This window comes from Periophthalmus magnuspinnatus, chromosome 10, assembly GCF_009829125.3.
Source record: "Periophthalmus magnuspinnatus isolate fPerMag1 chromosome 10, fPerMag1.2.pri, whole genome shotgun sequence".
NCBI classification, from domain to species: Eukaryota; Metazoa; Chordata; class Actinopteri; order Gobiiformes; family Gobiidae; genus Periophthalmus; species Periophthalmus magnuspinnatus.
Window position 1 is genome coordinate 17328966 of NC_047135.1, and position 144179 is coordinate 17473144.

Genomic DNA, 144179 nt, shown 5'->3' on the forward strand with positions numbered 1-144179 from the left:
AAGCCCAAACGTGCTGTGGACCTCTGCTCGATGCCCAGATGTGCATTGATGGAGGCATAACGAGCTGTGCCGGTCAGATTCTTGTCTTCTCTGTATGGGATGTGCTGCCGCGTCCGGTTATCTCTGTACTTCTTTGCCAAGCCAAAGTCGATAAGGAATAACTGAGGAAACAGAGAGGAGGTTGGAGTTTGAGTGTGTGCCTGTGGACATCTGCCTGTTACCATTTGTTAAATTGAATCATTACTTTCATGTTCATGTTAGGATTTACACTACTCTAACACTTTTCTGACACTGGGTTAGCATGGCATATAATTAGGAGGTTGTTGTGGGTTGAAATACCTTACAGTGCATGTCACTGATGTAAAGTGAGCCCTGAGGCCTAACCTGGCACATGGCTCAGCGCTGACCCTACAAAACGAACATTAACAGCTTCATACACAAGCTCCAAATGGCCGAACACACAAGCTGGGCTATGGACTGACGCGGTGCGTGGCTTTATTTACATCCATCAGGTGACATCATTAAAGATGGGGCCCATCAGTAGACTCCAGCTTTAACAACCAAATGTGACCATACCAGCACTGAGTGGACAGACGGGTCAGAGTCGTTATGCACCACAAAGTCAAAGGCACAGCTCAGTTAGTATGCTACAAATTAAGCTGCAAATTAAAGTTGATGACTGAGAGCACAAGCACAGAAAGCAGCAGCCATTTCTTGAAAGCATGTGATTGTGGAGACATTTGGCTGAGAACAGTCTCTTAACATTCAATTTCACCTTATTATGCATTAGATGACATTTATGCAAGAAGTGATTTGGAGCGTGTGTCCCAAGTACAGTTGTGTGTGAACCCATACAACTTCTTGCTACTTTAGTCCCTGCCATAAGCCCTAATGTAGTTTAATCACAATAACCATATACGGACATTTGTGGGGGACTATGGCTATGCAAAGCATACATGCTCAGTATATTGTACAATAGTTTATAAGAATGCTAGAAGTGGACTCATCTCAGGCCAAACATCACATGGGTGACAGGGGCTGTCCTGTATAAGCGTAGTGTTTTCAGAGCAGAATGGTCACAGGGCCAGTGTGTTAGGTATGATTGCAAAGCGACAGCTGCAAAGAGGCAGCTGGTGTGGTGGTAAAGGTCACACCTGGTTTAATCCTGAGAAAGATGGCTCCTGAGAAGAGCTAACAGCCACGCTTCTTTTCCTCTTCCCCACTGACGAGTCTAAACACTAGACAGACAGTAGAGGGGCAGGGGTCAAACAGCAGCCTCAGCTCACACCCAATCACTGAGTCCAGCTGTACCTGTACACGTACGTACAAGTGTGCACGTACCCGTGTGCGTGTGCACGTGTACATGCACACGAACACGTACAAGGACCCAGGCTGTCTACCCACACTCTGCACCACTAAAGCAACTGTTTGCAGCATCACTGTGATTTGAGTCAGCGAGAGAATCTACAGAGGGTGTGGATAGATGATGCAGTTAAGTGCACGGAAGGTAGCTGGACTTCTCAGGTTCCATCTGTCCCTTTAAGCTACCAAACACTAGTTTGTGTCCCTAAAAGATAAGGCACAGGCTATCCTCTGCATGGGATGTGGATATCACCTACAAATCAAAGAAAGATTAAGTAATGTGACCTGCCTTCAAGATACATGTGTACATGAGTGGACAGGGGTTCATGTAGCTAGCATGCGTGTCCTACTATGTCAATATAGTTTCAAAATTACAGATTTCAGCTGGGGCACAGTTTTTCACTTTCGCAAAGATTAAGTATCAGAAAACTTTGAAATACCCACCTTTCCACTGTCATTTTAATTACAGAATTAACAAATTGTAAAGACAACTGTAAAATTGTAAAGACGACTGTAAAGATGTAAAGACATTTTCTTACAGTTATCTGTAATCACTTTTACACCTTACACATGTTTGAGTATTTAATAGTTAAACAGATTTCAAGTGCAAACATAGCCAACACATCAGCATTGGGCGATACGATTATACGGATTATATGGTATGTAGTGTCACCTTTAATATTGTCAGTTTAAGGAATGTAGAATTTCCAAAGTTGCAACTAATTATTTAGTCCATTAAATGTATAGTCTTAGCCATTTGACAGATTTTTGTTGTTTAAAAAAAAAAAAAATCATACTTTCAATTTGAATAAATAATAACTACTCCAGAAAAGCTGAAGACCTATAAGCGGTGCTACACTTTAAAAGGTTCTGCAATGCACCTGAACTCATCACATTGGTAATGCGTAGCTCTTTGTGCGTGTTAAAACAGTTGCGGCTCAAACAGAGCTATCTAAAAGAAAGAGGGACATTTTAACGTGTGGACTTGGAGCACTGTGCAAGATATGGGGAGTGATGTGGACCATGTGCAGCTGGACTCAGGATGTGGACAGATTCTGACTATCAGCTTGTGCATCATGGTGCATAGGGTACCATGTACACTTTGGATGCAATACTTTTCATTTGTGCGAAGGACAAAAGAGGAGTCGTTTGGACAGAACTGACAGGTGAGAACCAAGTTCATAAACTGTGCAAATACACAGTAAACTAATGTTTGCCTTTGCTCAAGCACATGTACAGGGTTTCCATAAAATCTCTTTATAATTTAAAAAATGTATTTTTTTTATAAAGGCACTTGATATCTTAAATCAGACTTGTTCTACTGTACTCAGTGGTTTTCAAAGTCTCTGACCTCTTTTTTTGCCTTTATATGGGCACCATTAGTCGTATGAAGCACATCAAGACGACTTGATTTTTTGCCATTTTCGCTGTATCAATGGTTGCCATCACATCTTTTGCTTTAGTTCAGTAATGATCCATATCTTTGTTTGATACACAATATCTTTAAGACAGCTTTATAGAAAGTTATGTGATATCTGGTGAATGTGGAGGTCACGGAATCTGTGCAACCCTTTCAATCCAATGGTCTGGAAATGTCTGAGGAACTCAGGAACATGCAGACCCTAATGTGGTGGGACACTATCTTGCTGGAAAATGATGGTTGAAGGTCCTGCTATTGACAGGCAAAAAGTCAAGGTAGACGTGCAGTAATTGATCTCTTGTGGAAAAAAAAGTGACCAATAATCTGTTAAAAGTTGATGGTTATAAAATTACAATAGAACAAATCTAATATGTTATCATTTGCCTTTGTAATTACATTTTAAAATTGTAAAGATACTTTATGGACACCTTACAAATCCATGTGGGCAAGTCTCTGATAGAACCTGGCCTTCATTTCTCTGTTATAATGCAATCATACAGTCAGGAGAGTGCAGCCAAAGACCCACTCTGTATTTGGATTAATGAAGATAAGTATTTGCAGTCATTGGGGCTTGATAGTTGAAAATGCAATTCTCAAATAAAAGGGAAGTTCAATTTCAGGTTGTAATTAAATCTGTGTGCAGTTCACCCTTTGGTTTAGACTTTAAATGTATGACTCTACATAAAGGCAGGCCTATATTACTTGCAGATATGAAAATCATTCAAATTGTTACAGTACAGTGACCACGACAGCTACATCGTGGTTCACCTTTTGTGGCCTTCCTGTTTCAGATTTTTTTTTTTGTGCAATTTTGCATGCTTTTTTTTTTTTTTTTTTTAACAGTGCATGAAAGCGCATTGTGTTCTGGATCCTGATTGGCTAAGGGACTGTACACCGCTGTCAATCAACTTCCTCTGTGCCGTGTCTCCTGAGCAGTACAGAATGTGTTCAGCCAAATTATGTAACCTTTGATTTATTTGATGTATATTATTTTATGTAATAACATTTATTTGGGTCATTGGTATTTTGTTTACTAGTTTGTACTTATTTTACTAACAATGAATATTATGTATTGTATTATGTTTGATACATTATTTACTTCCTTCATAATATTGGTCCCTACTTATTGTTGTGGTACAGCGCATTTGAGGAGCGCACGATAAAAATGTAACAAGAGTGAACATGCTCAGGGTGTGCACAAGATGATTTTAGTTAAGTTGTTGAATAAAGACGAGTTGTACTGCCATGTTGGTCTATTTAAGCAAGGAAGACAGCAAGAAAATGCATCATTAATTCTAACTGTAACCCACCCTACCCACAGCCTCAAGAGACTGGTGAAAATATATTAGGGTTACATTTACATAAATGTTCGATTGCTAGCAGTGTGACTCTGAAGTGGTTTATGTTTGTGGGTTTTGTCGGGGAGAAAACTTGCAATGTTGACGAAACATTCTGCACCGACAAATTTCAGAAACGCTTTGGACTTAAGTGTTTCTCTGCACGGAGAGGCCGCCTCTGGATACTGCAGCACATTTAAAGTGACCACCGAGGAAGAGGGATGTAATATACGAAAGTTTGAACTTTTAGAGTGTTTCAACAAGAGAGAAATGTGAGAAAATGTTAATGCTTGTGTGAGAAAAATGTATAGCAAGTGTGTGGTGAGGCGTTTTACAGCCTTAAAACATATAATTGTAAAAAATAAAGCTGACTACATTGCAGATTTCGCCTATTGCGGGCTATTTTTGGAACATAACCCCCTCAATAAATGAGGGACCACTGTAGATGCATGATTTCTTGGGCTTCTGACTGTCATGATTTTGATGACTTAAATACAAAGTCAAGCATTGAAGAGCTCCATTAATATCTTTGAGTCGGGTTACTTATTTATAATCAAGTCAAATTTTAAAACTTGACTACAGTGCTTTCTTGGCTGTTAGTGTGGATACTTTTGTGCGTTTTGAGGCTGAGCTGCTGAGCTTCTCATAAGAGGAAAGAAATGGTTGCTTCTGTGATTCATACTTGTGATGGTAAAGAGGTTTTATTGTGAAACATAAAGCACAATTTCACACATTGCCCTGTGGTTTAAAAAGACAATTATGAAATTTTAAAGCAGATTTGCCTTTATTTAAATTGAAAGGTAAATGTAATATGTCTATTACAATATATTTAGGGGACATCTAGTCAATATATATAAAGAAAAAAGACAAAGATGGACATAGCACAGTAATGAAATGCTGTTCTTTGGTACTGACCAAATAGATCCGGTAGGTATCGGTAATGGAAAAAAAACATATATATTTTTTTATTTTGGCTTTAATATCTGCGTCAATGAGAGAAAAAAAACTCCAACACATAGCACAGACCTAACAGCAGCGCAGACGCTCAGTACTGTACCTGAGCAAGCAGCACTCACGTTTTAACATAGACCCAAATGTGCTCAAACAAAGCAAAGTGCAGATCTCACTAGAATATACAAGCACTAAAGAAGCATGGTCCAGTGGAGTTGCAACTTACACTAATGCTCAAAGGTTTGTACAGACTTTTTCTTTTAATGCCTTTTCTTTATTTCCATAACTATTTACATTGTAGATTCTCAGTGAAGGCATCAAAACTATCAATGACACATGAAATGTAGAAAACTTTCATTCTTCAAAATATCCTCATATCAAAATATCTTAACACCCTTTAAGGCAACTTCATTATGAAGACTGAGGTCGTTTTCACACATTTTAGTGTGCTCTGTGGACCAACCCCAGTGTGCACTAGCTTCAGTTCTGTTTCCTTTAGTTTTGGGTCAGTTGGGCACCATAAGCCACATGAGAGGCCATCAGCTGATCACCAAACTTATCTCCATGGCATGCTTCAGCTTCAAGCAGACAGAGCCCTGTGAATACGCACGCACATGCTCTATTCCCGCTGCTATACATAGCGGTCTTCTTTCACCTGTAGCCAAATATACAGTGATAACTATGCACGCTGGCGACAACAGAAAAAAAACCACACACAGACCCTAGCTCACCTTCACAGACAGGCAGGAGGAGACGTGCTGTTGATATTAAGTTGATCCAAACTGGCTTGTTGAACATGTCAAACAGCAGTGCTTTTTACCCAATTTCAAAAACGTACTGGTTCGGACCCATAGTCTATGCTCGTACCACGGACTATATACATCAGCCCAGGCTTCGACCACATTCCGAGGAGGTTCTGAGACCTCCTGTTTCAAGCGCTCTCAGACAGGCTGTTTACTGTGGTCCAGAAGGCGACTGTCACATTCACACCGGCCCAAGCGCATCACTCCCGGAACGAATGCTCTTTTACGTCAACCTAACTAGTAGCAATGTGAAAATGACCTGAGAGAAGGCCAAATGTATGTCAACATAGGAAAGGGAGCCATTTAAAATAGTTTTCTATGCTACATAATTCCATACATCTTGTGTCATATTTGAATGTCAAATGTAGTAAAAATGAAAAAAAAAACAACAAACAAAAAAAAAAGGAACAAACTTGACTGGTACTGCATATCCACTTGAAAACATAACAGGGCCGGTGTGGGGGCCTTAAATTACAGTGTCTCAAAGTCTGCATGTTGTACTTTAGAAAATCCACATCCCATCACAGTCTGTAGTGTGGGTGTAAAGTTGAAGCCAAACAGATAATATAATCAGATCTTTACCAGAATCATCCTCCTGCCTGGTCCAGGTAAATACGTAATCCTAAAGTACATTTAGAGTGATTAATTGTATCCAGCGTGCAGCTCATGTTAAGTTGCAGCCAAATGGAAAATCTGAACAAACCTTAGCAAAAATCAATCTCCTCCGCCCAGGTAAACGTGTAGTAAAAGCAGAAATGTCAGCACTGCACAGCACATGCTTTTGCTTGTGTAGTGTCATATATGGGGGAAGAGTGAAGCTAAGTGCGCGTTAGTCCACATGAAAATTAGCTGCGTACATTTCAGTTGTAACTGGACAGACAAAATTTAAAATATTTTTTAAAATATAACTTAACATTATAACAATTTCATTTAATATATATTAAAAGTTACTGATATTAAAAAAAAAAAACGTGCCCAGTGTAGGTTTCAAAGATGCGAGTCGGCCTGACTGTGCATTTTCATTACATGTTATTGTACTGTCTAGCTATTCCATTCCAACTACATCCATGCAGAACACAGGATATTTGTTCAGAATGAATTTGCCCTTTGTTCATGCTTTGTTATGGCTATGGTTATTTTTTTCCTATACATTTAGCAGACGTTTGAAATGCTCTAGAGCAGTAATTACTCAAAAACAGGACAAAGTTAATAGTGATGGGAAATCATAACAGCTTTTACAAGTGGATTTTACATGACATGTAATTTCAGTAAAGACTGCAGTCTTCCTCTGGCCCCAGAGACTTGGCAGTGTGGTACTGATATTTACTTCAGTAAAGTAATAGATCCGCTCAATTATTTTCGAGGCCCAATTCATGTCATATTGCTGTGATTAAACTTAAATATGTATACAAGTTAGAAAAAAATTCAAATGAATTTAATAGCCAATTTATAATAAATGTGGCTCTGGCCCTTTCACACTTACAAGCTGTGGCTGATGTTGGCGCATTAGCTTTAGCTAACGACAAAATGGCAAACAAACCACAGAGCAAAGATGATTAAAAGTAGGGCTAATATACCATTCATCTCTCCTCTTTTTTTCCCCCAAGAGTTTTGCTCTTACAGTCAGGAGATAAAATTTATATATATATATATATATATATATATATATATATATATATATATATATATATATATATATATATATCTCAAATTAGAGATTTGGCCTGTAACATATAGCAAAGCATGAATTTGCAATGCTCATTGTACAAATTATTTTCCAAATGCATTAATTTAATTAATAATTAGTTTATTAAATTTCAGTTAAGTAAACACAGCAGGAGAACTTTGAACAAGGTTTACCCTTACCTATTTTAATATAATTTGAATATAATGTGGTCACCTTCGGCGAGCTGGATTAATAAGACCAAAGGGTCTTGGTTATGTTTTTGGCAATTTGATAAGCGCCATAGAGGGTCAAATAAATAACTATGAATCATTACAGATGCAAAGTACTAAAGTGCTTAATTCAGCTATTTATTTATTGCAGCTTGTGTTTTTTAACAATATTGTAGATTTAGAATAGTATATAATATATCACACTTCAAAATTTAGTGTAGTGACAGGCTTATACAGGCTTCTCACATTAGGTCTAACAAGTCATCTAAAGGTTTTCACCATGACCATGAGTGAAAACAGGAGGCAGCCAAGACTGACTGTATCTGTGCATTACCGCTGTTGCTTGACATAGCTGCCATCAGGATGATGGTCTTGGACTATGTGAGGATCTAGTTGTATTTTTTGTTTTCAATCAAACGAGATGATGCAGCAAGGGGAGTTTGCCTGTTAGAGCTGCTGCTGTGACCATGTGCTCTGTGTAAAGACGAGAAAACACGTGGGTCACGCAGACATGTTTCGCTAAAGTTTCCAAAGCAGACGGACTGTACAGGACTGTGTCTGCCTGCCTCCGCTAACTTTTCATTCACTGTCTATGTCCACAATACACAGTAGCTTCTTTGAGATTGTGTCACTCACAATCCATCTCGTATTCAAAGAGGAGCCACAGTACTGCGGGCCTGCTCCTTTCCCCGTGTTGCACATAGCATGAAACCCAAAGACAGAATATGGCTTATTTGTTAATAAATTAACAAAAATAAAACAGCATTGACAATGTGGCAAGAACAATATGGGCCTTTATGGCACATTACCAGGACATAGGATGTCTATAACTCATTTATATAGAGCATATGAGCAAGCTACAACCCCATGCTGTTACTTCATATTAGTAAATGTCATATGTATTATATGGTCTGCTTTAGTTTTAGGCCTATGAACTAAAAACGAATTAATTTTTATTAATTTTTTTTTTTACAAGAATCAGGTTCATATAAAAAGTATCAGTTTTACTTTATCGACCATCCCTAAATTTGACCCATGTGAAACAAAGACAATGTGATAAGTTGAATATGGTATCTCCTTGGTTATGCTCTACTTCGCTTTGCATTTGTTCAAATCAGGGCAAGACAGGCAGCCTAAAGTGATATGGTATACATGTAACATGGTAGGTATATTTAGGATAAGGACGTAGATTGAGAAGAACCTTTGAGAAGGACCTTTCAGGTTATTTGCATTACTCGTGTGACGTTATAAATTATTTTTGGTCATATGTAGACCTATTAATGAAATCAACACTATGAGAAACCCTGCTTTAAAAAAAGACTGATATAAATTAACATTAGCATCAGAAAGCCATAATCTGGCATTTTCATACCACCGTATGAATTACTACAGATTATGGCCTCATCCCTAGCTAGGCGACTGACATACATGGCTTTATGGGTTGGTTGCATTTTTCCACATGCAGTGTGACACTCACCTTGTTACAGTGACGGCCGATGCCCATGAGAAAGTTGTCTGGTTTAATATCTCTGTGGATGAAGTTTTTTGTGTGCACATACTCGATTCTGCTGATCATCTGACAATAGAAAAACGTGGGATTACACTATTATTTCATAATATCTAGATCTATTGTTCCATCTTTTATTTCAAATGATCATTTTAGTCATCCCTGAGCTCTCAATAAATTACCTGGTCTGCCAGCATAAGAACTGTCTTCATGGTAAAGCGTCGAGAGCAAAAGTTGAATAGGTCCTCCAGACTGGGTCCCAGTAGGTCCATGACTAGAACATTGTAGTCCTTCTCCTGGCCATACCACCTGGACAGACATACATACGCATTTTGTCGCTTAATGGAAATAAATTCCAAGCTTGTGTTATGAAACATTCTGGATGTTACTCATTATCAAATGAGGAACTACCCTACTATGGATCACATGAAAAAACTTTCTCAAAGCCATTTTAAAGCCATCCATCCATTTTACCACAACACAGCATAATGACCATGCAACGCATCACTCTTCATTTTGGTAGATACAGATATGACAGACATGACTATTCTTTCCAGCTAACATGGTTAAAATATATAATAGCCTACTATGTAACATGATGAACATGAATTCTATCATAGAATATTGAACTAGCTTCAGAGTATTATGCACATGGTAGCAAGGCAATCATGCACCAGTACCACTACAAGTATTTACACAAGTATCTTACCAACAGTGAATGGATTGAATGACAAATGACAACATTCAATGGTGTTGAAGCTCAAAACACAAATATAAAGCATTTTTTATTATAAGGAATAATTGCTACAAATGAAAGGTTAGAATCAGCGACTGAAAACAATAGCTTTTCCCTTGAATCATTTTAGAGCATGCAGGTGTGGACTGGGGGAAAGCATCCTTCACACTTCCCCTGCTGTTGGCCAACAACGTGACTCTTGATAGAGTTGCAGCGATGACAGAAACTGAGCAAAACTGAGAAACACTGGGTGAGTGGATCATAGTTGTGTGTCCCTGAGTGGACCTAATGTATCTGTTCAGTTTTCACTTTATCTGTATTATATTGAAGACACGTTTAAGTGACTGACAACATAAAACAGTACAACTGCACACTTTTTTCATCTTCAACCTGTACCTACTACTAGAGTGCATACAATCATTTTTTTACTTCTAAGATGTCACTTCATTACTTAAAAGAACAATCATACAGTGATATCTATCATCACAATTATTCATTGTGAATTAACGCAGAACTACTAAGATTACCAGCTTTGCCTTCGACACATGAACCAACTACTGGACTGGACTCACAACACAGACGCACTGTACAGGAAGGGCCAGAGCAGGCTCTATCTCCTGAGGAGACTCAGGTCTTTTGGAGTGAGAGGGCCACTCCTCAAGACTTTCTATGACTCTGTGGTGGCATCAGCCATCCTGTACGGTGTGGTCTGCTGGAGCAGCAGCATCACAGAGAGGGAGAGGAAGAAGCTGGACAAGGTCATCAAGAAGTCCAGGTCCGTCCTGGGCTGTCCTCTGGACTCAGTGCAGGAGATGGGGGACAGGAGGGTCCTAGCTAAGGTCATTTCTATGCTGGGCCATGAGTCTCACCCCCTGCAGGACGCTCTGTCTGTCCTGGAGAGCAGCTTCAGTGACAGACTAATTCACCCTCGCTGTGTGAAGAAGAGGTTTCGCAGGTCTTTCCTTCCTGCTGCTGTCAGACTGTACAACGAACACTGTTAACACTGAACATGTGTCATTCAACTGTACCCATGTGCAATACTCAAGTCACTTTACGGAGATGTTATATTAGAGTCTATTTTTAGTTTATTTTTAAAATTATTTTAAGCTATTTATTTATTATCTTGTTTTATTGCATTTTCCTTCTGTTCTTTAACTGTGCAGTGCAATACTGGAATTTCCCCACTGTGGGACTAATAAAGGCATATCTTATCTTATTACTACTACAAGCTACTTTTTGACGCTCTACAGCTAAATTTCAACACACCATAAAATTCTCATCAAATAATATGATATATTCTGATCGTTGTTTTCAAAAGTATTGAAAATCAGATACTAATTGATACTAAAACTAGTATTGAAACTAGATACTCATTTGAGCAGGTATGGACACTAAAAAAAGTCTCATTCACAGAACAGAAATGAACCTTTCCTGAAAAGCTTTAGAATGATCTTGAGTTCCCTCCAACCGCTGACTGCACCTTGAAATTCTGTTCATAAAAACAATGAACAGAACCAGTGACAAAGGGCAGCCCTGGCGGAGTCCAACATGCACCGGGAACCGGTCTGACTTACTGCCGACATTGCGAATATAGCTCCTGCTTCGGTCATTCAGGGACCGGACAGCCCTTAGAAAAGAGCCCCGGACCCCATACTCTCGGAGCACCCCCGAAAAATTATCCCTAACTGATTGCTTAGAGTTCATCCAGTCACTTTCTTTAACTGAAACAATCTAAACCAATAATTCTGGTTGTGTTTGAACACAATGTGGGGTTGAGTCAGCAGGAGCAAGCCGGAATAATGCTTAAGGCATTGAAAAGGTGTGGCAACAGAAAGAGCAGGTCGGACAGGCTCAGACAAGAGGAGAGCGCAAATAGCCAGTATCACTGGCACTATGCAGCAAAGTCTCAGCAGGGAGCAAAAATTTCAATAGTGTTGGCTAGTGCTTGACATGTTTAGTCTCTTGTCCCTGCTCCAAGATGCAGCTGAGGTGGGAAAGCTTTTAAGTTCTAAACAACTCAAGTAGACATCATGGTTAAATGTCATTTTAGATCAACATGTAGCCAAATCATTTATCATTCCAACAAAGCACCAAGTCTACAGGTATTAAAATACACAAAGAGGTATTTATAATTCAGTATGTTAATGAGAATATTTATATATATATATGAACAAAATGGGAAAATAAAAAAGCAAAACTGACGATAAAGTCCTTAGTGGATGTTATGTCAGTCGGGTGAGCAGACTAACATATTTAGAGCACCTCATATAGCTTTGGTAAGTAATCATTGGGAAGGGGACATTTGTGGATGTTTCCATGACCCACATCTGCACAAACTGGGTCAAAAGTGGAACTGCACTGTAGCTCTTGCGTTACATGCATCCATTTGAATGATTCACTGCATTAAGCACTGGCCTGTGGCCCTCTGCTTCCAATACGTTTCAATAAAAACATTTATTCATGTTGTGTGTACTGAATTAAGGAACTACAGGTAGTATAATCTATGTTTATTAGCTTTGCACCAACAAAACAATGGATGTAAGTAAAGGTACGTGTAATTTTATATAATTGCAACAAACCATGATATTACTGAGAGACTTTTGACGATCACATTATTTTGGTTGTTGTAAAATCCCTACCACAAATCCATCCTGTATTTAGTTTGATCAAACGATGACATGTGTATTCATTAGTGGCTGAAAGTTTAAAGCACAAATTGTCTTTCTCAAAAAAATTGAAAGTCCAAGTTCTGTTTAAATCTATGCATGACTTGCCCTCAGTTGATTGCAAAAACACTCAGAATGAGTCTGGGGATTATTTATGAACAAACGCAGAACTCTGGATTACTACCATTGACGCCACAATCCTGGGAAAAGTGATTTCTCAAAGCCAACATCTGCAGGACAGTGAGACGTGATCTGTGTGTCTTATCTGTGGAGCAGAGCTGTGATATGGAGCAGACCATGGCTAATCTCAATGTCAGGGCTTGACACCAACAACTATTTTATTTGCAGCTTGCAAACACTGCATTTACAGTATGTAACCCACCTAACACAAAACAAGCACACTACAATATAATCCTTCATCATGGTAGTAATCCTGACAACGATCCTGATTGAGATCTGGACCCCTGCTCTGTATTCGCCCATTGCTCGTGACAGGTTGCTCTGAGAACGTGTTGATGGGTGGGCCAAATCCAGAGTGGAGGACAATTATATTCCAGCTAATGGGACATTTCAAATGCAAATTTCAATTAAACGGGGGATTTATTATCACTTTAAAAAGGTGTGTTTATCTTTTTTGCTTTATTGTAAAACACCACATAACCAGGCAAGACAATAAATTTGTAGCATAATCTGGCTGCGCTGTAGCCCAAAAAAAACAGATCCATCCTTCTAACACACGGCGGAAATGGAGAAAAACAACAGGCATCAAGCCCATTTTCGATACATAAATGCTCATATTTGAAAAACTCCCGCCTATCCAGTTCATCCACCTCAGATCAATCAGAAGCTGTCGTGGAAAGTTGCAGCACTGGCTCTGGGAGGTTGTTTTTACCACTCTGCCTCGCCGCCATTTTACAACACTAGAGGAGACATATTGGAGCTAATACAAACAAAAGACGAGCGGCCATTTCCAAGCCGCAGTCGCCTTTTCTTCACCACACCATCCTCACTAGTTCACACATTTGTATATATTGACGAATACGTCGAAGGCATTGTATGATCGTATGATTTCAGAATGTACACAAAAAGGACATTTGTGTGAGACATGACGGCGTCGTGCAAACCGGGGGATAGGGCCTGAGCAGGCCTTAGGCCACAGGCTGTAACCTGATGGGCTAGAACTATTAGCATGGATTTATTTGACAAGACCTCACTCAAACATATGCTTACACAACATTGCTGTTTCAGTTTACCTTATGTGTGGGATCCCAACACCTCCTTGTAAGATTTTGTACAGTTTGCTTTCATATAGCAACTGTGGATGCCTGGCTTTCTGTGATTCCAATTTTACTGCTACCTCCTGTGAAGGAAAATGATAAAGGCATGTCGGATTACATAAATGGCATCCTGATTTACACAGCAGTGAAGTACACATTATATTTTACCTCTCCATTTGTGATGTTGATGGCCAGATATATGTCACCGAAAGATCCCGATCCGATTTTTCTTACGAGCTTGTATTTACCACCGACGATGAACTCGGCTTTAGAACCACTGCTACTCGCCATACTGTTCCCTGATAATGTCAATCTCCACCGATTTCACGATACAAAATGTTTCTCAATCGATCCCAAGTGTCGGTCAAACATAGAACGTGTGGAACAAACTCCAAACCTGGTGACAGACGGACACTTAGGGCCAAGGCGAAGAACCCAGCCTGATCAACAACTGCTTATGTCGTGTCGTTACTTATTATTGTTGCTGTACATATTAACCAGTTACCTACGTTTTATAATAAATAAGCCAAGCCCCGGGTCGGCCCAAGCTGAGGCCCACAGAAACCACCCAAAAGCAGCTCGGCGCAGAGGCTAATCTGAGCAGTGCTAGCTGGTGTTAGCATTGAGCTAACGCTGTCGTCGATCGGCCAGAGTACAAAAATATACTCCTTCTCCTCGCCCCTTTACTTCCTCTCCGATGATGTATCCGGTTTTTATTATTTTGTCCTTCGATCGTACGCTGTGAAGTAAAGGGTCGCTGCAAAAAGTACGGCGCAGCCCATTCACTCCGCCATCTTGTCTTCTCTGCCCCTCTGTCCCTGGTTTCCGTGGGAGGAGATCACTGAGACACGTCACGGGGACCCGGGCGTCCAGAGCCCCGTCCACCGTCCAACCCATCAGGTGGACTCGACCCAGGCGTAGGCAGCCATGCATAAAAGATCAAAAATAAAGAAATACTGAATCACATATAGGAAAAAAGTCAACTACACTACTGGACTGCACCCCATAGACTATTTTTTGTTTGGTATGCTTCTAAGCCACATGTGTCAAACTCAAGGCCCGCGGTCCAAATGTAGCCCGCCACGTCATCTTATCTGGCCCGTGACAAGGTAAATTAAAATGTATGACCGTCTTAAAATGACAGTTTATTAGGAGACACAGTTACAGTAATGTTTTTACATCTATCCAAATTTGAGGGCAACCATTTTGTTGATGTGTCCCTCTGTGAAATTGAGTTTGACACCTCTGTTCTAAGCCATGTAGTCGTAAAACACACAATACAGAGATACTTGAGGAACTTTGAATAAATTGTACTTATCTGAGTACTTTTCCAGGAGCACAGCTACTTTTACTCCTACTTGAGTAATATTTGTATTCAAGTAACAGTAGCCTACTCTTACTTGAGTAAAAGTGTTAGTTACTTATCCCACTGTGAGAAAGTCTACAAGTGTAGTATGAATGCGGTTGTGGATGTGAGTGTTGTAGTGGTGGTTGGAATGGCAGATGGCACAGACTGGCAGCCTCACGTCTGTCAGTCTGTCCCAGGGAAGCTGTGGCAATAGTGGTATCTTACCATCATTAAGTGTGGAGAGAATGAATAATGCACTGGAAAGCGTCTTTGAGTGTCCAAAAAGCACTAATCCTATATAAATACGATGCAGTTACAAGTGACAAAAGCTGTATGTTGATAATAAAATGATTTGAACATTTGTGTTTTTTCCATTATTTCCTTAAGATATAATATAGGCCTGTATTTTTCATTTTTATGTGTATCATTTGAAAATACCAGATTTTCTGCATTATTTAATGTATTGTGCTTCCTTTAAATTTGTAATCACATCCCGACAGTTACTCTTTAAGTTAGCCTACTCTAATTTGAGTAGTATTTTCACCAAATACTTTTTCACTCTATGTAATTTTTTTTGTCTTGAATCAAGTCTAAAATCCTAAACTTAAGACAACTAATAAAAAAAAAAAAAATGAACAAACAAAAAAAATCTATAAAGTGCATATCAATTCCCACAAAAATTTGAATTTCAATTTTTTTTTTAATAGCCTATAGACTATGAGAAGTGACAGCATGAAGTAGCACTGAGAAGGTCAGAAGTTATAGAAAAAACACAGGCTATAGAACTATCAGGATATGACTACAGAGACGAAAATCATGTTACTGTACTTACATGAGCACGACGTTGAACCAGTGTGTGGGCTCAGCAGGAGCTACAAACAAGAAAACACAACTATCAGGGAAAAAACAAAACAAAACCAGAACTAAGTTGGTCAATGTTATGGTCAGATCAGAATAGCAGTTGTCTGTACGCTGTCATGATAAACACGATATCAGCGTTTATCTCAATGAATGACAGGTCAAACAATCATTTTGTGGGGGGTCAGTATTTATTGTGAGGACTTTTTCTTTGTACTACAGTAACTCTAGGACTCAATATAGGCACAAACAGTTGAAGGTTCATTCTGCTATTTATTTATTGCAGTTCATGTTTTTTTTCTTTGTGTGCATGTGTGCGTGTGCATGCATGCGCACATGTGGTAACAGCTTGAATAATAGTGCTCCTGCACCCATGTGACTACATTTTTTGTCATTAAATAAAATTGTAGACAATGAGTAAAACTCATCAGTTTAAACATGAATGACCCTTACTGTCAAGATCCCAGTCTGTCCTGGCTTTTGTTGTACTGTTTTCCCCCTCCCTTCTGTGTCAGAGCCTGGAGCTGGGCGGAGATTTGGGCTCCTCCCATGCACACCTGCATCTAATCATTAAGGGAAGGACGGCCTGGGGTACGAGGTATTTCAAGCACTTGAGCAATGATATGCTGGACGAGCTACTGTGCCTGATTAATACTATATGGGAGGTGGGGCAGCTGCCCAAAGACTGGAGGCATGCAGTCATTGTGCCTATTCTGAAACCTGGTAAAGACTCAGCGTGTCCTTTGTCTTATAGGCCAACAGCTCTGACAACTGTATTGTGTAAAATCATGGAGAGGATGGTAACAGATTGGTTGGTTTATAGATTGGAAAAAAAAGGGTATTTTACACCTGCCCAAAATGGTTTTAGAAAAGGCAGGGCCACAATGGACTCCGTGATAGTACTCGATGATGAAATAAAAAAAGCACTTATAAACCGTGAAGTTGTGATGACTGTTTTTCTGGATGTTGAAAAAGCCTATCATATGCTTTGGAAGGAAGGCTTGCTTATTAAACTGTATGACGCAGGAATTGGGGGCAGAATGTTTAACTGGATTAAGAGCTTCCTGAGTGGATGGAGTATACAGGTCCGAGTTGGGGGATGTTTTTCTGGAATATATAGTGTGGATAATGGGACCCCGCAGGGTAGTGTAATCAGTCCTATCTTATTTAATATAATGATTAATGACATGTTTAGTGCTTTGGGAGACGGGTTTGGGAGGTCCTTGTTTGCCGATGACGGTGCCCTTTGGAAGAGGGGAAGGAACACAAAGTTCATTTTTAGTCAGATGCAGTCAGCACTTGATAAAGTCCAGGGATGGGCAGATAGATGGGGGTTTAGACTGTTAGTCGCTAAGTCCAAATTTGTCATTTTTGGAAGGAAAAAGAATATTGGGTGTCATAATTTGAAATTGTATGGGGAATCTGTTGAGAGAGTGCGAGTGTTTAAATTCCTTGGTGTATGGATGGATGAAAAATTGACATATGGAGAACATGTTCAGAGAATGGTGGATAAATGCTGCAAGGTTATAAACATAATGAGGTGCCTTACTGGCTCAACCTGGGGTGCAGGAAGGGATGTGCTTTTAATGATCTATAAGGCAATGATTCAGTCTGTGTTTGATTATGGATTTGTAGTATATGGGTCTGCAGCCCAGTCGACATTGGCAAAGTTGGATGTAGTACAGGCAAGAGCACTTCGATTGTGCACCGGGGCCATGAGAACGACATCAATTTCTGCACTGTTGGTGGAGGCAGGTGAAATACCTTTGACTCTGCGACGTAAAAAATTGGCTTTCAATTATTTTGTGAAATTAAAAGGGGCTGAAAAATCACTGCTGTCCACTCGAGTGCTAGAAGAAAGCTGGGAGTTTAGTCAGAGTGCAAGCAGAATTAATAGATATTGCTTTTTACAACGTGTAGAGGGAGGTTTTAGGGAACTTGGAGTTGAAAGCAGTGAAATTGTGGCTCCGGTGCAGTGGCCTGTGATGCCATCGTGGCTGTGGCATGAGCCTATTATTGATCTGTCAATAAAGAAGCTAGCCAAAAGTGGTTGCAAGGGAAATCTGGTGCCCTATGTGAGAGATTATCTTGGGAACCAGTGGGAGGGGGTCACCCAAATATACACAGATGGGTCTAGAGACCCTGAACATACTAAAGTGGGGTTTGGCTTCTGGGTTCCCCAGTTCCGTATCCAACAAAGTCACCGGCTCCCAGATGATATTTCTATTTTCTCTGCTGAACTGATTGCAATTCTGTGGGCACTGTGGTGGCTGGAGGAAGTAGGAGTTAAGAGTTCAGTAATTTGCACTGATTCACTGTCAGCGTTGATGGCCTTGGAAGGGGGAGAAGGAAGTAAGGGACGTCCTGACATAGTGAATGAGACTCAATAGTGGTGTATAAACTTGAGTTAGCTGGTTTTAATGTGGGGTTTTTATGGGTCCCAGCTCATGCTGGTCTTGAGGGAAACAATGTTGCAGACAGTCTTGCTAAGGCTAGTCTAAAGAAGTCAGAAATACACCTCAGAATACCTCTTAGTAGGATGGAGTGTCGTTCTATTATACAGGCCAGTATTAAAAAGCAGTGGCAACAAAAGTGGGATGATGAAACAAAAGGGAGACAGATGCACAGCATAGTTTCAACAGTTAATGACCCTTCTAGGCCCGTTCTCTCACGCCAGGATGACACTAAACTGACACGCCTCCGATTAGGCCACTGTGGGTTGGCTAGTGGGCTATTCCTCATTGGGAAACATGATGATGGTTGTTGTGAGTGGTGTGGAGTCTCCGAGACTGTGGTGCATGTTATGCTGCACTGTCCAGTATATAGTGCTCAGAGAAGTGATATGTTCAGTGGGTTATCTAAGATAGGACTTAATAACTTTTCTTTGAGGACAAGATTAGGACATGGAGCTTACCCCAAGGAGAGGGCTCGGTTGGTGACTCGATTTCTAATACAAACTGGGGTTTATTACAGAATTTAGGGAAGAGCAGCTGTAACGTCCTTTTCCTTTAGGCGAGCATTCGCCACACAGTATAAATCTACATGAAATCTCCTGACCAGTGGAGGACAGCAATGCACTAACCGTGCCCATTCTGCCGGAAATAACCACAACAACAACAATCTAATCATTAATCAAGCTGCACCTGAGGACGACAAAGGGAGCCAGGACCTGACACTCAGCGCCAGATTGTCCACGTATCCACAGTGGTTAGTGATGGGCAGATGAAGCTTCATGAAGCACTGAAGCCTTTCATCCAATTGGTTCACTTCAGTGCAAAGCTTCTTGAAGTTTCATTTGCTCTGGTAGGACATCTACTGGATGCAAAAATATCATTTTGCATGAATTTGAAGTTTGTGGCATTTTGCAGAAAGTCTGAATAAAACTGTCAGCAAAATAAAGAAGTATGCAAAACATGTATACTGTAGTAATAGTATACTCTGTGTGTGTATGTATATATATGTTCTGTGTGTATATATATATATATACATACACACACACACACTGTGTATATGTGTATATGTGTGGAAAACAGACGCTCACAGGGCACAGATGAGGCAGGCGTACACAAGAATGCCACTGCTAACTTATATAAATACACACATATGCATGGGCTCTGGATACACATATTTCTGTCTCTCCCAGTATTGAAGGGTCCTCCAGCCTTGCCGTATTTGGCTTCATCATGTAGCGTTGGACCTCAATATTTGCGTCTGCTCTCACGTTTTGTGTTTGTGCCTGACACTGTCATCCAGGTGACACCACAGGTTGTTACCTGTGCTACAGGTGTTACTTGCGGCAAAATCCGAAACCATTTCCTGAAACAGACACATGGTACAGCCGGGCAGCGAGGCTTCAGATGTCATCATTTTGAGCTCCTCCCCTAAATGAAGCCTCAATACGAGCATCGCAGAAACGTCCCCTCCCCTACTCAGCACACGCTCCGAAACCTCGATACGGAACGTCACATCACTATCAGTGGTACAACTCTGCTTGGCTCAGTCTTATGTTTTTGCATTTTGTCACTTAATCTGAGTTGGATATTTTTCCTCCTCGTCAGATCCCGCTCCCTGGACCCGCTCAGCTCCTCTGTCTTCGGCCCAGCTCTCCACGACCGGTACGAACCTCACATCTTCAGACCCAGCTCACCTTGTCTCTAACCCCACTGCTCACACTCTACTCCTGGACCACAGCAAACAACCTGGCTCTCAACTCCCTGATCTATCTACCTTCATTTGCACTGTTGTGGAAAAATTACAGGTCTAGTTGAAAAGTAATGCATTTGCGAAGCTCGGTGAGTTTTGAAATACAGAAAAAAAGGTTTACTGTTTGTTACAGCAGATACAGACAGGACAGAGCCCAGGCCTGCTCTGGACACAGATTGGGAGCCTCCCGGCCTCTCCCCCAGTTCCCCTCACTCTTTGTCCAAATCTCAACAACCCTGAGCATCTGAGCTCTGACTATTTTATACCAGAATGACTACATACATTTCAAAGCAGAGTGACTTTTGTTTCACACCCATGAGATAATGAACTTAGACAGGTATTACAACAGAGAGTTTCCTGTGGTATGGAGACAGAGCTTCACACATGTTAATGTCTAGTCTGGGTCTGACAGACTGATGTGATCTCACTCATGTGATCAAATGCATTTAAAGACACAACATGAATATACTTACATTTCCATCACACTTTCTCCCTTTTGATTATTCATTAATCATACTTCATAAACAATCATCACAAACAGAACATGCACAGAAACATTCATTGTTGGAGATGAAGTCAGTTCCATTATTGTTGACTGAGATGGAGGGAAATTCAACAGTTCCTTGTTATGTTCAGTTCAGTCTGTCCTTATCCAATGTGATGTGTAGTCAGACAGTGAATGCTGTTTTAATATGATGGTGGTGGTGTTCAGTTAAATCTTTCCCATTGCCTGTCCTCTGTCCCTTTGTCCTCCCTCTGACGCTTGGCGTCTCTCTGGCCACAGCTCGTCTCTGGAGTTGTCCTTCAGCCCATGTGTTGATTTCAGGACTGTGGTTGGGGACACAGGGAACAGGTTGAATTCTTCTGAGTCACATGAAAAGAAGTGAATAGCTGAATTTTCCTCTGGTGACATTGAAACAGAAGAATGGTTTTAATGATGTAGGTCTGATTCAGTCCAGGAGAAGACCATGTGTCCTCCTGCTCAAGAGAAGACCATGTGTCCTCCTGCTCAAGAGAAGACATGTGTCCTCCTGCTCAAGAGAAGACCATGTGTCCTGCTCAAGAGAAGGCCATGTGTCCTCCTGCTCAGGAGAAGACCATGTGTCCTCCTGCTCAGGAAGTGTTTTTGGTTCAGGTCTAGATGGAAAGTTATCTCTGGCTTCAGATGTTGTCAGGTTACAGGTCTTGTAGTTAATGGAAAACAGTCTCTAAATGATAACACCTTTTTTCACACAATCTAGTTTTGAAAACTAAAATTAAATTTGTAATATCCCCCCTTTGACACATTTATATATTTGTATATATACATGTGTCAATTTTGGCTTAGTTGTCTTCTGCTGCAAGAGAACAGTTAAATTGCTGTTCTGAAAGAAACGTTTTGTGAAGCCCAAAACTGTTATTGGTTAGTGTTGTTAGTGTGTGATTATTTCATAGGAACATGTAAAGAAAAAAGAAGAGAAATTATGCAGCATCCACATCTCCTGTAAAAAAAAAATAAAATAAAATGAAAAAAAAAAATTAATGAAATCGCAGGCACTTAGTCGTCAAGGATGGTCAAGTCAGTCAAGTCAGTTTGGATTTGTGATCACTACTAGCTTTTATTAGGCCTTCATTTTGTTTTTAGGGAATTCGGTTTCTTCTTTCTAATTACAACTGAGGAGGGTTTTTTGGTATCAGCCGAACTTTTCTTAGGACATGTTTGTCATTAAACTCACTGCAGTAATGAGGCAAAAAACACAAAATAAATGCAATTTTTTTTTTCCAAAAGAAACAAAGAAATGTAGAAAATAAGTGGATCAGTTGAAACTGCATCCTGTCATTTTCTTATTGACACTGTTTACAGTGGTTTAGCTGTTACACACATATTTCCTGATGTTGCATAATTCACAAAACACAGTCTGTCTGAAGGACACACAAATGCACAGTTCACTTCTTGTGTCACGCTCTGGACTTAACCATTTTCTTTCTTTTCTTTTCTTTTTTTTCTGATTTTTTCAGTTTTTCTCTTTTTTTCTTTACTGTTTTTTTCTTTTTTTTTCTTCACACTTAACATTGTGAGTGAATTAGAGCAGACTGTTGACATTACGTAAATTTGCATTTGTCTACATTTTGCAATTACATATTATCTCCATTCTTAGACCTAGATGGACTGCTGAATTTACTCTCCCTCATGAAAAAAGTTGTCCTTTCGCTCGACTACACAGGGACTCTCACCCTTTTGCCTTTTACCAGCTAGTAACCCTAGATAGGAGTTTCACCTAGTGACTGTTCGCTAAATAGCAGGGACTTCCACCCGTTTGACTGTTTACTAGTAAGTTACAACTAGAGGGGAATTTCACCCATGACTGTTTGGTAGTTAACTGTAATGACCCTAAACCTCATTCTGGAGAATAAATTCAAGTATGTCCCAATACTAGATATTATACAAAGCAAAGTGCAGCAAAACATGTTCACCTTTACACAGTGTCTCACAGCTTAGTCATAGGTGGAGCTACAGTCATCACAGTCCCATGGACTAGACCTGGATCAGGGGCGGGGCTAGTGACGGGGCACAGTCAGCACAGCAGGGCTCCTCTGTTGGAATCCATTTCTGTCCAAATCCTCTTGAAGTTCCACATGTTTTGGCATTCGTAACTTCCAGTATCTTTCAGTGGCTTAAAAAGATGAGCGGTCTGTCAACTATCTCCCAAAAGTGAGGAAATCAGGAGTGGGGAGGGTCATTGTTGTTTAGATTGTATTAACAGCACGTTGTTAGGACAGCATGGTGGTACACACATGAGATTTTGGAGCCAAAAAGACTGAAAAGTTGTGAGATGAATCAAAAATGCTATAGGATCAGAACTATGGCCATTGTGTATGTTTAGTTAAGCATTTTGCATTTCCAAAATACATTCTCCTTTGATTTACCAGTCTTTGTAGATGAAGATTTCATTTTCAAATGGAAAGAAGTCTGTATTATAAAAGCTCACCTTGTTCGAATCCAGTGGTGGTGATCCAGGACAGAAACTAATGTCCATCCATGTTCTTCTTTGAAAGATCCATGCATCAGGACAGAAACCAAAAGGAAGACAAAATTCCATCTTCACTGTGTTCTGGACGACCACTCGTGGATCCCACTCTGAGCCCTAAATCTGCAATATCCAGACAGCTGGTTTAGTTTGTGAAAGTGTACTTTATTATAAAGACCTGTACCTATAGCATTTACTGATACTGATATTTTAAATGATGTGCTTGGGATAAAATTGAGAAAATGTGATGTGCTTTAACTTGCAGAAGTAAGGCCGATACACAATCTTGTGTTCATGACATCAATCATGTCATAAACACATGACTAGCATTGGTCTAGCATTTTTTCAAAAATAAACATTTCTAAGCCGTTTATTATGCAAATTCTTTGTGAAAAGCCCTTGCTAAAAGGCTTAGGCTTTTTGGATATATATGTATCTTGTTTTGTACGTGTAATTTGTTTTGTGCATGGATAAGTTTTATGTACACATAACTTGTTTTGTGTATACACAAAACCAGTTACGTGTTTTGTGTACACGTAACTGGTTTTGTGTATGTGTAACTGGTTTTGTGTATGTGTAACTGGATTTGTGTGCATTACCTGTTTTGTGCCTGTGTAACTAGTTTTATATTATTAGTAAAATATTACTCAAGTAGGAGTAAAAGTAACACAGTTGGTTTGAACTGGTAAGGTATTAGACAAAAATGTTACATCAAGAAGACTAGGTAGATCTGGAAACTTTTTAGAGTTTTTAACCATTATAGTTGTTTTTCCCTCACCATTTATTCACCCAGAGTTGTAGTTGGACTGATTTGCGCATGTTTGAGCAATCTTTAATCACTTATTTTCAAGACGCCATACTGCCAGTCTAATTCCCTCTTCACTGCCACTGGTACATGGCCACTACTCTGTACTTTGTTTTCTAATTTTATTTTCTTAATCGGTGATATGTGTAGAATTCAACAGTGTCACGTAGTAATTTTGGTACATATAAAGACTAAAAATTTGCTACTTGCTGGCAGCTATCCATCGGAGGTACTGATAACTTCATGGGCCTTGTGATGATGTTTACGGTGACATGAGCTCACTTTGAGCGCCGCAGTTTTCCAACACGTAAATCAGTGGACTTGTTTCTTTTATTTCAGATGAATATTGCGATTTAAAATGCGCAAATGATAATAATGATCCATGAGTGTCATAGATTATACAACCCCAATTCCAATGAAGTTGGGACACTGTATAAAATACAAAAAAAACAAAACAAAAAAAAACAGAATACGATGATTTACAAAACCTTTTCAATCTATATTGAACTGAATAAACTACAAAGACACAATATTTAATGTTCAAACTGATAAACTTTATTGTTTTTATGCAAATATTCACTTTTCAATTTGACACCTGCAACACATTCCAATAAAGCTGGGACAGAGGCAACAAAAGAATGGAAAAGTTGATAAATGCTTAAAATGCACCTGTTTGGAACATTCCACAGGTGAACAGGTTAATTGGAAACAGGTCAGTGTCATGATTGGGTATAAAAGGAGCATCCCCAAAGGGCTCAGTCATTCACAAACAAGGATGGGGTGAGGTTCACCACTTTGAACAACTGGGTGAGCAAATAGTCCAACAGTCTAAGAACGTTTCTCAGCGTACAATTGCAATGAATTTAGGGATTTAATCATCTAGGGTCTATAATCATCAAAAGATTCAGAGAATCTGGAGAAATCTCTTCATGTAAGCGGCAAGGCCGGAAACCAACATTGAATGCCTGTGACCTTCGACCCCTCAGGCGCTACTGTATTAAAAACAGACATGAATGTGTAAAGGATATTACCACATGGGCTCAGGAACACTTCAGAAAACCATTGTCACTTAACACAGTTCATTGCTACATCTCCAAGTGCAAGTTAAAACTGTACCATGCAAAGCGAAAGCCATATATCAACAACACCCAGAAACACCACCGGCTTTTCTGGGCCCGAGCTCATCTGAGATAGACAGACGCAAAGTGGAAAAAGTGTGCTGTGGTCTGACAAGTCCATGTTTCAAAACGTTTTTGTAAATCATGGACGTCGTGTCCTGGGGGCCAAAGAGGAAAAGGACCATCCGGATTGTTATCAGCGCAAAGTTCAAAAGTCAGCATCTGTGATGGTCTGGGGATGTGTTAGTGCCCATGGCATGTGTAACTTGCCCATCTGTGAAGGCTCCATTAATACTGAAAGGTACATACAGGTTATGGAGCAACATATGCTGCCATCCATGCAACGGCTTTTTCAGGGACGTCCCTACTTATTTCAGCAAGACAATGCCAAACCACATTCTGTATTTGTTAGAACAGCGTGGTTTTGTAGTAAAAAAGTACAGGTACTAGACTGGCCTGCCTACAGTCCACACCCGTCTCCTATTGAAAATGTGTGGCGCATTATGAAGTGCAAAATACAACAATGGAGACCCCAGACTGCTGAGCAACTGAAGTTGTACATTCAGCAAGAATGGTGAAAAAAAGGATTCCTCCCGCAAAGCTTCAACAATTAGTGTCCTAAGTTCCCAAACTCTTAATGATTGTTGTTAAAAGTAAAGGTGATGTAACACAGTGGTAAACATGACCCTATCCCAGCTTTATTGGAATGTGTTGCAGACATCAAATTGAAAATGAGTGAATATTTGCATAAAAACATTAAAGTTTATTACTTTGACCATTAAATATCATGTCTTTGCAGTTTATTCAGTTCAGTATAGGTTGAAAAGGATTTGCAAATCATTGTATTCTGTATTTTTTTTTAAAGTTTTACACAGCGTCCCAACTTTATTGGAATTGGGGTTGTAACTACAGAGCACACACAAGCACAAAAGGTCTTCTTTAAAGCTGAGGGGGCCTATTTCACATTTCCCAGACCTGGAACACTGTCCTGGAAAACTCTTAAAATTGCTCAAATACAGTGGCACCATTTTTAAAGTATATCTTCCAAATTATCTCATGGACCAGCTCCATGCCTCGTGTCTCCCTTCTGCACATGAGATTGTGCAATAAACACTATCATTTTTTTTTTTTTTAACTGCATGTTGAAGTGCCTGTATCAGGTTTTCAGGTTTTTCTTATTATTACGCCACTTAGTAGTTTCTGTGTTAAATACTGATCATAGTTTTACATCAGTTAAGTGACAGTGTGTGGAAAAAAGTTAAAAATATCTCTACCTAAGTCATCAACATGGAAGATTACATCCAAAATGCAGGGACAATTGTTTAAGCTTTCACAGTAGTCTAACCATAACTACTGTGCAATGGAGACAAGTTTAGGCTTTTGTTTACAGTAAGGTTCCTTGGTAACAGCTATAGAATTACCTCTACTTATGTCATATCTTCTTCTCTTGCCGAACCAGGAAGTCAGATTGTACACTTCAAAGGGAAGATTTTTAGATCTTAAATATAATGATGTTTTAGTGACTGAATTAATCTAAACTGTCACATGTACTAAAACTGTTGATGAGGAAAAAGTTGTATTTTATATAGCATCATTTGTCATTAGTTTGAACATATATAGAATATTTCTTCTGTATTGTGTTTTGTGTGCTGGCTGCAGGGCACAAGCTGTGTAAATCTGTCTAACCTTGAAATGAGTAAAGAGCCTGAGAAAGTTCCACCTGCTCAGACTCTGCAGACACATCCAGTCGTCATGATGAAGCTGACCGTGCTGCTGTGTGCTGCTCTGCTCCTCACTGGTATGTCCACTCATTTACACAAAAACTACACACTTAAACTGACAACAGTCCCAGTTTTGGGGTTGTTTCATTTTACCACTACCACTTTGCCATTAAATATCCAAAAGGTAAATGCAGAAATGTTGAACCTGATGATTTCAATTAGTGACTAGACCAGGGGTCTGCAACGACTCTATAAAGACTCTTTAAAGCCTCTAGTGTGGCTTTGATTGTGCACTTTGATTGAGAAAAATACATCTTATTTATACATTTGTAGTTGACATTGTTTGTAGCATAGAGTATTCTATTGAAATTATATTTATGTAGTATATTTATTTACTATTTGTCTGAGCAAATCCTCTGCATAAACTCAGAAAGAATAATAATTTTGTAGAGTAAATATTACGCATGTCAAAATGCAGGAAATTGCATTTAAATCCACAGACCCCCTAAAAACATTTCAAATATGTCCACAAAGCCCACATAAATACAAATTGTTTTATATACTTGTTGTGGGGGAGCATGGGTGACATAGGTTTGTGGGCAGAGCCTTGCACAGACTCTTACAGCTAACCTCAAACATGTTTCGAATCGGGCTTGGGAGAGAAAATTGCAAAATTACTGAAACATGCATGGATGACATCTATAATCTCTTCAGGAATGTTTTTGATAATGGAACATTATAACATGGTAAGTTTATATATATATATATATATATATATATATATATATATATATATATATATATATATATATATATATATATATATATATATATATATATATATATATATGTGTGTGTGTGTGTGTGTGTGTGTGTGTGTGTGTGGGGGGGGGGTGTACTTGTTTTTTGACACATATGGGGACATGCGCCTGTTTGCACACAGACATGTGGGGACCCAAAACCCTATGGGGACCTCAGTTGAGGTCCCCACAGGCACAATGCATTTAATAGGCTGGAAACAGCCTGAAGATGATCAGGAACTGTTTTTCTCAGAAGACCCCAGAGGGCCCAAAACCTGATTTAGTGTGAGTGCATGCGAAACTAGTGGACACACTCAGGTACTGCAGCCCCCATAAGGCACCCTGTTCTGGTTGTGTGTATCCCCAAGTCCCCACTCGGCAGCGACTCCTAAAGGATGCTGTTGGTACTACAGTTGCATTCTATTTATATTGTATTTATATTCTTTTTTTTCTTAGTTTTTCCAATAAATAGATTTATAAATGATAAACAATTCAAAACATTTAAAAATATATTTTTCATTTATTATTTATATTTATATATGATATTTTATTGTAAATGCAAATGCAAGAAAGTACTTTGCAACTTGAACACTTGTGTCACCACAAACATTAGACCTGCATCTACAAATTTAAACATTTTTCATTTAATTGACTTTAAACTTCGACATGAATATACTGAAGTAACTTTACCATTATTTATTCTGTTCATTTGCTGCACTGTTCATAACTTAGCCATATTATTATTGCGTACAATAAATATACGTAGGCCACTTTATTGTTATTTATTCTAACTATGTTGATTGTTGCACTGAATCCATCATAGTAACTTATTGTATATAAGAGGGTGGGGTATAATGAGCTCCATTCACTCAGAAGCTGAATGACACAAAATGATGCAGACTGTGCAGCTATTATAGAGACAGCAGGTTAAGACCTTTATGTGTGGTGTACACAAACATATGTGTAAAAGTAAGCACTGGTATTGCAGAGCTAGTACTAACCTAATCTAAAAGTCAAAATTAAATTAAATTAAGATAAGATATGCCTTTATTAGTCCCACAGTGGAGAAATTCCAAAAGGACATTATTATACTGTAGAACGTATGCGTCAAAAAAGACAACCAAGACAAACAGAAAATATGTAATTATTAAAACAGTAAGTTTTTGAGTTAGTGTTAATCTGCAAACATCACAAACTATGAAAGAACAGGTTTGTTTTAGTGACTTGTAATACGTGTGTTAGCAAAAAATGAACTTTGGGCTTAGAAGATCGGGTTCAGCTCAGAGGAAAAGGAGACAGTACTCAATGATGAGGAAAACTGCTGCAGGATGTGGTGCCAATATACCATATATTGTGACAAAAGTATGAAACCCCAATATTTACAATATTTACAAAGTGCACTGTTTAAGTTGACATTTTTGGCTTAAAAGAGTCCACAGTTCAACCATAGTCCGCTGTAAAAATCCATGTCACGCTACAGACTTGAAGGTATTTTTTGAAGCTAGTTGGTAACATTCCTCGACACGAGACCGCAGATCTTTGAGGTACTGGGTGTGTGTGGTTGAGGTCTTCTCCCGGACAGGCAGACCAAATGCCAGATCTACGGGTAGACGGGTTGATCTTCCGAAGAGAAGTTCATAGAGTGGGAATCCTGTGACCTCATTGCGTGTACAATTGTACGCATGTACAAGGCGTTTCACATATTCTCGCCATTTACTTTTCTGCTTGTGCTCAAGGGTGCCCAACATGTTTAACAAGGTCCGGTTAAATTGCTCCACTGGGTTACCTCGTGGATGATAAGCAGTAGTATGAGTTTATCTTCATCCCAGTCACCATGCAGAACTCTTTGATCAACTTGGACTTGAAGTTTGGTCCTTGATCTGTGTGTAGGCGCTCAGGGATACCGAAGTTGAAAATGAAATAATTCATCAAGGATGTGGCCACAGTCTTCGCCTTTTGGTTTGGAGTAAGGATAGCGAACGCAAACTTCGTAAAATGGTCTGTGAGTGCCAGAATGTCTTTTGTGTTGCTGCTGTCAGGTTCTAGCGAAAGGAAGTCCATGCACAGTAGCTCCAGGGGTCGAGATGTTTTGATGTTGACCAAAGGGGCAGCATGCTCTGGCATGGCCTTTCGCCTCACACACCGATCACAGGTGTGGATCTTCTTTTCCACGTCAGAGGACATCCTTGGCCAGAAGAACCGCTGGCGTACCAAGTCCAGAGTTCTCTCTATCCCCATATGGCCCATATCGTTGTGAAGACTAGTGAGTATCAAAGGCCACAACTCAGAAGGCAAGACGAGCTGAAAAGTGTGTCTGTCTTCTTGTCGTCTTCTGTAGAGGATTCCATCTCTTAACTCCAGTTTGTTCAGTTCTCTCAAGAGTAGACGGAGTTCTGGAAGCTCATGTCTGATGGCAGGGACCACTTTCTTGCCTATCACCAGCTGATGGACTACTTCACGGATAGCAGGGTCTGCAAATTGCTGCTCTCTCAGATCAAATAGAGAGAGTGCTGGAAGGACTGGGAGTCCATGCTTGTCTTCGGAGCAATAGCTTTCTGGAAGGCCATTGACATGGATGGAGAGAGATTCAGCAAGAGTGATGGAGACTGGGGCAGAACTTTTAGCCAGGGAGTTCTCACAGATGGCATTGACAATGTCGCCCGAGAGCTCCTCTGCATCATCCGCCACACGCTCTTTCAAGAACTGCTGGATGAGACCATGTTCTTTGGCAGAGAGCTCATCTTCTGGACGTGACAAATGTGGGCATCTGGTTAGGGCATCAGCGTCGTAGTTCTGTCGACCGGCACGATATTGGAGCTTAAAGGAGTAGGTTGAGAGAGTGGCTAGCCACCTCTGGCTAGTGGCATCTAACTTTGCCGAGGTGAGTATGTATGTCAGTGGGTTACTGTCAGTTACTACAGTAAAGTTGGCTCCATATAAGTAATCATGAAACTCGTCAGTCACACTTCACTTCAACGCCAAGAACTCTCGTTTATGGGCCGCATACCGTGACTCACTGGTGGACAATCCTCGGCTGGCATAGGCAATGACACGTAATCGTCCCTCCTGTTCTTCATACAAGGCTCCGTGACCCGTGGTGCTGGCATCAGTGTGCAGAATGTATGGCTGCTTGGGGTTGGCAAATCCAAGAAAAAGGGATGTTGTTAATTTGTCGATCAACTGTTCAAATGCCCTTTGACATTCTGGCGTCCATCTGTTGCCAAAAGACTGGTTAGTATCAAAGTATTGTACTTGCGTCTTCTTTACTTTGGCCGATTTGTGAGCTGGTGGGTACCCTCTAGTGAGATCGTTTAGTGGTTTGGTGAGAGACGAATAGTCTTTTATGAAGCGTCGATAGTAGCCAGAGAAACCTAGAAAAGATCTCAACTCCTTGAGATTTGTCGGAACTGGCCAGGATTTTAATGCCTCAATTTTCTCTTGGTCTGTCTCCACCCCGTGCTCTGACACCACATGGCCAAGATACTTCACTGATGTCTGGCAAAACTGACATTTCTTCGGCAAGAGTTTCAGTCCGTACTCCTTCAAGTGACCAAGAACATGCAGCAATCTCTTTTCATGCTCCTCCAATGTATCAGAGAAAATGATTATATCATCCAGAAAAACAAGTGCCTCCTTCAGGTGTACACCCTTGAATTCCCAAAACCCTAATGGGGTGACGGATGCAGTTTTTTCCTTGTCCTTTTCTCTCATGGCTATTTGATAATATCCGGATTTCAAGTCCAAAACAGTGAACCATTTAGAACCCATCAAGGCTGAGAAGGATTCTTCCAGATTAGGGAGAGCATAGGCGTCCTTCACTGTCTGCAGATTGAGCTTCCTGTAATCTACGCACAGACGGACATCTCCATTTTTCTTTCGAACAACAAGGATTGGAGAAGAGAAAGACTGAGATTCTCGGATCACACCAGTTCCAAGAAGGTCACGGAGGTGCTGGCGAACTGCTTCAATGTCCTGTGGGTGGATGGGTCGAGCTCGGTGTTTGAAGGGGGTTTCATCATGCAATTTGATGTGGTGCTAGACTTTGTCGGTGCAGCCAAACTCTAAATTGTGCTGTGAGAATACCTCAGGCATACAGTTCAGTTTGGATGTGATGCACTCTCTCCATTCTACTGGCAAGGGAGAATTTCCAAAGGTGAATTTGATGGAGGATTCTTTGGGGGCAGCAGAATGAGTGTCTACTTGCTGGGATAGAATGCTGGCAGGCTCCCCGATATGGCCAATCACTGTTTGAGGGAGAATCAGCATGTTTTGCTCAGACTCATTTTTAACTATAACTGGGACTTTGTAAGGAGCATGACTCATGAGATGAGATGAGACGGCTTTGAATGCATAACCCACCAGGTAAAGGTGGTGCTCAACAAGCACATACTGTGCAGCAGAGGGGGTCTTGAGATCAACAGACCAAACCACTGGAGTATATGTGAAAAACACCAGAGCCGAGCTAGAAAACATTACCATGTGTAGAAGTGTTTGGTGTAGATCATGGGTCTCTAACCTTTTGTCCTGGAGAGGTACTTTTGCAAAGTAAATGATAGTGAGCTTCTACTTTTAGTGACGAAAACTAATTAAGCCAGTGAAATTTACAGTAGCCTAAAGGTCGGAACACACGAGCGGATTTAAAAATTTTGTAATTGTAAAACATGTTAAAATATGGGCCATCCTAATTATATTTGTCTCAGTCACATGAAGGACAGAGACACCACACACTTGTGACTCGGGATAGAGTTAGACTTAGACAAACTTTATTGATCCAAAAGGGAAATGATTTGGATACAGTCGCTCACTCATCACAATATAATATAATAACAGAGAGTAACAAAAATAGATGGTGTAGCAAAAAGAGCAAGAGACAGGTGTCAAATGAGACATAATTATAAAAATAAATGTATATGTACAAGTCAAAATAAAATAGAAAAATAAGTAATAAACTATAAAATCACAGCTATAAACAAGAGACAAGAATGACAGTGCAAATACTATGCTGACTGACAGGGCAGGTTCCATTACTTAAGATTGAGTTGTTGTACAGTTGTAGGGAGTATTATCTGTTACATAAAGGTGAGCTGTTGTACAGTTGTAGGGAGTATTATAGTATGAATGTAGTCCTGTATCTCACTGTTTGAGCGGAGATTAGATTTCTAAAGTGTGTATATTCTCTTGTGTTTGTTTTCATTCTGACTCTTCATTTCACATGTGAAACTTGCTCCTCTGCTGGACAAATCTGAGACACAAATGTGTGGTGTCTCTGTCCTTCAAGACTAATAATCAGCACAAACTCTCCTTATGTCGGTAGCTGCACTGTTTTTTTTTTTTTTTTTTACATATTAAAAATCCCAGAAGATTTTAAATTCTCTGGTGTGTCTTAAGAACATTTTACATTTATTATTGCAAAAAAATTGACATTTAATGGTACAGTATATTTTCATTGGTATGGATAAATGTATGTTGGAACCTAATATTGGATTTCAGATTCTTTTGGGGAGCTACACTGAAGGTACTGGTAAGCTACAGGTTGAAGATCTCTGGTGTAGATTGTTAGCATTAGCCATTAGCATACATGTTATTACTCATCAAGATCAACCAATATACAACAATTTGTCTGCACTGTTAGCACACACACAAAACATTTTTTATTTGATGCTATAATCAAATTGATATTTCTTCCAATTCCCAGGCTATAGATGTTCTAAACGTACAACTCCTAGAAGGGTCTATGTTCTCCACAGTTTAGCTTCCTGCTTCTGAAGAGTGCAGACGCAAACCTTGCTTGCTCCTGCTGCTTCCTCCTTACTTTGCTTTTTTAATTATTTTACCTCTTCCAGTGCTGGAGATTTGTTTAGTTATGATTTTCTTTGAAGTAAATCAAGACTTTTAAACCATTTTTACATTTTTTATATATAATGTGGGGAAGCTGGCCCGAAGTGATCAAATAGGAGGCAAACTCAAAAGAAGTCCCGTTACACAAAATGTATTGTCAGCATAGTGGTCCCCCGTGAACACAAAAAATAATACATATTTACAAAAAATAATGGTGCTCAACGAAAACTAAGCAACAGAACTTAAAAAACTAAGGAAAAAGCCATGTGTGCCCTGGCTACACTGATGTCTCTCATCTGTCTAATTAGCCCTGCTCAAATACTCCCCTGCACCGGAAGCTCCTCCCCCGGTTTACTCCATCTTTTCTCCAGGTGCTGTGGGTGTAACATTTGCAGTTTCTTCAATATAAAACCATCTCTCAGGCCCAAGTCCCTTAACTAAAGTGTTTAACAAAAGAAACTATAAACACTTATATCATTGAACAAAAATACCTAAAACATTAACACAAAGAAATAAACAAACTTAAACCAGTTTTCCCCTCCACATGGTCCGCCCCACGACCACACCCATGTCTATAAAATGGCTGACATAGGCCACGCCCCCTCTTTGTTTGGACCATGTGGAGATGCAGGTAAGTGGCTTGCTGTATTGAACTGAACTGACACATTTAACTAAATAAAATGTTTAAACTCACTAGTGTGTGGTGATTTAACTGACTAAACAAAACAAACCCGGGATAGTTCTATTTAGTTTAGTATTGAAAAGTTATTGAAAATGAACAGACATGTGCACAAACCAAATGATAGTACTATTAAAAAGGGACAAAGGCCCACTTTGTCACATATAATAATAATAATAATTACCCAGAAGTAAACATGTAAATCAACACAAATATAATATTAAAAATCAGGTTTATTGTTTTAATTGATGGACTGTACACACAAACCTGAATATTTGTCCTCATAAAGTCTATCCTTACGACGTTCACCAACATTACAACATGGCCGTCCGAATCGTCATACACACAAACCTGAATATTTGTCCTCATAAAGTCCATCCTTACAACATTCATGACCCTACAACATGGCCGCCTGAGTCGTCATACACACAAACCTGAATATTTGTCCTCATAAAGTCTGAATATTTGTGTCCACTGGGGTCCACAGCACTTTGAGGGCCCATTGCGGGCTAGGATTGGCCCCCCTGCCCAGTACAGACTGGGTTATAATAGTGATTGTGTGTCCCTTTTCTGTTTTTGGGTCTTGGGCTGTAGAGGTAGACCCTGTAGGAAGTGGATATATGTTTGTCACACAGGGATGGGTCAAGATGGCGTGGGTTGGAGGGAGGGGCCCAATGCCAAACTTGCACCGGGGCCTTGTACAACTACGCTACACCACTGTCTCTAAACCTCTAAATGAACTAATGTCTAAGCAGAACAAACAATATGGCACCTGGTCTTATTCTGAAGCACAGTTTCTGACATTTTAGATCCTCACTATGATCAAGTCTAAATAAGTGATGACTAACACATCATATAATATATTTCAAATTTATGAATAGATCAATTTCATTATATATATATATATATATATATATATATATATATATATATATAAACATTAGATTTATTTTTGTTCTATTTTTCCTTCAAAGACAATGATGCATTTAATGCAGAAATGTGTGTCATGATATAAAATATAACCTATGATTTAAACATGAGCTATTTTCTAAAACCTAGAAATTTATCTATCAACATTAGCTATGTATTGCTATGTCATTTAATTACATCTTATTTTGTGTAATGTGTTCTGCTAGAGAGTTTATGCAGATTAAAAACAATATTTTTTGCAAATATGCATTCTCAGTTTTCCATAATTTTCTCACCATTGTTTCTAATGAGAGCAGGGCCAGCTCAACTTGCCTTAGTGCCACTTTTATAGATAATTTGTATTTTTATTATATTTTAAAATAAATTGTACTCAAACTGTTCATATATTTTTATAACTTGCAAAAGGCATGAAACAAATGTTTTGTTCCAAATATTAAGATTTTAAAAAAATATTATTTTTGCAATAGGACAAATTTTTTTCCCCCTAATGTTTTTATTTATGTATTTATTTATTTATTTATTCCAATTTGCATAAACTTTTTTGACATAGTTTAAAGATAAATTATTTTCCTTCTATAATCTCCCTCTTCAATAAATTGTTTTGCTAACCGGCTAACCGGCTAACAGGCTAACCCTGTAGCCTGCAGTGTGCGCGCGCAGGTTGCTCTCCAAGTTGACTTCGCACGTGGCAGACAGACAGCAGAGGAACAGTAAAACTGGACAAATGGGTAAGTGTTCAACATTTTATAACCTACAATTAGTAATTATGTGTCGTGTGTCAATGTTTTTGAGAGTTTAGCACGCATTTTTTTCAATAAATGTACTTTTTTTATTATATATCTTTTTTAACCATAGAATTTATTGGTAGGAGGGCAACTTTAAAAAGATTACAAGATAGACTGCTGAGGTCTTTACTGCTTTTACTACTGAGACTACTTTAATTAATGAATTTTCAGGTGAAAGTGAAAAGACTAAAAATGGGTAGCAGGTAGCGTTAGCTGAGCATGAACACGCACATGTGGCCTTCCTGAATTTTCTTGAAATAGCAAATAAATTACAATTATTGTTCTGCACAGTTTTATAAAAGTTATCTAGTGGCTCTGTTTTGTGCATATTACATTTGATAATGGTAGTGGTATTAATTTTTCCCCCAGTACATGGTGAAATGATCATTTAGTAATCCTTTAATGGTCACATGTTGGTAGAGTATTTAAATGAAGGGAGATGAGAAAAAAAGAGCTATTGTACAAGTTTATTTAATGCAAAGTAGTAATCATGTTTAGACACCACAGGTGTATAAACTGAAGCCATTATAGTTAATTTAATTTTATCGAGGCCTTGAGCAGCCTTAAGTTCATGTGCAGACACGTGAAACTTTTTTGAGTCCCATACATTTAGACATGTTTGAGCATCTGAAGTGGTGCCAGGAAGAGCTTTTGAGGCTTTGGGAATCGTTTTGATATACTTTTACAGTTAAGCATGATGCTTCATGAAGCATCATTTCTTACACATGAGTTCTTGTCAAACAAATATCTGCAGCATTTTAGGTATAGTGTATAACTTACAGCAAGCCATGTACCACAATAACATTAACTTTTCTTTCCAGTGATAATGTCTGAGCCAAAAGAACTGGAGCAGAAAGATGGGAAATCTGAGGTAAGATGTGTTAAGTCTTCAAAAACATTTAATCTTGTGGTAAAGCGGACTGTATTTTTGTTTATCGGAATAAATTGGTTAAATGTAAAGCTTTAATTTACTCATACTCATAAAACATTCAGCAGCAAACACGATGAAGACATATTTTTCTCTTTTTAGTCACAAATTAGATATTTGCAACGTCTCCACAAATTAAGACGGCATCATATAGAGTGTGAGAACCGGCACATGCATTGGCTCACCAAATCAGCACATGATGAGAAAGAGAGAACTTTGCACTTGCAGACTTGGCTCCAGACTGTGCCGGTTAGTCGTCAACCCTTTGTGTGGTACGAGTAATCTGACTAATCTGATCTGATAATCAGTTTTGTATCTGATAATCTGATTATCAGATACAAAACTGACTTTGCCAACTATACTTTTACTTTATGGGTAATTCAGGTGTTAAAATACTGTAATGTTTTAGTGTTTATAGTGATAGATTTGTCAATGGAGGTAATTTGGTGCCAATGAGGGTAGTAGTAGGTCTAGTAGGAGGAGGAGCAGTAGTAGTAAGAGGAGGAGGACATTTGGTGCCCAAGAGGGGAGTAGTAGTAGTACCCCAACCCTTTATGTGGTACGACTAAAGAAGTCATGCTCAACCTTGTAATTGCTTTTAGAGTTCAGCGGTGTTACTGTGATGTTTTTGTTGTTTACTCAACTTTAAATTAAATTTGTGTATTTGTTTGTGTTCTTAGAAAGAAAACCAAAGATTCTGTGAAGACAGTTCTGTGGGTGTCCCTGAGCTCACACGGACTGACAGTGTCCTAGTATGTATCCTAATCTGATTATCAGCAATCATTCTATCATTTAAAACTCTTTGACAAATCTTTCTGCCAAGTCAGTTTAAGTGTCTAAAGTCTGAAATGGGGTTACTCTCACTTTCATCTTTTCTAGACCAGGTTTAGGTTGTATTTAGTCCTATCTTAGGCCTGTATTAGTCCAGGCTTGGATCTACTTCTGTTTGTGAAAACATATTTCCACTTTTGGCTTTACCTCTTCTTTCAGCTTGACCAGCAAAAATGTGAAAATCTGACCAGCTCTGGAAGTGAGGACGAATATGTCCCTGACAAGAGAGACACAACAGACTCAGATAGTGAGCCACAACCAAAAACAACCAAAGAGAGAACACGGACTGGACCAAAAAGGAATAAGAAAAGGGTCATTAGAGCAAAAACCTCAACACACAAGACATTGGACACTTCTGAAGTAAGTGTTATAATATAAATATTGAGCTATAATTAGTCCTGGTTTAGGCCAAGATTAGTCCTGGTTTAGACCAGGTTTAGGTCGTATTTAGTCCTATCTTAGGCCTGTATTTGTCCTGCCTTAGATCTACTTCTGTTTGTGAAAACACATTTCCACTTTTGGCTTTACCTCTTCTTTCAGCTTGACCAGCAAAAATGTGAAAATCTGACCAGCTCTGGAAGTGAGGACGAATATGTCCCTGACAAGAGAGACGTCACAGACACAGATGGTGAGCCACAACCAAAGAGAACACTGACTGGACCAAAACGGAAGAAGGGAAAGGAATCAGACACACTTTTATTTCCAAACACATCTGAAGTTAGTGTAATGACATTGGAGAAAAAAAAGATGGTGGTAGAATATACAACAAGAAGTTCCATTGCTCCTATTGCTCAAAATCTGTCTTCAAAATGGCCCGTCATTTAAAGTCAGTGCATAAAGATGTACTCGAAGTACAAAAAGCCTACTCGAGTCCTAAAGGCTCCAAAGAACGAAAAATGCTGCTGTCTTTGCTTTTAAATAAAGGCAATAGGGCCCACAATAACATAGTAATAAAGGGTGGCAAAGGCACTGTCATACCATGAAGACAGCCCAGTCTTCCTGCTAAAGATTTTGTCCACTGTATCAATTGTGAGGGGTACTATAAAAGACAGACTTTATGGAGACACATGAAGAGATGCTACTTGAGCCAAAAAGTGCAAGGATTTAAAAAAGGAATGCGAGAGTTCAAGCTCTTTGTAAATATGCAGAGCCTATTCCGGATAGTGTCAGTCAGCCATTTTGGAATATGGTACAGGACATGCGTGATGATCCAATTACTAACATTGTCAAAAAAGAAAGAAATTGTGAAGTTTGGAGAGCATCTTTTTAATAAACATGGACATGACAAAACAAAGCATGAATACATTCGACAAAAGATGCGTGAGGCAGGAAGGTTAGTTCTTCAAGGCCAAAAAGAAGGCAACTTAAAGACCATGTCTGATTTTTTTGTTCCAGCAAATTTTAGAAATGTAATTAAAGTTGTTAAAAATATGGCAGGGATAAATGATGAAACAAGCACATTCAAGACACCATCATTGGCTGGTTATTGTTCTGGTCAGATGCTGGTGGACACTACCTTACATCTGCCTGAAGGGAGGAGCCAACTACAATGAAATTACTATGAACTATAAACAAATAGGTGTGGTAGTTTCATAGTATTTTCATTGTAGTTGGCTCCCCTTTCAGGCAGATATAAGGTAGTGTTCACCAGCATCTGACCAGAACTGAAGAAGCAGCTGGGATGAGCTGAGAAACATATTCGACTAAATAAACTTTTGTCCAGTTGACAAATTGAATTTCTCCTTTGCCATGGATTTTTGCCATTCTACCTGGACGACTGAGGGATTTTACATACATTTCTAAAAACTAATTAATGTTCCATTTGTTACCTGATAGAACATGTTCTTGTTTTTTGTTTTAAGAAAAAATAATTGAAGACAGTGATGCCACAGACAGTGAAAATGAGGACTGCCTCTCATGCCTCTTAAGATTCTGGGGTGTCGTCATCTAATTCTTCAGGCTGGTATAATCTGTCATTATTCCAATCCAATTAAGAAAAGTAGTCAACTGGACAGCTTCCTAAACAACTGACACATTTTGATTTTCAACAAAAATTACTCAAGATCGTTGTCGATGATTACCCTTGAAGCCTTTTGTATATAAAAATCTCCAGGTAGTTGAACCTGACAATGTGACAGGAAGTGGCAGTTCTTTGGTAATACTTATTATAATTATTAGTGTATTAAACTATACACAGATGTTAAAATGAAACAAATGTAGATCTATATCTTAAATTTTGTTCATTGTAAACCGCAGTATTGATGGAGAAGGGTTTCGTAATAGAAATTGGAAAAGTGAATTCCTATTCAAAACTGCAGAACTGATAAGCCCTTCAACATGCATCAACCCAAATCCAACTGAGTAAACTAATGATGAGCAAACACCGTTAGAACAAGGTTAAAAGCTCAGGAAAATGGATTTTGCAGAATAGGTCTCCTTTAAAGTCTTTGCATGTTTTTTCCTACTGCACAAATTATTTGTCTAATAACACCAGTCTCTGGGATAGTGATTTGGGTTTTTATCTAAATTGTGGGGAATCAATGAGTCTGTAGGAGACAAAGACTGAGAGTGTAGGGAGGTAGATGTGGGACAGAAGGAGAGAATGAATTTACAAAAAATATCTGGATTGATTTTGTGATTCTAAACCAAATTATTGTGCCCATAGAGAACACGCAAAAGAAGCCCAAAATTGTTTCAGAAAATGGCACAGACCAGTCGGGAGGAAGCATGGATCCTGAGGTGTCTTCTAAATCTCCAGGTATTTGTACAAAGGGGGAAGAAGGTGATTAGGGGTAGAATAGACAAAAAACAAAGAAAAATGATAAAATATTTGCTTTTTATTCCCATAGAATCATCCCAAATGATATCCACAGATGCATCACAAATTGAAAAAGGCCAAGGTGAGTGCTGATGTGTTGCATAGGTTTATAGGAACACGTAGTTTGAAGGGATCTTGGGTGAAATATGTTGTAGCTGCACTACTTTGAATCTGTTGTTCATGACAGAGGCTGATTCACTCATGTTAATGTTAGAAACACCTGAAACTAACTTCAGTTTGTGATTTCATTCTTTTTACCGTCAACTATGCACACTGTTTTTAGGAGCATTTATCTTATTTATCACTAGTCTCTCTTGCTTAAAAACATTAAATATTAGTTTTATTGTTTGTGCTGATGGGACAGACGAACGCTGTGGTGAGCCCGGTTAAAACTCAAATGAAGAGTCAGGAAGTGATGAGTTGGTTTAATGATGACAGAATCACTGAACAGTTTGCAGCCTCTAGACATTGATGGTAAGATGAATGTATTGCTGGTGTGTGGTTCTAAACAGCACAAAATAAAAATGCTTATTAATAACTATACAATAACATTATCTGTACACAAAAAAGGGGTAAATTACAACACACTAACTCATTACTCTACAGAATATAGAGAGCACAATGGTGCTAGCGCCTCATTAAAGAAAAGGACACGTGATAGATGCACCAATTAATGGATTAAACGGCTCAAATTTAACATTTACATGCATTGCAAACTCTACTACAGAGTGCAACTTGAGAGTGGGATGCTTTATAGATTTATTATCTGTTCTTGCATCTGCACCTCAGATTTTTGGTGATTGTACTTTTTTCCTGTAGGGAACATTTGAAGCTTTAATAAATTTAAATTAGCATAGGCTGTGTAAATGTCTTCAGTAAAACACTGGGCCACCAAATTTAAGTTTAAAAGTATTCTATCTTTTTGTCGTTCTGTTTGCAAAATGTATTAGCATTTTTTTATTTGTAAATTTATATTTATATATTGATAATTGTATCTTTTTTTTTTCTTTTTTTTTTAAGCCTCAAAAGGACAGAAGAGGAAATGGACAGCTGAAGAGGTGGAAGCTGTGGAAAAAACGCTTCTGAATTCAATCCTGACTGGTAGAGTACCTGGTAAAGCACTGTGCCTGGAATGCATCGAGGCCTCTCCAGAAGCCCTGTCAGGACGCTCTTGGAAAGGAATCAAATTCTATATAAAAAATCGTATAGATTCAGCCAAAAGAGAAAGCTTTAAAAGAAAGTAGTCAGCTTTGTAACTCATTTGTACGACAGAGTATAAGGGTCACTTAGGGTCACACTCAAAAAATAATGCGGGCGCTACGAGAATAAAAGTCGTAATATTACAAGAATAAAGTCATATTTTTATGAGAGTACAGTCTGCTGTGCGTGAATGAGTGACCAGTGCGTTATGGAGAATTTGGAGCATTTTGTTCAGATACTCAACTGGGGTTTATGCACGATGAAATACTGTGTCTTTTATCCCACCATCACCACAGTATCATCAGTATAAGTACTTTGAAGGGACACTGCAAGCATTTGAGTTTGTTTAGTCAGAGGAACTACACAGATTTGGAAGAAATTGCTATATCTGAACAAAATGCTCCTAATTCTTCATAACGCACTGATCACTCATTCACGCACAAAAACTCAAATGCTTGCAGTGTCCCTTCAAAGTACTTATACTGATGATAGTGTGGTGATGGTGGGCTAGACACAGTATTTCATCGTGCATAAACCCCAGTTGAAAGTTTATCTGAACAAAATGCTCCAAATTCTCCATAATGCACTGGTCACTCATTCATGCACAGCAGCCTGTTCTCTCATAAAAATACCACTTTTATTCTTGTAATATTACAACTTTTATTCTTGTAATATTACGACTTTTTTTCTCGTAGTGCCCACATATATATATTTTTTTTAAGTGACCCTTATACTCCGTCGTAAATTTTGACTTTAATATTGACAAAAACGTTCTGTCAAAATAAGTTTTGCTGACATTTGTTGTAATTGTTCACATTAAACCAGTTCTGTCATGTTCAGTCATTGTATTTTTTTAATGCAGATAATATCCTGTCTTAAAGAAAACCCACTAATGTGAAAAGTAGCCCACCCCATTCATTTACCCCAGTCTCCCCTAAATAATAAATGGGGTCACTTATGCACATTTGTGAATAAAGGTTTTGAATAGTTTTCAGATTTAAATAATTCCTGAAATGGAAACCCCAATTAATGCCAAAATACTTGTAGCTTAATTAATGTGCTTTTTGACTCACTTCAGTCATTAAGCTGCAGAAAGTCACTTCTCCAATCAACACTGAGCTTTTGTCAGTCCCGTAAAGTTCTGTCTTTGAACATGTGTAAATCCTGGTACAAAAATAATCCAGTCTCTGAAAGTCTGTAGCTGACGTCATTGGTTTAATTGAAAAATGATTGCCACATTGGATTTACATGCAGTTCTAAACTTCTAATGTGGCCAATATATGTATCATTTTCTATGTATTAGTCTTTCATCACTGAAGAGCATTTACATCTAATCTTTTATTAGGATATATTGTCCTAATTTGTCAGATTTCAACTTAAACTGTTGCAATTTTGAATGATGCAAATGTCATAAGTCAATATTCATGGTAAAATATAGCCAAAAAGGGGAAAAAATAAAAATAAATAATATTGCCATCTGGTGGTTGTACCCAGTACTACATAATTGGCGCGACCCCATAAGTCACCAAAAACCAGAAAAATCTCAAACAAGAAAACAATGGACATTTTGGTTCACTTTTTTTTCCTGGGCCAAGAAAAAATATTAAAAAATTTGAGTGTGGTTTTGGTGACTCCAAGTCCCTCAGAAAGGTAGGGTCCCCATATATCACAGTACTGCATGAGGTCCCCATATGTCATGAAAAACGTGTAGGGGTGTGTGTGTGTGGGGGTGTGGGGGGGGGTGTGTGTGTGTGTGTGTGTGGGTGTGTGTGGGGGGTGTGTATATATGTATATATATATATATATATATATATATATATATATATATATATATATAAAAAAAACAATACTCCCTCTTTAATTATAGAGATTTAAAAATGCCCTCAAAAAGTTACTCTAAATGGACTTTGAGTCCTTTGAACTCAAAATAACACCCCAAAGATCTAAAAACTACCTGTTTTTTGTTTTTTTTCATGTAGTTTTTGCAGCTGAAGAGGATGTCTACAGCAAAACTGGAGATGGAGTAATACTAGCTCAACCACGTGAGGTAAAGTTACACAAAGTCTGCTATGCCTATGATAACGTATGGGTTTTATTTTCAAGTCTGCAGCGCCCTCTACAGGTACAGTTTAGAAACTGGCAACCCAATGTAATGCACTCATTCAGCTTTCTGAGTGTTCTTTACAAAGTTTGATTTCTCTATTTACTATTGTGAACTTAAGGTGGGTAAGAGTAAAAGTAGCGTTACTTCAAAGTAATATTACTCAAGTAGAAATATAAACATAAATGTTCATTGAACATTTATGTTTATGTTGACAATGGCCAATGCCATGGTCAAAATAAAGCTTTTGTCACTTACTACATTCTAGACTTACTCATAATGGGAAAAGTAACCAAAACCTTTATTCAAGTAAGAGTACTGTTACTTCAGTAAAAATATTACTCAAGTAGGAGTAAAAGTATGCTGCAAAAAAAGTACTCTGAAAAGTACGATTTATTTAAGTAAATGTAACTGAGTAAATGTAGCTGAGTACTACTCTGCTTAAAACATAATATCTATAATACATTTTTCCAAATTGACTTTATACACACAAAATCTGTGATGCTCATATTTATTTTGTCTAAAAATACATGGCATTTTAAAGAGTGTTCCTTTATCAGAAATACATAAAAATACAAAATCTTTGAAAAATGTGACTCATTTTATAAGTTTACAAACCCTCAGAGTGTTTGCTCAGGCTTGGAGGGGCTCCAGACTAATCCTGCTGTGATCCAGGATGCTGGGGTAAAGACAGAAAGAGATAGTGGCAGAAGTAAAGGGCCCATATTACGCTATTTTATCCATGTCATAATGTTGTTTCTTCATCCAAAAACATACCTGAAATTGTGTTTCATTTCATTTTTAATTCACACATGTTGAATACACAAACCCTGCATATTTAGGCTGAGTTCTTCTCTTTGTTCACACTTTGTTCCATTTTGTGATATCATGTAGGACAGGGGTGTCAAACTCAATTTCACTGAGGGCCACATCAGCAAAATGGTTTGTCTCAAATTTGCAAAGATATAAAAAAATATGTCTGTGTAACTGCGTAACTCCTGATAAACTGACATTTTAAGACAGTCATACATTTAAAATCACCTTGTCGCGGGCAACATAAAATGACACGGTGGGCCGCATTTGGCCCCCAGGCCTTGAGTTTAACACATGTGATGTAGGACATGCTCCACTGTGTTTTTAAACTCCATACACCTTCACTAGAATCTTTTGGATGATTTCAGTCATGGAATTTCCAATCTCTCTACTGAGCTAAAGGCAAAAGGAGCTGTTAACTTGAAAACTACCACTATATGACATCACAAGGTGAAACAGCATTTTGAGCATTGGAAATATAGACAAACCAATAATAAAGGTTTACTCAGACGAATGAAACAAAACAAAACCCCAGGTGTTTTTTGAGCAATTAACAATCTAACATAGCTAAAAGTTCACATTAGTCAATTTTGCCTAATATAAGACCTTGGCCAAATGGTGCTCTCTTTTACAGACCATTCAGAAAAAGGCCAAAACTAACCCTCATATCTTTGTGTATTGTCGTGTGTAAGCCTGTCACAATAATAACTATATCCACTTATTGTTCAATACATGACAGATGGAACAATTCATATTTGGTCCATATTTACCGTGAGCACTTTTTATTTGTACTAGTGTGGAACCTTTTGTTATTTCTATGTGCTACAATACGGATTAAATAAATAAATTGTATGACTCGCGAGAGATGGGTCTTTCAGCTCCCAGAATCCGAATCTTTGAATCCGAAATGACCAAAGCTCAGATTTGTTTAAAATGGCTCAGACTGAGAGTGAGAGTGTGTTTACCCTTTGAAATGATGCATAACCTAAATAAAACGTTGCATTACAACAATAATAATTAAGAAAGTAATTGTTATTACAATGTCGCATATATTTTTTGTGCACAAAGCTCTAACTCATAGTGCCTGTGCTGCTTCTGCACTGATTCTTGTTTTGGTTCAGCTTTAATCAATATAACACGCGTAATAATTAAAAGATTTGTCTCTTTTTAAAAATGAGACCTGGTTCCAGCTGTTCATGTTAAGGAATGGCATGATCGGCACTATGACTTGCTATACATAAAAAAATCTACTAAAGTGTACATGTAATCTGCTTCAGGATTTCTGAATCAGTGGCACAAATTACTCAATACAAATTCTGATACCACAATTAAAAACATTGTATTTAGAATAGAATGTGATTCCATCCATCCATTTTCTTCCATTTATCCGGGGCCGGGTCACTGGGGCAGCAGTCTAAACAGGGACACCCAGACTTCCTTCACCCCAGACACGTCCTCTAGCTCCACCGGTGGGACCCCAAGGCTTTCCCAGGCGAGCCGAGAGACACAGTCCCTCCAGCGTGTGCTGGGTCTTCCCCAGGGCCACCTCCCGGTGGAACATGCCCGGAACACCTCCCTAGAGAGGCGTCCAGGAGGCATCCTGAGCAGATGCCCAAGCCACCTCAATTGGTTCCTCTCGACGTGTAGGAGCAGCAGCTCTACTCTGAGTTCCCCCCGTGTGACCGAGCTCCTCACTCTATCCCTAAGGGTGCGTCCGGCCACCCTACTGAGGAAGCCCATTTCGGCTGCTTGTATCTGTGATCTTGTCCTTTCGGTCATTACCCAGAGCTCATGACCATAGGTGAGGGTAGGAGCGTAGATTGACCGGTAAATCGGTCAATCGGTCCTTCCGGCTCAGCTCCTTCTTTACCACAACGGATCGATACAGCAACCGCATCACTGCGGACGCTGCACCGATCCGCCTGTCAATCTCACGCTCCTTCCTTCCCTCACTCGTGAACAAGACCCCGAGATACTTGAACTCCTTCACTTGAGGCAGAGACTCACCACCCACCCAGAGAGGTGGGTAGAATGTGATTTTCAGCATTAAATCGTAGGACTTTCTTTCATATTACCATGTAGCCTTATATATGTATATGTGTAATCTCTCAAAATTCCAGGTTGGTTCCATAGTGGTTCATGGGTGTATACTAGTCTATGTGTCTTATACTTGTTCTGATACAGCTCAAGATTATTCTAAAGCAGGAAAGGTTCATTTCTGTCCTGTCAATGTGACTTTTTAAAAATACTGATAATTGTTCAAAGGAGTATCTAGTTTTAGTATTGATTATTATCTGATTTTCAATACTTTTGTGTGTAGTGTTGTGTGTGTCAACCTCTCTCTTGTTGCAGCCCCAGTGCAGCAGGTTCGAGACAGGAAGTTGCACTAAAGAGTATGACCCAGTATGTGGCTCTGACGGGCACACATACAGCACCGAGTGTCTGCTGTGCCAGTACAACAGGTGGGTATCATTCTAACTATGACCACAAGAAGGAGCAGGAGTCTACAGCTACCATGAAAACGTACCTTTTCTTTAGTCTATCATTTTTTGATTTATTTAGTTTCCCCATAGGAACAATAACCTTAATGTTTCAGACAGTATAGGCAGAGATGGGTAGTTCTTAATTACATTTACTCAGTTACATTTACTTTTCAGAGTACTTTTCTAGCAGCAAACTTTTATTCTTACTTGAGTTTTTGTTTTGTTTTTTTCATTTAAGTAACAGTACTATTACTTGAATAAACGTGTTGGTTTCTCTTCAAACTATAAGCCAGTCTACAAGTGACAAAAGCTTTATGTTGACAGTCTGAAATGACCTGAACATTTGAGTTTCTTGCACTACACAATCAATTTACACTGCCTGGCCAAAAAAAAGTTGCCACCAAAAAAAGGCCACACACTCTAATATTTTGTTACACCGCCTTTAGCTTTAGCTTTGATTACAGCAAGCATTCGCCGTGGCATTGTTTTGATAAGCTTCTGCAGTGTCACAAGATTTATTTCCATCCAGCGTTGCATAAATTTTTCACCAAGATCTTGCATTGATGATGGTCGAGTCTGATGCTGCACAAAGCCTTCTCCAGCACATCCCAAAGATTCTCAATGGGGTTAAGGTCTGGACTCTGTGGTGGACAATCCATGTGTGAAAATGATGTCTCATGCTCCTGAACCACTCTGTCACAATTTGAGCCCGATGAATCCTGGCATTGTCACCTTGGAATATGCCCATGCCATCAGGGAAGAAAAAATCCATAAATGGAATAACCTGGTCATTCAGTATATTCGGGTGTCAGCTGACCTCATTCTTTGAGCACAGACTGATACTGAACCTAGACCTGACCAACTGCACCAACCCGTACCTATTTGCTTATTTAAATCCAGGTGGCAACTTTTTCTTTGGCCAGGCAGTGTAGTTTGTTTCATTTTTATCTATATCATTTGAGGATTTTGTGCATTATTTAATGTTTTGTCCTTCCAGTCACATTAAAATCAAATTAATAAATCACACGTTGAGATTTAGGTAGACTTTATTGATCCTGAAGGAAGTTCATGTTCCACTGCACTTCTCAGTCGCCTTTGTGCCTCAGTCAAAGGTCTAAGTGTGTCTTAACAAGAGAAATGAATAGAGAATAGCTGTTTGTGTGTTTGTGGCCAACATCCAGTAACCATCCAATCTGTGTGACCCCCAGGTCTATGCATACGTACGTGTGCCTGTTTAGGAGTGTGCGTTTATGACTGTGTAGTACCCATACCCATGTGTGTATGTCTGTTTGTCTTTTGTATATTTATGGAAAATTGCAGTGTAGGAGCATGGTTGACGTAGACTTGTAGGCTGAGCATTGAACAGAATCTTACAGCTAAGACGGTTCAAATAGGCCCGGGAGAAATCACAAGAATATTCAACCATGGATAACTAATAAAACCACTTCAGGCATTACAACATGGTTGAAAGCTATAAAAAGACAATCTTGCATAATACCCCCTCTTTAAGGTATATTTGAGCAATAACAATAATTAAATAATCAATAGCTATATAGATCAGTTTAATACTATACTGAGAAACATTCCAGCCAAAACAATAACATCTTTATGGAGACAAGCAAGCTGTTAAGGAAGCACACATTACTTTGGTAACATTCACCTGGTCTTCATTTACAATAGTATGTTTGTTTTCTTTCAGGAAAACCTTATCAGTGAGATGTATTTACATGTTCATGCTGTTAGCTGCAAGTCATCCTAAGAACTGTCATCGGTCTTGGTGATGTGCAGGTTGCTCAGAATGACCATGCCTCCTGTTGCCCAGTGATCCTTGTAGATAATCCTTGTAGAAAGGTGTCCCATGTGTGTGAAAGGTGGAGCACTTCTTGATCACAGATGATGATGTCTGTGCTGTTCATGATATGACTATTTCTCTACAGTGACCGCCCTCTCTGGTTCCAGAAGTAGATTTTGTATTTATTTTTCTCATAGAATTTTCAAAAAAATTTAAATATTAAGAGTTCAAACGCATTGTGGAGGCTAACCAGCTACGTGGTAACCAATATCCATAATGTGAGTCCAAAAAGCACATTTAAAACGAAAGATTCTGTGAAATGTTTTAATAAATTAGCAGTTTATGTAAGTTTCTGAAACAGATTTTGAATAAAATATCTCGAGTGAGTTACCACATAGCTGATTAGCTCTTAGCAAGTCTGCAAACTTTAAATATATATATTTTTGGGAAAATCTATGGGAAAAATGAATGAGAACTTTACTGTCAGAAGTGGGGGGTAGGTGGTCACTGTTGAGCTGCACACTTGATCAGATAATTGCAAAAGGAAGCTAGTGGAGCACAGACACCATCAGCCATGATGAGGGGAGCATTTCTCCTTTCACACACCTGAGACACCTTTCTCCAAGGACCACCTGGTGAAAAGAGGCATGGAAGTAACAATAGCTGATACGTGCTGTGACCACCAACACCAGTGACAGTTCTGGAGATGCCTCGCAGTTAGCAGCCCAAATATGTCAACAACAGAAATTCATCTCATTATTAAAGCTGTCTGCCTAAAAAACACTCCTAATGTTTTAAAATAGGAACTACTACAATCACAACTGATTCTGGGTTGCCAGTGCCTTAACCTGCAGATAGAGGACACATACAAGTTTTTCTTATTCTCAGTATATGAACATGCATCATGTGAAAGCTCAGAACCTCCGGAATTCATTGAGCTGCAGAAGCTACACTAGTGCTGAGTGACTGCAGGTGCTGAGGTTTAGGGAGTGAGTATTCAGATAAGAGGTTTAAACAGAGAAATGTGCCCGTAGTAGGCTATGCTGTTTATTTTTCATCTAAAGACATTTTTCTTCTTTCCAGAAAACATAAACAGCAGGTGAAGGTGGTGAGACATGGCCCGTGTGTGTGATAGGGCCCATGCTTGCGACAGGGACCATGCATCTGACAGGAGCCTCTCCCTCAGGACTGACAGAGATGTCAGTCTGAACTATTAAAACTCTGCATCCATATGTGCATTTGTGTATCATTATTACTTACTCTTCATAAACAAACAATAGGCCTAAGTCTGCAGAGGCAGCAGCCTGCAGGCTTGGGGCTTAAAATAAGCTCAGTTTAGGCCTACACCATATTATACATTCTCTTAGCAAATCATTTTTGAAGTGGTCGGTTTTGGTGATGGCTTATTGATGAATGAAAGAACATTAGGGGACTGTTTGGTTGGATGTTCACCGCGCGTCCAGTGGTCCTCTTGAGGTTAGACAGTGCCTGTGTATTTAGCCTACATCCTACAGAACACCCCCGTGTAAATGTGAATCTGTGGCAGCCTACAGAAGCTCAGTAGTAGTATCCAGCAGTCTGTAGCGTGCAGAGCAGTGTGATGGTGCTGCGTAACCTACGTCGAGAGGCGGTGAGGTGCTGATGCTCTGAGCCAGATGTGCCGCTGTCATCGCCGCACCTGGAGCACACACATCCAGATGCGCCCTGCCGATGTGCCGAGGAGCAAGGACCACACCGAGGACACACTCTGCCACAGACAGGTGCTGCGGTACCAGCCTATCACTGCGTACGCACGGGAATGACACCTCGGCGCGTCTCAATCGGATCGATTCATTTATGATGCTGTTAGCAGCTTAGCTAATCGAAGGTGCTTCGTCTAACAACGACCTTTATCCACCGTGCGTTTGTCAGCTTTCGTTTTGTCTGCCCCGAGCACGATACACACGCGGTGTAAATGCGTGAGTCGGTACCAGTCGTGTATCGTCCAAAGGAAGCACCGGAATCACAGGAGATGGGTTTGATGAAAAGAGGCTAACTGGAGCTAGCGGGCTGGAGCTAGCGGGCTGAAGCTAGCGGGCTAGCTTCACGTATCTCTGCACATCAGCGCTTAGAATTGGGGGCATTACTATGGAGCCTTTCCCGGTCTAACATATGTTTTTCTCATGAAGACAATGGAATCTGTGAGAAGCTAAGGTGGACAAGTATCGATGGAGTCGTTTTTACAAATAGCCCCGCACTCCCTGGCTATAGTATTGAGCAGAAACGGTTGTGAAGGGGGTGTGGGGACGAGCCGTGTGTCTGAGAGCGAGGAGCTGCCCAGACACCACACAGGATATGAGATCTTCGCTGATTTTAAAGCGGAGAACGCGCAACAGCGAGTGTGGAACCAGCGCATCACCGAGGCCGTCTCCGAGACATTCTTCCTGGGATGGATAGACGAGCATGTGCTTCTGATCCAGGGGAAGGAGGATCACCTGGAGGTCCTGAGAGAGGGCTGGATGCGGAGGTCCCTCAACCCCCCGCGGGGATTCACCATCAAATACCTGGGTAAGGCCTCTTCTTTCAGCCTCTTGTTTCAGCCTCTTGCGCACACATGTGGAGCAGGTGTAGCTGCAGTAACAACATTTGATTTGACCATGTCTAAATCGTATCTCCAGACACAGGTCATTTAAAATTTTAAATCAAAATCTCACTTAGCCTACTGTTCCTTTCAAATTTGTTGGCTAATGATATGAATTGAGATGAATGAGTAGAACGTCTTAATGATTTTGATCTATTAGTGGCATCCATATGTTAACCAGTGTTTTGTGGTCAGTTCTAACTATTCAAGGGCTCATCACCTGCTTGTTTTCAAGGAGTTGGTAGGGCTCCACATAGATTAAAATGTCCCAAGGTATTTTTTTTTTAATGATATGGTTATTTCTCTTAACACCTTCAAAAATATGCATTCTTGTGTGTGTGTGTGTGTGTGTGTGTGTTGGGTTACCTCTCCACAAATCAGACCTGTAATGTGACAAGGTGGCATCATTTGCTTGTCTCCACGGGATGGATATTTTTAATGCCAAACTGTGGAATATTCCTGGTAAAGCAATAACATTTCCATGGAGAAAAGCAGGTGGGGGACCCTCCACTAGCAAATTGCACCTGTAAATATCACATAATGGGCAGTTACAGATGGATAAGGGCATGCAGCAAGACCTTAACACCAGATAAAATGTCTGTGTTTAAAAGTAGGCATTTCTGTCTCTGCCTAAGCTAATGCTATGATAAATAAAATGTAATTATTCAACTTTTCATTAGTTGTATTTTTACAACTTTTAATGTTCCATTTGAATTAGATAAGGTTAGCACTAGCGTTGCCACACAAACGCCAACTTAAAAATGCACACTACCAGTCAAAAGTTTGAAATATTTACCAGCGCTGTAGTCCTAGTTCTGTCTGTTGTCTGTTGATGGTGTCTTAGTTAACCCAAATTTGTATTAGTTGACCAGTTATGCTATTTAGATCATAAGGATTGATATGGGGAAACAGCAAAAGGAGAAGTGAGTGAGTTAGCTGAAGATTTTTTTTGGTATTTAAATGTAAAAAGGCAGGGTAAATCAAGTTTAATCTGACTTTATATAAATACATTGTTTCCTAGTACTTTTTCTGCATACATAGTAGTTTTTGCACCAACTCCCTTGCAGGTATAGTCTTGTAACTGCGGTTTGGGTCAGATACATAGAGATCTGTAATAGTTTTGATCAATCTTGCCATGCCCGCAGGACATGTCTTTAGTCGACCAGGAATTTCTTTAGTCAACTACAGCCCTAGCATTTACACTGTTCGTGGAGTATTGTGAAAAGGGCCCATACTGTAGAGCATTCCAGGAAAAACAAAAACATCTCCAATGAAACTAGGAGGGGGTGGACCATTCACCAGTCAAGTTTGATAGTGCACCTTTAATTTACAAGTGAAAAAAAAAAAAAATCTGCTTTTGTATGTTAGGCAGTTTCTTTTGTCATCGTCTGTATCCCCAAACATCTGATTTAGTCCTGATTTTGTACTGAATATGGCTGTCAAAATTATAGAAAATCAGATACTAATCAATATTGAAACTAGTAGCAAAACTAGATACTCATTTGAGCAAGTATTGATACAAAAAAGTCACATTCACAGGACAGAAATGAACCTTTCTGGAATAGATTTAGAATGATCTTGAGCCTTATCAGACCACATAGACTAATATGTGCCCCTGGACCACTGAGGGATTACACAGATGTATGACCGCATGGCAATCTAAAAGAAAGTACTACCATTTAATGTTGAAAATCACATTCTATTGTCTAAAGAAAGATTTTTTTTAACATTGTGGTATCGGGGTTGGTATTGACCCTTGAGTATCAAATCTATTCCTTAGTATCGAAATCGAGTTTTAAATTTTAGTATTGTGAAAACACTAGTACTGGATGTTGAGTTGATTTTTTTCTAGCCCTGGTTTGGTCCTGATTTTGGTCCCAGTTGTGATGTGTTTTGTTTGCTTGTGTAAATTCAGACACTGCTGTAGTAGTTTATGCCTAGTAACATTTGATCTGATTGTGTAATCCTTAGTCATTGAGACGTGTTCTGTAGGCAAGAATTTGTTTTGAAGAATTATTGCTATTGCTTAGGACACGCTTCTTTTTGTCCAGTTGACAGATTCGAATTTTTCTTTTACTTTCTTATGATAAGAAAATAAATCATGTTCTACTGTTGCACATGTGTGTTGCACAGCATGTAAGTAAGTATGTATTTTAGCCATTTTTTTCATTTTGGTTTTGTTCAAAACAGTTGTACAAATGTATGTCCTTACTCTAAGTGGTAGAAATTGAATGATATGTTTTTTTCATGGTTGATACTGATTTTTTTTAGAATCCAGAGAAACCAATGACCGATAATTTTGGAGCAATATGTAGAGCAGATTTTGGTAATTTTCTTCAAATGATCTATTTTGAATTTAGTACTCGACTCATCCTTGTTTACTACACCTGTCTACTACTAAGTGTTCAAATAAAGCTTTATGCATATATTCTGTATGCATATTTAGGCAGCTGGTTGGGCCAAACAAAGTACATTGGTCTCTCTCAGAGTATGTTTAACTTTCTACTTCTAATGAAGTCATGCAGGTGCTGTGCCTCCTCCAGAAAGTTACATACTGTACATACTGTAAACAGCCACACAGCCAGGACACACAGCCTCACAACCACACAGCCACACAACCAGACAGACAAACAGCAACACACCCATACGGACACACAGCTGCACAACCACACAGACACACAGCTGCATAACCACACAGACAAACACACATAGCCAGGACACACATAGCCAGGACACACAGACACAGCCACACAGCCACACAGACTCACAGACTCACAGGCACACAGCCAGGCAGACACGCAGGCACACAACCACACAACCACAGAACCAGACAGATACTCAGCCACACAAACACACAGACAAACAGGCACATAGCCTGGCCACACAGACATACAACAACACAGACACACAGGCAGACACAGACACACACACACACACACAGGCAGGCCCTAGCCTTTAGGGCAGAGGTGTCAAAGTCATTTTCACCGAGGGCCACATCAGCAAAATGACCGCCATCGAGGGCCAGATGTAACTGTGCGACAGGATAAATGTCACCAAATGTAAACAAATGTCATGTAAAAATAAATGTAACTACTTTTAAACTTGTTAAATAACTGTTTCTGTATTTATTAATTATTCAAGTTGCAAATATTACGTGTCTGTGTAACTCTGTGTAACTGTATTTCCTGATAAAATGACATTTTTAAAAGCGTGTATCTGGTCAGCGCACACCTTCGGCACTGCTTCAAAAACAGCCTTTTAGTTATTGGACAATTTGTTGTTTTTCTTGAATGCTAACTTTTGCATTCTTAGCTCCGTGTTTGGTGTCAAAATGTCGACGTAGATTGTACCGACCTCGCCTCATTACACAAAAAACATACAGATTTTCTCCTTAAAGCACAAACTTGTATTCACCTTTAGCACCTTTCTTGAAACTGCCTTCCACGCTGACAATTTTCCTCTTCCTGAACAATTTGGGATGATTATTTGCAAATAATCTCATTAGTTTGTCAATGCACACATTAAAGCAGTATAGACTTATTTTAAAATGACAGTCAAGCCTTAATTTACCTTCTCGCGGGCCACAAAAAATGACATAACGGGCCGCATTTGGCCCCGGGCCTTGAGTTTGACACATGTGCTTTAGGGGGTTCTAAACTGAATGTGCCCTCAGGGGCCCTCGCCACTTCATCACAACCACTGATAAAAAGACTGCAAATTCTAGTGGCACACAACAGCAATAACCACAAGTATATCAGTATAAAAATATGTAAGGAAGGGGGGGTCTGCCATTTTTTCTTGGTTTCTGGGGCATTTTAATGTGTTCAAGTTGACTAAAGTGGGCTTATATTTATCAATTCTTTATGTCATAAAATGCAGAATTGGATAGAGTAGCCAAACGATGTACTTAAGCAAGGGCACACTTACTATCAAAATCATATCACTCAAGAAGTACAAAGTAGTGATCCAAGTAAAGAAAGAGTTGCATAAGTGAAACAGCCTGGGCATAACATCAGATTTTTAATCATCAGCTCATTTAGACAGACTGAACATTAAATAAAAGAGGATTTTAGGACCACATTATTTTTATGTTTATTGTGAGGCTTTGGATGCTGTGATTTCACGTAAATGTGCATATTAATGAGTAGGGATGCACAGATACCGATACCAGTATTGGGTGCCAGTACTCATACTCGACAATGGGCTGCCGATACCAAGAGCCAATACCACTGTAACTGTGCTGCCTCTTGTTTTTTGCTCTTTATGGCCATAAAGCTGCACATTAACTGTTCTTCGCATTAAGCGCAGCTGTAATCATATGTGACTGTCACATGAAGTATCCAAATATTTAGGACTTTAAAGGTTTTTATAGTTCACAGAGGATATCAGCACAGTGCTTGTTTTTACAGTAGTAGCATGCTAACATTGCGAAGTCGTGCTGGCGATTATTTGCTTGTGCTGCATTGTAACTTATTATAATTGGCAAACACATTTAGCAACTGAATAGAGTGGTTCAGAGCTTTTAAAAGAGGTATAGCATGTCCATATTGGTCAAAGTGTGGACGTGGTAAAAGTAAGACAATACTCAGTGTTATGCTAACAGTGGCTCGTTAGCAGTTAGCTTTGAATGCAGTCAGCAAAGAGGAAGTGGTAAATATTAAAGCCAGAAACTTATCTAATTAAATTACCACAAAAGGACAAGCCACAACCAAAAACAGCCAGTGTAATAAATAGACTTATCTGCTGTCCTCTGCCGCTCTGATGTATATCCTGTTTGCACAATTATACACGTCCAGCTTCACTGGTTTGTGTTTCCAATGGTGTAAAGTGGGACATATTTCGAGTCCTCTCTGAAAAGTCCTGTCCCCAAAACAATCTTCCTCTGGCCTCTTCACACCGGTGTAAACAGGTAGCTGTCCACACCACTGCCTGATTTAAAAAAAAATGTAGAAGAACATATCTAGTTACTAGAAGATGGATATGCAGACTAATATAAACACCGGAGTCTCATTTAGTTTTCAGAAAAAAAACCCTTTCCAATCATTATTTTCAATGTAAATGTATGGGCTCGTGGGGACCCTCTGGTGGCCTTGGGGCCTTAAGCCCAGCCCTGGACACAGCCAAGCAAGCACGTAGACATGGAGGCACAGGGGCACGCAAACACGCAGACACGCAGACACGCAGACACACAGAGCCATAGGCACACAGACAAACAGGCACACAAGCACACATAGACACACAGGCACCCAAACACGCAGACATGGAGACATGTAGACACATAGCCAGGCCCCACAATCACACAGGTACGCAGGCACATAGGCACGCAGACATGCAGACACACAAACACATTGACACATAGCCAGACACACACAGACACACACCCCGACACACACCCCGACACACCCCGACACACCCCGACACACCCCGACACACCCCGACACACCCCGACACACCCCGACACACACAGACACACACAGACACACACAGACACACACAGACACACACAGACACACACAGACACACACAGACACATACAGACACACACAGACACACATAGCCACGTAGGCACACACAGGCACGCAGACACATAGCCAGGCCCCACAGACACATAGCCACACAGGCACATGCAGACACGCAGACAGGCAGACACATAGCCAGGCCCCGCAGGCACGCAGGCACACAGGCATGCAGACACATAGACACATAGTCAGGCCCCACAGACACGCAGATACATAGACACACAGACACACAGACGCACAGACACACAGACACATAGCCAGGCCCCACATAGACGCATAGCCAGACCCCACATAGACACATAGCCAGACCCCGCAGACACACGGGACATATAGACTCACAGACTCACAGACTCACAGACTCACAGACTCACAGACTCACAGACTCTTAGACTCTTAGACTCTTAGACTCTTAGACTCTTAGACTCTTAGACTCTTAGACTCTTAGACTCTTAGACTCTTAGACTCTTAGACTCTTAGACTCTTAGACAGACAGACACACACAGACACACAGGACATATAGTCATATAAACACAGACTCACAGACTCACGGGACATATAGACATATAAACACACAGACACACAGACTCACACAGACTCACACAGACTCACACAGACTCACACAGACTCACACAGACTCACACAGACTCACACAGACTCACACAGACTCACACAGACTCACACAGACTCACACAGACTCACACAGACTCACACAGACTCACACAGACTCACACAGACTCACCCCGACACACCCCGACACACCCCGACACACACAGACTCACACAGACTCACACAGACACACACAGACACACACCCCCACACACAGACACACACACACAGACACACACAGACACATGGGACATACAGACGCACAGACGCACAGACTCAGACTCTTAGACACACAGACATACACACAGACTCACACACACAGACATACACACAGACACACAGACTCACAGACATATAAACTCACAGACTCACAGACATATAAACTCACAGACACACAGACACACAGACTCATGGGACATATAGACATATAAACACACAGACTCACAGACTCACAGACTCAGACTCACAGACACACAGACACACAGACACACAGACACACAGACACACAGACACACAGACACACAGACACACAGACACACAGACACACAGACTCACAGACTCCCGGGACATATAGACATATAAACACACAGACTCACACAGACTCACACAGACTCACACAGACTCACACAGACTCACACAGACTCACACAGACTCACACAGACTCACACAGACTCACACAGACTCACACAGACTCACACAGACTCACACAGACTCACACAGACTCACCCCGACACACACAGACTCACACAGACTCACACAGACTCACACAGACTCACACAGACTCACACAGACACACACAGACACACACAGACACACACAGACACACACAGACACACACAGACTCACACAGACTCACACAGACTCACACAGACTCACACAGACACACACACACAGACACACCCACACAGACACACACAGACACATGGGACATACAGACGCACAGACGCACAGACTCACAGACTCTTAGACACACAGACATACACACAGACTCACACACACAGACATACACACAGACACACAGACTCACAGACATATAAACTCACAGACTCACAGACATATAAACTCACAGACTCACAGACACACAGACTCATGGGACATATAGACATATAAACACACAGACTCACAGACTCACAGACTCACAGACTCACAGACACACAGACACACAGACACACAGACACACAGACACACAGACACACAGACACACAGACACACAGACACACAGACACACAGACACACAGACTCACAGACTCACAGACTCACAGACTCACGGGACATATAGACATATAAACACACAGACTCACAGACTCACGGGACATATAGACATATAAACACACAGACACACAGACACACAGACACACAGACACACAGACTCACGGGACATATAGACATATAAACACACAGACTCACAGACTCACAGACACACAGACACACAGACACACAGACACACAGACACACAGACACACAGACACACAGACACACAGACACACAGACTCACGGGACATATAGACATATAAACACACAGACACACAGACTCACGGGACATATAGACATAAACACACAGACACACAGACTCAGACTCACGGGACATATAGACATATAAACACACAGACACACAGACACACAGACACACAGACACACAGACACACAGACTCACAGACTCACAGACTCACAGACTCACAGACTCACAGACTCACAGACTCACAGACTCACAGACTCACAGACTCACAGACTCACAGACTCACAGACTCACAGCCACTTAGCCAGGCCACACAGCCACACAGCCACACAGACAATCAAACAGACACACAACCAGGATACACAGCCAGAATCAGACATGACTTCATACAAATGTGTACATGTACAGTCTATTAAAACTCTATTAAGTCTATTAAAAGCAATTACAAATTGGTTGTTGTCAGAATGAATGCAGGTTGTTGTGGAATCTCTCACATTTTAATCCAGAGCAATTTTAGAATTGTAAATAATCAGTTTGGGTCTTTTTTAATCAAAAGGTTCATATCCTGTCCTCTCAGTTAAAGCAAGTAGTTTAGAACAGAGTTCAGACTTTTTGTGTCAACCCTGCAATGATTTAAAGTCTGTATTGTTTATCTTCAGTGAACGAATATTGAAAGTTATTTTGAACTAGGATCAAAATTGAGATTTGTCAATGTCAGATTGTTTTTTTTGTCATATGGTCCAGTGCAGTTGTTCCGGTTGTCTTATAAGCAGAAGCATAGATCTTCAGGAAGTTACATTTGTGTAAGACATGCTGGATGGCCTCTTGTCCTCACTCCTGTCTATGAGAATAAGCCCCAGAAAGACCCAAAGGGCCTTTCAAATGCAGATGACCATGGCCTGTCTGCTGGCCATCAGATTGCACCATAGGGCACGGACCTCCACTTGAAATGCAGTATCCGTGAATGTCACTATAGACACTTATTCTACTTATTCTGCTTTTGCTAGTGTATTGGATTTGTATTGTACTTTTCAAGATACCAAGATGCCAATCTGTGCCATCGGGCTCTCCGACCATCACCAATCACTCACACACCACATAACACATAAGCAAAGTAAGTGGAGTGCTTTGCCCAAATAGACAGCAGCACTGATCCGAGTGGGTATCACTTCACTGATTTTAGGTGGGTGGAAGAGTAAACCAACCCTTGAGCCACTATGGCCCATACTGCACCTGGTATTCCTAAATGTCTGCAGTCCTACTACAAACAATGCCCAAGCCTGCTTGTTTAGCATTAGAAAACCCGGAGTTAACAGAGGAATCTCACAGACATGGAATATGCAAATTCTGCACTGGTCACCTGGGGGTCAAACCCAGGGCCTTCTTGCTGTGTGGTGAGAGTGCTAGCCTCATCACCTTTTAAAGAGGGGCTATTAATTGGTAATAATATATTTAGATCACTATGAAAGATTGCAAGATTAAGCAAACATGCATGGATAACACTCCAGGCATGTTTTTGGTGAGAGAATGTTATAACATGGTAAAAAGCTCCAAAAAGTCTATTTTGCGAAATGCCCCCTTTTCAAGGATTTGTCTGTTGTGATGTACAGATGGTTTTTTTTTTTATATTGTGTAATATTACTCCTTGTAATATACTTACATATACTTGACTGCCAAACCACACTTTGTGTTTTTTTCCACTTCCATAATGCTGTAGGACCTCAGTACTGTATTTGTACAGGTGTTTTAGTACCCATCCTGTAGGGCCTCAGTTTTGTAGTTTGTACAGGTGCTTAAGTACCCATGTTGCAGGACCTGTGTGCTGTAGTTTGTACAGCCTTTAGAGCCCATGCTGTAGGACCTAATTTCTGTAGTTTGTACAGGTGCTTTAGCACCCATGTTGTAGGACGTCAGTACTGTAGTTTGTACAGGTGCTTTAGCACCCATGTTGTAGGACGTCAGTACTGTAGTTTGTACAGGTGCTTTAGCACCCATGTTGTAGGACGTCAGTACTGTAGTTTGTACAGGTGTTTTAGTACCCATGTTGTAGGACGTCAGTGCTGAAGTTTGTACAGGTGCTTTAGTACTGATGTTGCAGGACCTGAGTTCTGTAGGTTGTACAGGTGCTTTAGTACCCATGCTGTAGGACCTGAGTGCTGTAGTTTGTACAGGTGTTTTAGTACCCATGTTGTAGGACGTCAGTGCTGAAGTTTGTACAGGTGCTTTACTACCCATGTTGTAGGACGTCAGTACTGTAGTTTGTACAGGTGCTTTACTACCCATGCTGTAGGACGTCAGTACTGTAGTTTGTACAGGTGCTTTAGTACCGATGTTGTAGGACCTGAGTTCTGTAGGTTGTACAGGTGCTTAAGTACCCATGTTGCAGGACCTGTGTGCTGTAGTTTGTACAGCCTTTAGAGCCCATGCTGTAGGACCTAATTTCTGTAGTTTGTACAGGTGCTTTAGCACCCATGTTGTAGGACGTCAGTACTGTAGTTTGTACAGGTGCTTTAGCACCCATGTTGTAGGACGTCAGTACTGTAGTTTGTACAGGTGCTTTAGCACCCATGTTGTAGGACGTCAGTACTGTAGTTTGTACAGGTGTTTTAGTACCCATGTTGTAGGACGTCAGTACTGTAGTTTGTACAGGTGTTTTAGTACCCATGTTGTAGGACGTCAGTGCTGAAGTTTGTACAGGTGCTTTAGTACTGATGTTGCAGGACCTGAGTTCTGTAGGTTGTACAGGTGCTTTAGTACCCATGCTGTAGGACCTGAGTGCTGTAGTTTGTACAGGTGTTTTAGTACCCATGTTGTAGGACGTCAGTGCTGAAGTTTGTACAGGTGCTTTACTACCCATGTTGTAGGACGTCAGTACTGTAGTTTGTACAGGTGCTTTACTACCCATGCTGTAGGACGTCAGTACTGTAGTTTGTACAGGTGCTTTAGTACCGATGTTGTAGGACCTGAGTTCTGTAGGTTGTACAGGTGCTTTAGTACCCATGCTGTAGGACCTGAGTGCTGTAGTTTGTACAGCCTTTAGAGACCATGCTGTTGGACCTCAGTTCTGTAGGTTGTACAGGTGCTTTAGTGCTCATGCTGTAAGACCTCAGTGCTGTAGTTTGTACAGGTGCTTTAGTATCCATGCCGTAGGACCTCAGTGCTGTAGTATGTACGGGTGCTTTAGTGCCAGGCTGTAAGACCTGAGTGCTGTAGTTTGTACAGATTTTACTACCCAGGCTGTAGGACCTAAACTACAGCACTGAGGTCCTATAGCATTGGTATTTAAGTCTGTATATACTTTAGTACCCATGCTGTAGGACCTGAGTGCTGTAGTTTATACAGACTTTAGTGCCCATGCTGTAGGACAGACATGGGCAAACTACGGCCCGGGGGCCACACACGGCCCTTAGGGCTTATTAATCCAGCCCGCCAGCGTGACCAAATTATATTAGTAAGTGTAAACCTTGTTCAAACTTTTTCTGCTGTGTTCATTTAACTGGAATTTAATAAATGAATTTAATTAATGCATTTGGAAAACAATTTGTACAATGAGTCTTGCATATTCATGCCTTGCTACAGGTTACAGGCCAAATCTCTAATGTAATATACACATATATATCCTGGCCCGGCCCCTCTGTCAAATTTTAGAACCCATTGTGGCCCGTGTCAAAAGTTTGCCAACCCCTGCTGTAGGACCTCAGTGCTGTGGTTTATACAGACTTTAACACCCATGCTGTACGACCTCAGTGCTGTAGTTATTACAGGTGCTTTAGTGCCTCAGTACTAAAAATGTTCTAGTACCTAGATGGCATAGTACTTGTGTATGTGAGCCCATGTACCAGCGTGTCCTACATTCTCTGTGCACTTTTAAGTGGGTCACAGCAGAACCAGCTGTAGTACTGCGGCGAGAGGGAGAGGGAGAGAGGGAAAGGGAGAGAGAGAGAAGGAGAGGGAGAGGGGGAGAGAGAGGGGGGAGAGAGACACACACAGACACACACAGACACAGACAGAAGGGCACAGAGAGAAACAGAAATATTGAGTGGCATAGAGGGATACATACAGGATCATACATGAGAACCACATCGTCATGGCAACCCCTTTGGCAGTTTGCCACAAGGAACTCTGGCCATTACTCCGGGAGGGAGGAGACACAGAAGAGACTGGAAGTCCAAAGCCTGTGATTGGTTACACCCCCTTGTCTTTGTGTGCTGCAAGGGATTGTGGGAAGGCCTTGGCTGGATCCTTATTTGTGTGTATGTGTGAGAACGGAGGAGGACGACGCCTGAGTGTGAGCGGGAGGAGGAGCGCTGAGGAGAGAAAGGACAGAGAGAGAGCTGCAAAAGAGAGAATCGGACCCAAACCAGAACCCAGCCGGATCACAACCGGACCCTATTTTTGTCTAGAAAAGAGGAAACTGTCCAATAAGGTACAGAGCATCGCTGTTCTTCTGCATCTCTGCTACTAAAGGGACCCTTAGCTTGTTAGCTGCTGCTAGTTAGCTGTAGCAGCACAACGTTTCACTATTAGTCACCACGAAAAACACAACGTATTGCCAAGTAGTGCAGTAGTAGAGTGGTAGTAGCAGATATTGAGCAGGCATGTGGTGAGGCAGTGGTTTAAAAATTAAAGAGCGCTTATTGAGCAGTGGCAGCAGACATGGGGGAACGGGGGGGATGGAGGGGATGACAAAAGGAGGGGGTGTGGTTTAACGTGTGGACAAAGGGGACTGGCTGATTGTTTACTACCACTGCAGTGTGAGAGCCACTACCATCCTCTGTTTTTGTGTGTGTGTGCATGCAGGTGCGCGTGCATGCTCGCATGACACTGGGCTAAAGAGACTCGAGTCTGTCAACTAGTCTATAATAGTAGTCTGCTAAAACTTGTCATTGTAGGCTAGTTGTAGTTTTTGCTGTACGATCCTTGTGTAAAATACTTTGAGCTAACCCCCTGAACCTGTGCACATGTGCCTTGTGTCTTGTGCATATTGCTGGTCTAAAGACTATTGTCTGGAAAGCAGCCTGTTGTTATTGTGCTTCATGGCTCAGAGAAGGCTCCTCTGGCCAGGGCTGGCTGACCTTAGGACCTGCTTTGAGCAGGTCCTAAGGTCTAAGGAGCTGGGTGCTCACACGAAGAGGTGGTGTCCTAGTTTACTACTGAGTTATTCGTATGGTAGAACAGTTTTTGGTCCTTACCAGATTCACTACAGGCCAGGCCCAAAACATTGTTGTGGTGGCTCCTTCAGTTGTGTAACATTGGTACATTGGGTTCAAGTTGTGAAAGAGTTCTTCTGTTTCTGGCCAGGCAAGTGCATTTAAATATCCTTGCCTTTTATCTTATTTTCCGAACATACAGATTTTTCTGAAAAGGTCAGTAACATGTAATGTTTAATATGGCCTATTTAGAGTATCAAAATCTGATGAATAAAGGTATTTTGTTCTCCTTTAAAATGTGAATTGTGTACTACAGTGGTTCCCAAAGTGGGGTCTGGGGCCCCCTGGGATGCATTGCAGGGGAGCCTCTATAGGTTGTCCACACAACAAGCAAGAAAGATAGATATTTGTTGATATTTCTTTATTATAAAAGCCATGGGAATATATTATTTTTATGTTTAAAGTATAAAGTTAAAGAGAAAGCATTACATGTTCTTTTACATGTAGTGTAAAATATTATTAGAGGGGCTCTGTGTGATGTTCACATAGGCACAACAGACTGCGGCTTCTATAGCCGTGCAGACTTTGAGGAATGGCTGATTTACTACATATGTTGCTGTAGTTTTGTATTTTTCATTTTTAATCTGTGCTGCATTGTCATTGGCCTGTGTCATTGTGCTTAATTTAATATGAATTTAAATTACAATGATTTAAGATGAATTAAATCTGAAATAATGATTAATATTATTCTAATGGATACTTGCTAATGGATACTTGCTAATATTTGAGTTGAAGGAACCACCACTTTTTATCCCTTTCATGTCTCTTCTTTCTTTAACAGGTGATGTGTCACCCATCAGTATGTCTCCCATCAGCCAATCACAGTTCATCCCTTTGGGAGAAGTACTGTTACTGGCCATCTCGGCTATGAACTCTGCCCATAAACCTGTGACTCAGGAAGCCCTGACTGAACACCTCCAGACATGCTTCCCAGGTAAGCTAACACTCCACGGGCCTTTCCCAAACGACTCCCTTCCCTGTGCCCTATTGTTCCCATCACATTGAGTGCCGTCCGAAAAGCTCAAGCACTAAGACAGAGGGGCTGATAAGCCTTGGTCATATTTAAAGCAAGACAAATACTTTTTTTTTCCTCACATGTAAAATAAGACTGATCTGGATACCACATTACACAAGATTTGATTGAAGAAAGCAAGTGATTAAATATAAACCATTTAGTATTGACAAAAGTTGTGAGCAGCGCTTCCAGTGTAAAGGCTCATTTTTCCTTCACTGGTGACTGTATGACAATATTGTGAATGACTTTTTTTGGAAATTTTGAAGGGATTTTTATGGACTCTTTTATTTTAACACAACTGAAATATATACACAGCAAATGACTAAAACAAGTTGTTTTAGTCATTTGCTGGTTTGGGAAAGGGCCCACCTTTATACAATAAAAAAGCTTTTGACAAACTTTTGTCCTGAATATGTGAGCAAATTGTAAACACATCTTTAGTTCTTTGCAGAGTTCTTTTCTATCAATATAAATAATGGCTAACTCAAATTGCGACATTGATTTGTGATATATTTTGCTGCCCTAGCTGAAATCATTATTATTTTATTATTATTATTATTTATTTATATTTTTTTTACATCACTTAATTGGAATTTTGTTATTGAAATAAACTGGACAAAATTTTACCACCTTCCTTAGATCAAATATGATCTTACTGTTAACTGGTGAGAAAATAGGACAGCACAATATAGGACATTATTATTAAGCCCGAGCCTGGGACAACATGGCAAAAAAAATGACAAAAATCAAGTAGTAAACGCACCCTGACATGCCAGTGACAGGTAACAAAAATTAGAACTCGACGAGCTCTAATTGTCACCAAAGACCTCGAGAAGAAATAACGAAAAACGACTCGGTAGCGCCCCTTCAAACTTTGATTTCCGTTAAAACGTAAAAACGTAAAAATCTGAAACTCACATAAAAAATATTGCCAGGACCTGAAAAATTATATTATGGCCCGCCCTAAAATGTACAGGAAGTCGGCCAAAATAGATTAGACCCAGGAATGACTAAAGCCTCGCATTTAGGACATCTCCTCACACGGCTTTCATCGTGAACACTTCAAATTTGGCCAAAACCCACTAAACTCATGTGTGATTAAAGATTATCAGTTACATTTTGATTATGACTTTGGATGTGATTATGGTGAATTTTCAACAAAATCGCAAATTTTGGAATATTTCCAAAAGATATTTCTCTTTCATGCATTTTTTTGTTTTTTTATTTGTAACCTGAATGCAATGATATGCAAATCCTGGTACTATTTCACAAAATGGCTCTCTAGCGCCCTCTTCAAATTTAATTTTCAAAAATTCATAGAAGACAATCTAGTTGTTGTGGACTTACGAAAAATTTCACAGGGGCCTTATTTGTGATGGGGCACAATGTGAGAAAGTCACATGACTGTAGCTGTTATGGTTTAGGATCAAAATAATGGGTGAAAAAAACATTTCCAGTATTAGGCCCGAGCCTGGGACAACGTCCCGGTGAGGGACTCATTAAAAACTGTGTCCGAAACCTGAAAATGGCAAAAATCAAGTAGTAAACACGCCCCAACATGCCAGTGAGTGGTGTCAAAAATTAGAACTTGACGAGCTCTAATTGTCACAAAAGACCCCGAGAAAAAATAACAAAAGACGACTCAGTATTTTGAATATGACTTTGGGTGTGGTCATGGTAAATTTTCAACAAAATCGCAATTTTTGGAATATTTCAATAAAATATTTCTCTTTCACACAATTTTAGTTGGAAAAACAGTAATACAGCGTTTATGCACATTTGTGAGCTGAATGCAATGATATGCAAATCCTGGTACTATTTCACAAAATGGCTCTCTAGCGCCCTCTTCAAATTTAATTTTCAAAAATTCATAGAAGACAATCTAGTTGTTGTGGACTTATGAAAAATTTCACAGGGGCCTTATTTGTGATGGGGCACAATGTGAGAAAGTCACATGACTGTAGCTGTTATGGTTTAGGAGAAAAATAATGGGTGGGAAAAAAAATTCCATTATTAGGCCCGAGCCTGGGACAACGTCCCGGCGAGGAACTCATTAAAACCGTGTCCGGAGCATGGAAAATGGCAAAAACCAAGTAGTAAACACGCCCCAACATGCCAGAGAGTGGTGTCAAAAATTAGAACTCAACGAGCTCTAATTGTCACAAAAGACCCAGAGAAAAAATAACGAAAGACGACTCAGTAGCGCCACCTCAAACTTTGATTTTCATGGGGCCAATGGGAGCCCGACTCGGAAAAAAGTCACTGTAAAAATCTGAAACTCACACAAAAAAACAGAACATGTCAGGACATGACAAAAATGATATTATGGCCCCGCCCTAAAATGTACAGGAAGTGTGCCATATTGGATCAAACCAGGGAATGAGAAAAGTGCACCTTCACATTCAAGACATCTCCTCACACAGTTTTCATCACAAACACTTCAAATTTAGCCAAATCCCACTAAACCCATGTGTGATAAAAGATTATCAGTTACATTTTATTATGACTTTGGGTGTGGTTATGGTGAATTTTCAACAAAATTGCAATTTTTGGAGTATTTCAATAAAATATTTCTCTTTCACACATTTTTTGTTGGGAAAAAGCTAATACAGCATTTATGTACATTTGCGAGCTGAGCGCAATGATGTGCAAATCATAATATTATCTCACAAAATGGCTCTCTAGTGCCCTCTTCAAATTTCATTTTCAAATATTTTTAGAAGACAATCGATTTGTCATGGACCTGTGAAAAAATTCACAGCGGCCTTATTTGTGATGGGGCACAATGTGAGAAAGTCACATGACTGTAGCTGTTATGGTTTAGGAGAAAAATAATGGGTGGAAAAAAAATTTCCATTATTATTATACTTACCGTTTTGAAGCCATTTTTGACCCCCTGAACGTTAACGAAAAGTCAATTTCACTGGACCTAAAATTAATTATTTTGATGTTAAAAAAAATCATTCTTTTAAAATGACTCAATAGTGCCACCTCAAAAATCAAAATACATTAAGTCAATGAGAGACCTTTTTCATCATAGACAAATTACATTTGGTACAAACATAGAACATGTCAAGACAAGTAAAAAATTGTATTTTGACCCCACCCTAAACCCTACAGGAAGTCGGCCATTGTGGGTGGAACCCCATTTTTTCAAAATTTTACCTCTCACATTTGAATTTTTTGTGCCTCGGATTTTCATTCAAGAAACTTGCAAATTGGTCAAGATGAACTAGACCCTTGTGGAAATGTAGGCTACTCTCTGGATTTTTCTACATCATAAAATGTGGGTGTGGCCAGCCTGCAAAGAAAAAAAGCAATTTTTTGAAGTGTTAAAGTGCTCATAACTCACACATGCAGTATCCTATTTCCCGGCATTAATATACATTTTGTTTAAAATCTTGATCTGCACAAAATGATATACAATTTACATATGTCAGATTTTTTTTTTGTTCCACCGTGCCCCCTTGAACTTTTGAATTGGACCAAAAAAATTACTTTTACATAAACATTTGAAATTCGGCATGAACATTTGGCTTGGCAAATTGAACAAAAAAGCCAATGAGAACATACCTCTATCTGCAACTATGTTACCGTGGTAACATAATAAATGTGTCATTGAAATGAATGGGGTTCAGAATACTGCACTTTGTTGTAGACTAAATAGATGCTCTACACTAATCCAACTATGGACTAAAATTCAAGATTGACAAAAAGTTTAGTATTTTCATGTGCAAAAAAATTAATGTTTCAAAATGACTCAATAGCGCCACCTCAAAAATCGAAATACATTACGTTAATGAGAGACCTTTTTCATTGTAGACAAATGAAATTTGATACACACATAGAACATGTCAAGACAAGTAAAAAAATATATTATGACCCCACCCTAAACCCTACAGGAAGTTGGCCATTGTGGGCAGAACCCAATTTTTAAATTTTTTTACCTCCCACATTTGAATTTTTGACGCTGTGGATTTTCATTCAAGAAACTGGGAAATGAATGAATATGAACTAGACCCTTGTGGGATTATAGTCGACACCCTTGGATTTTTCTAAGTCATAAAATGTGGGTGTGGCCAGCCTGCAACCAAAGTGCCATTTGTTTAAATATTAAATTGCACCTAACTCAAACATGCAGTGTCCTATTTCCCGGCATTCATATACATTTTGTTCAAAATTTTTATCTGAACGCAGTGGTATACAATTTACATATGCCAGACACTACATTGCTCCACAGCGCCCCCTTGAAGCTTTGAATTGGACCAAAAAAAATTACTTTGACATAAACATTTGAAATTCGGCATGGACATTTGGCTTGATAAACTGAACAAAAAAGCCAATAAGAACATATATCCTATCTGCAACTATGTTACTATGATAACATAATAAATGTGCCATTGAAATACATGGGGTTCAGAGTACTGGTCTTTGTTGCAGACTAAATAGATGCTCTACACTGATCCAACTATGGCCCAGAATTCAAGGTTGCTGAAAATTTTTGTATGTCTATGTGCAAAAAAATTTATGTTCCAAATGACTCAATAGCGCCATCTCAAATCTCAAAATACATTACGGCAATGAGAGACCTTTTTATTGTAGACAAATGACATTTGGTACAAGCATAGAACATGTCAAGTAAAAAATTATATTATGACCCCACCCTAAACTCTACAGGAAGTCGGCCATTGTGGGCGGAACCCAATTTTCACTCTTACATTTGAATTTTTTATGCAGTGGATTTTCATTCAAGAAATTTGCAGATTGGTAAAAATGAACCTAGGCCGATATGAAAGTATAGTCTACACTTTTGAATTTTGCTGAGTCATAAAATGTGGGTGTGGCCAGTTTGCAAAGAAAAAGTTTTTTTTAAGTTTTAAATTGCTCATAACTCAAACTCATAATGTCCTATTACCCGGCATTAACGTCCATATTGGTAAAAAACCCCAATGAAGACACACCTCTATTTTCAACCGTGCAGGCGTGACAATGTCACGTATTTTCTCCTGTTGTGTATATTGTTATTTATATGTGGAATTAGGCAGGCATAAATAAGCTTAGCCTCAGCCAATGCCTTTCAATCACAATTGGGACAGATTCTGTGTTCGACTGTGACATTGTTTTGTTTGTTTTCTATGTGTGTCTGAATAAACTAACGAACTAACTAACACTGTCAGAAACGGTCTCCTTGGAATGAATGAAGTAGTATTAATTAGATGCTAATTTTGGGGGGAGATAGAACTATACACATATCCATATTTCATATTTTGGATTAGCACATGTATATACATGTACATATAAGTACCTTGTCATCGTAATTGATTCACATATCAATTTTAAGTCACATGTTAAACAAACCATTCAAAAGGGTCAAATTCAATTTATCAAATTTCAGATTCATCCGAAATTCTATGTCCACCCAAGCAGCCAATATTTACATACACTCCATGATTTTCTCGCACCTGACTTACTGCCTGACGAGCTTGTGCCAGGCCAACCATACCACACTCAGACCACTACAATCACTGTATAAACAGACACTCAAAGTTCTAGACAAAAAACCACACCACATCCATCACTGCAGCATTTTATCTAAGTATAATATTTTAAGTTGTGAGAATCTGATTAGATTCACAGATGCCTACTTTGTTTATAAAATCTTACATGGACTCGCCCCTCCACCGCTCAATGACTATGTTAGCCTAAGATCAAGCTCAAACCGCATCACTAGAGGAGCCTCGAGAGGAGACTGTCTGATCCCATTCAGAAAGACAGCATTTGGTCAATCAGCCTATACTGTTAGAGCTTCTAAAGGGTGGAACAGCATCCCTACAATTATCAGGGAGAGCTCCACATACAGCTCCTTTAAGTCTCAATTTAAACGTTGGCTTTTAACAAATCAGACCTGTCAACACCAAACTCCTGCTGCTGCCATCTAGTGTTTGTCCTTTGCATGTGCTTCTCTGTAATTCTGCTTTAACAAATCTTTTATTGCCCCTTTGTTTATTTTCTTGTGCTTTTTTAACATAATCTTTTACTGTTATTAATGGCATGCTGTTCTTAATAACCTGTCTGTTTTAATTATTTTTCTTTGCTATGATTCACTTCTTAAGACTTAATGCTTTTCTACTTTTTAACCATGCTTGCAAATGTTTTTATAAGGAGCCATCTGTACATCATGGCAACGGACAACAGATGAAAACTAGCCTTTTGGCTAATTCTGGCATGTTAAACAGTTACTGTTGGTCAACATGCACTGTCCGCTATAAATAAATAAATAAATAAATAAATAAACATGTGCAGAGCAGGTGGACATATCATCTTAATGTTTACTTCACCTGGACTGAACAGGGATAATATACTGTCATACAGGCAGTGGTTTGCTTTTAGAACAACCCTTTTAATGACCTAATGATCTGATCACATGATGGTCTAAACACCAGTGGGGATTTTGTTGTTTCATTTCTGTTTATCCATCACAGTCTTTTATCTTACCAAACAAAACTAAAAGGGAATAAAACACATTTATTCTTAAAAGCAACAACAAATCATTCTCGGGCTATTATTTACTCAAGTTTGAAATCCACTTGTCCCAGTTCTAAAAAAGAAATGTGATATCATGTCTTGTCTTGTATCTTGGGACTGCATGGTGCACGCCACTATTTGTGGACAAATGCAGGTACTAGAGATTTTCTAACCTTTTCTGCTTCACTCTTTCTCATTACTGTTCAAATATTTCATATAGGTTTGCACAGCTGTACTTGGACCTAAATGTCCAAATGCTTCAACCTCTCAATGAAACACTACATTTTACACATTTTACATGAAGAACAAGTCTAGCGGTTTCTATTGTGGAGACATCCCATGAAGCATGACTGTACGGGAGCGTCGTGCCCTGGATGTACATCCCACAAATCTCCATCAACTGCAAGATGCTATCCTATCAATATGGGCCAATATTTCTAAAGAATGCTTTCAGCACCTTGTTGAATCAATGCCACGTAGAATTAAGGCAGTTCTGAAGGCGAAAGGGGGTCAAACACCGTATTAGTCTGGTGTTCCTAATAATCCTTCAGGTGAGTGTAGTTACAGGCCTGCAGCATAACGGTGCACAAATGGTCTTTAGTATTTATTATAAATCCCTGTATGTATACTGAAGTATTGTAAGCAACTGACAAAATGATGTTCTCTTTGAGTTCACTGAATAAATTAATGTATGAAGTTTATTTTGATTGTTTACATTAATAAAAAAAACCCAAAACAAAATAAACGATCAAACAAAATAATACATTTTCTTCATAAACTGCAACCACAAAACGACTGGGCTGAAGCAACTCGCTTATGTAAACCCATCCTGACCATGACATGTGAACTCCACATTACAGTCACATAACAAAATCCATTTATTTTAATCAATATCTTAGACACAGGTGTCTTGACTCATATAAACAACAATGTATATGTATGAATTAATTCATGTTTCTAAATTTTTTTGAATTTAAACAGTTTTATTCCAAATCATTCCAAACACAGACACACGTCTTTGCCTAACATTAGTTCTTATTTTACTAAATTCAGACCAAAGCAAACCTCTTAAATTATAGGGACTACTTCTTAATTTAAAGGACTGAATGCCTAGAAGAATATCCTTGTTCACAATGCAAAACAGAATTGTCAAAATTTTTAATTTAACTATGCCCGTAAATTTGTATATATTTGATTTTTATAAATAGTTCATTTATAAAAATCACAGAATCTTGCTTTATTAATTATTCTTATTGCCCTTTTCTGTAGTTTAATTACAGGATCTATGTATGTTTTACAGGCTTTCCCCCAAATTTCTGAGCAATAAGATGGATATATATATAGTTCATTTTAAATAATTTAAATAATCAAACGTGTCCACATTAGTCTAGTTAGTTGGTGCTGCTCTGTGCTCACTGTATAAACCTGCACATAATGATTTTTATATTAGTTTGGACTGGGGGGGACATTTGTATGGCAGATCGGTAGTCATATATTGTAATTGTCAATTGATATGTGTTTTTTAATGTGTGTTCACCTGCTCAGGGACTGCAGATGGAAAGTAGCAGTAGCTAAATCTGGTGCAAATCATCTTTTCTTTGTAAGATTAATGCATTTGTACATGGTCCCTGTCAAATAAAGAATAAAGAAAGAAAGAAAGAAAGATAGGGAAGTACAAGTGGTAAATATAATATATGCAGGCATTTCTTATTCAATACAGATTTGGTTTTATAAAGTTTCTACTCTATCTCTACTTCTAAATACATACAATAGGCACATTAGAATGTGCATTGTGGTACAATAAAAACAGAGCAAAGAAAAAACATATATATGGGGGTTTTCATCAGGCTGAATAACAAACATTGACATGTGAAGTGCACAGTGCCTTATATATTGTATTAAATATTTGAACAAAGCCTTAAAGAAGGGATATTATGCTAAATCACCCTTTTGAAGCTTTCGACCATGTTATAAGGTTGTTCCTTCATCAAATAAAACATGCCATAAGTGGTTTTCTCTATAATTTGTGTATGTTTTAGTGATTTTGCTTTCTCTCCTGGGCACTATTTGAACCCTCGTTTCAGTTAGGTAGACAATACCCACGGCTCTTGTGTAAGGCTTAGCCGACAAGCCTACATACTCACTCGCCATGCTCACACCATACAGCCCCTCCCTGCTCACCCCCCCCCCCATAGAACAACAAGGGGCAGTGAGCCAGTGCCAGAAATTAAACTGAAACTAATTGAACTCTTAATACGCCGTTTTTGGGATCTTAAAATATATTGTTAACAATTAATACGTCATAGAAGTGCAATATCCCCTATTTAAAATTAGAACTCATAATTCTGAATAATGAATACAATTCCATTTTCAACCTGAAACAATGTAATTATGCCACAGGTTGGTCTTGATATATCTCAGTACAATAGCTGTGTACAGGTCAAGAAGACAGAGTGTGAGGCTCTCCAGCAGTGTGGCCCTCAGCCGTACGTCTGTCTGCATGTGCTTGCATCACTTGGCATCACTGAGAGGCATCTATGATGTAACTGGTAGTAATACTTAAGACCTGCTCTTGAAGACGAGCAGGGACCCCACATCAAACCTACTATCACAGAACTCTGCATCACCCCTACATTTTTTCCTAACTACCGTTTTATTTTTTCTGCTCTTCTCTATACATAATATATTGTAAATAATGGAGTTTTTTTTATTTCTTAAAGCTGTTTCAGTGTGGTGCCATAGAGATAGGACAAGATCTCATGCCAAAAGATCACACAAGATAAAACTGTCCAAAGATTGTACACACATTTCCCCTAATGGTTTTGTATTTGACAAAATGGAGTCAACTTTGCTGATTTATTTTATTGAAGAAAAAGCTATAGTTCCAAAAAAACAGTGCAACAATGCAAGCAAAAATATTAAATAAAATAAATGAAACATTGTGACCAAAATTATGAACTGAATTGAACTGCACAATGTATTTATTAAAAACAATGTCAAAATCTCGTTCTTGTAGACAGAATCTCGCCGGATTCTCATCTCATCGCATTCTATTTCTATAGCTCTGTAGATCTGTAGTTAGTAGCGCATGGTGTATCACTTAATTTTTCTAGTATGCCTAAACCTCTTCTGTTTCTCTTCCACTTTCAGGCGTTCCCACTCCCACCGAGGAGGTGCTGCACCACACTCTGAGCATGCTTGTCCGTGACCGTAAGATCTACCCGACTCCGGATGGATATTTCATTGTGACCCCTCAGACCTACTTTATCACTCCCAGTCTGATCCGTACTAGTTCCAAGTGGTACCACCTCGACGAGTGCTCTGAGCGGCACCAGGCACAGCAACACCAGCAGACCCAGTGCACCTCTCCACTGTCTGGCCCCATCACACCCTCAACAGCAGGGGGTGTCAGAGAACGCACTCACGCCAAATCTGGCCAGAACCACAGCGATCCCTTCTACAACTACAGAGCAGACGACCCTCCCAGTCACCACGCTACTCTGCAGCGACGCTCCCCGAAAGAGCACCGCGATTACTCCTCTCCACACTCCCCTCACTCCCCACAGACCCCACCACAGCAGCTAGGTGCCCCTGACAAAAGTAGGGCCACCTTAAGCTTCCCTTTCAAGACTGACACACTGACCAAACAGCGGGCTGCGAGCGGAGGGGGGACGGGGAGTGCCACGCTGGGGGACACTGATAAATCGGGGACAGGGGGAAACATGGGAAGTCGAAAGTTTGGCTTGAAGTTATTCCGTCTGAGCTTTAAGAAGGACAAAACAAAGCAGCTGGCTACATTCTCAGCACAGTTTCCTCCAGAAGAATGGCCCCTGCGGGATGAAGAGGTACCCAGCCAACTGCCCCGCCATGTGGAGATGGAGATCATCCGTCGTATCAACCCTGACCTCACTGTGGAGAACCTGGCCCGCCACACGGCTGTCATGAAGAGGCTAGAGGAGGAGCGTGCTCAGAGGAGTAAAGTGTCTTCGGCTAATCACAGCTCAAGGAGTCGCCGCAGTGGCGGCCGGCACCGAAAACAAGTGCAAACCAAAGCCAGTCGGTCCCACAGTAAGACAAGGGGGTCGCGAGCTGAGCCCAGTGACAGCTCTCACCTGGAGCTAGCTGACAGGGACTACCGGGCTTACTCTTCATCGTTGGCTCGTTCGCCACGAGAGCACGCCCTAGCCGTGGAGCGCCAGCGGGCTCGGCTCCATCTAGCCCACAGCAACCCCAATATCCTGGAGGCCTCTCATATGCCTGTTACGCCTGAATGGGACGTGTCTGGAGAGCTGGCCAAAAGAAGAACAGAGATGCCTTTTCCTGAGCCTAGTCATGGCCCGTCCGCACAACCCTCCAAAGTCCACCGCTCGCACTCCCATACCCAGGAGAGGAAGTCAAGGCATGAACGCATTGACAAGGCCAAGGAACGCTCGCGTTCCATGGACAACTCTAAAGGGCCCCTTGGCACAGGACTGATGGGACCTCCAAATTATTTTGATGACAGGAATCGCTATTACACTGATGATGGGACACTAAGAGCCAATCAGAGCTCTTCACACTACTCCCGGACCACACCTCCTTCAGCTAAGCCCTCTGCTGATGCTCTGGGCATGGATTATAGCCCGAAGCTTGGAGAAGAGTAAGAGCAGGGATAGTCTACCAGCTTACTCACCCAAAACTCTGGCTACGTCAGTAGCCCCTGATGACTACTTCCAGTGTTCTGGCTCCTCTGATGCTGTCACGTCACTGAACCCTCTGGGAACTCTAAGTAAAAGCAGTCATGATGGCTTGAAAATTGGCACTACTGACAGACAGGTGGAAAGACAGACACCACACCCATCAGAAATGAAAGAGGACTTGACAAAGGTTGGACCTAAAGGTGGCAGCTTGCCTCCTATACCGCTGTCAGTTCCTGAGTCCCCTCTTACAAATGGGAGACTTCCCCACAGTGCCTCTTCTGGTCAAGACAAACGTAAAGATATCTTTAGTAAAGACACTCTTTTTAAGCCCCCTCCCAGTCTGCCTCTGCCTGGTTATAGTTCTTTGAGGAAACCTGCAGCCCTGGCCTCCACCACTCTGTCATCTTCATGTGATGCTTTGGACTCAAAGGAGGTGTATGATGCCCCCAAGCCCCTGGTGGGTAACACCTCGACCCCTCCACAGGGGCCCAACAGCACGCCGAGTGCAGCAGAGGCATCTTTTGACTACTATAATGTGTCAGATGATGATGAGCTGGAGGAGAGTGGAGCTAAAGGCCGCGGAGCGACAGAGAAGGCTGGGGACGGAGGTGTGGGCAAGGTGGGAGGTACAGGTACCATGCAGTGGCTCCTGGACCGAGAGAAGGAGCGAGACCTTCAGAGGAGATTTGAAAGAACTCTCACCTTCCCTGGTGCTAAAGATAACCTCCAAGAAGCCGGTCCCAACCAGCAGTCAGCGCACTCTGCCCGGCTGGACAGCATGGACTCCAGCTCAGTGACTGTGGACAGTGGATTCAACTCTCCGCGGTAAGAATGTGTGCTTTTAGAAAAATGGTTATAGACTTGTACTGGAAAGTTTCCCTCTTCTCTTTTATCAGTGCTGCTGAATACCGTGTCTTACAACTTGCACAGAATTTTACAGTGATGGTGCATGCTATTTTTTTGTAGTTTAACAACACCATAGGGCATGCTAGTACTAGACTAGATTAGACTTTCAAGCAAAGGAAGGGGGCTTAAACAAAGGAAGGGGGCATTATGCAAACTCAGCTTTTGGGGGTTTGCACTATGTAATGTTTCCTCATCAAAAACATGCCTGAAGAGGTTTTATATGTCATCCATGCATCTTTGAGTAATCTAGCAATATCTCCCACGCTCTATTTGAACCCTGCTTACGGTGAGGAGTGCGGTTCTATCCAGTGCTCTGCCCACAAGCCTAGGTCAGCCATGCTCCCACACAGCAATTTTCCATAAATGTTTATGTTTATTTATATATATAATGAGGATATATATATATATATATATATATATATATATATATATATATATATATATATATATATATATATATATATAATATATATATATATATATATATATATATATATATATATATATATATATTATGGGACAGTGCACGTTGATCAACATGTATTAGTAGAGCATGTAAATGTGCCAGAGTTAGCCATACAGGCTAATTGGCAGGTTGATGACAAGACAAAAAAAGTACATAGGCACAGAAAACATTCAGTCCATCACACATGACAAAACACATTAAAGATCAGTGAATAATAAATAAAAATATACAAAAGCATGATACAAAACAACATACTACAACTTACAAACCTGATGGGATGTGGAGTAGTTTCATTATTAGAATGCGCATCGATTTTGTTAGCCCTCTGAAGGGGGAGTGTCTCATTAAACATGTTATGGTGAATATAGCATTTTCAAAAAAAATTAAAAAAGTAGCATTTTCAAAAGATAACATTGTGATCTAAATATGTTATGTGTTAGCAATTAATACCCCATAGAAATGTAATCAAACCAGTGGACTGATCATCTCCCTTCTAAGGCCCATGTGCAAAGGTATTTGTTGACAGGTGACAGGTGGACAAGGCGGACAGAAAAGAGGATTTTATGTACTTTGAGGGAAACGGTGAGAGTTGAGAATGTGTTTGCAGCAGAATTGGAGAAGCAGAGCCATAGGAGCTGAGCCATAGGAGCAGAACTATAGGAGCAGAGCCATAGGAGCAGAGCCATAGGAGCAGAGCCAGGGGAGCAGAGCCAGGGGAGCAGAGCCAGGGGAGCAGAGCCAGAGGAGCAGAGCCAGAGGAGCAGAGCCAGAGGAGCAGAGCCAGAGGAGCAGAGCCAGAGGAGCAGAGCCAGAGGAGCAGAGCCAGAGGAGCAGAGCCAGAGGAGTAGAGCTAAGGGAATAGAGCCAAGGGAATAGAGCCAAGGGACTAGAGCCAAGGGACTAGAGCCAAGGGACTAGAGCCAAGGGAATAGAGCCAAGGGAATAGAGCCAGACGAGCAGAGCCAGACGAGCAGAGCCAGACGAGCAGAGCCAGACGAGCAGAGCCAGACGAGCAGAGCCAGACGAGCAGAGCCAGACGAGCAGAGCCAGACGAGCAGAGCCAGACGAGCAGAGCCAGACGAGCAGACTGAAAAAGAGCTATGGTAGCAGATGTTTGGGAGTGAGGATAGACAGATTTGTGTGTGAAGTGTGTTTTAGAGGAGAGGAGAGGCAGGTAAATAAGTAGAATTTTATTGTTATACATGTTATTTTTATTTTATTGAGGAAGAAGCTGTAGCACTTTTGAAGTTCATACCGAGCTCTTTAGCTAGCTTCTTGCATGATTTCCATGGATACAGGAAAAAAATAGCTCTTTTTACATAAGGCCTTAACTTCTGTTCTTTGCATGCTGCACTTCTTAGGAGTTTAAAATCCTGTGATATGATGTTAAAAACAGCTCAAAAACTTAAAAAGTGCTGAGCCAGCCAGGCAGCTACACAATAAAACAATTTTGTGCATACAGGGCGGCTTTGTATCTTGTTTCATTTAAAAGTCTGATATGCAACACTGGCTAAATGTCCCTGAATGCACACCCTGTGCTGATCAAATTTCCTCTTTAACAGAACACGGGAGAGCCTAGCGTCAAACACTTCTTCCATCGTAGAGAGTAACCGCAGACACAACCTGGCCCTGAGCCCCGGCCACTTGGGTCTCACCACAGCGGGAGCCCCCTTCTCCTTCCGTGCCATCTCTGAGGCTGCAGGAACCCAGGCCGACAAGCTCCAAAAGCCCAGTGCCTGCCTGGCCTCCATCACCAGCGTTTGAGCCCATCGCAAAGCCAGGACTGTTGGAGCTCCAGAGCACTGCAGAGCTGCCACGCGGCCCCTCACCCCAGCGGCCCACACATAGGCGCTGGGCTAAGGCCACAATCATCTCTGTGCACAGTGCGTCATGTTCTCAAAGTCTGTGAGGGGCATGTGTTTCTATAGTCTCAGGTCAACTGTCTTTCCCTTTCAGCTGTTTCACTTCTGGCTGGGTTCACTTCACTCACCCAGCGAACCACTGCTGTGTGACTACAGCATTTAGCAGCAGATGTTTGTGTCATGTTGAAGGCCATGCATTGAGCTTCCTAAGATCTGACTTTATTTAAACACATTAAAACCTAGTAAGTGGGACAAAAAGGGCTTTCATTTTCTTACTGGGCTGTTGATTGATGCATAGCTGGTATCACACTGCATTCGTCCAGTCAGGGCGTTGGGAGTCAACACTAAAGAATGGGCAGGATACAGAGCAGTGAGAGCGTAGTAGAAAAGTAAATATGGTTAATTCTTGCAGGCAATTGCTTTATCTTTATCCAGTCAGAATAACACCACTTCTTTCCTGGCGAATCCAGAATATTTGTCTGTTTTTTTAATATAGAGGGATATCAGTCTGGTCCTCTTAACCTCCTTCGTGCCTCAAGTCTCAGAGTTTAGTTTGGAGCTTAGTTTTCTGTGGGAATCCGCCATGTTCTTCTGTCCCCCGTGATATATAATTATATATATATATATATATATATATATATATATATATATATATATATATATATAGGGAATAGAGCCAGGGGAGCATATAAATCTTCTTCGTAAGCAACCATATTTGTTTTGACAGACCATACATGTCCTTGACATGCACCTGTCAATGACGCCCATCTGAAAATGGGGAGATTCACTAGTGACCAGACTCATATATAGATATATAATAATAATATATAGATATATTCTAGATTCCGGGCAAAAGCCACACTAGCCACATTAGTATGGTATAGTGGCCATAATCCATGTCCAAACAAGAACAGCAATACGGAACCTTAAGTTGTGATTTGACAGATGAACACCAAATAAAGAACAGTTTAGATCAGACTAAATGATTGAATGACTGAAAAGCAGCCCAAAACCAGGCCCAGGGTGAGTGCACTGGCCTTCCCCATCCATGTTTGAGAAGTGAAATGTGAAATGTGAAATGTGGCAGTTGACGTATGAGAGACAGAAGTCACTGGGCGGTGTATGTGTGAGGAGTTCTCCATGCGTCGCTACACTGTAACTACCTCTACACATGCAAAAAGCACGCTGTCGTCAGACTCAGCCTGTGAATGTCCCAGCACATAGGGCCTAAACCTTTATTTCTACTGTCCATGACCCCAATGAGGAGCCCGTCTTCACACAGCAGTTTGCCTTCATTGCCTCCAATCTTTTCTCACTTGGACAACCTTGCATATTTCGTTCATCTGTACAAGAAGTATTACACCTGAAGCTCTCTGAGAGGACTGATAAAAGCACTGTTCTGGTACACCTGGTTGAATTGGCCTGAGCCTTGCAATAAGTTCCAGCTCCTCACTCTGAGTGAGACGGGCTTTGGTGTCGAGGTGCGTGTACTGAATGCTCATGCTGTCACTTGCACTGTCTCCTGTGTGTACTTGAGACGTTAAGCTTTGGAATATCTTCTGGCTTGTTGTACTATAAAGCTCACACCCGGATGTAGTCCTTTCTGTCTCAGTACTACCTCTACATAAAGATTGGAGTCTGTTGAGCCTTATCCAATGCTGCCGGTACTAAAAGAGATATTTGTAAAGTTGTATTATTTTAGAAAATGTTTACATTAAGTTTACATTGGAACCACTAATGGAGGGTGTGCCACTACAGAAGTCCTGCTGCATTTCTCAGCTCTTTTCCACAGAGAGCTCCGCTTCACTTCAGAGTGGGGCTTAAGAAGAGACTAAAATAAAACTCCAAATTGTGTGTCACTTATTTGACACAACCAGGTTTAAACCTAGTAACAATCAGTAGGCCTACTATGAGCGGATGCGTACTGCTTTGTGGAAATGTCGGCGACTGTCACTCATCTTGAATCCCGTCCTAACCCCACCCCTTACAGTGCCTGTCACAGGGCCCTGCCGCCTACACTATCTGTCCTACCTGTCTATCATAAAGTCTGCTCACTTGATTCCGTCCTACAACCACTACCTATCTTACACTGCCCCGTACATTACCTGCCCTATTGCCCCACCTGTCATAAACCCCTACACTATCTGTTCTACCCCTTCTTTCCATTCTAAAACCCTTTGTGTCCTATCGCCCCTGTTCGTCCTAAACCTCACCCCCCTACATTACCTGTTCTATCACCTCTGTCCATCCTAAACCTCGCCCCCTACATTACCTGTTCTATCGCCCCTGTCCGTCCTAAACCTCGCCCCCTACATTACCTGTTCTATCGCCCCTGTCCGTCCTAAACCTCGCCCCCTACATTACCTGTTCTTTCACCTCTGTCTGTCCTAAACCCTGCCCCCTACATTAACCTTTCTCCCCCACCGTCCTGTCACAGCCGCTCAGATGTCTTCCCTGCACATTGGCAGTGGTTTAACATTGGAAGTTGGACAAAAACATTGTTTCTAAAGGCGACGCTCTGTCATACTGTAAATGATGTTTATGTCATGCCTAGTCAAATACTTTAAAAAATCAGAAGAGGGATTTTTAACTGTCTATAATATTCAAGAGTCCCTTTGATGTGTAGTACTGGTGTTACTGTTGTAGTGTACGTGATGCCCTATGGGAACTGTGTACTTTTTAAGATAATAAAATAATGTTTGGCTACACCTTGCTTCTCCAACTTCACTGAACAAGTGACATAAGAACATAACACACTGACTCCCCATATCTGCTCACAGACATACAGAGGCTTGTAACATTGAATGGTTATTTAATATGATAAAAAACGGTTTGAGTGGGTTGGTTGATACAAGTTTACAATAAATTTATATTAATTAATATAATAAATATATCGCCTTTAGTCACAATACTTCTTGCACTGTGAATAGTACAAACAGTGTATGCTTGTGGCTACTAAAACTGCAGTTATAGCTACCTTACATTTATTTACTTTAAACAAAGCAACTCATTATTATTGTCACATACTTTGCACTTACACGTAGTAGTGGTTTATGTCAGGGACAACGCTTCACTCAAACAGATGTGGCGCTTTAGCTGACAGTTATTTCTGAGCATTAGTTGTCACTGCTTTCGTACTTTGACCCAACAGGAGGTTAGAGTCTTGAATGAAAACGAGAGAGTCCCGAGCTTCACATGGAAAAGGACGCCCTCTGTCCTCCACAGAGGACTACTGCGTGCTCAGAGGCCCGGAGCACATCGGGGGAAAGTGGAGTGGACGCCGATTGGCCAGTGCGCTCGTTGTACGTCCTGGGGCCTGTTCCAGTGAGCTGTGGGCTGCTCCAGACTCACAACAGCTCGGCTCGACGCACCATGTTTCCAGCCTGTTTCTGCGCCCTGCTCTCGCTTCTTCTGCGCGGTGGGTGCGCGTCTCGCCCGCTGCTTGTGATCTTGATTGACGGATTCCGTTATGACTACATGGACGCACTGGACACGCTGCCGGGCTTTAGGGAGCTGCAGCGGCGCGGGGTCACCGTGGACTACTTGACACCGGACTTCCCCAGTCTGTCGTATCCGAACTACTACAGTCTGATGACAGGTAGGCTACTGTTCCACTACACTATATACAATCATCCTATATACATTTTGATTAACTATCATCAGCATGTGCCACACGCTCTGTAGCCTACACATTCAGCCTAGGCCTCCACTGGCCTTGTCATTCATATGACTAACCACAAAGGCAATAGTTTACCTTTGTTAGAATTATTTAGGTTTACTGGGTTAAGGCTACTCCTAGTGACGAAGACTGAATCATTGTTAATAAACAATGTGTTCCTTATGTGTTAATTGCTTATATATAGTTATATTAAGGCAGTAAATCTTGTAGTTTTTAAAAAGTGCTGTACAGTGTTTTTATGAAACGGGCTGAGAATAACCCAGAGCAGGGCAATCTCTGGGTCGACGGGGTTATGTTCAGTTGAGCCCTGTCCTTGACATAGGAAAGGCGCCTGTCATGTGCTGGACTCTTATCTCAGCTTTATCACGCTGAGGCTATTATTCATTCACTCCATTCTTGGTAGTGGTAAACTACTGTCACCTCAGCTGCCCTGTGGCAGACTGACGGAAGTGAAGCTGCCAATCAGCGCCATCGACCCAGTGGACTATCACCAACACTCACTCACATTCATACAAGGCACTGTGTCACAGAGCCACTGAGCTCAGAGCTGTGGCCAGGAAAGCCCTAAAACAAACTCTGTCCAGGCTGTGTCCAGGCTGTGTCCAGGCTGTGTCCAGACAGTGTCCAGACAGTCTCCAGGCTGTGTCCACACTGTGTCCACACTGTATGTCCAGTGTCCAGAGTATATCTAGTGTCGAAGACTGTGTCTAGACTGTGTCCAGATTTAGTCCAGACCATGTCCAGACTGTGTACAGAATTTCCATTGTGTTCCGTCTCACATCAGAGTCTTCCCCTGCACCTCACATCAGGCTCTATCGTCCACTTCACCTCACACCAGGGTCTGTCCTCCCCTGCATCTCACACCAGGGTCTGTCCTCCCCTGCATCTCACATCAGGGTCTGTCTTTTTCTGCACCTCACCTCAGGGTCTGTCCTCCTCTGCACCTCACATCAGGGTCTGTTCTCCACTGCATATTACACCAGAGTCCTCCTCTGCACCTCATGTCAGGGTCCTCCTCTGCACCTTACACCAGGATCTGTCCTCCTCTGCACCTTACAGCAGGATCTGTCCTCCTCTGCACCTCAAATCAAAGTCCTGCCCTGCACTTCACATCAGGGTCCTCCTCTTCACCTGACATCAGGGTCTGTCCTCCTGGGCACCTGACATCAGGGTCTGTCTTCCTGTGCACCTGACATCAGGGTCTGTCTTCCTGTGCAACTCCCACCAGGGTTTGTCTTCCTGTGCAACTCCCACCAGGGTTTGTCCTTCTCTGCACCTCATCTCACACAAGGATCTGTCCTCCTCTCTTAACACAAGTGTCTATCCTCCTCTGCACCACACATTAGGGCCCTCCTCTGCACCTAACATCAGGGTCTGTTCTCCACTGCATATTACACCAGAGTCCTCCTCTGCACCTCATGTCAGGGTCCTCCTCTGCACCTTACACCAGGATCTGTCCTCCTCTTCACCTCACATCGTGGTCTGCCCTCCTCTGCACCTCACATCGTGGTCTGCCCTCCTCTGCACCTCACATCAGTGTCCTCCTCTGCACCTCATATTAGAGTCCTCCTCTGCAGCTTGCATCTCATTGCAGCTAATGTTGTTAATATTAAGTCTTTCCTCTGCACACTTCGTTTTTAGGCCGACACTGCGATACCCACCACATGTCAGGGAACTACATGTGGGATGAGGCCTCCCAGAAGGAGTTTCTGATCGGGACCAACCCAGACAGCAGGCTACCTCTGTGGTGGGACGGGGCTGAGCCGCTGTGGGTGACTGCTGAGAAGAGGGGCAGAAGTGTCTTCATGTACTACTGGCCCGGTCAGCATTCACACACGTATACACGCATCGGGACACCAAAGACTTAGTAATGATCCTCATGTCTTAAGTTTGGCGGTCCAAAGTGGACCAGAGGTAAACCAGAAGTAGTTCCTGTTCTGTCTTGTTTTAGCTACACCTCAAAGTGCCACAAACCTTTTCAATGGACATAACAGATACTCCTTACTGTAAACAACTAGGGTGTATTAATTTGAGTGTAGTTAGTTTCCTCCTTTAAGACAGATATAAAGGCTGGTGCAGACAGAATGCAGCAAGCAACAAACGCTGCTCAGAATCCTATTCATGTGTATGGCTGTGCAGCAAAAGAGCACACCAGTGTGCCCTCAAGAGAGCTGAGTGATTGCCAGTTGGATTTCTTTTACCTGGAGAGGCATGCACTGGGAGGCACTTTAGCTCGTTCAGCCACAGAGCCTGAAATGTCTGTTCCCCTAAAGCGGAACAGGGCTTCACAAAGTTAACAGATTTAACAGTGCTGTTGTGATCTGACTCCAAGAGGATTAAGTCTCCTGGACATTATGTTACCATTACTTGAATGTGGCAAACCTACAATGCAAATTTATTCAATTCATTTTTCGTTTCATTTTATTTTTGTATTTTTATTTTTGTAACGAGGAGAAGGAGAGCCGGGCGAGGAGGAGGAGAGCCAGGCGAGGAGGAGAGGGAGGCGGGTGGACGAGGGCCAGGCGGGGAGGAGGAGAGGGTCCAGCTGACATCGCGGGCATTTGAAAGAGTTAAACTCCACAGGGGGATTGGGACAGGGACAACATTGTGAATAGCATTGCTGATGAGAAAATAGGAGGAAGCAGAGGATAGTTCTCAGGTTGCCATACTTCCCCCCAGCTTGTTATCTCCTACTGCAGCCTATCTTATCCCGGGTTTTAATGTCACTCCCAGCCAGTCTGGTCATAGTTAGTTCGGAGTGACATTAAACTAAGTAACCTGGTCATAAGCTATACCGAAGAGGAAGGTTTTAAGCCTGGTCTTAAATACAGAGACTGTGGGGGCCTGTTTAACATCAGCAGGAAGTTGATTCCATAGCACAGGAGCTTGGTAACTGAATGCTCTCCCTCCCACTGTACTTTTGGACACTCTAGGAACCACTAAAAGTCCTGCATTCTGAGAGCGGAGTGCTCTGTTTGGCTGGTACGGGACAATAGCATCTTGCAGCTAGGATGGGGCCATACCGTTTAGGGTTTTGTATGTCAGGAGGAGGACTTTGAATTTGATCCTAAGCTCGACAGGAAGCCAGTGCAGATATTTTAGTACAGGACTGATGTGGTTCTCTTCTTTTAGTTTCCTGTTAGGACTCTGGCCGCTGCATTTTGGACCAACTGGAGGCTCCTTATAGTACTTTTGGGGCAGGCGGCGAGCAGAGAATTACAGTAATCAAGTCTGGAAGTAACAAATGCATGGATGTGGTTTTCAGCATTGTTTTTAGGTAAAATATTTCTAATTTTAGTTATATTTCGCAGGTGAAAGTACAAGCTAGGTTTATATGGGCTGTGAATGAGAGATTTTGATCAAATAGGACTCCAAGATTTTTTACAGTAGGGCTAGAAGCTATACTCACATTGTCGAGTGAGATTTATCTGGTCCGACAGAGAATCTCTTTGACCTTTGGGACCAACGACAATGACCTCTGTTTTTTAAGGATTTAAGAGCAGGTAATTCAAGGTCATCCAGGTTTTTATGTCCTTCACACAGGCACTGAGTTTATCTATTTGATCAGTCTGATTTGGTTTCATTGATAAGTACAGCTGAGTGTCATCAGCATAGCAGTGAAAATTAATGCCATGATTTCTAATAATGTTACCTAATGGCAACATATACAGAGTAAATAGGACCAAGCACAGATCCTTGTGAAACGCCACAGGCTACTTTAGAACAGGGAGAGGTGCACTGGTTTATACTAACAAACTGGTACCTATCTGATAGATAGGATTTAAACCATTTGAGGGCGGTCCCTCTGATTCCAATGTCACATTCTAACCTCTGCAGTAGAATGTTGTGATCAGTGGTGTCAAACGCAGCACTGAGGTCCAGTAGGACCAGGACTGAAGCCAGCCCGTTATCAGCAGCTAGGTAGTAAGTCATTTGTTACTTTAAGCAGTGCAGTCTCTGTGCTGTGGTGAGCTCTGAATCCCAGGATGGAAATTTTTCAAATATATTACTGTCCTGCAGGTGGCGGCAGAGCTGTTTCACCACAACTCGTTCTAGAATTTTTGAGAGGAAGGGAAGATTAGAGATAGGTCTGTAGTTGGCTAGTTCATCAGGATTTAGGTTAGGTTTTTTCAAAAGGGGTTTAATCACAGCATACTTAAAGGACAGAGGAACGTAGCCATTTTCTAACGACATATTTATTATGTTATGGATGGAATCTATTATTAGGGGGAGGGCTTCTTTGAGGAGTCTGATTGGAATAGGGTCGAGCATACAGTTTGATGGTTTTTTGGACGACATGATGGCTGAGGTAATCTCCACCTCATCAACAGGAGTAAATTTATCTAATATTATTAGAGGATCTATGTGGCATATTGGTATTACAGACTGGATTTGCTCAGAGCTGATTTTTAGAGTAGCTTTGTTGATTTTGTCTCTAATGGTTGTAATTTTGTAATCGAAGAATTGAAGAAAGTCATCACAACTAATGTTCGAGGGGATAAGAGACTCATTAGCAGTGTGGGAGTTTGTCAGCCTGGCTACAGTGCTGAACAGAAATCTGGGGTTATTTTTGCTTACTTCTATTAGATTTGAATAGTGTCTGGTTCGGGCTTTCTGCAGAGACTGCTCAGAGCGCGAGGGGCGCCAAAGCTTCTCTGTGCGTCTTACATGTTGTTTGAGTGTCCTGAGCTGTAACGTATACCATGGACCCGGAGGTCTTGGTTTAATGCTTTTCTGTTTTAGCGGAGCTACAACATCGAGAGCAGATTTTAAGTTGAGCATTGTTCTGTCAACCAATTGATCAGTGTCAATTGGATTAAAATTATTCTCATTGTCACATGACATATCTTTTAGTAATGGCTCAATAATTTCTTTAAACTCTGTTACCGATTTATCTGATAATGTTCTTTTCATTATAGTTTTTTTCTGCAGGGCTGGATAGTCTTTTAGTATGAATTGAAAGGTAATTAAGAAATGGTCAGAGAGTATAGGGTTTTGAGGAAGGACAATTAGATCATTAATCTCAATACCGTAGGTTAGAACGAGATCTAGAGTGTGATTGTGACAGTGAGTCGGTTTATTCACACTCTGGGTGAAACCGATCCCATCCAGGATCGTGCCAAAAGCATTACTGAGGCAATCACTGCCGTTATCAACATGTATGTTGAAATCTCCAACTATAACAATCCTTTCCCAATTCAAAACTAAACTTGAAATGAAATCAGAAAACTCTGTCAGGAACTCGGCATATGGACCAGGAGGTCGATAAATTATTATAAATATAACAGCTTTTTGGTTTTTCCAATTGGGGCACATAATGGAGAATGCGAGGCTTTCAAAGGAGAGGTATGTATACCGTAAATTTCGGACTATAGAGCGCACCTCAATATAAGCCGCACCAGCTAAATTTGAAAAGAAAATCAGTGCAGCGACACCTGCCTGAAAATTGGCACCAACACGACATCAACACGGGATGAACACACTTGCAGGTTTAGAAAATAAAGCTGCACCAACACGGAAAATCTGCTTTTATTTCCTCTGAAAACTTTTGTCGTCTTTTTACATTGACCAAGTTGGATTCATTGATGCCGAGCTTTACGTGCAGTGGCTCTATTTCAGGGGTCGGCAACCCGCGGCTCCGGAGCCGCATGCGCCTCTTTCAGCCTTATACTGCGGCTCTGCGTGGCTTGGGAAATAAATTTTAAGTATTTTAATTGAAGTGTATTTTATTTGTGTTAGCTCTTTTTTATTGTAGTTTAAATTGGAAGATTATTATGATCTTAAATAAAATTATATTTTCTTATTTTCGTGCTCAAAATAAGCGTCACACTCGCGGAACAATGTTCACAACAAACACCGCTCACGTCTCACGTCTCACAGACACAGACACTGACACAGCTCACAGTCCTGCGTAAAGAGCCCTGATTTTCAGACGCTGTGCGCACAGGGGTCAGGAGCAACTTTCGCCCGTCCCTAATGACACACTAATACGCTCGTCCGTAGATGTATCATGAAAATCTTGCTGGAAATCGCCACAGAAATCTATTTGATGTAGTAGCAAGTATATTATCTGCTCTTGTCTCCGCGATGACGTATCACGTATAACACATCAGACACGACGCACAAAAGTAGAGCCACAAGCGAGTGGAAAATGAGCCAAAACAAAAGTCTTTGGAGAGCTTTTAACAAAGGGGAAAAGGACAACTGAGGAGCCAGAAGAGGGAGACTACGATCTCCAAGATAAAGAAAGATAAATTTAACAGACAATACCTACTTAAATCTGGGTTTGTCGCTACAGGTGACTCACGTGCAGAGTCCACTCTGCGTAATATGCGGGAAAAGCAAATGAGGCAATGAAACCTTCAAAACTGCTTTGGCACATGGAGAATAAGCACCTGGGATTAAACGATACACTTTTAGAGTTTTTTTTGTTGTTTTTTTTTTTTTTAAAGAAACTGCGGAGCAGAGTAGACATAATCACATAATCAGCGCGATGCATGATGCAGCGGTTTGGTGAGTTGTATTTTTTTAATACACTTAAGTTGTTTTTGCCATATTTATCTGCCACGTGTAGAAGGCTTGTCCGTGAAAATAAAACCTACATTATTCCGTTATATTATTATTATACACAGTGTTATCTTCATTTTAGATGTCAAAAAGTAATTGCGGCTCCCAGTGTTTTATTTTACGTGGAAAGTGGGTCCAAATGGCTCTTTGCGTGTTAAAGGCCGACCCCTGCTCTATTTCCTTCTTTATCTTAAAACTGCATCTATCCATTTCATGATGCGCAAAATGATCGTTCAAAATCACAACTAGTGAATTCTTCAGAGCAGAATCTTTTCCCCACGTCTGTCTCACTTTTACGTTTACAGCTAGAAGAGCGCCCCCCAGGGCCGTTGTCCAGTAAAATTCTATAAATAAACCGCACTGCTGTATAGGCCACAGGGTTCAAAGCGTAGAAAAAAGTCACGGCTTATAGTCCAAAATTTACGGTAGTTGGGTTTGGGGCTGAGGAATTAGACTGGAATGAGAGATGACGGCAACACCACCACCTCGACCTGTGCTCCAGGCACTCTGAAAGTTCATGTGACTTGATGGTGTAGATTCATTTAGTCTAACATAATCATTTTCCTGAAGCCATGTTTCAGTTAGGGCTAGCAGATCAATATTAAGGGTCGCCAATTAGTTCATTTATTAAAAGGGATTTGGAGGAAAGAGACCTGATGTTTAGCAGTCCACATTGTACACACTTATCATTTTGTTTATTTGTGCACATTTATTTATTTTTATTAAGTTATGAGATCTGACAGCTTCCTTGTCAGAGTTTAGGGGTGTTTTATTTGTGTTTTTTTGTATGTGAATAACGAAGTATTCAGCACTAGTGTAGATGTTAAAAACTGCTTTTAAAACTGTAAGGATTCGTGGATTAACAATTCAGGAGAGAGACGCTAGATATACAACTCGCAAAACAGAATGCACTCACCCGGAAATGACGTTATCACCCGGAAGTCTCAGCCAACCAAGCCAAATTTTATGTTCATAAACTTCACACAATCTTCATGGCCACTTGCCACCCCTCTTCCTGGTCTGTTGGTGTGTCTCTGCTCGGGGTTCTACTCCATGCTGTCACCCCTCCACTCTACTCTCCACTGCGACACACGGCGGCAGACTGTGTCCTATGTGCATGGGCCTTAATTCAAGGACTCAACCAGTAACCTGTCAGAACTGAAGAAGACCTCTTAGATGAGTGGTCAAAAGGCTTCACTCCAAAACTTTTGTCCATTTGACCGTATTCAATTGTCTTTTATAATGGAATCTACCTGGACGACTGAGGGATTACACAGAAAATCTGATGGTGGTGGTGATTCGTTTTGAGTAAAAAGTAATGTGCCAAATAGTGTAGCCACAATACAAAAATTTCGAACTTGATCTCTTGATTGTAGACTCTATACTCAATACCAATTCCAGTACCACAATGATAATAAAAAAAAACACAATTTCTTTAGGCAATAGAATGTGATTTTACACAGTAACATTAAGGGAATTGATGCCTTAATCCCGCAGTCATCCAAGTAGGTTCCATAGTGGTCCATGGATGTATACCAATCTATGTGTCTTATATAAGTTTATACAACTTCAGGAAAGATTCATTTCTGACCTGTGAATTTGATTTTTTAGTATCAATACCACTCTCCCTGTGTGTTTGTGTCTGTACTCAGGCTGTGAGGTGGAGATCCTGGGAGTGAGACCGGCCTTATGTGAGGAGTATATTTACAACCCGTCCATCCAAAACCTGACCCACTCCATAGAAAGTGCTCTAAATGCAATCAGGTACAACACTGCTGTACTTTGTACTGTCTCAGTCTCTGGGCCTCACGTCTCCTGTCTCCCCCTGTACGCCCCCCCCCCCATCCATGTCCCTCTGTCCCGGTACTTGTGTGCTCAGTTTGGGGAAGGCCAACATGGGGGCTCTGTACTATGAGAAGATTGACGTGGAGGGTCATCACTTTGGGCCTGACTCACCTGAGGTCAGTAGGGCCGTGCAGGAGCTGGATGGGGCCATGCAGGCGCTCAGCCGCAGCATCACGGTCAGTCACAGGTCCTGCCTGCCCTATGTCCTATGTCCTCTGATATGCCCTCTGTCATCTGATCTGCCCTCTATCCTGTCCTCTGTCCTCTGTCTTTTCCTCTGACCTGTCCTCTGTGCAGGCAATCAGCCGCAGCATCAATGATCAATCAGAGGCCCTGTCCTGGCCACTGCCCTCTGACCTCTGGCCTTTGACTTCTGTCCTCTGACCCCTGTCCTCTGACCCTGTCACCTGACCCCTGCCCTCTGTCCACCATCCTAACTTTTTTTTTACCTTTGCCCTGAGGCCTAAATATGGCTGTCAGTTTAAGTAAATAGGCCTGAGCTCAGTGGTACATGTTGCAAGTTTAGCTTTAGTTTTTAGTGCCCATGTTGGCTACTGGGCCGAGAGGGGCTGACGGTATCAATGAGTGGCCACTAGTCCAACTTGAGACAAGTCTAAGCTAGCAGTATCCTATCCAGTTATTTTAATAGATCCATGGACTTTTCCTCTGACTTGTCCTCTGACTTGTCCTCTAACCTGCCCTTTGTCCTGTCCTCTGTTCTCAGGAGAAAGGCCTGGAGGACAAGTTGAATGTGGTGATGTTCTCTGACCATGGCATGACTAGGATCCAGTGGATGGACAAAGTCATCGAGTTGGATAAGTACCTAAACATGTCAGACATCACCAAGTTCATGGACCGTGGCCCTGTGGTCAGCCTCTGGCCCAAAAGGGATAAGCAGGATCAGGTCAGCACTGTCCTCGTGTCCTTCAGTGTGTCTTTATGTCCTCTGCTGTGTTCTATCAATTATTAGGGTTGTCAAAACAAAAACAAAAACAAAAAAATCACATGCTAACCAGTACTACACTGGTAATAAATAGAAATGCACGGGTTGACTTCTTACCATGGGTCGGGTTGGAGCGGGCTGGAAAAAATCTGTCTATTGCTATTGATAAAGTTTATGAAAGCACGTAACCAGTGCAATTAACCTATAATCTGACGTCACCACGGCACACCATCACAGCGCACCACCTCTGCACGCCCCTTTGAGCGATATTGTTTGCCACCCACATGCGCCACATTAGCCAGTTACAACCATTTGCCACAGTAAATGGAGCCAAAAAGAAGCGATTTGGAGATGGAAGATGAGGTATTATTTTGTTTTGAAAAAAAAACTGCAGCTGATTCGTCATATTGATGGAATCACTCCTATTATGTCTGTTTTCAAGCATGTTTCGCTAAAATAAAGTTGCATTTATTGACATATTTTTACAGTGTATTTAATGATTGTGGGTGCCGGTCGAGCCAGGTTGTATAAATAGATCATGCTGTGCAGGGCGGGCCAGGACAGGCCATACATTTACTGAGTTTTTTTGTGTGTGTGTGTGTTTTAAATGTAATATGTAAAGTGTGTAATGTATTTTAAGTATGATAATGTGTGTGCATCAGAGTGTCTGAACTGGATGAATGACTGAGATGTGCGAATGTGCATATAAATTATAGGTTCTTATCTGTTTTTTATTATTACTGTGACTACTGTATTTTTTCTCTGTAAACCAGGGACTGCAGATGGACATTAGCTACTTTGCTATAATCTGGTGCAGAACATCGCTGTTTTATGCTTAATGTCTCTGTATATGGTCCCTTAAATAAAGACTAAACTAAACTAAACTAACATTATCGGAAATGCAGGACCCACTGGATGGAAAAAAAGCCCGACCTGCGCATCTATATGCTGAAACTAGATACTCATTTGAGCAGGTACTACTGTGACAGCTATACTAGAATCACATTCACAGGATAAAAATTCCTGAATAACTTTAGAATGATCTTGAGCTGTATCAGAACAAGTATAAGACACATAGACTGGTATACACCCATGGACCACTATGGAACCTACCTGGATGACTGAGGAATTACACAGATATAAGGCCACATGGTCATATAAAAGAAATTATTAGCATTTAATGTTGAAAATCACATTCTATTGTTTAAAGAAAGAGTTTTTATTATCATTGTGGTATCGTGATTTCTATCCTCTGCTGTGTTCTTATGTCCTCTGCGTTATGTCCTCATGACCTCTGCCGTGTCCTCACATCCTCTGCTGTGTCCTCACATCCTCTGCTGTGTCCTCACATCCTCTGCTGTGTCCTCACATCCTCTGCTGTGTCCTCACATCCTCTGTCGTGTCCTCACATCCTCTGCCATGTCCTCACATCCTCTGTCGTGTCCTCACATCCTCTGTTGTGTTTTCATGTCCTCTCCTATATGTTCTCATGACCTGTCGTGTCCTCACATCCTCTGCCGTGTCCTCACATCCTCTGTCGTGTCCTCACATCCTTTGCCGTGTCCTCACATCCTCTGTCATGTCCTCATATCCTCTGCTGTGTTTTCATGTCCTCTCCTATATGTTCTCATGACCTCTGTCGTGTCCTCACATCCTCTGTTGTGTCCTCACATCCTCTGCCGTGTCCTCACATCCTCTGTCATGTCTTCACATTCTCTGCTGTGTTTTCATGCCCTCTCTTATATGTTCTCATGACCTCTGCTGTGTCCTCACATCCTCTGCCGTGTCCTCACATCCTCTGCTGTGTCCTCATATCTTCTGCTCTGTCATCACGTCCTCTGTTGTGTCCTCATTTTCTTTGCTATATGTTCTTATGTTCTCTGCTGGGTCCTCATGTCCCCTGTCCCCTGCTGTCCTCAGGTGCGTGCTGCTCTGGGGATTGTCCCTAACATGCGAGTGTACAGTAAGGCAGATGTCCTGGAGCGCTTCCATTATGGCGGGGGTAGGTTTGTGTCCCCTCTGACGCTGGTGGCTGAGCCGGGCTGGTTCATCATCCAGGTAACTCTAGGTGCAATGTTTACAGTCACTACGGTTACATGCACAGAAAAATCATAGAGTGGAACAACCAAATTCCAATTGGCTTTTCCCCAAAAACCTGTCCAGACCTCTCTTGTCCAAGTCTATAGCAAATGTTACAAACGGGGGCCTCTCCTAGTTTGCGTAATGTAAATTGGACTGTGCTATTACATGCAGCAGGTATCAAAGTATGTACTGGCTTCTCCAGATGTGTTATTGGGATCCATTTAAACCATGCATTCTGATTAATCGATTTAAATTGGACTACATAGTAGTCCAATTTAAATGAGTAAAGCAGTGAAGTCATGGTCCAACTTTGATTGCAGGACTTTCAAAAGAGTGCAAGAACAGAGGCAACCTAACTGTGATTGTATGTGGTAGAACAAGAGCGTGCTGCCGTACTGGAAGAACGAGAGCTCGGGGCCGGCACTGGGCTGGCAGAATGGGTGGCACGGATACGACAACGAGTACCTGGATATGAGGGGCTTCTTCCTGGCAGCGGGCCCTGGTAAAAGTTACACTGGGAGTATTTCGTACAAATTGTGTTTTTAAATCTTCATAAAATTGTCAATGATTAACATGACCATAAGCAATTAACCCTTTAGATGCCAGTAAATGTGTCGATAGTAAGTGGGAAGATTGACTTTGGAGCATTTTGTGTTTTTGCATATAGCCAGTTTGTTGTGCTCCATAGACTCCCATTATAAAATGCGTATTTTGACAATCCCTTTTTATTAAAAGCTTAAAAAAATTTGCCTTTTATTTATGTTTGATGTCTCTCATTGTCAACCAACACTTTGACAATGACAAAGTGTTGGTTGAAGCTCCTTGATTTAGGTCGTTTTCACACTGCCGCTAGTTGAGCCTAGGTAAAGGAGCATTTGCTCTGAGAGCAGTACGCTCGGGCCGGTGTGAACCCAATACTCGCACTCTGGATTGCAGTAAACGGCCGGTCCAAGAGAGCTTGAAACAGAAGGTCTTGGAGCGGCTGTGGACTCGCACTATGGAGTGGGGCAATCTACATATTCTTTTGTGCTTGGAATTGACCAAAAAAAGCTATCAGATCACATATATTTGTATGAATTCATGCAAAATGTACACACTTTTGAGTCTGTTGTTTCACATGTCACGTTATCTGATGAGGGAATTTGGATCAACTTAATATCAGCGACAGTCTCCTCCTGCGTCTGTCTGCCTATCTGTCATTCCAGTGTGTTTAGCCACAAATGAAAGAAAAGACCACTGCGTATATGGGTTCTAAAATTTGACAGAGACCAGGCCAGGAGATATATATATATATATATATATATATATATATATATATATATATATATACATTAGAGATTTGGCCTCTAACATTTAGCAAAGCTTGAATATGCAAGGCTCATTGTACAAATTGTTTTCCAAATGCATTAAATAAATTAATAATTCATTTATAAAATTTCAGTTAAATAAACACAGCAGAAAAACTCTCATTCAGTTTTATCAAGTGGTTGCAGATTTGTAACTCCAATATGAATGGAATGGGAAATCAATGTCATTGTTCAAGTGAGCCAAGCATTATCATCAGGGTGGTTGTTAGCATTAGCATTAGCCTCATTGTGTTTGCTAACATTAACACATTAAAGAGGCTGTATTGATCTATTTTCAGAATTATGTCATAATGTTTTTTCCTCATCAAAAACATACCCAGAGTTTGTTTCATTCACACATGTTGAACACAAATTAGAGTTCTTCTCAATCAGAAAACACTGTTACACCTTGTGATGTCATGTGGTAATACAGGAAGTGCTTCACTGTTTTTTTAAACTCCATACACCTTCACTACAATCATTTGAATAATTTGCAGCCCTGGAATTTCCAATATCTACTCAACAAAAGGTAAAAGGTGTCTTTTAACTTGTCACTTCATGACATCACGAGGTGGAACAGAGCATTTTGAATTTTGGAGATGTAGACCAACTAATAATGCAGGATTATGCAAACGTGTGGATGAAACAAACCACAACTCTGTATGTTTTTGAAGAGGTAACAACATTAAAACATGGCTAAAAGCTCACAGAAGTAAATTTTGCATAATATATAGGGCCTTAAACAACTGTGGATCTTTACTTTACTCTTTCTGTGTGTCTGTAGATTTCAAAAAGAATGTCCGAGCAGCCCCGATACGCTCCGTGGATGTGTACAACCTCATGTGCCGGACGCTGGGCATTGAGCCGCTCCCCAACAATGGCTCATGGTCCCGGGTGGAGTACCTACTGAGTGGAGCGGGCATAGTGTCGTATGGCTGGGTGGTGCTTGTGTGCTCCGCTCTGCCAGGGCTGCTGCCACTAAGGTCCTAGCTCACACTTTGTGTGTTTCACTAGAGGGAGCTGTGCCACTAGTCCAAGTACAGGCAAGTTGTACTTAAGCAGGATTTAAAGCTGCAGTAACAAACTTTTTTTAGTAAATGAGTTGGTATTGTAACAATACTAAAATTTCAAACTTGATTTTGATACTAAGCAATAGACTAGATACTCAATACCGATACCACAATGATGAATAAAAACACACTGTAGACAATAGAATGTGATTTTCAACATTGAACCATTGTACATACAATGTGGTATTATGTCAGTTGTTCAGATAGGCTCGAACACTTTGCCCCACACCCTCCTATTGGTCAGCCTCTGTTACAAAGTGAGTGACGGGTGGATTTAAACAAACAACAAAGTGTAAAATCGAAGTAACAAATTCCATGAAAGGTGATGAAATCAAACTTGTGATCTTGACTCCAGAAAATAGTGATCTTAATTTTTTTGCCATTTTTTCACATATAGCCTGATCTATACCTCCCATAGAATAACAAAGGGACATATTGCCCTATGCCTCCCATAGAATTACAAAGGGACATATTGCCCTATGCCTCCCATCGAATTACAAAGGGACATATCGCCCTATACCTCCCATAGAATTACAAAGGGACATATCGCCCGCCCTATACTTTCCATAGTGGGACATGAAATGAAATGTAGCACCTTTCAGTTGGAAAAAGCAAAACAATCAAAGTGAGTTGAAGATTTGTGATGTACATTGGTAAAATGTGCCTTTTGAGTCTGGAACAGCACATTTATGCACACTTCCATATAATACTAGTGCCTATATCAAATATACATCATGTGTTTACAGTGTGGATATGTGTGAATGTGGCTTCTGTGTACAAAGGCTGCACAATATATAGCAAAAATATCATAATCAGTATTAATTAATTAATTATTAAGCATTAATTAATTAATTATTTGCAGTAAACAATTTAGCAGAAAAAACACAACCCCCCTTCCCCCCAAAAAACAAAACTATATCACACTGAAAGACAGAAGTCTTCTGCTGAAAGAAATGTTCTGTATGTATGAATGTATAGTTTTGTTAGTAATGCTGTGAATAAATTTGTTATTTTGTGAGCTGTTGTGTGTTCGTTTCATGGGTTGTAGAGGAGAGTGAGTGCACCCATGACGTTTAAAGTTTAAACTGTGTGTAAAAGTCTCAGAAAGAGTTTTGTCAGAGTCACAGAGTACAGTCCTGAACAGTATAAGCTTGCTCTCAAAAGCCCTTTCTCTTTGGGCATTTGTTTAGGAGGTGCCAGCAGACCTCCTCCATGGTCATACAACAAGACTTCAGCCAAAAGCCAAGTGTTGGAGAAGGAATCATACCAGCAACCTTTGTGTCCAGGCGAATCTTGTATGAAAATAGGGGCATCCATACAACTGAATTACACTGATGCACTGCTCTATAGACCATTCACACATGTACACACTGGTGCACCAGCAGCAAAGTTGCGTCCTTAGGCAAGATACTTCACTACATTGTTTAGTATGAATGTGGTGATGCTTGGCTGGAATCCAGAATACACACTTCTTTAATAATATCATTCTGGGTTTGCCCTTATGTGAGTGTTGGTGGTGGTTGGAGGGGCCGATGGTACAGAATGGCCGCTCATTTCCAGCAGTGCCAGGGCAGCTGTGGCTGCATTAGCATAATGAGTGAATGATGGACAAAATGGTGACTTTTATTATTATTATTATTATTATTAGGGCAGAGCCTGTGACCATGTCCCGGCGAGGGACTCATTAAAACCGCGTCTGGAGCATGGAAAATGGCAAAAATCAAGTAAACACGCCTCGACATGGCAGTGAGTGGTGTCAAAAATTAGAACTTGATGAGCTCTAATTGTCACAAAGGACCCCGAGAAAAAATAGCGAAAGACGACTCGGTAGCGCCACCTCAAACTTAGATTTTCATGGGGCCAATGGGAGCCCGACTTGGAAAAAAGTCGACGTAAAAATCCGAAAGTCACATCCAAAAAGAGGAAATGTCAGTACGTGACTAAAATGATATTATGGCCCCGCCCTAAAATGTACAGGAAGTTGGCCATATTGGATCAAACCCGGGAATGACAAAAGTGCACACCCTCACATTCAGCACATTTCCTTGCACAGTTTTCATCACAAAAACTTCAAATTTGGCCAAAATTAAAGATTATCAATTACATTTTGAATATGACTTTGGGTGTGGTCAGGGTGAATTTTCAACAAAATCGCACATTTTTAAATATAAAAAAAAAAAATTGACTTTCACACATTTTTTGTTGGGAAAACGCTAATACAGCGTATATGCACATTTGTGAGCTGAACGCAATGATATGAAAATCAATGCACTCTCTCACAAAATGGCTCTCTAGCGCCCTCTTCAATTTTCATTGTCTTCTGAATTTTTGAAAATCGATTTGTCGTGGACCTGTGAAAAAATTCACAGGGGCCTCATTTGTGATGGGGCACAATGTGAGAAAGTCACATGACTGTAGCTCTTATGGTTTAGGAGAAAAATAATGGGTGGAAAATGCGTTTTCATTATTATTATTATTCTTATCGGATTGAAGCCACTTTTGACCCCCTGAACGTTAACAAAAAGTCAATTTTATTGCACCCAAAATTCAAGGTTGGTGAAAAATTTGTTATTTTGATGTTCAAAAAAAATTAACGTATAAAAATGACTCAATAGCCCCACCTCAAAAATCAAAATACATTACGGCAATGAGAGACCTTTTTCATAGGTAGACAAATGAAATTTGGTACAAACATAGAACATGGCAAGACAAGTAAATAATTATATTATGACACCACCCAAAACCCTACAGAAAGTCGGCCATTGTGGGCGGAACCCCATTTTTTCAAAATTTTACCTCTCACATTTGGATTTTGTGCGCCATGGATTTTCATTCAAGAAACTTGCAAATTGGTGAAAATGAACTAGCCCCATGTGGGATTATAGGGAACTGTCTTGTATTTTTCTACGTCATAAAATGTGGGTGTGGCCAGCAATCAAAGAATAAAACAATATTTTGAAGTGTTAAAGTGAGCATAACTCACACATGCAGTGTCCTATTTCCCGGCATTGATATACATTTTGTTTAAAATCTTGATCTGCATGAAATTATATACAATTTACATATGTCAGAATTGTTTTTGTTCCACAGTGCCCCTTGAACTTTTGAATTGGACCAAAAAATTACTTTGACATAAACATTTGAAATTGGGCATGGACATTTGGCTTGGCAAACTGAACAAAAAAAGCCAATGAGAACATACCTCTATTTGCAATTATGTTACCATGGTAACATAATAAATGTGTCATGAAAAATGAATGGGGTTCAGAGTACTGCACTTTGTTGTAGACTAAATAGATGTTCTACACTAGAGGTGTCAAACTAATTTTCACCGAGGGCCACATCAACAAAATGATCGCCATCGAGGGCCAGATGTAACTGTGCGGCAGGATAAATGTCACCAAATGTAAACAAATGTCATGTAAAAATAAATGTAACTACTTTTAAACTTGTTAAATAACTGTTTCTGTATTTATTAATTATTCAAGTTGTAAATATTATGTGTCTGTGTAACTCTGTGAAACTGTATTTCCTGATAAAATGACATTTTTAAAAGCGTGTATCTGGTCAGCGCACACCTTCGGCACTGCTTCAAAAACAGCCTTTTAGTTATTGGACAATTTGTTGTTTTTCTTGAAGGCTAACTTTTGCATACTTAGCTCCATGTTTGGTGTCAAAATGTCGACGTAGACTGTACCGACCTCGCCTCATTACACAAAAAACATACAAATTTTCTCCTTAAAGCACAAACTTGTATTCACCTTTAGCACCTTTCTTGAAACTGCCTTCCACGCTGACAATTTTCCTCTTCCTGAACAATTTGGGATGATTATTTGCAAATAATCTCATTAGTTTGTCAATGCACAAATTAAAGCAGTATAGACTTATTTTAAAATGACAGTCAAGCATTAATTTACATTCTCGCGGGCCATAAAAAATGACATGACGGGCCGCATTTGGCCCCCGGGCCTTGAGTTTGACACATGTGTTCTACACTAATCCAACTATGGCCTAAAATTCAAGATTGGCAAAAAATGCTGTATTTTCATATGCAAAAAAAATTATGTTTCAAAATGACTCAATAGCGTCACCTCAAAAATCAAAATACATTACGGCAATGAGAGACCTTTTTCATCGTAGACAAATGAAATTTGGTACAAACATAGAACATGTCAAGACAAGTTAAAAATTATATAATGACCACACCCTAAACCCTACAGGAAGTCGGCCATTGTGGGCGGAACCCCATTTTTTCAAAATTTGAACTCTCACATTTGGATTTTTTACGTCGTGGATTTTCATTCAAGAAACTTGCAAAATGGTCACAATTAACTAGATGCATGTGAGATTATAGGCTACTCTCTTGGATTTTTTAAAGTTATAAAATGTGGGTGTGGCCAGCCTGCAAAGAAAAAAGACGGTCAAACATGCAGTGTCCTATTTCCCGGCATTAATATACGTTTTGTTTTAAATCTTATTTTGAGTGCATAGATATGCAATTTACATATGACAAATATTACATTGCTCCACAGTGCCCCCTTGAAATTTTAAATGGTATGTAAAAAAAAAAATTACTTTGTCACAAACATTTGAAATTTGGCATGGACATCCATATCCTTATACTGAACAAAAAAGTCAATGACACCATACCTCTATTTTCAAAGGTGTTGCCATGGCAATGTCTGACATTTCTCATTGAAATACATGGGTTTTGGTTAACTGGGATGAAAAATTATTACTGTGTCATAGACCATTGAAATTTTTTACCCATATTCCTCTCATCATACTGAACAAAAAAGCCGATGAAGACATACCTCTATTTTCCACCGTGCAGGCGTGACAATGTCATAAATGATCTCATTGGAATGAATGGAGTAGTATTACTGAGACGCTGATTTTGGGGGGAGGGGCGATGTAAGCAGGAACAAAATGCAGGATCTTCGCGGTGGCGTGTACCCCGCGGTCGCAAGGGGTGGCGAGGGCCTTTATCACTGCTTGCAGTTTTAATTATTATTATTATTTTTATTATTTCAAATAATAACCTACATAAAAATGTAGGTTATTATTTTAAATAACCTACATTTTTATTTGTTCATTGAGAGGTTAGAGGACCTAGTCTCCATTTGTCCCTTGACTACTTTGCTTTAGTTTTTAAAAATCTCGGCCAACTTTTAGTCACACTTTCAGTCTGTGGCCTAATAAGTCATAATTTATTACTTTCTACAGTTACAGCCTGGTCTGTTACTGTCACACACACACACACCCCCACCCCCCCCCCCCCCCCCCCACACACACACACACACACCCACACACATATATGTGTTCAGGCTCAGAGAGTCTGTGCTGTGGTTTATCATGTATTTATTTGCTTTATTGATCTTTTACATCCTAGTGTATTGGTTTCGTCTGATTGTTTTTCATTCAGTCTATATTCGAATGGGAGTCAAAGGTTTTGCGTGTGCCACTGCAGATCTCCTGCAGAGGGCAGCAGTGCTGCGTGCGCATCCAGATACTGTATATGTTCACCTTTTCCCGTAACAGATGATGACTGTGTCAATAAAAGGTAACTGGCAGTGATTATTGCTAACCTTTCTTTAAATAGGGAAAAGCAGAGGATATTGAGAAAACCTTTTATGAAAAATGAAAAATGTATTTATTTTTTTGTCCTTTTTCATCAAATACATTTAATAAGGAATAAGGTTCATGGCCTCCACACATCTGATGCTTGACATCTATCTCCAGAGATGAGCCTCCAAACAGCTTAAATCAGATCAATGGTGCGTCATCTTCAGTCATGAGAAGGTCCTTGTTCAGCAGTGAAGGAAGGAGCAAGGAAATGAGACATGCTGCATAGGGATCTTGGGGAGTTCACAACATATATATAAAGTATATATATATATATATATATATATATATATATATAAGTATATAGTATATATATAAGTATTTAAGATAAGATATGCCTTTATTAGTCCCACAGTGGGGAAATTCCAGTATTGCAGTGCACAGTATATGCAGTAATACAAGATAATAGATAAATAGCTTAAAATACTTAAAAAAATAGACTCTAATGTAACATCTTTACATTTAATCTTCACAGGGACTTACAATGATGTTCATTGAGGTCAAATGTGACTTTGTTCTGCTTCATCATCATTTGAATCTTCACAGGGAAATGGAAACATTCAAAACACTCAGACACTGTTGGACCACACCATTAAAACATGGGGCATTTTCAAAGTGAATAATTTACATGACAGTGCACCTGTGTTATCACGTAGGTCTCTCCTTAAAAAAAACAAAAAACAAAAAAAAACAACAACTGCAGGACCAGCCAGTGATTTTGGAATAATAGACAAGTGAAAGAAGACACAGAGTAACATCCATCACAATGATGTTTGGAGTATTAAGATAAAAGAACCTTTATTTGTCCCACAATAGCGAAATTACAACACAGTTCAAAAACAGCAAGAAAAATATGCAATAAAAAAAAAGATAAAAAACTATTAAAAAGTTATTAAAGAGTTCATTCTAACACAACACTGTGAAGAGTAAAGCTATAAGGCTCCAAAGGTTACTGTGTACAGTATGTGTCTATAGCTAATGGTCATGTACAGTGCTACATATGGACAGATTCAATACATACAGAGCAAGTAAAGTGAGTGAATTGTACCAGTGATGATTCAAAATATGTTACAGTATTAATTACACTGCAAATATGTTAGCAATATACTAGTTGTATTAACTCCCATCTTCATATCAACATTGACTAAAAGCAGCTTCTGCCTGTGGCACTGCTGCATTAGAATGACCAGGGTACACATACAAATATATCAAAAAAGGGCCATTTATAATAAGTATATCAATTCAAAACAGAGCATTTAAGAAATGAATATGGTAAACGACCTCACAGTACACACATTATTCATTCACACATCATTAAAAAAAACATACAGTACTTCAAATTATAGCATTGGAGGTCAACTAACAGTGTTTATTGAAAAGACTAGTTTATGCACTTAAAGGTGGATATAAATACATGTAATGTAAAAACTAGCCCAGATGCCCTTCCTCCTCCTGCCCCCTCCCTCTCTGCTGACCTTTGCTGGTCCAGACCGTCTAAAGTGTTGCATTTGAAATAAACAAACTCTGGTGTGTGACACTGGCTGCCTCATTAACATTCGCACAGATGGAATGCTCAGATTCCCTCTTCTGTTTCTCTTCTCTTTGTCATTTTGGTGTGTTTTGGAGGGTGCGGCGCAGAAGGTGGCCCTCAGAGCCAGAGGGGCCATCTGTATGCAAACATGTCATCTCCATTTCCTCAACACCCCAAAGGTTAAAGCAAAGTTACAACAACTTCACTTTCAGAGACAAGGACTGTACACTGATTGCCACAATATGGACCGAAGGTCTGAGTTTACTGTAGAACAGCTTTATTAGCTACTGAGGTAGACGTGTCATCTTTCTCTAGTATAGGTGCCTATTATGCTATGTACAGTGTACATAGTATTAGGGGCCCATCAGGGACATTATTCTAGGAGCTCCTGATGATTATGCTCAGTACTCCTCAATACCTCCAGATGATATGCATCATACTAAGGGCCCTTCATGATTATGGAGAGAATACGAAGGGCCGCTGGGTTATCTGCATTATACTATGGGCCCCTTGTATAAACATTATACAAGGGGTTCCAGAGAAATGCACATTGTACTAGGAATCCATCAGAGACGTCAGGGGTTATTGATGCTAGGAACGATGGCTGGGTTATGGATAGACCATGATAAAGGCCAAAAGTAAAATCTGTCAACTGGACAAAAAGTTATAGGAGTGAAGACCTGTTGTCTGCTCAACATTAAATAAGACTATACATATCATATCTGATACAGTACATACTTTTCTGAAACCCCCAACATCTCCACATCATAAAAACTTTACTCAAAGAACAGCTGTATACAGTTTGATAGCTTCTTGTCTTCTGCTCCTTGAGCTTATTTTGAGCCTTGAGCTTATTTTCAATTCTACTTCCTGACAGGTCAACTGGTCAAATCAAACCCAGTCCAAACTCCGTTCTGCACAGTCTCACCCCAGTCTGCTAGAATCTAAACCCAGTGTGGACCAGTCTGAACCTGTCTGGACCTGTCTGAACCTGTCTGAACCAGTCTGGACCAGTCTAACCCTGTCTGGACCTGTCTGAACCAGTCTGGACCAGTCTAGACCTGTCTGGACCTGTCTGAACCTGTCTGGACCAATCTGAACCTGTCTTGACCAATCTGAACCTGTCTGGACCCAGCCTGGACTGGTCTGAACCTGTCTGGACCTGTCTAAACCTTTTTTTCTGACAATTTGTAAACTTCATTCACCCCTGTGGATACCTGCAGATCACGCTAGTAATCACAGCTTGACAGATAACGCTCAAGAACATTTGTTTTAGCTCAGTCTTTAGCTCATGTGTCTTAGTGCGACAGTTTTTTATTTGAACAAAAAGAACTCCACTTAAAGCAGTGCTTGATGTTCACATAGACCTTTCATTCCCCCTTTATTGCAACTTTTGAGACACTTTGTATTTTAAATGTTGTTTCAAATGTTAGTTTTTAGATTATGATTTAAGTCTGCTCATTTACTATGGACTCATTTGCATATTTCATTCAAATTCCTTATGTTTAATTGTTTGGTCAGTAAATCATCCATAAACCATAAACTGCTTTACAGTCATTTATTTTTGTCCACAAATATAGCCATACAAATTTTACGAATTCTCTAGTCAATGATCTCTATTAATGTGAAGGCAGTAATCAAGAGCCTTACATTATTAGAGAAGAGAGAATTGGCCACATTCTTACAGCTGTAATTACAGCTATTATCTTGTTTCTCTGTGTTTATTTGGTGGTGCTCCACTAAAATCTGTTCTTAGTCAAAGTTGCTACATGGATGCGTACATAGTTCCACTCAGATCATCATAGTCTTGGAATAAGGCCAGTGCAGGCCAGAGCCACAGGCTTTACAAAGATGTGTCTGGAGCCGTATCCTGTCTCCCCAATTTCCATTAAAAGTGATTGACAGACGGATTAACCAATCAGAGAAACACATTGTTGGCTTGTGTCTAAGGTCCAAATAAACATGGAGGCTTACAAGAAACAGCACCGATTCTTGTGAGATTACAGGAGAGGAGATGTCTTCCACATTTGAGAAACACGTGATACAAAAGAGTCATTGTGATTGGATTATCTCTAGTTAGGACAGTCACTTTATGGCAGGCATCTCAGACTTGCGGCCCTCCCCCCCTCCTTAATATGAAAGTTTAGTCTTAGTGCGGCCTGCAAGTTTGATATGTGGCACTTTACAGCGTTGTGTGCGGAGCTGAATGAACCTACCAATCACGGTGGCTCTTGGCTCTATATATGGTTCTCAGGGGATGAACATTGGCCAGGCGTTATGCAAGCAGAGAAACATTTCTCAATGAGTGTCAGTTACAGCAGCGTTGCCATGGAGTGTTTACTTCTGTACCTGGCTGGCTGCCTTGTTTCTATTGGGCACATGCGGACGTGCTGCGTTCACAACACATTGAAAGTTTTTTTTTAAGTTGCTGCCGAGTGGTACATTATACGTGTATAAATGTATATAAATGTATATAAACATATACACATATTTATATACACACGTCAATGACACTTAGAGAGTTAATATGAGATCTCTCTCTGAAAAAACAAATCAAAGTGATGCGTACATGGCCGGATAAAAGAAAAGTAAGGAGCTCAATGCAGCTTAATCTAGTCTGCAGTCACATAGCAACACCTGTCCATCAGCAATAAAGTCCCCAGTAACCCGGATCAATTATAGGGTCCGGGTTACCGGATTGTTTTTTATGCTGCAAGGTCTCTAGTAGCAAGAAGTAGGCAACAGAAGCCATGTTCAGAAGAATAGTTTATGTTCTTCAATGTTCCATTCATGTTCAGAAGAAGGTTAAAAGATTAAAGAACTGTTAATACAGACATCTGAATCTGAATACAGCAGATATAGAAGACTGAACAAACCACATATAGTCGTTGACTAGAGAAATCAAATTATTATTATTATTATTAGGCCCGAGCCTGGAACTCCGTCCCGGCGAGGGACTCATTAAAACCGCGTCCGGAGCATGGAAAATGGCAAAAATCAAGTAGAAAACACGCCCCGACATGGCAGTGAGTGGTGTCAAAAATTAGAACTCGACGAGCTCTAATTGTCACAAAGGACCCCGAGAAAAAATAACGAAAGACGACTCGGTAGCGCCACCTCAAACTTAGATTTTCATGGGGCCAATGGGAGGCCGACTCGGAAAAAAGTCAACGTAAAAATCTGAAACTCACATCAAAAATTAGAACATGTCGGGACATGACAAAAATGATATTATGGGCCCGCCCTAAAATGTACAGGAAGTCAGCCATATTGGATCAAACACAGGAATGACAAAAGTGCACACCCTCGCATTCAGGACATTTTGATCAAAGATTATCAATTACATTTAGATTATGACTTTGGACGTGGTCGGGGTGAATTTTCAACAAAATTGCAAATTTTGGAATATTTCTCTTTCACACATTTTTTGTTGGGAAAACGCTAATACAGCGTTTATGCACATTTGTGAGCTGAACGCAATGATATGCAAATCAAGGCACTCTCTCACAAAATGGCTCTCTAGTGCCCTCTTCAAATTTCATTTTCAAAAATTCGTAGAAGACAATCGATTTGTCGTGGGCTTGTGAAAAAATTCACAGGGGCCTTATTTGTGATGGGGCACAATGTGAGAAAGTCACATGACTGTAGCTGTTATGGTTTAGGAGAAAAATAATGGGTGGAAAAACAATTTCCATTATTATTATTATACGTGCCGGATTGAAGCCACTTTTGACCCCCTGAACATTAACGAAAAGTCAATTTTATTGTACCCAAAATTCAAGACTGGTGAAATTTTTTTTTTGTCTACCTTTGTTTGTAAAAATTTTGAAAAATGACTCGGTAGCGCCCCCTACAACCCCAATGCATTTTTGCAAAGTTTGACATAGACATTTGAAATTTGGCACATACGTCCTCCTTGACATACTGATCAAAAAAGTCAATGAGAGCATACCTCTGTTTGCAACTATGTTACCATGGTAACATAATAAATATGCCATTGAAATGAATGGGGTTCAGAGTACTGGACTTTGTTGTAGACTAAATAGATGCTCTACACTAATCAAACTATGGTTTAAAATTCAAGATTGGCAAAAAAAAACTTGTATTTTGATGTTCAAAAAAATCAAAATCAAAATGACTCAATAGCACCACCTCCAAATTTGAAATACATTACGGCAATGAGAGACTTTTTTCATCGTAGACAAATGAAATTTGGTACAAACATAGAACATGTCAAGACAAGTAAAAAATTATATCATGACCCCACCCTAAACCCTACAGGAAGTCAGCCATTGTGGGCGGAACCCCATTTTTTCAAAATTTTACCTCTCACATTTGGATTTTGTGCGCCATGGATTTTTATTCAAGAAACTTGCAAAATGGTCACAATTTACTAGACCCATGTGGGATTATAGGGAACTCTTTTGGAATTTTCTTAGTTATAAAATGTGGGTGTGGCCAGCCTGCAAAGAAAAGAGACGTTTTTTGAAGTTTTAAATGGCCCGTAGCTCAAACATGCAGTTTCCTATTTGCCGGCATTAATATACATTTTGTTCAAAATCTTGATCTGAGTGAATAGATATGCAATTTACACATATCAAATATTACATTGCTCCACAGCGCCCCCTTGAAATTTTTAAATGGCACGTAAAAAAAATTACTTTGTCACAAATATTTGAAATTTGGCATGGACATCCATATTGCCATACTGAACAAAAAAGTCAACGACACCATACCTCTATTTTTAAAGGTGTTGCCATGGCAACATCTGACATTTCTCATTGAAATACATGGGTTTTGGTCAACAAGGATGAAAAATATTTACTGTTTCATAGACCATTGAAATTTGGTACCCATATTCTTCTTATCATACTGAACAAAAAAGCCAATGAAGACATACCTCTATTTCCAATCGTGCGGGCGTGACAATGTCATAAATGGTGTGATTGGAATGAATGGAGTAGTATTACTGAGACGCTGATTTTGGGGGGAGGGGCGATGTAAGCGGGAACGAAAGGCAGGATCTTCACTGTGGCCTGTACCCCGCAGTCGCAAGGGGTGGCGAGGGCCTTTATCACTGCTTGCATTTTTAATTATTATTATTATTATTATTATTATTATTATTACTGATTTATGTATTTATTTTCTCATTAATTCTTAATTTATTTATTTTGTGTTAAAAAAATAAAAAATAAAGAGATGTGAGAAGATTGAAAAATTTTTTAACAAAGTTTTTCCTGTGAAAAACCTGATGTGGCCCAGCCTCAACAAGAGTCTGCCTCCAGCAGCCCACAGGTAAACTGAGTTTTGACAAAAACCCTGCTTTATGGGCTTTAGCAGGGGTCTCAAACAAAAGGCACTGGCTGGTCAGGGAACACCAGAGTCATAAGAGAACACGGTGGCATGGTGATGCGGCAGTTAGTGCTCTCGCCTTACAGCGAGAAGTTCTTGGGTTTGATTCTGGGATGGAACAAGACCTTTAGTGATAGACAGGAGTGTCCTGTGCACTCCGAGAAGCGAAAGAAGAGCACAAGGTGGGACTTTCTTTGCTGCAGCTCTCGTCCCTCACAGAGCATATACCTGCCTGTACTTAGAGAAAGGGCTAAACATTTCAAAGTTGTCTTCTGAAGTTAATCAGAGTCTACAGGGTTAAATTATAATGACTCACTGTAGTATCATTTTTGGCTTGTCACATACACATGTGTTCTTGCAGATATGATGAGACACAACTCTCTGTTTGAGATCTGACAGCACAGTGTGAATTGTCCCTTTGCTTTGTCTTTACGAGAGCAGAAGGAAACCTGGAGGTCTCAGACTCTCTTCAGGAGAACCTCAAACAATGGTGAGCTACACACTACTTCACAGAACAAATGCCCCCTCAGAGTTCAGGTGTAGAGAAAAGCAGCAGTGAACAGACAAGTTTCACAGATGGCCCCTGTGGCAATGCACATATGTGTGGTGTCAAGGGACCTGATGCCATATGGGCCCCGCTGCTGTCTGTGGACCTCAGCAATCGGTACTGACACCAGGCCATTATCTGAGAGCGGTGCTAACACAACAGGGCCAGAGGACAAAGCTGACAGATCATTGGCCAGAATACAGTGAATGCACTGCTCAGAGAACCCCCTATCTAGAGAAAAGTGAATGCACCATCCAGAGAACAGTGAACACACCGTCCAGAGGACAGCGAACACACCATCCAGAGGACAGTGAACACACCATCCAGAGGACAGTGAACACACCATCCAGAGGACAGTGAACACACGTTCTAGAGGACAGTGAATGCAACTTCCATAAGATAGAGAATGCACCATCCAGAGGAAAGTGAACACACCCTCTAGAGGACAATGAACGTGCTAGAAGACAGCAAACACACTGCCGACACAGCAGAGAATGCGCCGTCAAGGGGACAATGAACGCATCGTCCAGAGGACAGTGAAAGCGCCACAGCTCACAGAGGACTCTTTGTGAGCTGTGGTGCTTTCACACAGCTCACGTAGTGTCCTCTGTGAGCATGGAGCTAAGTGAGCATAGCTATATCAGAGCTGAGACAGTGTTATACAGGAGAAGAGTTGGGCCTCACAACATGTAGTTTTAGGAAGAGCTAATGCCCTTACTTAGGGATGCTCACAGCATGTTATTTTGAACACTTTGGGGTAGTTAAAATGAGACTGGATTTCTTATAAAAAGGATAAGAGAGTCTTTGAGGGGGGTATGGGGGTAATTTTGCCACCCTTGGCACTGTCCCTGTCCATACTGATGAATCCTGCTTTGAGAAGAGTGTGAGGTTGTGGAATGTCGGCCTGACACTGCTCCACTTTACTGACATAATTAAATGGTGATCGGCTCTCTTTTCAAATGGGACAAAATATTACAAACTTATTAACTGCAAAGTGGCTCAAGACAGAGATAGAATCTCATTTTCAGAGGGATGCACCATTTCTACTCTGTGCTCATTAAAGTTACCAGGACTTTTTACTGGGAGGCTTTACCAGAAACATTGTGATTTGGAGATGAATTCAGCTGTATGTAGACTGAACTGGGGGTTCATGTTGAGACAGCAGACTGACAGTACACCAAGTGCATGCTCAACCTAAGTCTGAAATACACTTGTCACGAGGGACATTTGTCCTCTTTTTAAGTATTGCTGGGAAGTCTAGATGATTGATTTTGATTTTGTGCTTTTCAGTCTGACGGTTTATGTCACATTAACTTAGTTTGATAGAGTTTGATATTACAGAGTTGGTCACATGCTGGAGGACTGGCCATCTATTAGATTATGTGCATTGTGTATGAAAGGGAATGAAAGATTTCAGTGTTGTCATGGTTTCAATAATTATGAATATTTATACACCAATTAGATTTTTTAGAACCCAAAATCACAGCAGTCACCAGGCTGGGGATACACAGGTTTCTTGAAGAAGACATATTATGTCTGTTATATAGTTACATCTATGAAACCCATGGATCATCATGTTCTATAGTTTGGACATTTTAAATCAGAATATTCCTTTAAAATGACTTCTGCTGATTTCCGGCAACTAATAGGACTTTATGACACTGTAAACATGCAAAATCACACTAGCAAGTAGCTGATATTTTTTCATTTGTACCAAAATGACTATGCCACGCTGCTGAATCCTACGTGTATCACTGATTAAGAAAATACAGTTGGAGAATGAAGTAAGTACAGAGCAGTGGGTGTACACTCGTGGTGGTTAAAAAGGGAGTTAAATGGAAATATGGCGTCTTGAAAAAAAGCGATTACTCAAACATGCTTGAATTACTCCAAATACAACTTGGAGAGGGTAAATGAGAATGTAAACAACTGTAACATGGTTAAAAGCTCTAAAAAGTTGATTTTGCAATAAAAATGCAATGTCTTTTTGATGTAATTTGTTTTATAAGCCTACATTTGGGTCCCTCAGGTCAACCTCCCCCCACACAATGACTGTTCCCCCGTCCTGTTTCAAAATAAAGGCCCTGACACTTTAGAACGTCCATTGATCATTTTAAAATGATTAGACTTACCACTATGATCTGGCTTTTAAAGTGGCACTATTTTACAAATGTCCTGTTGTTTTTTTATGGCTTTATTCTTAATTTTAACTTTTAAAAGTTTGGCTTTTATGTCTGTGAAGCACACAGTTTTGCTTTAATTGTGCCATATAAAAAGTGGCTTGGCTATATTTTGTCTAGTTTAAAGCAGATCTATTCTGAAAAATCGACTTTTCAGAGCTTATAATCATGTAATAGTTGTTTCCCTTCTCATTTACCCTCTCAAAGTTGTATTTGATGTTTGATTAATCTTTAATAGCTTATTTTCAAGACTGTTGCTGATCCACCCCGTTTTCACCATCACAGCTACAACCACTGCTCTCGACTTTGCTCTATAATTTTATTTTCTTAATAAGTGACACCAGCTCCCATTGGGCACCACAGTTTTCTAACACGGAAGTGAGTGAACTTGAAAACATTGATTTAGCAGTCATTGGCCAGTAAGAGATTAAAAAAACAAAACAAAACTGGACTGAATCAAGTCTAAACCAGGACTCAACCAAGACTAAACAAGGACAGGGGAGGATAAGAGGAGCCAGGACCTGACACACAGCGCCAGATCGTCCGTGTATATTGTGACCGCTCAGCTCTCCCGCCTCCGACCCATCTCTTCGTGTCTGCTACTCCCGCTCTGTCCCTGGACCACGGCAAACACCCCGCTCCTGTCAGACGTTATGACAAGACTGGACCTTTTAATATTTTTTTATTTGACAGAAGGCAATGTGAGAACAAATTTTAACAACAAAAGGCCATGGCTCAGATTTGTTTAAAATGGTTCAAACTGAAGGTGGAGATTTATAGACTAGATATATATATATATATATATATATATATATATATATATATATATATATATATATATATATATATATATATATATATATATATATATATGTATATGTATATATGTATATATATATATATATATATATATATATATATATGTATATATATATATATATATATATATATATATATATATATATATATATATATATATATGGTATATATATATACCCTCCGGGGACCGGAGGGTGTGTTCCAATTACAGGGGAATCACACTCCTCAGCCTTCCCGGTAAGGTCTATTCCAGGGTACTGGAGAGGAGAATCCGACCGATAGTCGAACCTCGGATTCAGGAGGAGCAGTGTGGTTTTCGTCCTGGTCGTGGAACACTGGACCAGCTCTATACTCTTCATCGGGTCCTCGAGGGCTCATGGGAGTATGCCCAACCAGTCCACATGTGTTTTGTGGATCTGGAGAAGGCATTCGACCGTGTCCCTCGTGGTGTCCTTTGGGGGTGCTCTGGGAGTATGGGGTCCGGGGCTCTTTGCTAAGGGCTGTCCGGTCCCTGTATGACCGGAGCAGGAGCTGTGTTCGCATTGCCGGCAGTAAGTCAGACCTGTTCCCAGTGCATGTTGGACTCCGCCAGGGCTGCCCTTTGTCACCGGTTCTGTTCATTATATTTATGGACAGAATTTCTAGGCGCAGCCAGGGGCCGGAGGGGGCCTGGTTTGGGAACCACAGGATTTCATCTCTGCTGTTTGCAGATGATGTTGTCCTGATGGCTTCTTCGAGCCAGGACCTGCAGCAGGCACTGGGGCGGTTTGCAGCCGAGTGTGAAGCGGCTGGGATGAGAATCAGCTCCTCCAAATCCGAGGCCATGGTTCTCGACCGGAAAAAGGTGGTTTGCTCTCTCCGGGTGGGTGGTGAGTCTCTGCCCCAAGTGGAGGAGTTCAAGTATCTCGGGGTCTTGTTCACGAGTGAGGGAAGGATGGAGCGGGAGATTGACAGGCGGATCGGTGCAGCGTCTGCAGTGATGCGGTCGCTGTATCGGTCCGTTGTGGTAAAGAAGGAGCTGAGCCGGAAGGCGAAGCTCTTGATTTACCGGTCAATCTACGTTCCTACCCTCACCTATGGTCATGAGCTTTGGGTAATGACCGAAAGGACAAGATCGCGGATACAAGCGGCTGAAATGGGCTTCCTCCGCAGAGTGGCCGGGCGCACCCTTAGGGATAGGGTGAGGAGCTCGGTCACACGGGAGGAGTAGAGCCGCTGCTCCTACACGTTGAGAGGAACCAGCTGAGGTGGCTCGGGCATCTGCTCAGGATGCCTCCTGGACGCCTCCCTAGGGAGGTGTTCTGGGCATGTCCCACCGGAAGGAGGCCCCGGGGAAGACCCAGGACACGCTGGAGGGACTATGTCTCTCGGCTGGCCTGGGAACGCCTTGGGGTCCCACCGGAGGAGCTGGAGGACGTGTCCGGGGTGAGGGAAGTCTGGGAGTCCCTGCTTAGACTGCTGCCCCCGCGACCCGGCCCCGGATAAGCGGAAGAAAATGGATGGATTAAATATATATAATTAATAACAATTAAATTAAATTAATAATTAATTTAGCTCTCATTTCCTCCTCTGTTTCTGTGATGTTTCTTGTATTGGTTCAGTATAACATGCACAAAACTTTGAAAGAAAATGATTTGGTTCTTTTAAAAAAAGAGATCCGTTCACGTGAAGGAACTGTTCAAAAGAGCCAACTTGTTCACAAAACGTCACATCACTAATGTTATGATTTGTCTTACAGGCCTGGTATGAGGCCTGGCTGATTATCTTTGGTAGCATGCACTCCTCATCAGCTAGCTCTGCCTGCATACCCTGTAATGGTCTCCAGATCTGGTTGAAATGGCAGCGCTGTTTCTATAAGTGTCTTTATTTGTGGCACACACTGGAGCGGAATTACTTTCTCTACCCCAACTCCCACTCGTATTAGCATTTAAACAATTTGAATGGAAATGATACGCAGCTTTATGAATAAATTTAATCAAACGTGCCTGTGAGGCATTCTGAGCGGGTGCAGAGGAGAGGGACCAAGACTGGGAGTTAGTGTGTTGACCTTAGCCGTGTTTAAAGCCCTTTGACGAAGTGGGAATGAGGAAATAAAAGCAATCACGCTGCTATCATTGGGGACCTGAGCCAATAAAGAGCATGTTAATGGACAGGGAGAGCGCGCTGGTGCATTGGGACGATGTTACAGCAGAGAGGAGGATGTCGTCCTAAACATACTGAGCTTCCAATCATCTCACAGTGTCCAACAGAGGGGACAGAGGCTACAGCAGCAGTGCACTCTGCCCAGGCTAAAAACACAAGGCACCACTTAAGTCCTCTAGTCATTCTGCTGACTGGGGTGGGCAATAATGACAAAATGAATATATTTTTATTTTTGGCAATTTGCAAGTCTTACGGTCAATAAGAAATATGACAAAATGTGCCTGTAAATGTCTTGGTTCAGGTTCAACAATTGCAGGAAACTTGAATAAACTAAAAATTCAGCCACTTAATCACTATGCTATTATAGTATAATAATAATAGTTTCCATGTGTTCAAATCAACAACTGCCATATATATGATGCATATTTGTGATGATGTTTATGGTGATGTTGTTTTAGATCAATATTGTGTTTTAAAATATCCAAAATGTAACATAATGATCCACGGGTGTCATAGGAGACAATGCATAAAATGTCTTCTTTAATCAGCTCCTCGAAACTCACTTAGATCCTGTAGGAGAAGTTCAGATTTTACAGTTCAGTGGTTAGTCTCCTCTCAATGACCAAAAACAGGCCACAGTGCACCTGAAGCTCAGAGTATGAGGAACAGTCTCCACAGATGTGACTTTGAAATACAAACTCCCCCAAACCCCAGAACACAAGTTAGGGTAAGCTCTATGCTCTGTGAGGGAGTATATGTGTTTTTGTGGGGCTCAGCAGACACCATGTTATAATGTTTTTTCTTTATCAAAAACATGCTTGAAGAGGTTTTAGATGTCATCCATGCAAGTTTGAGTTATTTAGCGGTCTCCATGCCCTATTCGAACCCTCCTTATTGTTAGCTGTAAGATTCTGTGCAATGCTCAGCCAACAAGCCTCCATCATTCATGCTCTCACACAACAATAAATATTTCTATAAATATACAAATGCATGATGTAAAACTGTACACAGCAACTTGACAAACCTGATGTGATGTACAGGGTTTCAAGATGCACACTGATTGTAAGGTTGAAGAGGGGAGTGACACAGCAAAGAGAGGGGGGACTCAAAAATAAAATACAAAAATAAATTAAAGTGACATTTATTAAACATGTTAATAAGGTGAATATAGCATTTTCAAAATAATAAAAACTAACATGGTGATTTAAATATTCTATATGTTTTTGTATTTTCTTTTCTTTTTTTTTTTTAATCAATGTTTGAATTTAATGACTTTTTTTAAGGGTGTGTGAATGAAATTCCCAAGTAATGTACAGCTATTATGTTGAATTTTGTGTATTCAAAAGGTGGAGGTTATAATATAAACCCTTTTAGATTTTTTGTCTCTTTCTGCACCAAATTTTTTTATTTAGTGTGCCTTTTTATTGTTATATGTTATGTAAAAAAATAAATAATAAAAAATAAATAAAATAAATAAAATAAATTAAAATCAATCAATTAAAACAAAAAAAAAAAAAAAAAAAACAACGACCCCAAAACGTTTTAGTTCAGTGAGATGAAGTTGCATTCACATGACAGCACAACATCCTAGAATGTTTCTAGTTTAAAGCTGAGCAGAACTGTGTGGTAGGATTTTCCTTTTAACAAAATGCTGATGTGTTGTCCTGGTTTATGGTTATTATCTGTAACCACTGGGCTTATCCACATGAACAATCAGTATCTAAAAACTGAAATTATGTTTTATTTATTTTTTTAAATAATTGGGGCAGATGGATCAGTATTTTACATGATGACTACAATCACAATGACAAGGTTCAGGGCATTAAAAATGCCATAAATTCCACAATGCAAATAACAACCCAGCACCCACCTAGACACTTAGAGCTGACTCACTTTGCACCTGTAACTGACAAAACTGTCCAAGAGATTGTCACCAGTCTGAGTTCATCTACATGCTGCCTCGATGTGTTACCCACAAAATTTCTAAAGTCTATGCTCAACAGTTTGCTGTCACCACTCACTCACATAGTAAATATGTCACTTCAATCTGGAACATTCCCAAGCGCTTTGAAAACTGCAGTTATCAAGCCTCTCCTAAAGAAGAGCAGTCTTGATGCCACAATATTGAACAATTATCGACTGATCTCAAATCTGCCGTTTTTAGGCAAAGTCCTCGAAAAAGTTGTGTACCAACAACTTATTAACTTCCTCGAAATGAACAACTCCTTTGATGTCTTCTAATCAGGTTTTAGACCCCACCACAGCACTGAGACTGCTCTTATCAAGGTGACAAATGACATCTGCCTGAACACTGATGCAGGCAAAGTCTCACTGTTGATCCTGTTAGATCTGAGTGCTGCCTTTGACACTGTGGATCATGGGATTCTCTTACAGAGGCTAGGGGACTGGGTGGGCATCTCTGGTACGGCACTAAACTGGTTCAAGTCCTATTTAAAAAACAGGGAGTACTTTGTTGAAATTGGAAAATGTATATCAGATAAAATGTCCCTGACCTGTGGGGTACCCCAGGGTTCAATCCTGGGACCCCTGCTGTTCAATCTCTACATGCTATATGCAGATGACACTCAGATCTGAAGCATTCTTTTGTTTATCAGTCAATCCTTAAAATAAACAAGGAGCTTAATCCATAGCTATCAAAGTGCTAGAAAGTGAGTAAATGTATGTCACTTGAATTAATGTTTGAATAGCGTCTGTGTCACATGTGTTGTGATGTTAATGTGTAGCAACGGAGCCACTGTTTTTATGTGCAAGACAAATTTCAGATCTCTGATCTGACAATAAAGTATTATCTATCTATCTATCTATCTATCTATCTATCTATCTATCTATCTATCTATCTATCTATCTATCTATCTATCTATCTATCTATCTATCTATCTATCTATCTATCTATCTATCTATCTATCTATCTATCTATCTATCTATCTATCTATCTATCTATCTATCTATCTATCTATCTATCTATCTATCACTGGCAGCAGGTGAATATGGACCAGTGGATTCACTTTGCCACTGCATCCAGCAGATCAGTGTGTGGATGCAAAACACCTTTCTTCTGCTAAACTCAAGACAAGACTGAAGTCATCATCTTTGGCCCACAGAAACATAGAGAAAGTGTCAGCAGTCACCTCCAGTCTCTCTCTCTAAAACCTTCAAATCAGGCTAGAAATCTAGGGGTAACAATGGACTCAGACTTGAACTTTAACAGCCATATCAAATCAATAACATCTGCAGCTTTTTACCACCTAAAAAACATTGCAAAAATCAAAGGTATACTGTCAAAGCCAGACTTAGAGAGACTTATCCATGTATTTGTCGCCAGTAGGTTAGACTACTGTAACGCCCTGCTCACTGGCCTCTCCAAACGAGCCTTAACACAGCTGCAGTACATCCAGAACGCTGCTGCTCGGGTCCTGACTAGAACCAGGAAGTACGAGCACATAAGTCCTGTGCTCAGGTCTCTGCACTGGCTTCCTGTAGCTCAAAGAATATACTTTAAAGCAGCTCTGCTTGTGTATAAGTCTCTCCATGGCCTAGGTCCAAAGTATATCTCCGACATGTTAGTGCCATATGAACCATCTCACAATTTGAGGACTTCAGGGACCGACCTCCTGCTGGTGCCCAGAGTCAGGACTAAACATGGGGAATCAGCGTTTCAGTTTTATGCAGCTAAAACTTGGAACAGTCTTCCTGAAGATGTGAGACAGGCCTCTACTTTGACAATATTTAAATCCAGGCTCAAAATGGTTCTGTTTAGCTGTGCATATGATTGAAAGGTTTTTATTCTGCACTCTTCTCCTTTAATGGTAATTTTATGATGACAAAAGAAACATGGACTGATGGACTTTTATTAGACATAGTAAAGTGACAGGAAAGTTTTGAGAAGTGACAGGAAAGTTTTTTGTAAAGTAATGGGAAAGTTCTTAAACTGAGCAAGACAGTGTTTAAAGAGTGCGAGAGAGAGTTTTTAAAGGGTGCAAACGAGTGGGTGAGAGAGTTGCAGATTGGGTGATTATTTATGTTTTGATTTGTGTGATTTTAATGTCTTTCTTATTCTGTAAAGCACTTTGAATTACCTTGTGTACGAATTGTGCTATACAAATAACTTGCCTTGCCTTGCCTTGCCTTGCCTACAATAATAAACCAACAATGTCAATAATTCCTGAGGTAGGACCAACAAATCTGCTGTTGAGTAGACAAAGCAGCAAAGTTAGTATTAAGTTATACCAAAGATCATTTATTCCTATTATGTAATCTGAATAAAATAATAGTTTAACAGTTTATTGTTGTAATATGTTAAAAATTCACCTGTTGCATTACAGTCCATCTTTGCACTAGCACAGAAACCCAAACAATCCTCAGCTGTTTGTGAACATGTGCATAAAGTGCACAGACAGAGCAGCATTATCTTAAGACATGTCATCTGTAGTTTCCACTTACAACCCCAATTCCAATGAAGTTGGGATGTTGTGTAAAACGTAAAAAAAAAATAAAAAATACAGAATATAATGATTTGCAAATCCTTTTCAACCTATACTGAACTGAATAAACTGCAAAGAGATGAATATTTAATGTTCAAACTGATAAACCTTATTGTTTTTACGCAAATATTCACTTATTTTCAATTTGATGCCTGCAACACGTTCCAATGAAGCTGGGTCAGGGGCAACAACAACGGGCCAGCGTTTCTGGGCCCGAGCTCACCTGAGATGGACTGATGCAAAGTAGAAAAGTGTGCTATGATCTGACGAGTCCACATTTTAAATTGTTTTTGCAAATCGTGGACATCGTGTCCTGCGGGGAAAAAGAGGAAAGAACCATCCGGGTTGTTATCAGCCCAAAGTTCAAAAGCCAGCATCTGTGATGGTCTGGGGGTGTGTTAGTGCCCATGGCATGAGTAACTTGCCCATCTGTGAAGGCTCCATTAATACTGAAAGGCACATACAGGTTATGGAGCAACATATGCTGCCATCCAAACAACGTCTTTTTCAGGGACGTCCCTGCTTATTTCAGCAAGACAATGCCAAACCACATTCTGCATATGTTACAACAGCGTGGCTTCATAGTAAAAGAGTGTGGGCACTAGACTGGCCTGCCTACAGTCCAGACCTGTCTCCCATTGAAAGTGTGTGGTGCATTATGAAGCGCTGAATACGACAATGGAGACCCCAGACTGCTGAGCAACTGAAGTTGTACATTTAAGCAAGAATGGGAAAAAGGATTCCTCCTGCAAAGCTTCAAAAATGAGTGTCCTCAGTTTCCAAATGCTTATTGATTGTTGTTAAAATGAAAGATGATGTAATACAGTGGTAAACATGACCCTGTCCCAACTTTATTGGAACGTGTTGCAGACATCAAATTGAAAATAAGTGAATATTTGCATAAAAACAATAAAGTTTATCAGTTTGAACATTAAATAACATGTCATTATAGTTTATTCACTTCAATATAGGTTGAAAATGATTTGCAAATCATTGTATTCTGTTTTTTTTGGGGTTTTTTTTTTTAAAGTTTTACACAGCATCCCAGCTTCATTGGAATTTGGGTTGTAAGTCCATAAACCAGCACACTGATTTTGAAGACTTGAAGAGTCAAATTAGCACGTCAATCACATTTCTAAAATTTCTTTCTAGACTTTATTTATTTTTAATTGTTCATTCCCACTGCTGACAATAGAGGGCAATGATGTAGTTTTTAATATTTGTTTTCCAAATGTAGTAATAAAAAATGTTAAATGCTAATGCCACACATGTTTAAAAGCCAGTTAAAGCTGTACTGCCGGACCATGCAGCTGGTTCCACCTCTTCACAACAATGACTGACAGCAGATTATGATATACACAGTTTCCATTTTGCAACTAGACATTCTTTAACTCTATGTGTACCACCAGACTATGTTCTCTGCACTGAAGCCTCAAATGCAGAGATATGCAGGATTACTGAAACTGCATACATTTGTCCAAATAAACTCTGAGTGAGTTAATAATGAGTGCCTTACTGGAGGCTGCATAGAGGATGTGAATGATCCAGTCTGTTTATGGACACTCAGCAGCTCATTTCTGCAGCCCACAGCTGCACACAGCCTGCAGAAACTGCCTAATGCACTTTGAGCATGCCTCTATAATTAGATTAGCCAAGCTGAAAGGCACAGTTTAGCCCCAGGTAGCTTGTTAATGTGTACACATTTATATTTCTCACCAAATAACCAGTTTGAGGATGTAATATGGAGCAGGATTTGCATAATGTAAGCTCTGCTCTGGTGGGCCTGAGAAACAAGCCTTATAGTGCATAAGCCAGTGATAGTGGGGTTGTATACTTTTCTGTCTCTCAGTTTTATGAATAACTTTACTGGCTTTTATGCATGACTTGACCTGGGTTTATACATGACTTGAGTTTTTTTATTTTTAAATACATGACTTTACTTCCACTATCCACGAATTTACTTGGTGTTACATATGTTTTTACTTGCTTTTGTACATGACTTAGTTTTATGACTTGGCTGTATACATGACTTTACTTGGTTCTATACATGACTTTACTTGGTTTTATGGCTTTGTTTTACACATGACTTTACTTAGGTTTTATATATGACTTGGCATTATACATGACATTACTTGTTTTTATACATGACTTGATTTGATACATGACTTTACGTGGTTTTATATATATGACTGTACTTGGTGTTTTAAATTACTTGCATACTTGATAGTAAAACATCTTCACCCCAAAACGTTGGATGATTACATTTTCTTTTGATGTTACACACATTCATTCACCAGATTCAGGGTTGTTTTGGGTTGATGGGGAATGAGTGCCAGGATAGACCAAAACACAGGGATAAGCATGCACGCATCAGACAGAAGGGCAAGAGAGCTTTGATTAGTACAAAGAGGTCCCAGGAAACTTTTGATGTAACAGAATATTTAGGAAGAATTATTGGAATTGCTGTCTAGATGTAACATCTGATTTAAAATTTTAAGTCAATGCAGTTACAAGGAAAAAGGTTGTAAAAAAATATACAAAGAAAAAATATTCAAAGAAAAAATACATAAATGAGGAAAACGCCATCATATCAGAAGTAGTGGTAGAAGAAACACTAACCATTTAAACTTTGTCACTTCTAGACTTACTCTCAGGGAGAAGAGTAACTTATTCTTATTCCTCTGATGGCAGCAGCACTGGTCCATAATGTATGATTCTCATGTTGTGGTTCAGTAACTGAAGCTGATGACTGGCTTGCATACAGCAGTGGGACGGTCACACGCCGTAAAGTATTTGCAGTATTCGCCGTAAGATTTCTTTGCAAAAGAAAACAAGAGCACGCTCATTGCCATTCCTCACTCTCACCCTTTCATCTTTGACTCTCTTAATACTTTTTATCTCTTTTTTGCTATATATATATTCACATACACACCCCCACGCCCCCCCCCCCCCCACGCCCCCCCCCCCCCCCAACACACACATATATATGAGAGAGAGAGAAGAGCGAGAGAGGCTACTTTAATAGCCTAACATTTCATTAGAATGTATAAATTAGTCTTACAATTTAATCCAGCTAATTTCAGCCATCATGAGGGCAGCAGTCAAAGCAGGGACCACCAGACATCCCTCACCCCAAACACATCCTCCAGCTCCTCCAGTAGGACCCCAAGACATTCCCAAGCCAGTTGAGAGACATGGTCCTTTGAGCATCTCCAGAGTTTTCCCAGGGGCCTCCTTCCCAGTTAATTACTTAAAAAAAATTAATACAGTGGCCAAAACAAAAACAAAAAAAATCTCATTCTTATTGCAACCCAAGATATAAATGCAATTAACCGACTGTGACTCCACTCTTTGCCTATCTGCTCCTGACAGTGACTTCGCCCGTTGCCTGTCCTGAGAGTGACTGTGCTTTTCACCTGTCTGCACCTGACAGTGACTCTGCTTTTCATCTGTCTGCACCTGACAGTGACTTTGCCCGTAGCCTGCCTGCTCCTGACAGTGACTCCGCTCTTCACCACTCTGCTGCTTACAGTTACTCCGCCTTTTGCCTGTCAGGTCCTGACAGTGACTCCACACTTCGCCTGTCTGCTCCTGACAGTGACTCTGCTTTTCACCTGTCTTCTCCTGATAGTGACTCCACTCTTCACTTGTCTCCTCCTGACAGTGGCCATGTCCCAATTCGCCAAATGCACCATTTGAAGGTACCCTTCGAAATCTCCTCAAAGTATAGTTTGAAGCTTCAGGACGAGAATGTGTCCTCCTCAATGTAGTCACCATCTTGCTGAAATGGGACAGGCCTACACCACAGACCGCACTTCCACCGCTGTCTTTGAGTGTATGTTGAGTGTATGACGACTGGTGACTAATGAGCTATACGCCGTTGATGTATGACCAAAGGTGTATAATGAACACTAAATAAATGATATTTTTATTTTTCATTTTTCATAATTTAATAGAAGAAGAGTCAAGGTGTCGCCGTCGCAGGCGTTCAGTTCTTTTTACATTGAAAGAGTAAGTAAATCATGTATTCTGTGGAATATCAATATGTAAATCTAAGGTTCCAGGTGATTGTTTTCCCAACTGTAGCTATTTCGTAACTTTAATCAAATATACCTTGTTAAAAAGTTATAACGGAGACAGAGGTAACCAATATAATTTTTACATTCATAGTTTATAAACCAGAGTTTATGAACCAACACTTATTAGTTGTACAAAGTGGGATATTGTGTAGTTTAATGGTGCGGTATTTGGACCAGGTTTAATTTGATCCATGGCTAAATCACTTTAATACCTGTAGAGGGCGCTGTTTACCTGCTATGCCATGCCAGTTAATTTAATCAAATTATTGTTATTACTGTAATAATAACTTAATTATGATAATAATGTATTATTGTTCTTCTTATTGTTGGGGAATAACTGTACATACCTTTATTCAATGTAACAGTTTGTTTCCCCAAACCAGCCCCGAAGAATGTACTGCAAAGTTAACCTGAGTGCGCCAGTGCTGGAAAGGTTCTTTAATCATGAAGACACACGGCCTGACTTTCGGCTGAGCAGGGAATCCTTGGCAGTGCTAATGCCGCTTTTGGAGCAGGACCGAAGGCACGGATGGAGGGCTGAGCTCGAGGTCTTGGTCTTCCTCTTCTGGCTGGCAAGTGGCACATCATACCGGGTGGTCTCCTGAGTGTTTGGGATACCACGCTCCTCTGTCCACCGCATCGTCCACAGGGTCACTGGGGAGGTGGTGGCCCTGCATCACAAAGTCATCCACCTCCCTACCATTGATGACTTGATGAGGCAGTGACCCTTGGGTTTGCATGGCTGGCGAGGCACAGGGCCTTTAGGAGAGCAGCCGGGGCACTAGATGGCTGCCACGTAAGAATCAGGCCACCCAGTGGCCCTGATGGTCAGAGCGACAGAAACAGGAAACTGTTTCCCAACATAATCCTTCAGGCTGTCTGTGACCATCAGAGCCGCTTCATAGACACCTACGTGGGGTGGCCTGGTCCTGTTCATGATGCAAGAGTGCCTCGATATAGTCCTCTGTACCAGAGAGGACTGTATCTTCCTCCAGGGCACTTCATCCCCGCAGATGGAGGGTACCCCTGTCTCCAGCGTCCACTCCCCCTCATCACCCCGTACAAGCGGCCAGTGCAAGGTGTGGGAGCCCAGCGCTTCAATTTTCATCATTCCAAGGCACGTTCAATTATTGAGCGTGCCTTTGGAATGATGAAAACAAGATTCAGGGCCATCTTTTTTCATATTTTCTTGTCATAGGTCATCACTGCCTGTGCCGTCCTCCATAACATCTGCCTTGGGGCAGGAGACACTGTGGCCCTGGAGGACGAGCCAGAGGAGAATGTAGTGGAGGATGAGGAGGACAATGAAGTCGAGGCCGTCGCTGGAGAACAGTGGTGGGACCAGCTGTCTGCTGAGGTCTCTACCCTGGAGGAGGTTCCCATGGATCATATCTAGGTATTTACATAAAAAGCAAGAGTTTCAAATTCTTATTAAAAGTGTTTCAGGGTGATTACCTGTAAACACTGTAACTGTAAATAGATGTGATGTAACATGAGCAGTACTATCAATATTCTTTCAGATTTTTCTAAAGTGACATCTATTGCCCAAGCCAGCCCTGCAAACCAAGCCCACGAACGACGAGGTGGACAGTGGAGCAGCACCCGGTATGAGAGCCCCACCTACCAGCCAGAAGATGAAGACCTCAGTCTCAGCACTCTCAAGTCAGTCCTGGCAGAGAAGGTTGATAAGCACTGCCAAGGTCCCTGGTACTGTGTCTTCATGATTAAAACCTGGCACTGGCTCACTCAGGTTTATTGATTTGCACTTTGACTGTTACTTTAGTGTTTAAAGTTATTACGTTAATATATTGTAAATAGTACTTTGTTTTCCTTTGTTTAAGACATATGACAGTGATAAATGTAAATAGTTGTAAATAAAAAGTCATAACTGTTTCAAAATCTACTCCATCCTCTCCTCCTCATACCTCTCATCTCACTCCCTCTGCATCCTCAAGTCCTCCCTATAGAGCATGACGATGCCACTTGCTTTCTTTTTCCTCTTTGCCCTCATCTCCTTTGCTGCTGCTGATGCTGCTGCTCGTCCTCTTTCTGCTGCTGTTGCTGCTGCTCCTGCTGCTGCTCCTGTTGCTGCTCCTGCTGCTGCTTCTGCTGCTGCTCCGCCTCCTCCTCCTCCTCCAGCGGCTGCTGCTGCCAGGCAGTACTTGGCCCTGGTGTGTCCTCAGGGATAGAGGCGATGAGGACAGGTGGGTTGATGGAGGGCCTCTGCCCCAACGCCTCATCCTTGGGGACAAACCAGGGCCAAGTTTCAGCAGTGGCCTTCCCTGCCACACCTCCTCCACTCCTGGGATACTTGCATTCCTTTGACAGAACAAATGTTAATGTTACAAGACATGTGAAAACAAGATGAACACAATGGTTTATAAGTACAAATGAAAACAGTACACATTCAGATCATGTACATACTTTATATTTATTTTGCAAATTCTCCCACTTGCGCTTGGCCTGAAGGGTGTGACCGTCCCCTCCAGGCCCAGCTTCCGCAATATTGTCCTGAGTCATACAGAAAAACATTCACAATTTACCCAATTATAAATACAGCAGCTTATAATACATTGATGAACAGAATGTCCTACAACACTGTCTTTTTGAATATATTTTTGAGTCTTCTTTGGTAAAGAAGGTAGTTTTGATGATGATCAAATGAATAATTCCCACGTTTTTGTGAGCAACAGTCTACTGAGAAACAGGTACGTTTAGTTCTCCACTGTGATCTCAAATCAGCATCTTAAGGGCCATCAGTTAGTGCTCACAGAAGTACAGGCTTCTGCTCACAGAAGTACAGGCTACTGCTCACAGAAGTGCAGGCTGTGGATAAGATGGGAATGAAATAGGGAAATCCAGGTTAAGTCATAACTATCCACATATGTACAAATATAAAGGTTTTAAATGTGCAGTAAGGGCAACTTTAATGTACTTCTAGGGTCCTTCTTAAATTATCTGGGTATATCGCAGTGTTTTTGCCCTTACTTCCAAGCCACCTGTGCGGAGAATTTGGCACCTGTGAATCCCCCTCAGGCGGATAAATTTCGCCGTCTGCTCCTTGCTGCCTAAAGACAAAAGAATATTCTTAAATAAGGAAGAATATTAAACATTACGATTAATACACAAATATACAAGTGTAAGCGATAATTCGCTCATTATTTGGTCAGTTACACAGCGATTATTGTAAACTCAATTTAACAGGACTTCACTAAGTTGAGTCGCCTCATACAGATCTGAATTCAAATTTTAACAGTTTCATGTAGCAACAGTTTCATGTTTCAACTGTTGAACCAGTTGAACCCATGTGAACCAGTACTTACATTTAAACATGTACTGACTTATGGTCTCCATTTTTGTCTCTTTTTTGCGTAGGCACGGTGCATGTTGGGATATAGCAGTGCGTGAACTCTGCATGGATGCATGCTTCAGTTAGGGCCGACCTCCATGGAAACTCTGGAAAAGCAGGGCACAATTTTGTCTTGCGCATTCGTCGGGTGCATTGAAATGGGACAGGTCTTCTCGTGCGGGAAATTATGTAACTGCCCTTTGACGCACACTTCCAATGGTGATTCTAAGGCCATTTTGGCAAATTGAGACAGTGCAAGTAACTCTGCCCATTGCCTGTTAGATCCTGACAGTGACTCCACCCTTCGCCTTTGTGGTCCTGATAGTGACTCCACCTGGAGCCTGTCTGCTGCTGAAAGTGACTCTGCTCTTCATCTGTCTACTCCTGACAATGATTTTGCACTTTGCCTGTCGGCTCCTGACAATGACTCCACTTTTCACTTGTCTGCTCCTGAAAATGACTCCTCTTTTCACCTGAAAGTGACCCTGCTCTTCACCACACTGTTCCTGAGAGTTACTCCGCCCATTGCCTGTCAGGTCTTGACAGTGACTCTGCTCTTCACCTGTCTGCTCTTGACAGTGACTCTTCACATTGCCTGTAAGGTCCTGACAGTGACTCCACCCTTTGCCTGTCGACTCCTGACAATGACTCCTCTCTTCACCTGTCTGCTCCTGACAGTCACTCCGCCCTTCGCCTGTTGGCTGCTGGTAGTGACTTTGCTCTTCACCTGTCTGCTCCTGACAGTGACTCCTCTTTTCACCTGTCTGCTCCTGACAGTGATTCCGTCCGTAGCCTGTCTGCTCCTGACAATGACTCCTCTCTTTACCTGTCTACTCCTGAAAGTGACTCCGCTCTTGCCTGTCAGGTCCTGACAGTGACTCCGCTCTTCACCTGTCTGCTCCTGACAGTGACTCCGCTCTTCACCTGTCTGCTCCTGATAGTCTCTGAATATTGTCTGTCAGCTCCTGACAATGACTCCTCCCTTCACCTGCTGTCTTCTGATAGTGACTCAGCTCTTTACTTGTCTACTCCTGACAGTGACTCCGCTCTTCACCTGTCTTTTCCTGACAGTGACTCTGCCTATCTCCTGTCATCTCCTGACAGTGACTTCGCACTTAGTCTGTCTGCTCCTGACAATGACTCCTTTCTTCACGTCTGCTCCTGACAGTGACTCCACTTTTAAAAAGTCTGCTTCTGACAGTAACTACGTTCTTCAACTGTCTGCTCCTGACAGTGACTCCTCTCTTCCCCTATCTGCTCCTGACAGTGACTCCGCTTTTCACCTTTATGGTTGTGACAGTGACTCCACTCTTCACCTCTCTGCTCCTTACAATGACTCTGCCACCCGTAGCTTGTCTGCTTCTGATAGTGACTTTGGTCTTCACCTGTCTGCTCCTGACAGTGACTCCGCCCTTTGCCAGTGCTAACAGTGACTTTTAAAGACTTATGCTGGTGAAGAGCATGTTTCACAATGAATTGCTCTGCTGTTGAACCACCACAGAGGAGCACCTGTGTGGGATAGTGTACATACTGATACAGACTACAGTGTGTCATTACAGGGGGCATGGACTGGTGTCATGAAAATGCACTAGTTCTCATCTAGCAATGTCTGTGATTGGATAAGTTTGTCTGCCCCTAGCTACATTTTGTTTCTCAGTAAAAAATAAAATAATGATACTACACATTTCAAGATATCAGATCATGTTTTACAGCCATCCACATGATTCCGACATGTCTACTGTCTGAGGTCACACCCACACGCAAGCACACGCGCGCACACACACACACACAGACACAGACAGACAGACACACACACCGACACACACCCAGACACACACCAACCCCCCCCCCCCCCCCACACACACTAAAGTATTCCACTTCAGTCCTTTACGTACATGAAATATTTTATACTTCATACTATAAAATGAACCACTCAAGATATGCCTTTATTAGTCCCGCAGTAGCAAAATTCCAGACAAAAAAGCCAGTTTAGAAGTTTGTTGGGGTAAAAATGAAAAATGTGGATTTCTATCCTTTTGAAGCTATTTCAAGGGTTAAAACACTGCCCTGCAAGTGTAAATTGGACACATTCATCAAAAATGAAAACATCTAAATGTTTAATACATTGGATTTATATAACACACTCCATATTCAGTAGTGCTATTGTAGCCACAGCTGCACTGAATCTCCCATCCAAGTAGCTTCAAGGCCCACATCCGCTTAGCTTTTGACATTTGACGAAACTGTTCTAGACATCCTGTGAACACTGTGTGACGGTCCACTACACTGGCGTCTGGATCTACTAGGAGACACATGTCTCTGCTGTTTTGGAGGATTAGGACACACTTTGTTAATAAAACATATTTACGGCAGTCAACAGAGTGCGGCAGGTGCGCTTAGAGTGGACTCATACATATTCATGAGAGTTAATGGTTCTGATGCATATGTGGGCCTATTCTTAGACTGTTGAACAGGCTGTGGAAGACGACTGAGCAAAACTGGGTACCTCAGAAAGAGAGGAGCATACAAATCTCTCACTTTCACACTTGTAGTCATGTATGAAGGAAACATGCATGTCAGACAGCATGAAGAACAGCATGTCCAACAGCATGAAGTTGTTGTTTGAAGTCTTGTTTTGTCAGATTTTTCCTGTTGTTTGATTTTCCTGTTTGTTTTTGTATGTAAGCAGCACAGTGGCTGAGTGGCAACACTCATGCCTCACAGCAAGAAGGTTTGGTTCGATCCCCGGGTCGCCCAGGCCTTTCTGTGTGGAGTTTTGCATGTTTCTTCCCGTGTCTGGATGGGTTTCCTCCGGGTACTCCGGTTTCCCCCATCAACCAAAACATGAACGCCCTTCGAGGCAACTGTTGTTGTGATTTTGGGTGTTACAAAAATAAAATTAATTGAATTGAATTGAATGAAGTTAACGGAGCCCTTATTTGTTGTCTGTATTTGACCCATCCTTCCAGGCCATTCAGACTCCTGAGCAGTGGGCAACTGCAGAACATCGCCTGGGGCCCATCGCCAGACCTTGAGCTGGGCTTGATCAGGACTACCTTAGCTGGTCTATTGTGCATGTTTTATGTCATTGATGAGAAACTAACTTTGTTGTATATCTTTCAGTAATCATACATGAGATTGAAAAAAAAAAAAAAGAAAAGAAAAAGAAAACTAACATCTGTGTTTCCTCTGGACCCAATAGCTTGGTGCGGCGGGGCAGATGGTTGAATGCTACATGACTAGGGATTTATTTTGTGGGATGCAGCATTATTTATGCAATTTCTAGGTATAATTAGATTTAAATATTAAACCTCTGTATAATGTACACCGTACACCTAATTGTTGTATTGCACTGTATTGTATTGCAAGTTCAGTGTTTAAACACTGAACTTAAGAAAAATAAGACAAAATAAGGAATTGTATATCATCTGAAATTGATTTAATTCCCATGTGATAATTTGCCCTGGCTCCAGTTAGAGCATTTGCTTTTTCCAGCAAAACAAACCATGTAGCTAAAGTGATTCAAAGTACGGCCAATTTCCCATTCAACTCTTCTCTGTCTAGCAGTGGTCTCGGGTGAGTCTCCTTCTCTGTATGTGTGTGGTGCATGTGTCCTTGTGCGGGTGTGCTGTGGCTCTGCTGTTGAAATGGCCTTTAGTTGACCTTTACCCAGAGCCAGTTTGGCTGGGCACATGCTTACTCACATTTATGGATTCAGATGTGGACTAACTCCATTCAGATGTGGACAAACAGTTAGAGAAGAGTGGTCCCACAGCAGTCTAATGTCAGAGCCTGATGCCTGGCCTTAGGGCCCAATATAAGGTCATCCTCACACAGAGCAGGACTCCTGAGGGCCAGTGCTGCAGGGCAAACCACTACATGCAGTGTGAACAACAAGAACGCTCCTTTATCTCATTAGACATGATAGGCTCATAGTATGAGCCTGATTGAGGACCTTATTGGCCCAGGCACACACATATAAACCGGCTCCAGATGTTGTTCTCAAAATGACTTTTCATGTGTTATACTTCACTTTGCTAACTTTTGGGATAGAGTGTGTCTCCAGCTCTATTTCTGTTCGTCAAAAACAGTGCATGTTTGTGGCCTACTTTCTGGGGTTCTCCATGTTGTTGTTCATCATGGTAATCTGAGGGAGAAGCAAGAGTCTTTGGGGAGAAAATAGCCCCCTCATGGGACCAGGAACATGTCCGTCCTGCTGAAGCAGCTCTCCCAGGAATTAGACTGCTATTTCTGCTGGCGGCACCCACACTCTCTCCCACTGAGGCTCTGCTGCCCCCAGGCCCTTAGCGTCCCATCACCAATGTTCATGACGGATGGAACATTTCAGTTATCAACTGCATACTTCTCAAAAGAAAAGAAAAAACGTAATCATAAAATACACACTGACACTGTTGTAATTCCATGTTATATTAGATTTTTTTTTTTTTTTTTTTTAGAATATAATGAATGTATTTTAAATATGAGCCAGTACTCCATATACTACTTACAGGCTCAGACTGCCACCATAGCTACTTTGTTACCACCATTTCCTTGATCTCTATTTCCCAGTCCACTGATCAGCTGTCTCCTAAAAAAAAAAGAAAAAGTTTTGCCTATGGTGCCTCACTTTAAATAGGGGTATTACACTTATACACCATGTTACCCTTCATTGTTTTGAAAATGCTATATACGCCAAATACAATGTATTAAGAAGTTTGTATTTGATGCTATCAGTCTCCTCTCCCTTAGATACAGATGCTACGTCACTCCCTCTTCACAACACTATCACTACACTACTGCGCTTCACATTAGGTTTGTGTATTATTTAGTGTCATGCTTTTGTATATTTTTGGAGAATTGTCGTGTGGGAGCATAGATGACATAGGCTTGTGGGATGAGTTTTGTACAGAATCGTATAGCTAACTGTACAGAGGGTTCTATTGGAGCCTAAGAGAGAATGCTAGATTACTCAGACATGCATATGTAACCCGCCTGGTTAGAGTCATTAGGTTCGAGCCTGGGATAACGTCCCGGCGAGGGACTCATTAAAACCGCGTCCGGAGCATGCAAAATGGCAAAAATCAAGTAGTAAACACGCCCCGACATGGCAGTGAGTGGTGTCAAAAATTAGAACTCGGCGAGCTCTAATTGTCACAAAAAACCCTGAGAAAAAATAACGAAAGACGACACGGTAGCGCCACCTCAAACTTTGATTTTCATGGGGCCAACGGGAGCCCGGCTCCGAAAAAAGTCAACGGAAAAATCTGAAACTCACATCACAAAATAGAACATGTCAGGACATGACAAAAATGATATTATGGCCCCACCCTAAAATGTACAGGAAGTCAGCCATCTCCTTGCACAGTTTTCATTACAAACACTTCAAATTTGGCCAAGTTCCACTAAACCCATGTGTGATTAAAGATTATCAATGACATTTTGAATATAACTTTGGATGTGGTCAGGGTGAATTTTTAACAAAATCGCAAATTTTTGAATAATAAAAAAAAAAGTTTTACTTTTACACATTTTTTGTTGGGAAAACGCTAATACAGCGTTTATGCACATTTGTGAGCTGAATGCAATGATATGCAAATCAAGGCACTCTCTCACAAAATGGCTCTCTAGCGCCCTCTTCAAATTTCATTTTCAAAAATTCATAGAAGACAATCGGTTTGTCATGGACTTCAGAAAAAATTCACAGGGGCCTTATTTGTGATGGGGCACAATGTGAGAAAGTCACATGACTGTAGCTGTTATGATTTAGGAGAAAAATAATGGATGGAAAAAAAAATTTCCTTTATTATTAGGCCCGAGCCTGGGACAACGTCCCGGCGAGGGACTCATTAAAACCGCGTCCGGAGCATGGAAAATAACAAAAATCAAGTAGTAAACACGCGCTGACATGGCAGTGAGTGGTGTCAAAAATTAGAACTCGACGACCTCTAATTGTCACAAAAGACCCCGAGAAAAAAAGACGACTCAGTAGCGCCACCTCAAACTTTGATTTTCATGGGGCCAATGGGAGTTGACTCGGAAAAAAGTCAACGTAAATATCTGAAACTCACATCAAAAAATAGTACATGTCCGGACATGACAAAAATTATATTATGGCCCCGCCCTAAAATTTACAGGAAGTCGGCCGTATTGGATCAAACCCGGGAACGACAAAAGTGCACACCCTCACATTCAGGACATTTCCTCGCACAGTTTTCATCACAAACACTTCAAATTTGACCAAATCTCACTTATCCCATGTGTGATTAAAGATTATCAATTACATTTTGATTATGACTTTGGGTGTGGTCAGGGTGAATTTTCAACAAAATCGCAATTTTTGGAATATTTCAATACAATTTTTCTCTTTCACACATTTTTTGTTGGGAAAACGCTAATACAGTGTTTATGCACATTTGTGAGCTGAACGCAATGATATACAAATCAAGATACTCTCTCACAAAATGGCTCTCTAGCGCCCTCTTCAAATGGACGTGTGAAAAAATTCACAGGGGCCTTATTTGTGATAGGGCACAATGTGAGAAAGTCACATGACTGTAGCTGTTATGGTTTCCATTCTTCTTCTTCTTCTCCTTCTTCTTCTTCTTCTTCTTCTTTATTTTGGTTTCCAGATTGAAACCACTTTTGACCCCCTGAACGTTAACGAAATGTCAATTTTATTGCACCCAAAATTCAAGGTTGGTGAAAAATTTATTATTTTGATGTTCAAAAAAATTAATGTTTCAAAATGACTCAATAGCGCCACCTCAAAATTTAAAATACATTACAGCAATGAGAAACCTTTTTTATCATAGACAAATGAAATTTGGTACAAACATAGAACAAGTAAAAAATTATATAATGTCCCCACCCTAAACCCTACAGGAAGTTGGCCATTGTGGGTGGAACCTCATTTTTCCAAAATTTTACCTCTCACATTTGGATTTTTTGCGCCGTGGATTTTCATTCAAGAAACTTGCAAATTGGTCAAAATGAACTAGACCCATGTGGGATTATAGACTACTCTGCCTAATTTTTTTTAAAGTTATAAAATGTGGGTGTGGCCAGCCTGCAAAAAAAAAAGCTATATTTTGAAGTATTAAATTTCACATAACTCAGACATGCAGTGTCCTATTTTCCGGCATTAATATACATTTTATTTCAAAATGTGGATCTGAACACATACATCTAGAATTTGCATGGTCAGACATTATATTGCTCAACAGTGCCCCCTTGAACTTTTGAATTGGACCAAAAAATTACTTTGACATAAACATTTGAAATTCGGCATGGACATTTGACTTGGCAAACTGAACAAAAAAGCCAACGAGAACATACCTCTGTCTGCAACTACGTTACCGTGGTAACATAATAAATGTGTAATTGAAATGAATGGGGTTCAGAGTACTGGACTTTGTTCTAGACTAAATAGATGCTCTACACTCATCAAACTATGGCTTAAAATTCAAGATTGACAAAAAAATGTTGTATTTTGATGTACAAAAAAATTTACGTATCAAAATGACTCAATAGCGCCACCTCAAAATTTGAAAAACATTATGGCAATGAGAGACCTTTTTCATCGTAGACAAATTAAATTTGGTACAAACATAGAACATGTCACGACAAGTAAAAAAATATATTATGACCCCACCCTAAACCCTACAGGAAGTCGGCCATTGTGGGCGGAACCCCATTTTTTCAAAATTTTAACTCTAACATTTGGATTTTTTATGCCGTTTCATTCAAGAAACTTGAAAAATGGTCACAATTTACTAGACCCATGTGGGATTATAGGGAACTCTTTTGGAATTTTCTAAGTTATAAAATGTGGGTGTGGCCAGCCTGCAAAGAAAAAATAAGTTTTCTGAAGTTTTAAATGGCCCGTAGCTCAAACATGCAGTTTCCTATTTTCCGGCATTAATATACATTTTGTTCAAAATCTTGATCTGAGTGCATAGATATGCAATTTACACATATCAAATATTACATTGCCCCACAGCGCCCCCTTGATCTTTTTAAATGGCATGTAAAAAATTACTTTGTCACAAACATTTGAAATTTGGCATGGACATCCCTATTCTGATACTGAACAAAAAAGTCAATGACACCATACCTCTATTTTTAAAAGTGTTGCCATGGCAACGTCTGACATTTTTCATTAAAATACATGGGTTTTGTTTAACTGGGATGAAAAATTATCACTTTTTTCATAGACCATTGAAACACACACACATCTCTCATCATACTGAACTAAAATGTCAATGAAGACATAGCTCTATTTTCAACCGTGCAGGTGTGACAATGTCATAAATGGTCTCATTGGAATGAATGGAGTAGTATTACTGAGACGCTGATTTTGGGGGGAGGTGCGATGTAAGCAGGAACAAAATGCATCTTCGCGGTGGCGTGTACCCCTCGGTCGCAAGGGGTGGAGAGGGCCTTTATCACTGCTTGCAGTTTTAATTTGTTTTGAAATTGTTTTTATTTCATGGTATAAATAAGTGGCTTTATTTTGAAAACCAGAAATTATTTTGACGGGAAACCGGAAGTAGTATGAAAACGTGCAGATAGCTTAACTTTGCTCATTGACGCACAGAGCACAGCCTTTCGTCTTATGTATTGGTTGAAAAAGAAAGAAAAAGCTATGAAAGCCGAAATACTGTGATGGAAATGTAAGTATATTCATGTTGTGTCTTTAAATGCATTTGATCACTTGAGTGAGATCACATCAGTCTGTTAGACCCAGACTAGACATTAACATGTGTGAAGCTCTGTCTCCATCCCACAGGAAAATCTCTGTTGTAATAACTATCTAAGTTCATTATCTCATGGGTGTGAAACAAAAGTCACTCTGCTTTGAAATGTATGTAGCGTTGTCATTCTGGTATAAAATAGTCAGAGCTCAGATGCTCGGGATGGTTTAAACTTGGACTTAGACTGAGAGGGGAACTGGGAGTTCTGGAAGTGTTCTAATATGATTAAAACTCCTGTTTAGAGGTAAAATAACCATCAAAGAAGCACTTTTAATTCGCTGAATCACCCAAGTTAATCGTCTTGGTAAGCTAGCACTCACATGTTCTCATAGACTGTATTAAGACTCCCACTTTTGAGCATGCTAGCTCATCATTTTCGGTTCTTTGCACATTTTAAGTTAATTTTGTAAAGAAATATATTGCTAAAAGCATTTCATTGATTGTGTAAGAAGAATAATTCATGGTGATATGTAATGTGTCATTAAAGGAGCAGTTTGGATAATTTTACACTGAAAAAGAAAATAGTCACACTCGCTAAATGTGACTCTGGGTCAAAGTAAAAAACATTTGAGGATAAAATTGTCATTATAAGTTATCTAAATTGAGTAAAACCAGCAAAGCTGTGGTTTTTGTTATTTAAAACTATGTATTTCATTTCTTTTATCTAAAATCCTATATTAAAAAGGGTTGCTAAGTGAGAAGATACAGAAGAAATATGGTTTATGCATTTAACTGTAAAAGTTAGTGTTTTCATGAATAAGTGGATGCATTGGTAAAATGTGATCATATTATTACATTTCATTGAAATTACTATGGGTTAAAATAATATATTTTAACTATAGGAGACATTTATTTGGAAAGCAATTGTAGTTACCTACTTGTTAACTATATTTAGTTATTTCCAATTTGATAAGATAAATTTATGTTGTACAACCATTGTTTATAGGAACTTTATGTGAATCTAGTGAATCTAATTGCAATGGCATTCGTGAGAATTGAATTATTAAAACTTGTTTTTCAAATACAGGTCAGGTTTTTTTACCTTGTTTTTTGCCTTGATGTCCGAGGTTGATGAGATTCATTAATGGCGAGTTTCCCAGCTGAATTGTGAACTTTACCACCCCGTACAACGGATCCTTTGGTACGATTGTATCAGTCCCATTGACTGATACCAACGAAAGCCTACTTTGGATACATCCCCTAACCACCCTTAGACACTGTGCTGAGGAACTGGCTCGTGTCTTCACGGACATCTTTAACACCTCCCTGGAGTCATGTCATGTCCCAGACTGCTTCAAGCTGTCCACCATTGTCCAGGTCCCCAAGAAGCCCAGGATCTCTGGACTTAATGACTACAGACCTGTGGCGCTGACGTGTCACCCAGGATCTCAAGTGGGAGCCGACCATCAGCTCCCTCATCAAGAAAGACCAGCACAGGATGTTCTTCCTGCGGCAGCTGAGGAAACGCAGGCTGCCGGTCCAGATGATGGTGCAGTTTTACACGGCCATCATTGAGTCCATCCTCACCTCCTCCATCACTGTGTGGTTCACTGGGGGCACTGCCAGGGACAGACAGAGACTGCAGCGCATTGTGCCTCTGCTGAGAAGGTGATTGGCTGCAGCCTTCCATCTCTACAAGACTTGTACGTCTCCAGGACTCGGGGGCGAGCAGGCCGTATAGCAACTGACACTTCTCACCCATGGACTATTTGAGCCACTTCCCTCTGGCAGGAGGCTACGGTCCATTGGGACCAGAACCTCTCGTCAATCTCAATCTAATGGGCAGACTGAGCAGGCAAACCAAGACCTTGAGTCTGCCCTCCGGTGCGTAGTGTCCGCCAACCCCGTGACCTGGAGCTCCTTCTTACCCTGGGTCGTTGGTGAGTGCTTCCACTGGTGTATCCCCGTTCCAGGCCTCCCTCGGGTACCAGCCTCCACTGTTCCCAGTGGAAGAGAAGGATCTGGAACTGCCCTCTGTCCAGCATCACCTCCAGCACTGCCGCAGGGCATGGAAGAAGACCAGGGCGGGGCTCCTTCAGGCAGGGAGGCACATCAAGGCGGCAGCGGATCGGCGCCGCGACCCGGCACCCGCATATCAACCCGGCCATGGGTAATGGTGTGGTTGTCTTCTACGCCCATCCCACTCAAGACCGACTCTCGTAAACTTTACCCCCGATTCTTAGGACCGTTCAAGATCACGAAGACTATCAATCCATCCGCCGTACAGTTGCAGCTACCCCCATTTCTCCGCATCCATCCCACCTTTCACATATCCCAGGTCAAGCTGGTTCACACCAGTGATCTCTTGGTCCTTCCCGCACCCTTTACGACAGAACGGTCTGGCCACGATGGACCAAGCGGACTCGGGTCCGGATCAGGCGCTCCGGCAAGCGTGCTCCCACCATGAGGCGGTGTTGGGGCAGCACGAACAATCAATCCGGACTCTGTTGGATTTAAACCAGACTTGGACCCAACAAGTGGCGCAGCTCAACCACCAAGTGGCCGCGCTCCTTGTTGCCCCGCCTGCGGCCACTGGGGGGCCGCCGCCTCCTCCGGGGCCGAGAGGCACGGATCCGGAGCCATATTCTGGCCAGCCTCATCTCTGTCGGGGATTCCTGTTTCAGTGCGAATATATTTTTCAGCAGTGTCCTACGCGCTTTCACTCAGGGGCCACGAAGATACGCTTCATATGTGGATTAATTCGGGGAAGGGCTCTCCAGTGGGCTGAGGCACGGCTAACCCACACACCTGTGGAGACTTTGGATTTTAACGAGTTTATCACTAACTTTAAATTGGTGTTCGACCACCCGCATTACCGGGACAATGCGGCGTCTCGCCTACTGACTCTTAGCCAGGGGTCCAGGATGGTAGCGGCTTCTGGACGCACGCGGCGGAGGTGGATTGGACAGACAGCACGCTGCAGGCCGTTTTCATGCGGGGGCTGAATGAGCACCTAAAGGATGAGCTGGTGTCTCGGGATGAACCCTCCGACCTACGGTCACTCATTACCCTCACCAACCAGATCGACAACCGGCTCCGGGAGCGTCAGAGAGAGAGACGACGCTCACCAGCCTCGCCGGAGCTACACGCTGCCCCTCTGTCACCGGAGGAGCCCATGCAGGTCGACCGGACCCTCGTTTCGGCCGAGGAGCGTCAGCAGAGGCGTCGCCTGGCCGGAGCCTGCCTCTACTGCGGTGAGTGCGGGCACTTTATAGCCACTTGCCCGGCTCGGCCAAAAGGGGGCGCCCACCAGTAGCGCTGGGAGTACTGGTGGTGAGTCACACATCCCGGATACCAATGATAGACTGCGGCTTAGTGCCAACCTGTGTGTACGCTCAGAGACTTTACCTGTTTCCGCCCTTGTTGATTCCGGGTCCGAGAAGGATTTTATCGACGCCCAAGTCGCGGAACAGCTCGGGGTACACCTGGAACCCCTCGAACGCCCCCTAAACGCCCAGGGACTTAATGGACGTTTTTGGGCCATGTGACCCACGTCACGGAACCCGTCACCGTGGTTTTGGTGGCTGAATGTTTCATGTTCTGTCTTCCTCCGCCTCCCCGCTAGTTTTAGGCTACCCCTGGCTTCGAACTCATAATCCCGTCTTTGATTGGGCCCGGGGTGGAGTTTCGGGGTGGAGTCCCGAGTGCCATGCCCAGTGTCTCCAGTCTGCCCTACCTCCCGCCGGGGGGCCCGGTCCCGCCATCAGCCCGTCCCAGGACGTCCCCAGCCTGTCTTTGGTTCCGGCGGAGTATCACGACCTCAAGGAGGTTTTTAGTAAGAGTAGGGTGCTCTCCTTACCTCCGCACTGCCATAGACCTCCTCCCGGGTGCCCCGTTACCGTCCAGTCGGCTGTATAACCTCTCGAGGCCGGAGCGAGAGTCTATGGAGGAATATATCCGGGGGTCCCTGGCCGCTGGAATTATCCGCCCTTCTACTTCCCCGGTGGGTGCAGGCTTCTTCTTCGTGGCCAAAAAGGACAAGTCACTGCGCCCCTGCATCAACTACCGGGGTTTGAACAATATCACCGTTAAAAACAAGTTCCCGCTTCCCCTTCTGGACTCTGCTTTCACGCCCCTCCACGGAGCCACCGTTTTTTCTAAACTGGACCTGCGAAACGCTTACCATCTCGTGCGCATAAGGGAGGGGGACGAGTAGAAGACGGCATTTAAGACCCCCCTTGGCCACTTCGAATATCTGGTTATGCCCTTTGGCCTTACCAATGCCCTTGCGGTGTTCCAAGCCCTGATAAACGACGTTCTCCGTGATTTTTTGAACCGTTTCGTCTTCGTTTATCTGGATGACATCCTGATTTTTTCCCAGTCTCTTCTGGAGCATCGCCGTCATGTCCGCCTGGTTCTTCAGCGCCTCCTAGAAAACAAACTGTTTGTTAAGGCAGAGAAGTGCGAATTCCATGCGGAAGAGGTCTGTTTTTTGGGCTTCATTGTGGGGCGGGGCCAAGTGAAAGCCGATCCCGAGAAGATCCAGGCCGTCGCGGATTGGCCCGTCCCGACCAACTGCAAGCAGCTCCAGCGGTTCATCGGCTTCGCCAACTTTTATAGATGTTTTATAAGGGATTTTAGTAGGGTTATCTCACCCCTAACTAAACTTACCTCTCCTTCGTTGCAGTTTTCCTGGTCCCCCGAGGCGCAATCAGCCTTCGAGAAGCTCAAGAAGCTGTTCACCTCTGCTCCCATCCTACACCAGCCCGACCCCCGGCGCCGGCGAAGTAGACGCCTCCGACTCGGGAGTGGGGGCCGTGCTGTCGCAGAGGTTTGAACCCCACAATCGCCTCTGTCCCTGCGCCTTCTTCTCCCGCCGGTTGTCCTCGGCTGAGGCCAACTATGACGTGGGGGACTGGGAGCTTCTGGCCGTCAAACTTGCCCTAGAGGAGTGGCGCCACTGGCTGGAGGGGGCGGAGCAGCCGTTCGTGGTTTGGACGGACCACAAAAACTTGGAATATATCCAGTCTGCCACGCGACTCAACTCTCGTCAGGCTCGTTGGTCCCTGTTTTTCAGTCGCTTTAACTTTCTCCTGACCTACCGTCCCGGATCCCGGAACATCAAACCGGACGCAGTTTCTCGCCAGTTCACCCTGGAGGACAGCCCGGGTCCCGCGGAAATGATCATTCCTCCCTCATGCGTGGTCGCCGCGGTCCACTGGGAGATCGAGGACACCGTCCGTGAGGCCCAGACCAATGACCCTGACCCAGGTAACGGCCCACCTGGTAAACTGTTTGTCCCAGACTCTGTTCGCTCCCAGGTGCTCCAGTGGGGCCACGCCTCCAGGTTCGCCTGCCATCCCGGTGCGAGTCGCTCTCTCTCTCTGCTCAAGAGGCACTTCTGGTGGCCCACCATGGACACGGACACCCGGGCCTTTGTCTCAGCATGCCAGGTATGTGCTCGGGCCAAGGCCTCCCATTCACCCCCTTCTGGACTCTTGTATCCCCTTACAGTTCCTCGGCGGCCTTGGTCCCATATCGCAGTGGACTTTGTGACAGGACTACCTACCTCCCAGGGGAACACGGTCATCCTCACGGTGGTGGACCGGTTCTCCAAGGCCGCTCACTTCATAGCACTGCCCAAGCTCCCAACGGCCAAGGAGACCACCGACCAGCTCACCAACCATGTCTTCCGCCTTCACGGCATCCCGGTAGACATCGTGTCCGACAGGGGGACCCCTTTCACCCGCAGTCAAATGGACAGACAGAGCGGGCTAACCAGGACCTAGAATCTGCACTGCGATGCACCGTCTGTGCTAACCCCGCAACTTGGAGTTCTTACCTGCCCTGGATAGAGTACGCCCACAACTCTCTCGTGAGCTCGGCCATCGGGATGTCCCCATTCCAAGCATCCTTGGGATACCAGCCTCTGCTCTTCCCCACGGAGGAAAAGGACCTTGCCGTCCCATCAGTCCAGCATCACCTCCGACGCTGCCATCGGGTCTGGAACAAGACCAGGGCAGCCCTCCTTCGGTCCGGGGCGCGCACCAAGGCAGCGGCCGATCGCCACCGCATCCGGCGCCCACATACTAGCCCGGCCAAATGGTTTGGCTCTCATCCAAGACCATCCCGCTGAAGACCGACTCCCGCAAGTTGTCTCCCCGCTTCCTAGGACCATTTAAGATTGTAAGAATCCTTAATCCGTCTGCTGTGCGACTCCAGTTGCCCCCGTCTGTCCGGATCCACCCCACCTTCCACGTTTCGCAGATCAAACCAGTCCGGACCAGCGAACTTACCTTCGGTCTCGGACTCCGCTCTCTGGACTATGCCGGACCTGCCTGCCCCAGTCTCGTCCAGCTCTTGCCTGCACCCTGGTCCTGGTTTTCCCCGTTCCCGACCTGCACTCCGCCCGCCTGGTCTGCCTCCCGGTCCGTGATTTTCCGTGTGAACTTGTATGAACTTATTAAGACTGAATTTCACTGACTTTGTAAATAAACACTGTAACCTTGCCCCGAGTCTGCACCTCTTGGTCCTTCCCGCACCCGTTACGACAACTAACTGTAAATAAAACACTGTAAACCTGTCCCGAGTCCTGCACGTCTTTGGTCCACCCCAACCCTGCCGTTACGACAACTGGTCACTTTAATAAGTCATGTTTGCACTGTTGTTCTGATGCTGCTGTTGTATATATTTTCTACCTCTAAGTATTTTATTTAATTTTTTAAGCATATCTTTTTAACTTTCTGCATCCCCTTTTTTGTATTTGTATTTATTCAGTGTGTTTTGTGTTGCACTTTTCACCGAAGTAAGTTCCTAGTTTGTGAACTGTGTTCACAAACGATGGCAATAAAAGTCTTCTAATTCTGATTCTGATTCTGATTGACTATCCCCCTGACTGACTCGAACATTGAAGTTGCAAGGCAACAGTTTTTGAAAGAACAATTCCCTTACTACAATTACTGGTGTCCATTGTCCATCCTTGCTACATCTCAGCTCCTATGAACCTAGAGGCGAGACGTGTACATACCCTGAAGTGGGTTACACATGGATGATATATAAAACACCTTAGAGATGTTTTTAGTGAGAGAACAAGGTTATAACATGGTAGAAAGCTCCAAAAAGTCTATTTTGTGTAATAACCCTCCGTTAATTGAATGGGATTCTTATGTACTATGACATTAACATGAAAACGATATAAAATGACATCATACCAGCACATAATATGATCATTTTATATCACTATATCTCATGACAATTTCCATGTTTAAATGTGATACAGACAAGTGTATATATACACCATAGGCAGCAATACACTCCCAGAATTTCTGCCAATTCAGCTTTTGTTCAGCCCTGGAGTCCTGACAACCCAAAGGTTCTGCTCTGGTCTTTACTCTGGACCGGTAATCGTCTTGGTTTAGTCCTAGCCCAGAATTACAGGGGTTCAGCAGAAACACAGGTGTTTGATTGTCTCATCCGCTACTGATTTGAAAACAATCCCACAGTTTGCAGTTTGTGTGTGAATATTTGATGTGAGCTGGGTGGATGAGAGCAGGGCATCTGGCTGTGCCCTGGAGCCTGAGAAGCAGCCCTGTGGTGGTGCTGGAATGCACACACCTCTCCTGAATATTGCATGTATGACCTGGATCCAGCAGCACAGACCTTCAAAGTGGGTTTGCTTCTGACTGATTCTGACTGATTCCATGTTGAGCTCATCACAGAGGAGCACAGCAGCGCACACTCATTTACATGCATATGTGTGGTTTATTATTCAGTCTCATGCTTTAACGGAAGACACAGCTTTTGTGTGGAAACAAAAACACTGCCCACTGTACACTGAAAGATGTTTTAACATTTGACTTAATCAAATTGCAGCCAAAAGGATCACCACTTAAAGTAGTGCCTACACACACCAAAAATAACAGTCTTATACTACTAAACAAGATTTTGACA

The 144179-nt window shown here is 41.2% G+C and overlaps 4 protein-coding genes and 2 long non-coding RNA genes across 13 annotated transcripts in view; 5 read left to right on the forward strand and 1 right to left on the reverse strand.

The window, feature by feature from the left end:
- csnk1a1 (casein kinase 1, alpha 1) overlaps positions 1-14784 on the reverse strand; it is a 20931-nt gene extending 6147 nt beyond the window's left edge. For 2 of the 7 annotated variants that reach the window (XM_055224945.1, XM_033973601.2), the window contains exons 1-7: positions 14465-14784; positions 14124-14352; positions 13932-14038; positions 9459-9585; positions 9247-9345; positions 1155-1238; positions 22-161 (exon numbers count right to left, since the gene is read on the reverse strand). In XM_055224945.1, the coding sequence (XP_055080920.1) occupies positions 22-161; positions 1155-1238; positions 9247-9345; positions 9459-9585; positions 13932-14038; positions 14124-14246 (680 nt within the window). In that variant the 5' untranslated portion in view covers positions 14247-14352; positions 14465-14784. Of the gene's footprint in view, positions 1-21; positions 162-1154; positions 1239-9246; positions 9346-9458; positions 9586-13931; positions 14039-14123 lie in introns of all 7 variants that reach the window. The other 5 variants (XM_055224948.1, XM_055224947.1, XM_055224949.1 and 2 more) reach the window with 3 other exon arrangements.
- A 12203-nt stretch (positions 14785-26987) lies between these two features.
- LOC117377317 (serine protease inhibitor Kazal-type 2-like) lies at positions 26988-50232 on the forward strand. The gene is made up of 4 exons (XM_055224678.1): positions 26988-27093; positions 43805-43872; positions 47092-47201; positions 50098-50232. The coding sequence occupies exons 1-4, from the start codon at positions 26988-26990 to the stop codon at positions 50144-50146; spliced, it is 333 nt and encodes a 110-aa protein (XP_055080653.1). The 3' UTR covers positions 50147-50232.
- Positions 36509-37225, forward strand: LOC129456603 (uncharacterized). The gene is made up of 2 exons (XR_008648864.1): positions 36509-36919; positions 37079-37225. It is a non-coding gene; the product is annotated as an uncharacterized LOC129456603 (long non-coding RNA).
- Positions 37990-39699, forward strand: LOC129456601 (uncharacterized). Its single transcript, XR_008648862.1, has 3 exons — positions 37990-38167; positions 38348-38435; positions 39670-39699. It is a non-coding gene; the product is annotated as an uncharacterized LOC129456601 (long non-coding RNA).
- An 838-nt stretch (positions 50233-51070) lies between the features above and the next one.
- Positions 51071-80469, forward strand: LOC117377566 (storkhead-box protein 2-like). Its single transcript, XM_033974013.2, is given in 5 exon segments — positions 51071-51561; positions 65207-65359; positions 75116-76584; positions 76586-77469; positions 79579-80469. Coding segments are annotated over 5 exon segments (3048 nt in total). The 5' UTR covers positions 51071-51221; the 3' UTR covers positions 79781-80469.
- Positions 80470-83166: 2697 nt separating this feature from the next.
- enpp6 (ectonucleotide pyrophosphatase/phosphodiesterase 6) lies at positions 83167-100864 on the forward strand. Of its 2 annotated transcripts, none has more exons than XM_033974080.2 (8): positions 83167-83476; positions 85199-85378; positions 91777-91888; positions 92004-92145; positions 92694-92873; positions 94833-94970; positions 95370-95496; positions 97125-100864. In XM_033974080.2, the coding sequence occupies exons 1-8, from the start codon at positions 83251-83253 to the stop codon at positions 97328-97330; spliced, it is 1311 nt and encodes a 436-aa protein (XP_033829971.1). In that variant the 5' UTR covers positions 83167-83250; the 3' UTR covers positions 97331-100864. The 2 variants fall into 2 exon arrangements, with proteins under 2 accessions (XP_033829971.1, XP_055080919.1); XM_055224944.1 differs by lacking the exon at positions 83167-83476 and adding an exon at positions 84638-84699 and having other exon boundaries at positions 97125-98009.
- The last annotated feature ends 43315 nt before the right edge of the window (positions 100865-144179 follow it).

Coding starts and splice junctions, on each gene's coding strand:
- LOC117377317 (XM_055224678.1), top strand. CDS start 26,988: ATGAGTAAAGAGCCTGAGAAAGTTCCACCTGCTCAGACTCTGCAGACA. Junction 43,873..47,091: donor TACTAGCTCAACCACGTGAG/GTAAAGTTACAC, acceptor CTCTTGTTGCAG/CCCCAGTGCAGCAGGTTCGA. Junction 47,202..50,097: donor CTGCTGTGCCAGTACAACAG/GTGGGTATCATT, acceptor TCTTCTTTCCAG/AAAACATAAACAGCAGGTGA.
- enpp6 (XM_033974080.2), top strand. CDS start 83,251: ATGTTTCCAGCCTGTTTCTGCGCCCTGCTCTCGCTTCTTCTGCGCGGT. Junction 92,146..92,693: donor CGCTCAGCCGCAGCATCACG/GTCAGTCACAGG, acceptor CTCTGTTCTCAG/GAGAAAGGCCTGGAGGACAA. Junction 94,971..95,369: donor CGGGCTGGTTCATCATCCAG/GTAACTCTAGGT, acceptor TGTATGTGGTAG/AACAAGAGCGTGCTGCCGTA.